General features: G+C 48.0%; 1 protein-coding gene across 2 annotated transcripts; it reads left to right on the top strand.

Moving 5' to 3' along the window:
• The first annotated feature begins 74401 nt into the window (after window positions 1–74401).
• LOC147112089 (interleukin-5 receptor subunit alpha-like) lies at window positions 74402–135786 on the top strand. 2 transcript variants are annotated; one of them, XM_085999603.1, is made up of 11 exons: window positions 74403–74678; window positions 88828–88956; window positions 92241–92383; window positions 92789–92936; window positions 95506–95641; window positions 97752–97933; window positions 99256–99395; window positions 105023–105161; window positions 119710–119806; window positions 132265–132355; window positions 134595–135786. In XM_085999603.1, exons 2-11 carry the CDS (start codon window positions 88869–88871, stop codon window positions 134667–134669), a joined length of 1239 nt encoding a protein of 412 aa, XP_085855729.1. In that variant the 5' UTR covers window positions 74403–74678; window positions 88828–88868; the 3' UTR covers window positions 134670–135786. The 2 variants fall into 2 exon arrangements, with proteins under 2 accessions (XP_085855730.1, XP_085855729.1); XM_085999604.1 differs by lacking the exon at window positions 88828–88956 and having other exon boundaries at window positions 74402–74678.
• Window positions 135787–144179: the final 8393 nt, after the last annotated feature.

Below are 144179 nucleotides of genomic sequence, written 5' to 3'. Positions count from 1 at the left end.
CTCTGCCACCCCACAATGACTAGAGCCCGCGCAGCCTGTCTACCTGTGTGACCTCCGGTATGACGGATGGAAGAGACCGCTTGTACAGATGGAGGTAGAGAGGGTTAAAGGGACCTATCTATTGGATACGGGAGCATCATGCACCGTGATCCACGCAGCTAATCCCACCACCTCACCTCTGTCTAGCGGGGTTCCATACGCCCTATCGGGGTTCACCGGTAAGGAACAGGCGGGAGCATTCTCCAAGCCGCTCTCAATCTGCCTGGGCACGATCCGGACCAAATGGACGTGCATCCTGGCAAGGTGGGAGGCGGAGGGAGGGAAGGGGATCCTAGGAGCCGACTTCCTGGTGGGCCACGGGATCCTCGTGGATCTCCGCAATCATTGCCTTTTCGGAGCCAACACGGGTGAAGAGGGAGGTGTAGTAATCATCCCGAGCAAGGAAGGGAAGGGGACCCTGTGTACTGTGAAGCCTAAAGAAGGTTACGACCTCGGGCTCATGGTCGATGGTGTCCCGGGGGAATTTCAGGCAGTCGTGCAGGCCAAACTAGCTGCGTTTGCCACGCATAAGCACGACTGCGAGAGGGTCACAGGGTTTGAGGTTAGAGTGGTTGGGGAACCCATAGCCCGGCCCCAGAAGCAGTATAATTTCCCCAAAGAAGCAGAACCCGATATGGAGGCAGCCATGTCCATTTTAGTGCAGCAGGGAGTGTTGAAGCCCATAGCCACCCATGTTAACTCTCCGCTTTAGCCAGTTAGAAAACTGGACAATTCATGGAGAGCCACGGTAGACTATCGGGTGTTTGATATACCTATCAATTCATCCAATGAAAAGCGACGAGTTAAGATAGTAACTATAGGTTTTTATTGGCTAAATAACAGAGCCCACCCTCGTGGGTGATCGGGTCCAACAAGGAGGAATACCAGCCAGTCGACCACCTTTATACCTGGGCAAGCAGGCGGAGCCATGGGCGGAGTCAGCTGTGGTCAGCCCAGGTATAACAGCGTGACAAGAGGTGACCTTGTGTAGTGATACAACAGTGTAAACAGTGATAACCATAGTGTAACGATATAAACAGTGATAACCATAGTGTAACGATAGTGAACGATAAAAGTGGTTTACCACATTCACCCCTTGTTTAGATTTGAGTCCGGCGGGGTGAAGTGTACTACCAGTTCGGGTATGTCAGTCTGTCCGGAGGCCTCGTAAGTCTTTCTGATCGGCGCAGCAGCGGCGGCGGTGGTGCAGTATCCGATGTTAATGCTGGTGTCTGCGTGGTCGGCGAAGGCTCGTGGGGTTCCGGCATGCCGTCTACCTGGGCTGGATTTGGGGGGGTGGTGGGGGGTAACGGTGGTGTCTCAGGGGTGCCCGGGGGTGCAAGGTCTCGTAAGGAGACTGTGTCCTCCCGCCCGTCTGGGTATGCCACATAGGCGTACTGGGGGTTGGCGTGCAGGAGGTCCACCCTCTCGACCAGGGGGTCCGTTTTATGGGCCCTCACGTGCTTTCGCAGCAAGACGGGCCCCGGAGAAGTCAGCCATGTTGGTAGCGAGGTTCCCGTAGTCGACTTCCTGGGGAAAACGAACATTCGTTCATGGGGGGTGGCGTTAATGGCCGTGCAAAGCAGTGACCGGATGGAATGCAGCGCTGCCGGGAGGACTTCCTGCCAGCGAGGGGTTGGGAGGCCCTTAGACTTTAAGGCTAAGAGGACGGCCTTCCAGACAGTCGCGTTCTCTCTTTCCACCTGGCCGTTCCCTCGGGGGTTGTAGCTGGTGGTCCTGCTTGCAGCAATACCTCTCGCTAGTAGGAACTGGCGAAGTTCCTCGCTCATGAAGGATGAGCCCCGGTCGCTATGTATATAGTTCGGGAACCCGAACAAGGCGAAGAGGTCGTTCAGGCATTTGATGACCATGGTACTGGTCATGTCTGGGCAGGGGAAGGCAAAGGGGAAACGGGAGTACTCATCAATGATGCTGAGGAAGTACACATTACGGTCAGAGGACGGGAGGGGCCCCTTAAAATCGATGCTCAAGCGCTCGAAGGGGCGGGTGGCCTTGATCAGGCTTGCTCTGTCCGGCCTAAAGAAATGCGGTTTGCATTCGGCACAGGTTTGGCAGTTCCTGGTCATGGTCCTGACCTCCTCGATGGAGTAGGGCAGGTTGCGGGCCTTGATGAAGTGGTAAAGTCTGGTGACCCCGGGGTGGCAGAGGTCGCTGTGGAGGGTCTGCAGTCTATCAATTTGCGCGTTGGCGCATGTACTTCGTGATAGAGCATCTGGGGGTTCGTTCAGTTTACCAGGCCGGTACAAGATATCATAATCATAGGTGGAGAGCTCGATTCTCCACCTCAAGATCTTGTCGTTCTTGATTTTGCCCCTCAGCTTGTTATTAAACATAAAAGCGACCGAACGCTGGTCGGTGAGGAGGGTAAATCGTTTGCCTGCCAGGTAATGCCTCCAGCGTCGTACTGCCTCCACGATCGCCTGGGCCTCCTTCTCAACCGAAGAGTGTCGGATCTCAGGGCCCTGGAGGGTCCTTGAGAAGAAGGCCACAGGTCTCCCCGCCTGGTTAAGGGTTGCAGCTAGGGCGGTCGGATGCATCGCTCTCCACTTGGAAAGGGATAGACTCATCCACCGCGTGCATTGTGGCCTTAGCAATGTCTCCCTTTATGAGGGAGAAGGCTGCGCACGCTTCTGCCGTCAGGGGGAAGGAGGTGGACTTCATGAGGGGTCTGGCTTTGTCCGCATAATTCGGCACCCATTGGGCATAGTAGGCGAAGAGCCCCAGGGTTCTCTTCAGCGCCTTTGGACAGTGGGGGAGGGGAAGCTCCATAAGGGGGCGCATTCTTTCGGGGTCGGGGCCGATGACTCCGTTCTCTACTACGCAGCCGAGGATGGCAAGACGCGAGGTGTTAAACACACATTTCTCCTTATTGTAAGTGAGGTTCAGCCGTTCGGCCGTACGGAGGAATTTCTCCAGATTAACATCGTGGTCCTGCCGGTCGCGGCCGCAGATGGTGACGTTATCTAGATAAGGGAACGTGGCCTGCAGCCCGTTCTGGTCAACCATCCGGTCCATCTCCCTTTGGAAGACCGAAACCCCGTTGGTGACGCCGAAGGGAACCCTAAGGAAGTGGTAGAGGCGGCCATTCGCCTCGAAGGCGGTATACTGGCGGTCCTCAGGGCGGATAGGGAGTTGGTGATAGGCCGACTTAAGGTCGATGGTAGAGAATACCCGGTACTGTGCAATCTGATTGACCATATCAGATATGCGGGGAAGGGGGTATGCGTCCAGCTGGGTGTACCGGTTTATGGTTTGGCTGTAGTCGATGACCAGGCGGTTTTTATTGCCGGTCTTAACGACTACGACCTGGGCACACCAGGGGCTGTTGCTCCTCTCGATGATGCCCTCCTTCAGGAGACGCTGCACCTCAGAGCTAATAAAAGCTCTGTCCCCGGTGCTGTACCGCCTGCTCTTGGTGGCGACGGGTTTACAGTCGCGGGTGAGGTTAGCGAACAGGGAGGGGGGCGGGACCTTGAGGGTGGATAGGCCGCAGGTGTTACGCGGTGGGCGGTTTAAAGGCTGCTGGTTGTCGACTGTGAGTGGGGGGAGGGGTCCACCGTATGCCAAAGTGACACTTTGAAGGTGGGATTGGAAGTCCAGCCCTAGTAGGACGGCAGCGCAGAGCTGGGGCAGGACGAGGAGTTTAAAATTTTTATACTCCGTGCCCCTAACCGACAGGCTCACAACACAGTAGCCGCTGATGTCTGTAGAATGGGACCTCGACGCCATCGAGATCCGGTTGCGCGTTGGCCGGACAGTGAGGGAGTAGTGGCTCACCGTGTCTGGATGGACTTGGACAGGTGATGCGGGCGAGCTTGGTCCAGTGTGACGGAGGCTAGTGTATGGCTGAGCGAGCTGCTGTAGTCTGCGGGTGAGGCGGTGGTCGGGTCTGGAGACAAGGTGGCGGTCGAGTGTGGTGGACAAAATGGCGGCGCCCACGACGTTGAATAAAATGGCGGAGAAGATGGCCGCCCCCACAACTCACATGAGGCACTGCTGGCGTTGGTGGCCTTGATCAAAGATGGCCGCCCCCATGACTCACACGAGGGGATACTGGCATCTGTGGCCTTGATGAAAGATGGCCGCCCCCACAACTCGCATGAGGCACTGCTGGCATCTGTGGCTCTCCCCCTGCAGGCCTTCGCGAAGTGGCCTTTCTTGTGGCAGTCGGAGCAAGTCGTGTTTCTTGCAGGGCAGCGCGTCCTCGGGTGTTTCGCCTGGCCACAGAAGAAGCAGCCGGCGGCCCGATCGCGGGGCTCTGATGTCGCAGCCGATACCGGGGGTGGCGGTCCCGATCGGCTCTGGGACGCCGACGCTGAGGTAGGTCCCAGAGGCGGCGGTGCTAGGGGTATTGCGGCCGGGGTCGGGCCCGAGTCCCAGGGTCGCGCAGCACAGTACCTGGAGTACGCCTCGAAGTCCCGATGGGCCACTTCCAGAGAGCGAGCGAGGGCTGCAGTTGTATTCAGGTCGAGGTCCTTTGATTCGAGCAGTCTTTGCCGTGAGTAGTCGGACCGAAGGCCTTTCACGAAGGTATCGCGGATATTCCCTTCAGTATTTTCTGCAGCCGTTACAGCTTTAAAGTCACAGTCCCTGCCGAGTGTTTGTAGCGCCCGTAAAAATTCTTCTACAGACTCTCCTGGCTGTTGCGAGCGGGATCTTAGGAGATGTCTGGCATACATAGAATTTACCGGGCTCCGGTACTGCTCTTTCAGCAGGTTGAGGGCGTCCTCGTATGTAGCAAGGTCCCGGATGAATGCAAATACTTTAGGGCTCACCTGGGCGGTCAGAACTCTTAGTTTGGATCCCGGAGGCACGCCGGATTCTCCCAGGTAGGATTCGAAACAGCTCAGCCAGTGTTCGAAGTCGAGGGCTGAGTTCGCTGCCTGAGGGTTTAGATCCAGGTACGGCGGTCGGAGGGCTCGCAGCCAGGCCGGCTGCTGTGGCTGTTGTAGCTGGCCGTTTGGCTGGTCGTTTGGCTGCTCCGATCCACTCATTTCAAAATTTTGCCAATAAAATTGATATACCTATCAATTCATCCAATGAAAAGCGACGAGTTAAGATAGTAACTATAGGTTTTTATTGGCTAAATAACAGAGCCCACCCTCGTTGGTGATCGGGTCCAACAAGGAGGAATACCAGCCAGTCGACCACCTTTATACCTGGGCAAGCAGGCGGAGCCATGGGCGGAGTCAGCTGTGGTCAGCCCAGGTATAACAGCGTGACAAGAGGTGACCTTGTGTAGTGATACAACAGTGTAAACAGTGATAACCATAGTGTAACGATATAAACAGTGATAACCATAGTGTAACGATAGTGAACGATAAAAGTGGTTTACCACAGTGTTCAACAGCAATATCCCCGCGTACGCCCCCACAGTGGCAGCAGTGGCCGACCTGATCAGAAATATTCCAGCATCCGCGACCACGTTCACGGTGCTGGATATTTCAAATGGGTCCTGGTCCATCCCCTTGAGGAGGGAGGACCAGTATAAGTTTGCTTTCACTTTTAAGGGGCAACAGTATACTTGGAACTGCTTGCTACAAGGCTTCCATAACAGCCCCAGCATCTTCCACCAGTGTATGACAGATAGCTTAAAGGAATTTAGTCAGCCCACCCAGTTGCTGCAGTATGTGGATGACCTGCTCTTGTTTACCGACTCAGTCGGGGAGCATGGCCCGCTACTCGCCGAACTCCTGGAGCTGCTACAGAATAAAGGGTTCAAGGTCAACCCGAAAAAGGCGCAGATCGGTCAGCAGGAAGTTAAATTCCTGGGTCTAACCGTCCGCACAGGGGAGAGAGCTATAGACAAGGCTAGGAGGGAAGCAGTCCAGGAATTGCCGGTCCCCAACACAGTGAGAGGGGTGAGATCATTCCTAGGGTTAACAGGGTACTGCAGGGACTTCATTGAAGACTATGCAGCCACAGCCGCCCCCCTGCTCTGACTCCTATACAAGGGAGTGGAGTGGTCTTGGGATGAGGATTGCCAGGCAGCATTTGTCCAACTTAAGGGAGACTTGCAGACCGCACCAGCCCTAGGAGCTATAAATGGGGAGAAGGAGTTCTTTCTGGAGGTAGCGGCTAGTGGGGATAGCCTGAGGGCTGTGCTGCTCCAAGAGTGGCATGGTAGGCTAAGGCCCATAGTTTACTCCTCCAGAGTACTCAATGATGTGGAGAGGAGCTACTCAATATGCGAACGGCACCTTTTGGCCACGTATTGGGCTGTGAAAAGATCCTTGATCTTCACAGGCACCTCTCCCATCACCCTCCTCACACACCATATACCCACCCAGATGCTTCTGGACGGGAGGATTAAAGATGGGACAGTTAGCAGTGCCCACATTGCGCGCTGGACCCTCCTCCTCTCGCAGATGGATCTGAGGGTGAGGGGCCTTTGCGAGCCAAAGCTCGCGGTCAATATGGTATATCCTGGAACAGCCCATCGGTGTTCCATAGAAGGGGTATGGGAGGTGAACATAGGTTTACGGGCCGGGATACATCCCTCAGGCCGCGAGATCTATGTAGACGGTTCCAGCATGGTATCTGCTGGCAAACGACTCACGGGTTGTGGAGTCTATGACCCAATGGCAAACATTGCCTTGGCAATCAAGCTCCCCAATACCATGAGCGCCCAACAGGCTGAACTGTCCGCGGTGATGTACGTGGTTACCCTCCCCGAAATCTTCCCTACCCTGTACACGATTTGCTCTGACAGCATGTTCACTTGCAACTCGTGTACGGAATACCTGGCCATCTGGTCCCATCGCGAGTATACCTCCGCCAACGGGAGGCCCTTAACAGTAAAGCCCCTGCTGGAGAAAATCCTGGCAGCCGTGGGGAAGGAAGGCGAGGTCTTCATCCACAAAGTGAAGGCCCATTCCCCCACAGAACCCCACAACCAGGGTAACCAGCAAGCCGACATGCTGGCCAAGGAGGGTGCTCACACAGGCAATTTCTGGGACCCGTATGAGTCCGGGCCCGTGGCGGCAGTTAGAGGCAGGGATGGGACCCAAGGGAGCTTAGGAGTAGTGTTAGCCCGGACCTTAAAACGGTCCAAGCCCAGGACCATGTCCTGAAAATAGTCATTAGTGCAGTAATGGAGGGCAGGAAGTTAGAAGGCCCTTACGGCGCAGCCCCCCTCTCCATAAGGGAAGGCATGCTGTTCAGAGAGGAACAGTGGGTAGTACCCCAGCAACACCGGAGGGAGTTCCTTCAACTGGCCCATGAGGGGCCGGGAGCGGGACACCCCGGGCCTGAGGCCACCTGGCAACGGGTGGAGCAGGCGGGATGGTGGCCAGGACTCTGGGAAGACGTCCGCGAGTTCTGTGTTAGCTGTCTTGTGTGCGCCGCAAATAACCCCGACCCCCACAGAAGGAAAGTGCCCATGGGTCACATTAGGAGGGTAGAGGGACCATGGCACTCGATCCAGATTGACTACATCGGGCCCCTGCCCACCGCCCAGGGAGGCTACAAATATTGCCTCATCCTGGTAGACGTGTTTTCCAAGTGGGTGGAGGCCTTCCCCTGCAAAACGGCCACAGCATTAGGGGCTGCAAGGATCTTGGTACGAGAAGTGTTCTCGCGGTGGGGACTACCCCAGTTTGTGGAGTCCGACCAGGGAAGCCACTTCACCGGCCAAGTCATGCAGAACACCCTTATGCTGCTCGGCATCAAGGGGAAGTAGCATGTAGCTCACAATCCACAGTCCTCAGGGATTGTGGAGCGCATGAACCGCACCATTAAGGTAAAGTTGAGGAAGGAGACAGTGGAGTCACCCCAAAAATGGGCAGAGGCCCTGCCTCTAGTCCTCATGGGAATCCGGGCCAGCCAGTCCAAGAGTACAGGGTATTCCCCGCACGAACTCATGACCGGTAGGGTTATGAGGACCCCCAGCCATGTCCTAGACCCAGTCCTTACTGAAGGGCAACTTCGAGAAATAAATCGGGACAAATTTGCCCGAGCACTCCTCGAGCGCCTAAAACAGATTTATGGGCAGGCAGCAGGTAGTATGGGGAAGCAACATCAGAATAACTGGTTGCTGCTCGAGCCTAACAAGAGTCATCAGTGGGAGATAGGGGACCAAGTGATGGTTAGGAACTACGCCCAGGTGGGGAGCTTAGAGCCACTGTACATGGGACCCTATAACATAGTCGATAGAGCCAGCCCCATGGTTTATGCAATAAAACTGCCCCGGCGCACAAAATGGTTCCACATTAATCAATGCAAATTGTTTAAGCTGGAGGCAGGGAAACAGGCAGCTGGGATTTAACCTGAGATTAGAAATCCTCAGCCTGCAGCGTGTACACTCACACAGACTGCACACGCAGGCGCAGTCACGTGCATGAAGGGAGAAGTTCCCCAGCACTTGGCCCGAGCGATTTCCCCTCTCTTATGGGACTCCGGGGAGGAGCCTGAACCAGGTTTTAGACCTGTAGGGGAAGACTCTCAGCCACCGGCAGCCGGTGGCAAGGGATTGCCCATTCCCAGCCCAGGTTTGGGAAGGGAGGAACCCGAGGGAGAAGGTCCCCAGCCAGCAAGGACTGTGACCTGAGCTAAGGGTCCGCCCGCCAGGGTAGCCCCACCAGTGACACTCCCTAGGTGGTCTCTTCGGGTACCCCAGCCCAAGAAAGTACGGTCACCCACTTTCCAGTGGAATAGGGCGGTCTCCCGAGTCAGGGGGAAGCCAAAAGACAGAAGTCCCCAACCAGCAGCCATAAGCTGTGAGGGACTAGAAGTTGGGATCAGTCCAGCTTCGCTGCAGGCAGTAGCCTGCAACAGTCCAAACAGGGATTAGGCTGGCCACCCGGAGACGGGCAGCACTTGTATATAGCTTTGTTCAAGTAATGTGTATAGAGGATTAAGTTAGAATGTGTTAATTTTAATTTTATATTGCAATTCGGTAGTGTTAAGTATTTGAGTATAAGTTTCAAGTATGGTACCATTCCAGAGTGTTGTCTATGTGAGCCGAGGTCGCGGGACCTGATCACATTCCCCAGAGCCAGGGAACCTGGCTAGATGTTTTTTTAAGTCTTTTTCAGAATTTCAGAAGGTGCAGAGGACCATCGTGTCTTTGGATGCTCGGGGAAGGGAGCACCACTAGCCCACGAAGGGAGCGGTCTGCAGGAGGCAGATGCCCACGAGGGGAGCTGGCCAGGATGACTGGGATCCAAGGCAACCCAGTATTCTAGTGAGACCGGTTTCACGTATGGGGAGGCCTCCCTCCAGTGCCCGAGGATACGAAGCGTCACCCCAAGGAAAGATGTTTCAGGAATTCTGTAAATTTGACTTTTCGGAGGTCAATAAGACCGAATTGTAACTAATCATGGGTGATGGCAGACGCTATCCGTGAGAAGTAATTTACATTTTCTCTTCAGTTTCACACACTAGAACACATTGATTGATGTGTAGAATGTGTAACAATACTTGGCACATTATTGTTCACAGCAATTAAACTGTTATTGAAAATCCAGATTAAGATTAAGGGGGAGAAATTGGGTATAGCCCCGTTTGGGGCGTCAGAATTGGCGCTGCGCAAATTTTATCGCCAGGCGCAAATTATCGCCACCTCGAGCGATATTGGGTTGCTGCACCCCTAAAGGTGATTGCGGCGTTGATTCAGGCGCTGCACGGGACTCTTAAGGCGCTAACCCGGCGGCGCTACTCAATATATCGGCGGCCGGGCGCAGCGCAGGTGCTGTCAATAATCGGTTACCCCGAGACATGCTGGCGCCGGCCAGCTCTTAAAGGGGCGGGTCAATTAGGAGCAGCAGCCACACTCTGCGCCTTGTAGGCCTCAAAATCGGCGCTGTGCTTTCTGTGGCGTTCCAAACTTTGAACATATGGAGAGGGTGAGGCAGAGAGCGGAGCGCTTTACCAATGGAGCATTGGATGCTTTGGTTGGCGAAGTGGAGCGCCGGCGAGCTGTGCTGTACCCCGACAATGGCAGGAGGCCTCATCAGAGCGAATACCGCAGGGCTTGGAGGGAAGTTTGTCAAAGAGTCACCTCAACCAGCGTGGTGGCCAGGACTCCTGTGCAATGCAGGAAGAAGTTCAACGACCTCACTCGGGTCGTTAGGGTGAGTGCCTTTTTCGCCATCTTCTTCATCCCTCCATCTGCAATTGACATTATGGCCAGAGGGTGCGCGAAGCCCCAATGGCCATCTGTCAGCCAGCACCCATGGCCCTTTCTGGAAACACACACGCACATTGAGTTCAATGCATAATGGAAGGGCTATTCTACCATGGGGGGCATGTGATGTCAGCTCAATGCATAATGGAAGAGCTATTCTACCATGGGGGGCATGTGATGTCAGCTCAATGCATAATGGAAGGGCTAATCTACCATGGCGGCATGTGATGTCAGCTCAGGCCAGCATGTTTCATCACTTCCCATCCTTTCTCCTGCAGGCCAAGCTGGCCAGGAACCGGAGGGATCAGCTTCGCACCGGTGGAGGCCCTCCTCAGCTGCAGACACTGACGGACCTGGAGGAACGGGTCCACCAGATTGTTGGAGGCCGGATGACTGGTCCTGTCACCACTGGAGCTGCCGACCCCATTGTGCACAGCGATGGTAAGGTCATCACCTTTTTGAACTCTCTCCTTCCACTTCTTCCCCCCCCACCAGCATGCTTTTTCACTCTGGACCCATGTCAGAGCATTGCAGCACTCATGCATCCCTTGCTGCCACCCTGTCCTTTCGCTAAAGACACTCTTCAACATCCCTGCTTTCAGATGCTGCATCACCAGCTCGGGAGCCGGACCCTCAAGCTGCCACTGACACTGACTCCGGAGGCGACGAGCAGGAGGAAGCTGGACCATCCCTGCCACCCTCAGGCGAGCCAGCCCCTCTGCAGACTGGGGAGACAACTTCCCTGGAGGGGAGCAGGGGGGAATGCTCTGAGGAGGAACCAGTTCCAGGAACCAGCAGGCTGCAGCAACGCAAGGGGGGTAGGGAAGCTCGGGGGCACTCCCCGGAGGGCGAGTCAGGCCGCGAGTACTGCTGCACAGAGCGCAGAAGAGGTGCGTTCCCTCGCAGAAATGAGCGCCCAGGCTCGGCTCAGGCACACTGAGCTCATGGCTGCAGTGGCAAGGATGCCTGAATCCATCGAGACACTGGCAAGGAGTGTCCAAGACTTCGGGGCAGCACAGGCAAGGAGTGCGCAGGACTTCGGGGCAGCACAGGCAAGGAGTGCGCAGGACTTTGGGGCAGCACTGGAAAGGACTGCCCAGGACTTCGGGGCATCACTGGAAAGGACTGTCCATGGCTTCGGGGCAGCACTGGAAAGGACTGTCCAGGGCTTGACCGAAGCAGTGGAAAGGACTGTCCCGGCCTTCAGCGAAGCACTGGAAAGGACTGTCCAGGGCTTCACCGAAGCACTGGCACCTGCCACGCAAGTGCTGAGTGCTGCCACGCAGTCACTCGCTGGTCTCATGCAGATGCATATTGAGGCCACGCGACCAATGACTGCTGCCACCCTCACTGGATCAGGTGGGATTACCCGGGGCCCTTGCAGCACCACAGCAGGGCATCAATCTGTGGACCAGCCGATTGGTGCGCATGCTGTGGTGCTGCCCCGTCAGAGTGCCAGTGTGTCGGTCGACCAGGGAGCTGCTGTCCGCTCTCAGGATGTCAGCATTCCTGATGCCACCGCTGGCACGTCTCCACTGCAGCTGCCACCACCTGCAGGACAGACTGCTTCCACCCATGCACAGTTGGAGCAGTCAGCATCCGGGCCCTCCAAGGCCAGAGGTCGTCCAGGATGTCCCTCAGGGGCATCTGCGCTTTCGGACAGCCAGCAGGCCTCCCCCAGCCTTGATGCAGTCACTGGGGTCCCATTACGGAGGAGCTGCAGGGAGGGAAGGGGCCGATCTCGCAAGAGAAGTAGATCACCATCAAGGGGGAAAGAGTAGAAGGTGCAGCTGAGATGTCTTATTTGTAGTAATCAAGGCCGTGGATGCTGGTCTGAATGTTAGTAATGTTTTGGATAGTCTCCCGGGTGTGCGAGGCACTTATGTGTTACTGTGTTAGTTTTGCTTTCTGTTGCCATTGCTTTGTCATGTTGGAAGGAAGCACATTTAGCAAAATAAACAACTTTTTAAATTTACATTGGCCATGTCTGATATTTTCATTCATTGCCCTTCATAGGCTTTGGGTTATCCGGACGGTTCCATTCCTCCTCATCGAATGGCACCAAGCATTCCGTCAGAGGGGCCTAGAAGCGGCTTGTTATCAGCCTCTGACGGATGGCCCTTCCAGTTTGTACCTCCCTCCCGTCTTGGTCCTCCTCCTCCTCCTCCTCCTCCTCCGCTGGTGCTTCAATGTCTGGTGGCATTGGCTGGGTGCGTAGGATGGCGAGGTTATGCAGCATGCAACAGACTACGACGAAGTGGGAGAATTGCCCTGGTGAGTACTGCAAGGCGCCTCCAGAATGGTCCAGACAGTGGAACCGCTGCTTCAGCACACCGATTGTGTGCTCCACAATGTTCCTCGTCGCCTGATGGCTCACATTGAAGCGCTCTTCAGCAGGAGTGCTGGGCGAACGGATCGGCGTCATCAGCCATGGGCACAGAGGATAGCCCTTGTCACCGAGAAGCCAGCCTCCTGGGTGAGCCGGGGCCTCGAATAGGTCTGCAACTGAAGTCTGGTGCAGGATGAAGGCATTGTGGCTGCTGCCAGGGAACTGCGCATTGACTGCGAGGATCAGCTGTCGGTGCTCACAGACCAGCTGAACATTCAAAGAATGGAACCCCTTGCGGTTGCGGAACTCCTCCGGATTCAAAACAGGTGCCCGCAAAGCCATGTGCGTGCAGTCAATGGCGCCCTGCACCATGGGGAAGTCCGCTATTGCTGCGAAGCCCTCTGCGCGCTCCCACTGCTTCTCCAGTGTCATAGGGAAGGAGATGTACTGCCGCCTCCTTTTAAATAGGGCATCTGTTACTTGACGGATGCAGCAATGCACCGCAAACTGCGATATGTTAGCGATGTCCCCAGTTGCGGCCTGGAAGGAGCCACTGGCATAGAAATTCAGGGCAACAGTCATCTTGACAGCCACAGACAGAGAGGTCCTGCACCTTATCTGAGGCTGCAGATCTGGCTGAAGCAGGTGGCACAGCTCACAGTCACCACCTCCTTTCTGAAGTGCAGCCTTCTAAGGCACTGCTCCTCTGACATGTTCAAGTAAGAGAACTGCTGTCAGAAAACCCTGGCAACGTAAGGTCTGGTGTGGCGACGTCTGTTGGTCCTCCTCCGTCTGGCCATTCCTGCCCCTCTCTCTCTGCGTCTCTGTGCCCTTTCCAGATGGTTCAGCAGCAGGACACTCCCCTCCAATGCAGCCCCCATAATAATAGTGCACAAGAAATTGTAAATGTTGTAAATGCTCACCAGCAGCAAGGTGATGGTCAGAAGGCTGAAGTTCTTCTGGCCAGCGCTGGCTCACTGGTGCAATAGCTCTCAGAGTGCAGCTCAGCAACTCTGTGACAGTCTCGAGGAAGTTGTGCTCCCAAAATGGCTGCCGCTTTTATACCAGTGCAGTCCCCTTTAAAGAGCGCCCCCCTAGCCCGAGAGCGACTGGGGAACGTTCCAGGTAAGCAGTCCTTATTAGCGCCAGGCGGAACGGAGGGGTGCAACGCTGAATTTCCGGTCCGGGGCGCCCAAAAGGCGCTGCACACTGAAATGACGTCATGATCTGCCTGCGCCCGCTCCGCTGGCACAAAATGCCCACTCAATATGGAAGGAGGCGCTGGGTTCGCTGCGCCCAGTCGAAAATTGGCTAACGCCCCACTTCTCGGCCTCTTTAGGCGCTAATTGGAGGCACTGCCAACTGAATTTCTCCCCCTAAGAGTTTACAAAAGGCTTGTTAATTATTTTATATTTGTATTATGTACTGGTCCCAACTCCAAAGGAAATAATGTGTGAATTTAGTTCCTAACTGTGAGATTGTACTACTTGTTTAGAGTCAATTGAAATACATTTATGGCTGAAGAATGGTGCCATTTATTAAAGTTTCAGGCAATTGCATTACAAATGAAGGGAAACTCATTTCTTCGGCTTGTATTTTTAACAGATATGTTTTGGCTTGGTGGTAATCTCATTAAAGATGTTGTATCGTGTTAAAACTATGTCACAAGTGGTGCAGGGGCATTGGAACCCCTCCATGCTTGAATTATTGTAAATACTCAGTGGTGTAAGGGCATTGGACCCCCTCCATGCTTGAATTATTGTAACTAATCATGTTTTTCTATCGATAGATGCCTACCGTGCACTGCGATGCTCTCTGAGGAAGAGGGATGGAGGTGTTAAGGGATCAGAGATAGATATAGATAAGTATAAGGGAAGGTTGTTTGTGGGGGGTCAGAAATTCTTGCTCACCTTTAAACAGGATACTGCAAGCAAGTTTTAGTATCCCAGGGTGGACTGTAAGGTTCGCAAAATTTTGGAAAATTTCGACAGCCCCCGAAGATTATTTTGATTAAAGAAAACCTGGTTGGAATGTGTTGTATCCATGTGTTAATGGAGACACGGAATGCAGGAGTTGGTTTACAGGTGTTTACTGAACAAAGTCTGGAGGTGAACGAAAAGATACAAGACACTATACAGGCTTATATAGCCCGAGTGGCCACTACCGGCATTACAGTACACAGGGGCAGGTAAGTGATTGGTTGGTGAGTATTTCTCTCTTTTCATTACAAGCTTGAATTCTGTGGTGTTAAATTTCTAGGGTCTCTGTGTTGTAGTGGGGACAGTTGGTAAATAAAGCGCCCACAGGGGATGTGCCAGAGGACTGGAGAACCGCTAATGTAGTACCATTATTCAAGAAGGGTAGTAGGGAAAAACCGGGGAACTACAGGCCAGTGAGCCTAACATCAGTGGTGGGAAAATTATTGGAAAAAATCCTGAGGGACAAAATTTGTCTCCACTTGGAGAGGCAAGGATTAATCAGGGATAGTCAACATGGCTTTGTCAAGGGAAGATCATGTCTGACTAATTTGATTGAATTTTTTGAGGGGGTGACTAGGTGTGTGGATGAGGGTAACGCAGTGGATGTGGTATACATGGATTTCAGTAAGGCCTTCGATAAAGTCCCGCACAGGAGACTGGTCAAGAAGGTAAGAGCCCATGGAATCCAGGGTGCCTTGGCACATTGGATACAAAACTGGCTTAGTGGCAGAAGGCAGAGGGTGATGGTCGAAGGTTGTTTTTGTGACTGGAAGCCTGTGGCCAGTGGGGTACCACAGGGATCGGTGCTGGGTCCCTTGCTGTTTGTGGTCTACATTAATGACTTGGATATGAATGTAAAGGGTATGATCAGTAAGTTCGCGGATGATACAAAAATTGGTAGGGTGGTAAATAGCGAGGAGGGTAGCCTCAGTCTGCAGGACGATATAGATGGGTTGGTCAGATGGGCGGAACAGTGGCAAATGGAATTTAACCCGGAAAAGTGCGAGGTGATGCACTTTGGGGGGACTAACAAGGCAAAGGAATACACAATGAATGGAAAGACCCTAGGCAAGACGGAGGGTCAGAGGGATCTGGGTGTGCAAGTACACAGATCCCTGAAGGCGGCGGAACAGGTGGATAAGGTGGTAAAAAAGGCATATGGTATTCTTGCCTTCATTAGCCGAGGCATTGAATATAAGAGCAAGGAGGTTATGATGGAGCTGTATAAAACACTGGTTAGGCCACAGCTGGAATATTGTGTGCAGTTCTGGTCGCCACACTACAGGAAGGATGTGATCGCGTTAGAGAGGGTGCAGAGGAGGTTCACCAGGATGTTACCAGGGCTGGAGCGCTTCAGCTATGAAGAGAGACTGGGCAGGTAGGGGTTGTTTTCCTTGGAGCTGAGGAGGCTGAGGGGGGACATGATTGAGGTGTACAAAATTATGAGGGGCATAGATAGGATGGATGCTGAGGAGCTTTTTCCCTTAGTAGAGGGGTCAATAACTAGGGGGCATAGATTCAAGGTAAAGGGCGGGAGGTTTAGAGGGGATTTGAGAAAGAACTTTTTCACCCAGAGGGTGGTTGGAGTCTGGAACTCACTGCCTGAAAGGGTTGTGGAGGCAGAAACCCTCACAACATTTAAGAAGCATTTGGATGTGCACTTGAAATGCCATAGCATACAAGGCTACGGGCCAAATGCTGGAATATGGGATTCGATTAGACAGGGCTTGATGGCCGGCGCGGACACGATGGGCCGAAGGGCCTCTATCCGTGCTGTATTACTCTATGACTCTATGACTCTATGAGAGTATACCTGTAACTCGGGTATTGAATACATTTTTTAATTAATTAAAGGAGTAAGTCATGGCAGGAGAGCTCAGACCCGTGTTCTGCTCCTCTTGCTCCATGTGGGAAGTCAGGGACGCTGCCAGTGTCCCTGGCAACCATGTGTGCGGGAAATGCATCCAGCTGCAGCTACTTGTAGACTGCATTGCGGCGCTCGAGCTGCGGGTGGATGAGTTTTGGAGCATGCGCGATGCTGAGAGGGTCGTGGATAGCACGTTTAGCGAGTTGTTCATGCCGCACGGTAGGGCTGCACAGGCAGAAAGAACTTGGGTGACCATCAGGCGGAGCAACAGAGGCAGGCAGGAAGTGCAGGGGCCCCCTGCGGACATCCCCCTTTCAAACAGGTATACCAAGTTGGATACTGTTGAGGGGGATGACTCACCAGGGGAAGGCAGCAGCAGCCAGCTTCCTGGCACCAGGGACGCTTTTGCTGCTCAGAAAGGGAGGAAAAAGAGTGGGAGAGCAATAGTGGTAGGGGATTCTATCGTAAGGGGAACAGATAGGCGTTTCTGTGGCCGCAAACGTGACTCCAGGATGGTTTGTTGCCTCCCTGGGGCCAGGGTCATGGATGTCACTGAGCGGCTACAGGGCATTCTTAAGGGGGAGGGTGAGCAGGCAGAGGTCGTGGTCCACATTGGGACCAACGACATAGGTAGGAAGGGGGATGAGGTCCTGCATCAAGAATTTAGGGAGCTAGGTAGCAAATTAAAGAACAGGACCTCAAAGGTTGTAATCTCTGGATTACTCCCAGTGCCACGTGCTAGTGAGTATAGGAATAGGAGGATAGAACAGATGAATGCGTGGCTAAAGAGTTGGTGCAGGAGGGAGGGTTTTAGTTTCCTGGATCATTGGGCCTGCTTCTGGGAAAGGTGGGACTTGTACAAGTCGGGCGGGTTGCACCTGAACCACAGCGGGACAAATATCCTTGCAGGGAGGTTTGCTAGCACTGTTGGGGGGGGGTTTAAATTAACTTGGCAAGGGGATGGGATACAGAGGGGAGCTGAATTAGGGGGTGATGTGCTGCCAATTATAGAGAAAAAAACAAGTCAGCATGGTAGACAGGGCAAATATACAAGGGCAAGGCTGGATGGCACCTATTTTAATGCAAGGAGTCTTGCAAATAAGGTGGATGAACTGAAGGTGTTGATAAACACATGGGAGTATGATATTGTTGCTATCACGGAGACATGGATGAGGGAGGGGCAAGACTAGCAGCTCAATATTCCGGGGTACAGAATCTTCAGGCGAGACAGAGGAGGAGGTATAAGAGGAGGGGGTGTCACAATATTAATTAAGGAGTCAATTACTGCAGTAAGGAGGGATGACATATTAGCAGGTTCCTCTAATGAGGCCATATGGGTGGAGCTTAAAAACAAAAAGGGGGCAAGCACTTTGCTGGGAGTGTACTATAGGCCTCCAAACAGTCAGGGGGAGATAGAGGAACAGATATGTAGGCAAATCTCAGACAAATGTGCAAATAATAGGGTAATAATAATGGGGGATTTCAACTTCCCCAATATTAACTGGGATAGTCAGAGTGTGAAAGGCACAGAGGGTGTAAAATTCTTAAAGTGCATCCAGGAGAGCTTTTTGAGCCAGCTTGTAGAAGGTCCTACAAGAGAGGGGGCGGTACTGGACCTAATTCTAGGGAATGTGGCCGGCCAAGTGGAAGAAGTGCTAGTAGGTGAGCACTTTGGTGACAGTGACCATAATATGGTGAGATTTAAGGTGGTCATGGAAAAGGACAGGGATGGGCCGGAAATAAAGGTTCTAAATTGGGGGAAGGCCGATTTTAATAGGATAAGGCAGGATCTGGCCAAAATGGACTGGGATCAGCTACTTGTAGGAAAATCCGCATTGGAGCAATGGGAGGCTTTCAGAAGGGAGATTGAGATCATACAATGGCAACATGTTCCCGTAAAGGTCAAGGGTGGTTCCAAAAACCACAGGGAACCTTGGATGTCAGGGGATATACGAGAATGGATTAGAAAAAAAAGGAGGGCTTTTGGCAGATACAAAAGGCTAAAGACGGAGGAAGCCCTAGAGGAGTACAAAAAGTGCAGGGGGATACTTAAAAAAGAAATTTGGAGATCAAGGAGGGGCCATGAAATAACACTGGCGAGCAAAATAAAGGAAAATCCTAAGATGTTTTATAAGTATATTAAGGGTAAGAGGATAACTAGGGAAAAAATAGGGCCCATTAGGGACAAAAGTGGCAATCTGTGTGTGGAGCCGGAAGATGTAGGAGGGGTTCTAAATGAATTTTTTGCATCTGTTTTCACTATGGAGAGGGATGATGTAGACATAGAAATAGGGCGGGGGGACTGTGATATGCTCGAACATATTAACATCGAGAGGGAGGAGGTATTGGCGGTTTTAGCAGGCCTAAAAATGGATAAATCCCCAGGCCCGGACGAAATGTATCCCAGGCTGCTGTGTGAGGCAAAGGAAGAGATTGCGGGGGCTCGATCACATATATTCAGAACCTCTCTGGCCACAGGGGATGTGCCAGAGGACTGGAGAACCGCTAATGCAGTACCATTATTCAAGAAGGGGAGTAGGGAAAAACCGGGGAACTATAGGCCAGTGAGCCTAACATCAGTGGTAGGAAAATTATTGGAAAAAATTCTGAGGGACAAAATTAGTCTCCACTTGGAGAGGCAAGGATTAATCAGGAATAGTCAACATGGCTTTGTCAAGGGAAGATCATGTCTGACTAATTTGATTGAATTTTTTGAGGGGGTGACTAGGTGTGTGGGTGAGGGTAACGCAGTGAATGTGGTATACATGGATTTCAGTAAGGCCTTCGATAAAGTCCCGCACGGGAGACTGGTCAAGAAGGTAAGAACCCATGGAATCCAGGGTGCCTTGGCACATTGGATACAAAACTGGCTTAGTGGCAGAAGGCAGAGGGTGATGGTCGAAGGTTGTTTTTGTGACTGGAAGCCTGTGGCCAGTGGGGTACCACAGGGATCGGTGCTGGGTCCCTTGCTGTTTGTGGTCTACATAAATGACTTGGATATGAATGTAAAAGGTATGATCAGTAAGTTCGCGGATGATACAAAAATTGGTAGGGTGGTAAATAGCGAGGAGGGTAGCCTCAGTTTGCAGGACGATATAGATGGGTTGGTCAGATGGGCGGAACAGTGGCAAATAGAATTTAACCCGGAAAAGTGCGAGGTGATGCACTTTGGGGGGACTAACAAGGCAAGGGAATACACAATGAATGGTAAGACCCTAGGCAAGACGGAGGGTCAGAGGGATCTGGGTGTGCAAGTACACAGGTCCCTGAAGGCGGCGGAACAGGTGGATAAGGTGGTAAAAAAGGCATATGGGATACTTGCCTTCATTAGCCGAGGCATAGAATATAAGAGCAAGGAGGTTATGATGGAGCTGTATAAAACACTGGTTAGGCCACAGCTGGAATACTGTGTGCAGTTCTGGTCGCCACACTACAGGAAGGATGTGATAGCTTTGGAGAGGGTGCAGAGGAGATTCACCAGGATGTTACCAGGGCTGGAGCGCTTCAGCTATGAAGAGAGACTGGGCAGATTGGGTTTGTTTTCCTTGGAGCAGAGGAGGCTGAGGGGGGACATGATTGAGGTGTACAAAATTATGAGGGGCATAGATAGGATGGATACTAAGGAGCTTTTTCCCTTGGTAGAAGGGTCAATAACTAGGGGGCATAGATTCAAGGTAAAGGGCGGGAGGTTTAGAGGGGATTTGAGAAACAACATTTTCACCCAGAGGGTGGTTGGAGTCTGGAACTCACTGCCTGAAAGGGTTGTGGAGGCTGGAACCCTCACAACATTTAAGAAGCATTTGGATGAGCACTTGAAATGCCATAGCATACAAGGCTACGGACCAAATGCTGGAATATGGGATTAGATTAGACAGGGCTTGATGGCCGGCGCGGACACGATGGGCCGAAGGGCCTCTATCCGTGCTGTATAACTCTATGACTCTATGAGGGGCTCTTAAAGGTACATACACCACAATTCCTCCCCTTTTAGACAACCAGTACATAACATTTTAAGTAATCATTAATTAACATGTTTACAAGAACAATAACATTTGCTGCAGTTAATCAATTATAAGTCAGTCTCTCTGGAGGCTTCCTGACTCGGTCCGGATAACGCCTCGGTGGCGTAGTAGTTTTCGGTGGTGTAGTAGGTTCTTTTGGCAAGGTCGATTCGGCTTGAATGCCAGTGTCGGGTTCATCTGGTTCCAGTATCACCGGATCGGAGGTCGATACTATGGGTATCTCTACTTCATCATTAGGCGTATAGAGTTGTGGTGTAGGTTGTCCCTTTTCGGATGACTCTATGATCTGGTCAGCATGGCGCCTTATTATGCTTTCTCCAATGTCCACGGTATACATCAGCGGTCCTAGTCGTGTGCAAATAGTTCCAGGCTGCCATTTCTCGGTACGGTAGTCCCGGGCCAAAACTTGTTGATCTATCTGGAAGGTTCTAGTTGGCCTTTCATTCATGCCTTGAAATTGCTGGTTCTCTACGTTCCTTCTGATGTTTGGCTTGATCAAATCCAGCCGGCATCTTAGTCTTCTATTGAAAAACATCATGGCGGGAGTTTGGTTTGTAACCACATGTGTTGCATTCCTGTATGCAAACAAGAAGTTATCCACCTTATGTTGTAGATTTATGTCTTCATTACCCATGGCCTTTATGGCCTTCTTGAAGGTCTGGACAAACCTTTCAGCTAATCCATTGGTGGCAGGATGGTATGGGGCAGACGTGTAGTGCTTAACCCCATTGTTTTTTAAGAACTTCCTGAATTCTTCGGACACAAATTGCGATCCATTATCAGAACAGATCTGTTCAGGCAGCCCATTCCTGGCAAATATGGTCCTTAATACTGTGATGGTTTTTTCCGTGGTGGTGGAGGACATCTTTATTACCTCCGGCCACTTGGAGTGTGCATCAACCGCGATTAAGAACATTGAGTCCATAAATGGACCAGCAAAGTCGATGTGTACCCTTTACCATGGAGATGAGGGCCACTCCCATGGATGTAGAGGGGCTTCTGGTGGGGCATTTTGGACCTTCTGGCATCCTAGACAGCTCTTGGTCATTTCCTCGATGTCTCCATCGATACCTGGCCACCACACAAACGCTCTGGCTAGGTTCTTCATTTTCACTCCACCCAGATGCCCCTCGTGAAGCTCCTTTAGCACTTTATCCTGGAGTTTGGGTGGAATCACCACTCTGGATCCATACATCAAGGTTCCTCGGCACACTGACAGCTGTTCTCTTCTTTGCGAGAATGCTGGCAACAGTGGTTCGCCATGTGCTGGCCATCCCTTCACCGTTAAATCGTAGACTCGTGAGAGAGTCGGGTCATTTCTCGTTTCCTTTTCAATGGTAGAATTTGTTACTGGTAGACATTCCACTATGGTTGAGTGGAACATCTCCACTGGGTCCACTGTAGGTGCCTCTTCTACTGTTGGCAACGGTAGGCGTGATAAACCGCCAGCATTCCCATGGTGTTTTGATCTTTTGTATTCTATGTCATATTGGTGTGCCTCTAGGAAAAGGGACCACCTCTGTAGCCTTTGCGCTGTCATAATGGGAACGCCCTTTTTAGGGTTGAATATGGAGACGAGGGGTTGATGGTCAGTCAACAAGGTAAATTTTTGTCCGTGTAGGTAATGGTTGAATTTCTTCACTCCCCATACCAGGCTGAGTGCTTCCCTGTCGATCTGGGCATAGTTACGCTCAGCTGAGTTTAATCAGCGTGACGCAAAAGCTATCGGCCGCTCCGAGCCATCAGGGAATCTATGCGATAATACCGCTCCTATGCCATAAGGGGATGCATCGCATGCCAGTCTGATTGGCAGTGATGGGTTGTAATGAGCCAACACTTCCTTGGACGTGATCAAGCCTTTGCATTTATGGAAGGCACGTTTACAGTCTTCGCTCCATTTCCAAATTACTCCCGTTTGTAGCAGTGCGTTAAGAGGGTGCAGAACAGTTGACAAGTTCGGTAAAAATTTATGATAGTAATTTATCAATCCCAGGAACGACCTTAATTGTGAGACATTTTCAGGTGCTGGGGCTTTTATGACCGCTTCAATTTTTTCAGGTGACTTATGCAACCCTTCTTCGTTAATTATATGGCCACAATATGATAATTGTTTCTGGAAAAATTTGCACTTGGGGCGATTTGCTCGTAGGCCCCGTTCTCTCAGCCTAGTGAGCACCTGCTCCAAATTGGCAAGGTGCTTGTTGTCGGTTTCTCCTGTTACAAGGATGTCGTCTAAGTAGCATTGAGTCCCCGGAATCCCTTGCAGGACTTGCTCCATAGCTCTTTGCCAGATAGCTGGAGCTGATGCTACTCCGAAAACCAGTCGATTGTACTGGTACAGGCCTTTGTGTGTGTTTATCGTGAGATACTTTTTAGAGGCCTCCTCAACCTCCATCTGTAGATATGCCTGTGCCAAGTCAATTTTGGTGAAACGTTTCCCTCCGGATAGTGAGGCGAAAATATCTTCTATCCTCGGAAGAGGATACTGTACCATGTGAAGGATCGGGTTTACAGTTACCTTGAAGTCCCCACAGATGCGAATTTTTCTCTGTTCTTCAGATTTATCATTATTCAACGTTTTCTTCATGACCGGGACGATGGGTGTTGCCCACTCTCTCCAATCTATCTTGGATAACACGCCTGCCTTTTCCAAATTCTCCAGCTCTGCTTCGACTGCTGGACGAATTGTGTATGGCACCGGCCTTGCCTTAAAAAACTTGGGAATTGCCGCATCTTCCACTTTTATTGAGGCGGTGACGCCTTTCAAGGTTCCTAGTTCCTGTTGAAACACTTCTTTGGCGTTGGCCAAGATTTCTATTAATCGTCCAGGTATGACATCATCATAGTTTATTTTCTTACTGGTCACCGTCAGTGCCTGAATGGAGTGCCAGTCTAAACTTATCTTTCTGATCCATTCACGTCCCAACAACGGTGGACCACCATCTTGCAGAACGTATAAATACAACTTCTGTATTTCCTTGCCGTTGTATACAACAGGCACCCTTATTTTCCCTCTGGGGTATACTTTCTGCCCCGTATATGTCTTCAAGATAATGGATGTGTCTTTCAAAGGTATATGCGGAAATAGCCGCTCGTAATCCCTTCGACTTATGACGGTCAGAGCTGATCCTGTATCTAGCTCCATTTTAACTGGGGACCCCGCTATCGTGAGGGTAACCCAAATGGTCTGGTAATCTTCTTTGGCAATTACATTATGTAATTTGAGAGAGCTTAGTCTCTTGTTTCCGGAGTCGCTATCGCTCTTCTGGTCTTCGGAGCTACTGTCCGTCATCATTTGTACCTTTCTGTACTTTTCCTTATTGATTTTTTTTCTGTCAGTGGGTTTTTTGTTTCCAGATCGGCATACACGTGTAATGTGTCCCATCTTTCCGCATTGCCTGCATGCTTTGTCCTTGAGCCAGCAGTCCCTCTGGTCATGGGTGGATCTGCCGCAGCGATAACATCTCTCGAAACCCCGCGTCATTTCATGGGTGCCGAAGTCCTGTGGCTTCTGCTGTATCTCTGCAGCTCCTCTTGCTGCTGCTTTGCATGATGCAGCCACACTGAAAGCCTTGTCCAGTGTCAAATCTTTCTCAGAAAGCAGCCCTTTCTGTGTTCCTACACTTAGGAGACCGCAGACGAATTTGTCTCGTAGAGAATCTGCCAGTCCTGCCCCGAATTGGCAGTGTAGGGTGTCAACAATCTCCTTAAAATTCTTGGCCATCGGTTTGGCTGGAGTGATTAAGTTTCGTAACAGCCCGTATGTCCTCGTGCCCATCAGATTTAGGAGTACCGATGCCTTTTTATCATCCTCTACTTCATTCGCTGTGCAATATACGTCCACTCTTTCCACATATGTGGTCTAATCCTCTATATCACTATCGAAAGCAGTAATATTGCCAGTCTTAGGCATCCTAAAAATCAAAAATGGCGCCTCCCGCGTTTTCCTTTCTTCCCTGCCGAGAAAAAAGTGGCGCCTCCCGTGCTTTCCCGCCGCTGCCGCTGCTGACAACGCTGTTCTCCGTGGTTTTTATTTACACAGATATTTTTAATAGTTGGAGACTCGTTCCCGCCGGACTCTCTGGGACTTTTCCCTCCCTGTGCTTGGTCCGAATGCCGACCTGCTTTGCAGCGCCGGCCGTCTCCCGAGTGCTCCACCCTCCGTCTCTGTTTGCCTCCGCCTTCCGACTCGCTGCTTGGCCCCGCTGCAGAGCCACCCGATCGAGCCCCAGCCCGCCGCCCAGGAAGGATTAGTGCAGTACCTGCCACCAGCCCGGCTAGCTGGTGAAACCACAGTTTTTGTTTGTTTTTTTTTCTTCGACCTTCGTCTGAGGAATCGATCTCCTTGAGGTGCTGCCGAATTGCAGGTAAGTCCATTTCCAATTCGTCGCCACTGTTGTATCCATGTGTTAATGGAGACAGGGAATGCAGGAGTTGGTTTACAGGTGTTTACTGAACAAAGTCTGGAGGTGAACTAAAAGATACAGGCTTATATAGCCCGAGTGGCCACTACCGGCATTACAGTACACAGGGGCTCTTAAAGGTACATACACCACAGAATATACTTTAAAAACCCAGGGCATCAAAGATGGCTGCCAGGCCTCATGGCAAAAGAGAAAGACAGCCTGTCTGAACATCTCCCATCACTGGCTGAAGTACTTGAGGTACTTAAACTGTCAATCAACTGCGGTTTAGGAAGTTCAACATCGAACAAAGGATTGTTTGTTTACAAGCTCTCAACAGTGTTGACTCAAGGGCTTAAGCACTTGAAGCTGTTAATCAATTGCAGTTGGAATGTAACCGCAGGACAAAGGACTGTTTACTGAACACTTAAGGATTTGTTTGTCCAGCACTTGAGAAATCAGTGGGACATTTTAAACTGAGCACAAACCAGTTAAACGAATGGGAAATGCATTCAAACCCATTACGGTTAATGGGGACAGATCAGTCCCTTTTGTGTACCCCGGATACGTCCAGATTTGGGCGCGAAGATAAGGGCTCCCAAATGGGGTATAAAGATAGCCCCTCAGGAAGCCATTCTCTCTCTCTCCACTGCCTCACCTCCAGTGCCCCTGCTTACCAGAGGAACAACTCAGCAGCCCGCCCAAAGAAGTGGAATACCAGCAGTTACTTTTGAATTACTGGGGTATCTCTACTTCGGGGCGATGAAGAATTCAAGGCAGGTCACAGTGGCACGGAGCAGGCATTTACTGGTGAGCATAAACTATCTGGCCCATTACAAGGCAACCTAGATAGTTATAAGGGGTGGGAATTAAAGGGGAATTTTGTTAAATTGTCATTTTTAGTCAATTTTCCCTCGATGTGTCCGTTTTCTCTCCTCCCCATTAAGTAAAGTGTGCAAGTGTGCTGTATTCATAATTATTTTCACTGTATAGCAATTTATTCTTTATTTTTAATAAACGTTGGTCTTCTTTGCACCCAACCATGAGTCTCGTTTTGTCTATATTGCTACTGAAATAAGTCCGGCGGTCAGAACCAGAAAGGGAAGTGATTCGAAACCGCACGGGGCCTGGAGCCGCTCAGATATGCCTGACTGGCCAGACAATAACCCCAAAACCAAATACCCACTTTTCTACAGCTTCCACACTAAAAATGAGTTCTCAGGTGACTGATGAGTCCAATGTGGGACCTACAGCCTCTGTCACAGGTGGTACAGATGGTGGTTGAAGGGGTGGGTGGGTGGGGTGCTTCCAGGTGTCGGTGGGGATGTTGCACTTTTTCAAGGAGGCGTGGGAAAAAAAACAGATTATCTGGTCATTATCTGGTCATGTTTGTGGGAGCTTCCTGTGTGCAAATTGAATGCCACATTTCCTACATTAGAACAGTGACTACGCTTCAAAATGTACTCCATTGGATGTAAAGTGAATTGGGACATCCTGAGGGCATGAAGAACACTAGGAATTCAAGTTCTTATTCTTCTACTTCTTCTCCCACTCTGTGCTGAGTGAGAATGTGTGGTGTTAGGGTGCTACAATCGGGCGAAGTTTCCCTGGGCTAGAGGGAGCAAAACTAGGCCAGGGATTCCAATCATGCTTGACATCCAGTGAGTCACTGCTGAAAAGAGCATTACTCAAGCCATTGCCAACACTCACTGCCTCTGCTTTTTTGATCAAAGTATCATTTGAACAATACATCTTATTTTTCCGTGTTATTTTCATCCTATTACTGGTAAAGGACGGAAATGGTTTCAAAACTTTTTGATGTTTCTTATCTTACTGCTTAAATGGTTTCGGAGAAAATATTCTAAGCTCCTGAATGAATCAGCAGCAAGGCTTTCTGAGAGATAGGAGACAATTTAACACCATCCAGCTTATCACTGTCAGGAACCACATTGTCAGAATGGATTATTCATTAGTTTCTTCCTGAGGTCCCAAACTTCAGTTTGTGAAGGCTCCTTGGTGCTGTGTTCGGTCTTATGCTACTTTGATGTCAAGGGCAGCTGCTCTCCCCTCTTACAAAAGCAAAATACTGCAGATGCTGGAAATCTGAAATAAAAACAGAAAATGCTGGCAATACTGAGCAGGTCAGGCAGCATCTGTGGAGAGAGAAACAGAGTTAACGTTTCAGGTCGATGACCCGTCGTCAGAACTGTTCTGACGAAGGGTCATCGACCTGAAACGTTGACTCTGTTTCTCTCTCCACAGATGCTGCCTGGCCTGCTGAGTGTTTCCAGCATTTTCTGCGCTCCCCTCTTGTCAGGCATTCAGCTCTTGTGTCCATGTCTGGATCAAGGCTGTGAAGCCTGGAGCCGAGCGGTTCTAGCAGGAACCCAATGTGAGTGTTGGTGAAATAACAACAGAAAATGCTGGAAAAACTCAGCAGGCCAGGCAACATCCGTGGAGAGAAATTAGAGTCGACGTTTCGGGTCGAAACCCTTCTTCAAAACTGGAAAGGAAATTAAATAGATCGAGAGGAGGGTTGGGGAGGGAACAAAAGAAGTGAATAGACATTAAGAGGTATTCAAAACGAGACGAGATGGTGATAGGACTAGTAAAGAGACAAAAGGCAGCTCAGATTAGGTGTGAAATGTACTGGCAGAATGAGAGACAGCTGCCATGTAAAAAAAATGTGCTTCCGACATGTCTTCCTTTTTCCTCAACTGAGGATTCCCCTCTACCGTGGTTGACACGGCCCTCGACCATGTCCGTTCCATCTCCCGCACTTCTACCCTCACCCCTGCCCCTCCCTCCCAGAACCACGATAGGGTTCCCCTTGTCCTCACCTTTCACCCCACCAGCCTCCACATTCAACGGATCATCCTCCGCCATTTCCGCTACCTCCAAAGTGATCCCACCACCAAACGCATCTTCCCCTCCCCTCCACTTTCAGCATTCCGTAGGGACCACTCCCTCTGAGACACCCTAGTCCACTCCTCTATCACCCCCAGCACCCCTTCCCCTTCACCTGGCACCTTCCCGTGCAAGCGCAGGAGATGTAACACCTGCCCCTATACCTCCCCCCTTCCCACTGTCCAGGGCCCCAAACACCCCTTCCAGGTGAAACAGCGATTTACTTGTACTTCTTGCAATCTAGTATACTGTATTCGCTGCTCACGATGCGGTCTCCTCCAAATTGGGGAGACCAAACGCAGATTGGGTGACCACTTTGCGGAACACCTCCGTTCAGTCCATAAGGGTGACCCCGAGCTTCCGGTCGCCTGTCATTTTAATTCACTGCCCCATTCCCACTCGGACCTCACCGTCCTTGGCCTCTTGTATTGTGCCACAGAAGCGCAACGTAAACTCGAGGAACAGCACCTCATCTTCCGATTAGGCACTTTGCAGCCTTCCGGACTCAATATCGAGTTCAACAAATTCAGATCATAACCTCGGCCCCTATTACATTTTTACTTATATATTTTTTTTCCCCCACCCCTTTGTTTTGGGTTTTCCCTCCCCCCGTTTTCCTCTTTTTTTACATGGCAGCTGTCTCTCATTCTGCCAGTACATTTCACACCTAATCTGAGCCGTCTTTTGTCTCTTTACTAGTCCTATCACCATCTCGTCTCGTTTTGAATACCTCTTAATGTCTCTTCACTTCTTTTGTTCCCTCCCCAGCCCTCCTTTCGATCTATTTCATTTCCTTTCCAGTTTTGAAGAAGGGTTTCGACCCGAAACATTGACTCTAATTTCTCTCCACGGATGTTGCCTGGCCTGCTGAGTTTTTCCAGCATTTTCTGTTGTTATTTCGGATTTCCAGCATCTGCGGTATTTTGTTATCGTGAGTGTTGGTGAGTTGGTGCCACTGATGAAGACTCCATAGAGGGTTGTGAATCTTTGGAATTCTCTACCCCAAACAGAATTAGACACACGAAATAGGAGCAGGATCAGGCTACACGGCCCCTGGGCCCGCTCCGCTACCCACAGGGCCATGACCGATCCGAACCTAGACTCATGTCCAAATTCCTGCCCGCTCCCCATAACCCTTTATTCCCTTTACTTCTAGGAAACTGTCTATTTCTGTTTTAAATTTATGTAATGATGTAGCTTCTACAGCTTTTTGGGGCAGCATATTCCATGGACCTACCACCCTCTGAGTGAAGTAGTTCCTCCTCATCTCCAACGGTGCTGAGTCGTTGAGCATATTCAAGGCCGAGATCGATAGATTTTTGGACGCTAGGGGAATCAAGGGATATGGTGTCAGGCAGGAAAGTGGAGTTGAGGTTGATGATCAGCCATGATCTTATTGAATGGCAGAGCAGTCTCAAGGGGCCGTATGGCCTGCTCCTGCTCCTAATTTTTATGTTCCATCACTTTACGGAAGTAGTACCATATTAGATAGGAGCTGACTAGGAAAGACTACGAAAAATTCAAAAATGGGTTTTGCATGCTTGTACGTAAACGCACAAAGTGTGGTGAATAAGGTTGGTGAGCTACAAGCGCAATTAGTCGTGTGGCAATATGATGTCATGGCAATAACGGAAACGTGGCTTAAAAATGGTGAGGACTGGGCACTTAATATTCAAGGGTACAAGGTGTTCAGAAAAGATAGGGAAAGAAAAAAGGGAGGTGGGGTGGCAGTGCTGATTAAGGAAGATATTGTAGTGTTGGAAAGGGAGGATGCTCTTGAGAGGACAATATCAGAATCCATTTGGTTAGAGTTGAGGAACAAAAAGGGTATGATCACGCTATTGGGGATATTCTACAGTCCTCCATTAGAGAGAGGGAGGTAGAGGGGCAAATCTGCAGGGAAATCGCAGAGATATGCAGAGCTATAGAGTGGTGATATTGAGGGACCTTAATTACCTAAATATCGATTGGGATAATGCTGGGGTAAAAGGAAAGGACGGGGAGGAAATTCTGAAATGTGTTCAGGAGAATTTCCTTGACCAATATGTTCTTGGCCCAACTATGAAGGAGGCATTGCTGGATCTGGTGCTGGGGAATGAAGTGGGCCAGGTCGAAAAGTGTCTGTGGGAGAACACTTGGGTACGAGTGATGGTCGTAACATAAGATTTAGATTAGCAATGGAGAGGAGCAAGGAACAATCTAGAGTGGAACTTTTAAACTGGAATAGGGCTAACTTCAATGGGATGCGAAAGGATCTAGCCAGGGTAAAATGGAACCAAAGACTGACAGGAAAAACTGTAACAGAACAATGGGTGATCTTTAAGGAGGAACATAAGAACATAAGAAATAGGAGCAGGAGTAGGCCAATCGGCCCCTCGAGCCTGCTCCGCCATTCAATAAGATCATGGCTGATCTGATCCTAACCGCCAATCTACTATCACTGAACCATCTCCTGAATCTAACAGAATTAGACACACGAAATAGGAGCAGGATCAGGCTACACGGCCCCTGGGCCCGCTCCGCTACCCACAGGGCCATGACCGATCCGAACCTAGACTCATGTCCAAATTCCTGCCCATTCCCCATAAACCTTTATTCCCTTTACTTCTAGGAAACTGTCTATTTCTGTTTTAAATTTATGTAATGATGTAGCTTCTACAGCTTTTTGGGGCAGCATATTCCATGGACCTACCACCCTCTGAGTGAAGTAGTTCCTCCTCATCTCAATTTTGAAAGAGCAGCCCCTTATTCTAAGACTATGCTCCCTAGTTCTAGTTTCACCCATCATCGGGAACATCCTCCCCGCATCCACCCGATCCAACCCCTTCACAATCTTATGTTTCAATAAGATCGCCTCTCATTCTTCTGAACTCCAATGAGTAGAGTCCCAATCTACTCAACCTCTCCTCATATGTCCATCCCCTCATCCCCGGGATTAACCGAGTGAACCTTCTTTGTACTGACTCGAGAGCAAGTATGTCTTTTCTTAATTATGGACACCAAAACTGTATGCAGTATTCCAGGTGCGGTCTCACCAATACCTTGTACAACTGAAGCAATACCTCCCTATTTTTATATTCTATCCCCCTAGCAATGAAAGCCAACATTCCATTGGCCTTCTTAATCACTTGCTGCACCTGCATACTAACGTTTTGAGTTTCGTGCACCAGGACCCCCAGATCCCTTTGTAGTCATAGAGTCATAGAGTCATAGAGTTTTACAGCACAGAAAGAGGCCCTTCGGCCCATCGTGTCTGCGCCGCCCATCCATCCCTGTCCAGTCTAATCCCATTTTCCAGCATTTGGTCCATAGCCTTGTATGCAATGGCATTTCAAGTGCTCATCCAAATGCTTCTTGAATGTTGTGAGGGTTCCTGCCTCTACCACCCTTTTAGGCATTGAGTTCCACATTCCAACCACCCTCTGGGTGAAAAAGTTCCTCCTCAAATCCCCTCTAAATCTCCTGCCCCTTACCCTGAATCTATGCCCCCTTGTTATTGACCCCCCTACTAAGGGGAAAAGACCTCTTTGTCTACCCTATCTATGCCCCTCATCATTTTGTACACCTCAATCAGGTCCCCCCTCAGCCTTCTTTGCTCCAAGGAAAACAACCCCAGCCTGTTTAGTCTTTCTTCATAGCTGAGGCGCTCCATCCCAGGTAACATCCTGGTGAATCTTCTCTGCACCCTCTCCAAAGCAATCACATCCTTCCTATAGTGAGGCGACCAGAACTGCACACAGTACTCCAGCTGTGGCCTCACCAGCGTTTTGTACAGCTCCATCATAACCTCCCTGCTCTTATATTCTATGCCTCGGCTAATGAAGGCAAGTATCCCATATGCCTTTTTAACCACCTTATCTACCTGTTCCGCTGCCTTCAGGGATCTATGTACATGTACACCAAGGTCCCTCTGACCCTCTGTACTTCCTAGGGTCCTATCACACATTGTGTATTCCCTTGCCTTATTTGTCCATCCAAAATGCATCACCTCGCACTTTTCAGGGTTAAATTCCATTTGCCACTTTTCCGCCCATCTGACCAACCCGTTTATATCGTCCTGTAGCCTGAGGCTTTCCTCCTCGCAATTTACCACCCCACCAATTTTCGTGTCATCTGCGAACTTACTGATCATACCTTTTACATTCTCATCCAAATCATTTATGTATATCACAAACAACAAGGGACCCAGCACCGATCCCTGAGGTACCCCACTGGACACAGGCTTCCAGTCACAAAAGCAACCTTCGACCATCACCCTCTGCCTCCTGCCACTCAGCCAGTTTAGGATCCAACACGCCAAGGCACCCTGGATCCCATGGGCTCTTACCTTCTTTACCAGTCTCCTATGCGGGACTTTGTCAAAAGCTTTACTGAAGTCCATGTAAACCACATCCACAGCATTTCCCTCAACCACCCCCCTAGTCACCCCCTCGAAAAATTCAATCAGATTTGTCAGACATGATTTAACCTTGACAAAGCCATGCTGACTATCCCCGATTAATCCTTGCCTCTCCAAGTGGAGACTAATTTTGTCCCTCAGAATTTTTTCCAATAATTTCCCTACCACAGATGTTAGGCTCACTGGCCTGTAATTCCCTGGTGTATCCCTGCTACCCTTCTTGTATAATGGTACTACATTAGCTGTTCTCCAGTCCTCTGGTACATCCCCTGTGGCCAGAGAGGTTCTGAAAATTTGTGTCAGAGCCCCTGCAATCTCCTCCTTTGCCTCCCACAGCAGCCTGGGATACATCTCGTCCGGGCCTGGGGATTTATCCACTTTTTGGCCTGCTAAAACCGCTAGCACCTCCTCCCTCTCGATGCTAATATGTTCAAGTATGTCACAGTCCCCTTGCCCGATTTCTATGTCTGCATCGTCTTTCTCCATAGTGAACACATATGCAAAAAATTCATTTAAAACCCCGCCTACATCATCTGGCTCTACACACAGATTGCCCCTTTGGTCCCTAATGGGCCCTACCCTTTCCCTGGTTATCCTCTTGCCCTTAATATACTTATAAAACATCATAGGATTTTCCTTTATTTTGCTCGCCAGTGTTATTTCATGGCCCCTCCTCGCCCTCCTAATTTCTTTTTTAAGTATGCCCCTGCACTTTTTATACTCCTCTAGGGCTTCTTCCGTCTTTAGTCTTTTGTAACTGCCAAAAGCCCCCCTTTTATTTCTAATGCATTTTTGTATATCCCTTGTCATCCAAGGTTCCCTTTGCTTGTTGGTCCCACCCTTGACCTTTACAGGAACATGTTGGCGTTGTACTCTCTCTATTTCCCTTCTGAAAGTTTCCCACTGTTTTGATGTGGATTTTCCTATAAGTAGCTGCTCCCAGTCCACTTTGGCCAGATCCTGCCTTATCATATTAAAATCGGCCTTCCCCCAATTTAGAACCCTTATTTCCGGGCCGTCTTTGTCTTTTTCCATGACCACCTTAAATCTCACCGAATTATGGTCACTGTCGCCAAAATGCTCTCCTACTGACACTTCCACCACTTGCCCGGCTACATTCCCCAGAATTAGGTCCAGTATTTCAGTACTTTCCAGTTTCATGCCATTAAGATAATAACTTGCTCTACGATTTTTCCTGCCAAAGTGCATAACCTCACACTTTCCAGTATTGTATTCCATCTGCCAAATCTCTGCCCACTTACTTAGCCTGTCTATGGCCCCTTGCAGGTTTTTTATGTACTCCTCACTCACTACTTTCCCTCCCATCTTAGTATCATCTGCAAACTTTGATATGTTACACTCGGTCCCCTCCTCCAAATCGTTAATATAGATTGTAAAGAGTTGGGGACCCAGCACTGACCCCTGTGGAACACCACTAGTTACTGATTGCCAGTCCGAGAATGAACCATTTATCCCAACTCTCTGCTTTCTGTTAGATAGCCAATCCTCTATCCATGCCAGAATATTACCCCCAATCCCGTGATTTTTTATCTTAAGCAATAATCTTTTGTGTGGCACCTTGTCAAATGCCTTTTGGAAGTCTAAATACACTACGTCCACTGGTTCCCCTTTATCCACCCTATATGTTACTTCCTCAAAGAACTCCAGCAAATTTGTCAAACATGACTTCCCCTTCATAAAACCATGCTGACTATGTCCTATTAAACTATGATTATCCAAATGTCCTGTTACTGTCTCCTTAATAATGGACTCCAATATTTTACCTACCACAGATGTTAGGCTAACCGGTCTATAGTTTCCAGCCTTCTGTCTACTGCCCTTTTTAAATAAGGGCGTTACATTAGCAGTTTTCCAGTCTGCCGGGACCTTTGCTGATTCCTGGGAGTTTTGGAAAATTATTACCAATGCATCCACAATCCCTACCGCCACTTCCCTCAAGACCCTAGGCTGTAAGCCATCAGGTCCAGGTGATTTATCTGCCTTGAGTCCCATTATTTTACCGAGTACCACTTCCTTCGTGATTTTGATCGTGTTTAGCTCCTCCCCCCCTATAGCCCCCTGTTTGTCCAGTGTTGGGATATTCTTAGTGTCTTCTACTGTAAAGACTGATACAAAATATTCATTCAGTGTTTTTGCCATCTCCACATTTCCCACCATTAGTTTCCCGGTCTCATCCTCTAAGGGACCAACATTTACTTTAGCCACCCTTTTTCTTTTTATATAACTATAAAAACTCTTACTATCTGTTTTTATATTTTTTGCTAATTTACTTTCATAATCTATCTTCCCTTTCTTAATCAATCTTTTTGTTATTTTTTGCTGTCTTTTAAAGTTTTCCCAATCCTCTATCCTCCCACTAGATTTGGCTACCTTATATGCCCTTGTTTTTAGTCGAATACTATCCTTAATTTCTTTACTTAGCCACGGATGGCTGTCTTTTCTTTTACACCCTTTTCTTCTCAGTGGAATATATAGTTTTTGGAAGTTGTAAAATAACTCCTTAAATGTACACCACTAATCATGTATCGTCTTACACTTTAATCTATTTTCCCAATCCACTCTACTCAATTCTGCTCTCATACCTTCATAGTCTCCTTTATTCAAGCTTAGCACGCTTGTTTGAGATCCAACCTTCTCACCCTCTAATTGAATATGGAATTCAACCATGTTATGGTCACTCATTCCAAGGGGATCCTTTACTAGGACATTTTTTATTAATCCTGTCTCATTACATAGGACCAGATCTAAGGTTGCTTGCCCCCTGGTCGGTTCAGTTACATACTGCTCAAGAAACCCATCCCTAATACACTCAATGAACTCATCCTCAAGGCAGCCCTGCCCAATTTGATTTGTCCAATTAATATGATAGTTAAAATCCCCCATAATTATAGATGTTCCCTTATTACAAGCCTCAACTATTTCCTGATTGATACTCCGTCCAACAGAGTTGCAACTGTTCGGAGGCCTATAGACTACGCCCACTAGTGTTTTTTTCCCCTTATTATTCCTTACCTCCACCCAAACTGTTTCATTATCCTGATCTTTTGACCCAATATCATTTCTCTGTATTACAGTGATTCCTTCCTTTATTAACATAGCCACCCCACCTCCCCTTCCTTCCTGCCTGTCCTTCCTGATCGTTAAATAACCTGGTATGTTTAATTCCCAGGCATTGTCACCCTGCAGCCATGTTTCTGTAATGGCCACAAGATCATACCCATATGTAGTTATTTGTGCCATTAACTCGTCTATTTTGTTACGAATGCTACGTGCATTCAGATAGAGAACTTTCAAAGATGTTTTGTGACACGTAGTTCCTGCTTTTGCCCTTTTTATTACTTTACCTTTTACTCCATACCTTCTGCCCCTTCCTGACACACTCTGGTTTTTAATTTCCCCACTGCTACCTAAGTCTATGACCTTCTCTGTTGTCATTTTTATTATTTGCTCTCTAGGAACCTCCCCCGCACTAGTTAGTTTAAAGCCCTCTCTGCAGCCCTAGTTATATGATCCGCCAGGACTCTAGTCCCAGCACTGGCCAAGTGAAGCCCGTCCCAACAGAACAGCTCCCTCCTGCCCCAGGAGATGTTCCAAGTACAAGCTAGGTACATTCCAACAAGAGGGAAGGGTAAGGGAACCAAAGCAAGAGCTCCTTGGATGCTGAGGGAGATAGGGAAGATGATAAAACAAAAAAAGAGGGTGTATGATGTATGTCAGATGATTTCTTCAAGGGAGAACCAGACCAAATACAATAAGTTGAGAGGGGAAGTGAAGCTAAAAATAAGTTTGGCTAAGAGAGAATATGAGAGTAGAATGGCGGTTAATATAAAGGGAACCCAAAAATCTTCTACTGGCATGCAAACAGTAAGCGGGTAGTAAGGGGCGGGGTGGGGCCTATTAGAGACAGAAAAGGCGATATATGCTTAGAGGCACAGGACAAGGCTAGAATACTCAATGAGTACTTTCTATCGGTGTTTACTAAGGAGGTGGATGCTGACAAAATATCGGTAGAAGTGGAAAAGGTTAAAATTGGAAGGGGTGAAAATTGATAGACAGGATGATAGAAAGGCTGGGTATGCTTAAAGTGGACAAGTCGCCTGGTCCAGATGGCTTACATCCCAGGTTGCTAAGGGAATTGGGAGAGGAGATAGCGGAAAGGCTTGCCATAATTTTCCAACTTTCCCTAGATGCGGGGGAGGTGCCTGAGGATTGGAAAGTGGCAAATGTGACACCATTGTTCAAGAAAGGGTGTAGGGACAATTCTAGTGACTACAGGCCGGTCAGTTTAACATCAGTGGTGTGGTGTATGTACCTTTAAGACAGAACTACTTTTACAGCTCCTGCATACTGTAGTACCGGCAGTGACAACACCTGTATATAAGCCTTGCACATGCCTCTGTACCCCCAGTCTTGAGACTACCCTCCTCCAGTAAATACCTGTTTATTGTTAAGTTACAGCATCCGTGTGGTTATTGAAAAACATCATACTCTCAGAATCACGGATCTAATAGTGGCGACGAGTGTCGATTCGAATCTACCTGCAACTCTGCATTTCCCTTCGAGGATTCACTCCGGGAGGGCGGTGTAAGAAAGTCGAGGCCAGGAACACGGGCGTCGACCACGAGCAACCGCCCAGTCATCCGGCAGAGAGTGAACATCGCAGGGGAGGCTGTGGAGAGCCGGGCTTGGTTCCCCAGCCACGACGATCAGCAAGAGACTGACGACAGGTCCAGCGCAGACCCTTCCCGGACAGCGGCGGCTGGAGCCGACCGATGGCAGAGAGAAAGCCGAGCAGCGTCGACGGGGTAAGACAGAGCGTGAAGCGCACAGGGTGCAGCCGGGGGTTGAAAACCGAGCGGCGTTGAGAAAAAAAACCAAAAACAAACCGGAGAGAGAGAGGGTAAAGCAACAGCCGGGTTCAGGACCGAGCGGCGTCGAGATAAAAAAAAAGAACACGCAGAGCACAGCCAGGGCTCAAGGGCTGAACAGTGTCCGCGGGGAGAAGAAGGGAGAGCACGGGAGACACCATTGAGCCGCGGAGAAGAAGTAAGAGCGCGGGAGATGCCATTTTTAGAAGCCGCAGCGGAGAAGAAGGGCGAGCGCGGGAAGGAAGGAAAGCGCGGGAGACGCCATTTTGTGCCAGCGGAGAAGAAGGGGAAGCGCAGGAGACGCCATTTTTGACAGTAAATCACACCCAGGGATGCCGAAGAGTGGCAGGATCTCTACGTTCGACAATGAAGTCGAAGATTGGGTGACATATGTGGAACGTATTGAGGTGTACTGCAGGGCGAATGAAGTGCCAGATGCTAGGAAAGCACTGGTTTTGTTAAATTCCATGGGTGCAAAAACTTATGGGTTACTGCGGAATCTAATAACTCCAGAGAAGCCGGTGAACAAGAATTTCGAAAGCACAGTAGAAATCCTACAGGACCACTTAAACCCCACACCGCTGCTGATAGCAGAACGATTTAAGTTCCATAAAAGGAACCAACACAAAGACAAAAGCAATGCTGTGTACCTAACAGAACTGCGCAAGCTATCGAAACACTGCCAGTTTGGAGCGGGACTAGCAGATACGTTAAGGGACAAGTTTGTGTGTGGGCTACAAAGTGAAGGAACCCAGAAACGGCTTCTATCAGAAAAGGATCTTACACTGGACAAGGCCTTCAGTATGGCAGTATCACACGAAGCAGCCGCAAGGGGCGCTGCAGAGATACAACGGAGACCGCAAGAATATGGCACCAATGAAATGTCCTATGGAACAGGGAAGTGCTATCACTGCGGCAGAACAACACATGACCAGAAGGATTGTTGGTTCAAGGACCAAGTGTGCAGACAGTGTGGAAAAGCAGGACACATAGCAAGAGTCTGCAGGTCTGGGAAGAAAACCAACAGTAAGAAATCTCCACAGGAGAAGTACAAAAAGGTGCACCAGGTGATGGACAGTGGTTCAGACGAACAGAAAAGTGAAACAGACTCCGGAAGCAACGAGCTGGGTTGTCTGAAACTACATAAGCTAACCAAAATGGAGGATCACCAGACTATCTGGGTTACACTCAAGATAGATGGAGTCCAAGTGAAAATGGAATTGGACACAGGATCAGCCCTAACAGTCATAAACCAAAGGGACTACAAGCAGCTATTTTCACATATACCCTTGAAAGCTACAGAGATTGTCTTGAAGAAGTACACGGGGCAAAAAGTCTACCCCAAAGGAAAAATAAGGGTGAAAGTGATATATAAAGGCCAAGAAATACCTCAAATGGATATATATGTATTGCCAGATGGAGGACCACCACTGCTAGGACGTGAATGGATCCGGAAGATACAATTAGATTGGCATTCCATACAGGCACTGAAGGTTGGGGCCAAAAAGGATGACGACGTCACACCTGGACGACTGTCAAAAATGCTAACTGATGCAAAAGAAGTGTTCCAGGAGGGACTCGGAACATTAAAAGGCATAACAGCAATGATTAAAATAGAGGAAAATGCAAGCCCAAAGTTTCTTAAGGCCAGACCAGTGCCTTATGCGATCAGACCAGCTGTCGAAGCAGAGCTGGAAGGGTTGGAACGTTCAGGAGTACTGTCCAAAGTGGACTGGAGCGAGTGGGCTACACCCATCATTCCTGTAATGAAGAGGCCGTTGAGTAATACGCCTGGGGAACCAAAGAAGGTCCGCATCTGTGGGGATTTTAAGGTGACAGTGAACCCAGTCCTTCACACGGTACAATATCCGCTTCCACGAATTGAGGATATTTTCGCCTCGCTATCTGGAGGTAAATGCTTCACCAAAATTGATCTAGCCCAGGCGTACTTGCAAATGGAGGTAGAAGAAACTTCGAAACAATACCTTACGATTAACACTCATAAAGGTCTCTATCAATACAACCGGCTGCTGTTCGGGGCAGCCTCGGCTCCGGCTATCTGGCAAAGGGCAATGGATCAAGTCCTGCAAGGGATTCCAGGGACCCAGTGTTATTTGGACGACATCCTGGTCACGGGTGAAAATGACAGTGATCACCTCGCCAACTTGGAGAAGGTGCTCACCAGATTAAAGGAGTATGGGCTACGAGCTAATCCCCACAAGTGCGAGTTTTTCCAGAAACAGATCTCGTATTGTGGCCACGTCATCGATGAAGAGGGGTTACATAAGTCCCCTGAAAAGATTGAGGCAGTAGTCAAGGCTCCAGCACCGGAAAATGTGTCACAACTGAGGTCGTTCCTCGGGCTGGTAAACTACTACCACAAGTTCTTACCAAATTTGTCCATGGTATTACACCCACTGAACACCCTACTGCAAATAGGGGTACCATGGAAGTGGAATGACGAACGTAGACGAGCTTTCCAGAAGTGTAAAGAATTGATCACATCAAAAGAGGTGTTGGCCCATTTCAACCCAGCACTAACAATTCGTTTGGCATGTGATGCATCACCCTATGGTATTGGAGCGGTGCTGTCGCACAAATTCCCAGACGGGTTGGAGAGGCCAGTAGCCTTTGCGTCTCGGTCACTAACCTCAGCCGAGCGCAACTACGCCCAGATTGACAGGGAGGCCCTCAGCCTAGTATGGGGAGTAAAAAAATTCAACCACTATCTGCATGGGCAGAAGTTCACCTTGCTGACTGACCACCAACCACTTGTCTCCATCTTTAATCCTAAGAAGGGCGTTCCAGTGATGACCGCACAACGGTTACAAAGATGGTCCCTGTTTCTAGGGGCGAATCAATATGAAATAGAATATAAAGGCACGAAACAGCATGGGAACGCTGATGGGCTATCGCGCCTGCCACTGCCTATTGTGGAGGAAGCACCAGCAGTGAACCCTATCGAGATATTTTATTCGTCAATAATTGAACGATTGCCAGTAACGAACGCGGATATAGAGAAGGAGACCCACAATGATCCGATGCTGTCTTGGGTATATGATTTGACGGTGAGGGGATGGCCAACACATGGCGACTCACTGTTGCCAGCATTCTCATCCAGAAGAGAACAGCTGTCAGTGTGCCAGGGGACAGTGATGTGTGGATCCAGAGTGATGATTCCACCCAAGTTAAGGGAGAGAGTGCTAAATGAGCTATATGAAGGTCATCTGGGGGGAGTGAAAATGAAAAGCCTTGCTAGGGCTTATGTGTGGTGGCCGGGAATCGATCAACAAATCAAAGACCTAACTAAGAGTTGCTCAGGATGCCAGAAGGTTCAAAATGCACCACCACATGCCCCTCTACACCCATGGGAGTGGCCCTCCTCTCCATGGCAACGGATGCATATTGATTTCGCTGGTCCATTCATGGACTCAATGTTCTTAATAGTGGATGCTCATTCGAAGTGGCCTGAGGTGATAAAAATGTCCTCAACCACTACAGAGAAAACGATTGCAGTCCTACGGACCATATCTTCCAGAAACGGTTTGCCAGAGCAGATTTGCTCTGATAATGGACCACAGTTTGTGTCCGAAGAGTTTCGAAAATTTATGAGAAGGAATGGGGTAAGGCATTACACATCCGCCCCGTATCATCCAGCCACAAATGGATTGGCTGAGAGGTTCGTACAAACCTTTAAGAAGGCGATAAAGGCCATGTGCGATGATGAAATTCCACTACAGCATAAGGTGGACAATTTCTTATTAGCCTACCGAAACGCGACACATGCAGTTACCAACCAGACCCCCGCCATGATGTTCTTTAACAGAAGGTTGAGATCTCGTCTGGACTTGCTCAGACCAAATGTGCGAAGAAATGTTGAGGACAAACAATTCCAGCACATCAATGAGAAGCCGCCAAGGAGCTTCAATGTAGGACAACCAGTCTTGGCCCGTGACTATCGCACAGAGAAATGGCAACCCGGAACGATATGCACAAAGCAGGGGCCATTAATGTACACAGTGGATGTCGGGGAGAACATTGTGAGACGCCACGTCGATCAGATCTTAGCGTCACAGGAACGAGTCAACCCCATGTCTTGAGTACCTGGGGATGAACCCGACATACCGGTAGCATCTACCTCAGAACCAGTAGCAGTGGAACCCGATGAACTACCCGATGAAAAGGGGCCAGAATCGCCTCTGCACCAAGAACAAGAACCTCAGGAAAGGCGCTATCCCGAAAGGGTCAGGAAGCCGCCCCAAAGACTGAATCTATAAATGGACTATTGTTGTTTAATGTACATGTTAAAGTGTTAATTGTTATTTGAATATTAGGGGTACTACTAATCTAAAAGGGGAGGAATTGTGGTGTATGTACCTTTAAGACAGAATGACTTTTACAGCTCCTGTATACTGTAGTACCGGCAGTGACCACGCCTGTATATAAGCCTTGCGCATGCCTCTGTACCCCCAGTCTTGAGACTACCCTCCTCCAGTAAATACCTGTTTATTGTTAAGTTACAGCATCCGTGTGGTTATTGAAAAACATCATACTCTCAGAATCACGGATCTAACAAGTGGTGGGTAAAGTTTTAGAAACAATAATCAAGGAAAAAAATAACGGGCACTTGGAGAGGTTTAAGCTAATTAAGGAGAGCCAACACGGATTTTTAAAAGGTAGATCGTGTTTGACTAATCTAATTGAATTTTTTGATGAAGTAACAGGGAGGATTGATGAAGGGAATGCAGTGGATGTTGTCTACATGGATTTTAGGAAAGCGTTTGACAAAGTACTACATAGAAGGCTGGTTAACAAAATTGAGGCTCATGGAATAGGTGGGTCAGTGGCAGCTTGGATAAGGAATTGGCTTATAACAGAAAACAGCGAGTTGTGGTAAATGGCTGTTTTTCAGACTGGAGGATGGTAGACAGTGGTGTTCCTCAAGGGTCAGTGCTGGGGCCACTGCTTTTTCTGATATATATAAATGACCTGGATATTGGAATACAGAGTAGAATTTCTAAATTTGCCGATGACACCAAACTTGGAGGTGTGGCAAACAGTGATGATGATACCAATCGACTGCAACAGGACATAGAAAGTCTAGCAGAATGGGCAGACAAGTGGCAGGTGGAATTTAATACAGAGAAGTGTGAGGTGATGCATTTTGGCAGAAGGAACAGGGACAGGCAATATACACTTAATGGCACCGTTTTTAAAGAGTGTGCAGGGACAGAGGGACCTGGGAGTTAATGTGCATAGGTTCCTGAAGGTGGCAGGATATAGTGAGAGAGTGGTTAACAAAGCATATGGCATCTTGGGCATCATAAATAGAGGTACTGAGTACAAAAGTAGAGAAGTTATGCTGAACCTTTATAAAGCGCTGGTTAGGCCACAACTGGAGTATTGCATAAGAACATAAGAACATAAGAAATAGGAGCAGGAGTAGGCCAATCGGCCCCTCGAGCCTGCTCTGCCATTTAATAAGATCATGGCTGATCTGATCCTAACCACCAATCTACTATCACAGAACCATCTCCTGAATCTAACAGAATTAGACACACGAAATAGGAGCAGGATCAGGCTACACGGCCCCTGGGCCCGCTCCGTTACCCACAGGGCCATGTCCGATCCGAACCTAGACTCATGTCCAAATTCCTGTCCGCTCCCCGTAACCCTTAATTCCCTTTACTTCTAGGAAACTGTCTATTTCTGTTTTAAATTTATGTAATGATGTAGCTTCTACAGGTTTTTGGGGCAGCATATTCCATGGACCTACCACCCTCTGAGTGAAGTAGTTCCTCCTCATCTCAGTTTTGAAAGAGCAGCCCCTTATTCTAAGACTATGCCCCCTAGTTCTAGTTTCACCCATCATCGGGAACATCCTCCCCGCATCCACCCGATCCAACCCCTTCACAATCTTATATGTTTCAATAAGATCGCCTCTCATTCTTCTGAACTCCAATGAGTAGAGTCCCAATCTACTCAACCTCTCCTCATATGTCCATCCCTTCATCCCCGGGATTAACTGAGTGAACCTTCTTTGTACTGACTCGAGAGCAAGTATGTCTTTTCTTAAGTATGGACACCAAAACTGTATGCAGTATTCCAGGTGCGGTCTCACCAATACCTTGTACAACTGAAGCAATACCTCCCTATTTTTATATTCTATCCCCCTAGCAATGAAAGCCAACATTCCATTGGCCTTCTTAATCACTTGCTGCATCTGCATACTAACGTTTTGAGTTTCGTGCACCAGGACCCCCAGATCCCTTTGTACTTCAGTACTTTCCAGTTTCTTGCCATTAAGATAATAACTTGCTCTATGATTTTTCCTGCCAAAGTGCATAACCTCACACTTTCCAGTATTGTATTCCATCTGCCAAATCTCTGCCCACTTACTTAGCCTGTCTATGTCCCCTTGCAGGTTTTTTATGTCCTCCTCACTCACTACTTTCCCTCCCATCTTAGTATCATCTGCAAACTTTGATATGTTACACTCGGTCCCCTCCTCCAAATCATTAATATAGATTGTAAAGATTTGGGGACCCAGCACTGACCCCTGCGGAACACCACTAGTTACTGATTGCCAGTCTGAGAATGAACCATTTATCCCAACTCTCTGCCTTCTGTTAGATAGCCAATCCTCTATCCATGCCAGAATATTACCCCCAATCCTGTGATTTTTTATCTTAAGCAATAATCTTTTGTGTGGCACCTTGTCAAATGCCTTTTGGAAGTCTAAATACACTTCGTCCACTGGTTCCCCTTTATCCACCTTATATGTTACTTCCTCAAAGAACTCCAGCAAATTTGTCAAACATGACTTCCCCTTCATAAAACCATGCTGACTTTGTCCTATTAAACTATGATTATCCAAATGTCCTGTTACTGTCTCCTTAATAATGGACTCCAAAATTTTACCTACCACAGATGTTAGGCTCACCGGTCTATAGTTTCCAGCCTTCTGTCTACTGCCCTTTTTAAATAAGGGTGTTACATTAGCAGTTTTCCAGTCTGCCAGGACCTTTGCTGAGTCCAGGGAGTTTTGGAAAATTATTACTAATGCATCCACAATCCCTACCGCCACTTCCCTCAAGACCCTAGGATGTAAGCCATCAGGTCCAGGTGATTTATCCGCCTTGAGTCCCATTATTTTACTGAGTACCACTTCCTTAGTTCTGATCACAACACATTTGGAAGGATGTGAAGGCCCTTGAGAGGGTGCAGAGGAGATTTACCAGAATGGTTCTGGGGATGGGGGATCTTAGCTATAAGGACAGGTTGTAGATGCTGGATTTGTTTTCATTAGAGCAATGGAGGTTGATAGAAGTGTACAAGATTATGATGGGTTTGGATAGGCTAGACAGGGAAAGGTTGTTCCCACTACTTGATAGTACAAGGACTAGGGGACACAGATTTAAGGTTTTGGGCAAGAGATACAGGGGGGGAGTGAGGAAAAACTTTTTAACGCAGCAAGTGGTGATGACCTGGAATTCGTTGCCGACGGAAGTGGTGGAAGCGGAGACTCTCAATGTTTTGCTATGGGGCGCAAAGCAACTAGAGGCCAGACGCGGCGATGTTTGCGCCACTCGCAAAATTGACCAGACATTTTGCGGCGGCGCTAAACCCTAATGCCGCGATCTCCTGCGTCCGCAGATCGCAATGTCAGTCGAGCATGCAACACCCCGATAGCGCCCCAGACTGGATATTGAGTGGCGCCCCCTGTCTTACCGCCTGCCGCTAGCAACGACAGGTTGAGGGGAGCATTTTGCAGTCGGGAAGGGACTGGGGGAGTGCTATTTAAAGGTGAACGCTTCCTGCCTTTTTTTGTCGGCGACATTTTTGCACCACGCATTCTGAGAGAGAGACTTCTGGAGAGATTCAACGCTGTGTGAAGGAGTTTTGTGTACTGAGCTGCACTTTGCAGGTTCATTTTGATTTGTACTTCCTTACATTGATTTAGGAGAGACTATGGGGGCTGCACTCTGAGCTCTTTCCCTGAGCCTCTCCATTGTTCTTTCCAGCAGATTTGATGTACAGGTCTCTCCAGGCCGAGATTCAAGGCTGCAATGAGCAGGGTGTGGATGGAGAGCAAGATCAACCCTCCCCTTTAAGAACTGGCCGGCGCCAGTGTGTCTGCATTCCATTGCTGACTGACATCACCTGAGCTTCGCCAGCGCTCTGAGGTAGCGCCTCGCTTCTCGGCGTTAGCACCTTAAGAGAGGTGTGTAGCGCCTGATTTAGCGCTCCAATCACTTCCAGGGGCGATAGAAGCCAAGTTTGCAGTTGGAGGCAATAATTAGCGCCAGGGGCTAAACTTTGCGCCCGGCCGATAATTGTGGCCCAAACGGGGTGATACCGAATTTCTCCCCCCATGACTCTATGAATGTTTCTCTTTGTATTTTATGATATAATCAAACAAAAAGATGGATAAAAACAAAAATGCAGAGCAATGCATCAATGTCCCATAAAGCCTACTATGAGCAGGTATTGACTTTCTGGTGTTAATGTCTATGAAGTGTGTTGTAGGCACATATAGAATTAATCTTTCAGAAATCTGATGATATTCTCTGAAACCAGAGAGTGACTTTGAATGAGTACATGTAATAAAGAGATTTCAGCACAAAATCTAAGCTGACACTCCAGTGCAGTGCTGAGGCAGTGCTGCACTGTCGGAGGCGTCGCCTTTCGGATGAGACGTTAAACCAAGACCCTGACGTAAAAGATCCCTTGACACTATTTTGAAGAGGAGCAACAGAGTTCTCCCCAATGTCCTCGTCAATATTCATCCCTCAACCTGTATCATTAATAAACAGATTATCCGGTCATTGGCAGGGGGATGGGATACAGAGTGGAGCTATAGTAGGGGGTGAATTACAGCCAAATATGGAGGAAAAAACAAGTCAGCTGGGAAGGCAGAGCAAATATGTGAAGGCAAAAGGGAATATGGCAAGGCTGGAAGGCATTTATTTTAATGCAAGGAGTATTGCAAATAAGGTGGATGAACTGAAGTTGTTGTTGAACACATGGGAGTACGATATTGTTGCTATCACGGAGACATGGTTGAGGGAGGGTCAGGACTGTCAGCTCAATATTCCGGGGTATAGAATCTTCAGGCGAGGCAGAGGGGGGTGTAAAAGGGGAGGGGGTGTTGCAATATTAATTAAGGAGTCAATTACTGCTGTAAGGAGGGATGATATATTAGCGGGTTCCTCTAATGAGGCCATATGGGTAGAACTTAAAAACAAAAAGGGGGCAAGCACTTTGCTGGGAGTGTACTATAGGCCCCCAAACAGTCAGGGGGAGATAGAGGAACAGATATGTAGGCAAATCTCAGAGAAGTGCGAAAATAATAGGGTAATAATAGTGGGGGATTCCAACTTCCCCAATATTAATTGGGATAGTCAGAGTGTGAAAGGTTTAGAGGGTGCAGAATTCTTAAAGTGCATCCAGGAGAGCTTTTTGAGCCAGCGTGTAGAAAGTCCTACAAGAGAGGGGGTGGTACTGGACCTAATTCTAGGGAATGTAGCCGGGCAAGTGGTGGAAGTGTCAGTAGGAGAGCATTTTGGCGACAGTGACCATAATTCGGTGAGATTTAAGGTGGTCATGGAAAAAGACAAAGACGGCCCGGAAATAAGGGTTCTAAATTGGGGGAAGGCCGATTTTAATATGATAAGGCAGGATCTGGCCAAAGTGGACTGGGAGCAGCTACTTATAGGAAAATCCACATCAAAGCAGTGGGAGACTTTCAGAAGGGAAATAGAGAGAGTACAACGCCAACATGTTCCCGTAAAGGTCAAGGGTGGTACCAACAAGCAAAGGGAACCTTGGATGACAAGGGGTATACAAAAATGCATTAGGAAAAAAAGGGGGGCTTTTGGCAGTTACAAAAGACTAAAGACGGAGGAAGCCCTAGAGGAGTATAAAAAGTGCAGGGGCATACTTAAAAAAGAAATTAGGAGAGCGAGGAGGGGCCATGAAATAACACTGGCGAGCAAAATAAAGGAAAATCCTAAGATGTTTTATAAGTATATTAAGGGCAAGAGGATAACCAGGGGAAGGGTAGGGCCCATTAGGGACCAAAGTGGCAATCTGTGTGTAGAGCCAGATGATGTAGGCAGGGTTTTAAATGAATTTTTTGCATCTGTGTTCACTATGGAGGAAGACAATGTAGACATAGAAATCGGGCAAGGGGACTGTGATATACTTGAACATATTAGCATCAAGAGGGAGGAGGTACTAGCGGTTTTAGCAGGCCAAAAAGTGGATAAATCCCCAGGCCCGGACAAGATGTATCCCAGGCTGCTGTGTGAGGCAAAGGAGGAGATTGCAGGGGCTCTGACACAAATTTTCAGAACCTCTCTGGCCACAGGGGATGTACCAGAGGACTGGAGAACAGCTAACTTAGTACCATTATTCAAGAAGGGTAGCAGGGATAAACCAGGGAATTACAGGCCAGTGAGCCTAACATCTGTGGTAGGGAAATTATTTGAAAAAATTCTGAGGGACAAAATTAGTCTCCACTTGGAGAGGCAAGGATTAATCGGGGATAGTCAGCATGGCTTTGTCAAGGGTAAATCACGTCTGACCAATCTGATTGAATTTTTCGAGGGGGTGACAAGGTGTGTGGATGAGGGAAATGCTGTGGATGTGGTATACATGGACTTCAGTAAGGCTTTTGACAAAGTCCCACATAGGAGACTGGTCAAGAAGGTAAGAGCCCATGGGATCCAGGGTGCCTTGGCGTGTTGGATCCTAAACTGGCTGAGTGGCAGGAGGCAGAGGGTGATGGTCGAAGGTTGCTTTTGTGACTGGAAGCCTGTGTCCAGTGGGGTACCTCAGGGATCAGTGCTGGGTCCCTTGCTGTTTGTGATCTACATAAATGATTTGGATGAGAATGTAAAAGGTATGATCAGTAAGTTCGCAGATGACACGAAAATTGGTGGGGTGGTAAATTGTGAGGAGGAAAGCCTCAGGCTACAGGACGATATAAACGGGTTGGTGAGATGGGCGGAAAAGTGGCAAATGGAATTTAACCCTGAAAAGTGCGAGGTGATGCATTTTGGACGGACAAATAAGGCAAGGGAATACACAATGAGTGGTAGGGCCCTAGGAAGCACAGAGGGTCAGAGGGACCTTGGTGTACATATACATAGATCCCTGAAGGCAGCGGATCAGGTAGATAAGGTGGTTAAAAAGACATATGGGATACTTGCCTTCATTAGCCGAGGCATAGAATATAAGAGCAGGGAGGTTATGATGGAGCTGTACAAAACGCTGGTAAGGCCACAGCTGGAGTACTGTGTGCAGTTCTGGTCACCTCACTATAGGAAGGATGTGATTGCTTTGGAGAGGGTGCAGAGAAGATTCACCAGGATGTTACCTGGGATGGAGCGCCTCAGCTATGAAAAAAGACTAAACAGGCTGGGGTTGTTTTCCTTGGAGCAAAGAAGGCTGAGGGGGGACCTGATTGAGGTGTACAAAATGATGAGGGGCATAGATAGGGTAGATAAAGTGGAACTTTTCCCCTTAGTAGGGGGGTCAATAACAAGGGGGCATAGATTCAGGGTAAGGGGCAGGAGGTTTAGAGGGGATTTGAGGAGGAACTTTTTCACCCAGAGGGTGGTTGGAGTCTGGAACTCACTGCCTGAAAGGGTGGTAGAGGCAGGAACCCTCACAACATTCAAGAAGCATTTGGATGAGCACTTGAAATGCCATTGCATACAAGGCTATGGACCAAATGCTGGAAAATGGGATTAGATTGGACAGGGCTTGATGGACGGCACAGACACGATGGGCCGAAGGGCCTCTTTCTGTGCTGTATAACTCTATGACTCTATGATTATCACATTGCTGTTTGTGGGAGCTTGCTGTGCACAGATTGGCTGCTGTATTTCCTACATTACAACAGTGACTCCATTTCAAAAATACTTCATTGACTATAAAGTGCTTTAGGACATCCTGAGGTCATGAACGGCGCTATATAAATGCAAGTTTATTTTTTGTCTTTTATCACTGACACCACACAGAAAAACAATCTGAAAATGATCTTAGAAAACACTAGCATCAAAATAATATTTAAAAATTCAGAAAAATGGTGAAAATGCACAGCAAGTTGATAAACATTGAAAAGAAAACGCATTAATGTTTCAGGTGAGAGCTGTAACATTTTGAGACTTTTACCTATTGGGTCTGGAAGTGATTTTTAGCTTAATTTATATTATGAAAGAAAATAAAGAACTTAGGGGGCGAAGTTCCCCTCATTCGCGCCTCCGATGGGAGGCACTAACGGGGCGCAAATGGCTTTGCGACCCCCCCCCCCCCCGAGGTGATAACTGCGCCTCCCGCGAAATTCTGCGGGAGGTTAGCGGCGGCGCTACTGGTTTTCGCCCCGATCTTCTGCGCCCGGAGATCATGATGTCATCTCCGGGCGCACCGCCCCCGTTAGCGCTCCCGATGCAAAATTCCCCTTTTTCGCCCACCTGTGCGCCTGTGTTTTTTAGCGACAGGTTCGGCCGGCGTGCCGTCCAGTCGGGAGGCCAGTGGAGGAGCGTTGTTTAAAGGCGTCCACTTCCAGTTGTCATTGTGTCGGCCAGGACATTGAGCTTTTTGCTGCTCAAAAGCAAAGAGCCATTTTGATTAGCGCAAGCGTTTTTGCGATTTCAGAGTTTGCTGCTGAATGAGGAATCTTCATTTGCATCAGGTGTGATTTGTTGGTTTTTAGGCAGTTCTTTTCAGGGCAATGAAAAGGGTCTGCAGTATATGACATAAGAAAACTACTAGGCACTTGGTCTAAGTATTAAACAAGGCTTTAATCAACTGTTTTTCAACATGGAGATCTAGTTGTGTCCTTCACTAGTTCCTGTTAAAGAATGTCCTGAGCAAGCTGGGCCCATGCCTGAGTATTTATACTCTCCCTGGACAGCGCCACCAGCAGGCCGCCCAGTATCATTTCATAAGTAATTTCCACATGAATGACAAGATTCATGTCAGTCTGTGTCTGTTCTCCTCGAAGCAAGCAAAGCTGCAAATGAGCATCTGGTGAATGATTGAACCTCCCTCTTTAAGAGCTGCAAAAGAAGCAGCACGAGTGATCAAATCTGTTTGGAGCTCACCTCAAATTCGGCAGCTCTCTCATGTTAGCGCCCCTGTAGCGCCCCACTGAGGACATTAGCGCTTGATTTAGGGCCCCTCTCCCTTCCTGGGGCAATGTCAGGGAATTTAGGTGAGCCTCAGAATCATTAGCGCCAGGCGCTAACGTTTGAAACTTTTTCCAGTTAGCGCCCCAAATGGCCCTCTAGGGGAATTTCTCCCCCTTAGAATCATACAGCACAGCAGGAAGCCATTCGGCCCATTGTGCCTGTGCCGGCTCTTTGAAAGAGCTCTCCAATTAGTCCCACTCCCCTGCTCTTTCCCATAGCCCAGCAAATTTTTCCCCTTCACGTATTTAAAATTTGCAATTGAATCCACTTCCATCACCCATTCCAGATTATAACAACTCACAGCGTAAAAAAAAATCTCCACATCATCGCCCCTCTGATCTTAAATCTGTGTCCTCTGGTTACTGACTCTTTTGCCAGTGGAAACAGTTTTGCCTTATTTACTCCATCAAAACCCTTCATAATTTTGAACATAATTTCCCTTGAGCGATATCACTCCCTGGGTGAGCAAAATTGTTGGTGGCTCACTAAAGGTTAATAATCTGTCAAGGAGTTAGTTTCATTTTCTATGAAGGTTGTAAATAAGTGTTATCAGAAGGGCCATATGGCTATAGTTCTAACCACTGGCAACTTCATCCTTCTTTCAATTCCTTTCTAAGTCAACAGTTTTAAAATATATAGAGGATATGTCACAGCTAGCCATAATATGTGATAAATACATCCACTCATGAGGAAGACTCCATTTCGCCAGTGGCGATATTCATCGTACATCAAGTCTGTCCAGGACGTTTTTATTTATAACACTTTTGCTCGGTTTTCAACTGAAATACACTGACGTCAGTCTGTATTTTTGTAGACCTAGAAAATCAGGTGATGCTTCATTATCTAGACTTACATAGAATTTACAGAACAGCAACAGGTCATTCGACCCAACAGGTCTATGTCGGCGTTTATGCTTCACATAAGCCTCCTCCCACAAGTTGTTTCTCTCTCCACGATGCTGCCTGACCTGCTGAGTGTTTCCAACATTTTCTGTTGTTGTTTCAAGCCTTCTCCCATCTTATTTCATCTAACCCCATCAGCATATCCTTCTATTTCTTTGGAGACAAGTGGAGGTTGAGTGAGAATGAAGGAGTGAGTGTAGAGAATCCATAGCATAGATGCTTAGAAGGAGACAAAAATGGAGTGAGGTGGCAAGACCAAGGGCCCTCCCTGTGTGTTGTCAGTTGTTTTCATAGCATCACAGTGATAGGGAGTGTGAGGGCTGCATAGTCGAATAGTTAGGTGAATGTGACCATAGAGAGAGGGAATAGGCCACCAACTAGTGGGAAGGTGATAGAGAAGCAAATTTTCATGCAAATTTTCATGCAAATTACAGAAAGATGTAAGAACTATAGAGTAGTGATAATGGGGGACTTTAATTATCCTAATATAGACAGGGATAGTAACAGTGTCAAGGGCAAAGAGGAGAAGGAATTCTTGAAATATGTACAAGAGAACTTTCTTGATCAGTGTGTTGCCAGCCCAATGAGGAAGGAAACAGTGCTGGATCTAGTTCTGGGGAATGAAGTGGGGCAAATGGAGCATGTTTCAGTGGATGAGCATTTAGGGAACAGCGATAATAATATCATCAGGTTTAGAAGAGTTATAGAAAAGGACAAGGAACAATCAAGAGTAAAAAATACTTAACTGGAGGAGGGCTAATTTCAATGAGTTGAAAAGGGATCTGGCACAAGTGGATTGGAATCAAAAATTGATAGGCAAAACAGTAATTGAACAATGGGGGACCTTCAAAGAGGAAGTGGTTCAGGTACCGAGTAGACACATTCCCATGGGAGAGAAAAGAAGGGCATCCAAAACTAGAACTCCCTGGATGACTAAAAATATAGGGATTAAAATGAAACAGAAAAAGGAGGGTTATAACAAATGTAAGGTTCATAATACAGTAGAGAACCAAGTTGAATACAGAAAGTACAGAGGAGAGCTTAAAAAAAAAGGGAATAAGACAGGCAAAGAAAAAGTATGAGAATGGATTAGTGGCTAACATAAAAGGGAACCCAAAAGTCTTTTACAAAAATATAACTAGTAAAAGGGTATCAAAGGAAGGGTGGGGCTTTATAGGGACCAAAAAGGAGATCTTCTTGCGGAGGCAGAGGGCATAGTTGCTGCACTAAATGAGCACTTTGCATCTGTCTTCACTAGAGAAGAGGAGGCTGCCAATGCAGCAGTAAAGGAGGAGGTAGCAGCGATACTGGATAGGATAAAAATAGATAAAGAGGAGGTACTTAAAAGGTTGGCGTTACTTAAAATAGAAAAGTCACCCGGTCTGGATGGGATGCATCCTAAGTCACTGAGGGAAGTAAGAGTGGAAATTGCGGAGGCTCTGGCCACAATCTTCCAATCCTCCTTAGATATAGTGGTCATGGTGTGGAGATGCCGGAGTTGAACTGGGGTGGACAAATGTAAGAAGTCACACAACACCAGGTTATAGTCCAACAGCTTTATTTGAAGTCACAAGCTTTCGGAGCGCTGCTCCTTCGTCAGGCGAAGGAGCAGCGCTCCGAAAGCTTGTGACTTCAAATAAAGCTGTTGGACTATAACCTGGTGTTGTGTGACTTCTTACAGATATAGTGGTGCCAGGGGACTGGAGGATTGCAAATGTTTCACCCCTGTTCAAAAAAGGGAAGCGCGATAAACACTTGCACCAACATCCCTTTTATCATTTAATCTCTCCTGCCTTCCACCCTATCACAGACCGTCCCTTTTGTCCTTTCCTCCCCTCCTTGCTTTCCCTGCCTCTGTACTTGCTTAAAACCTATTACATGTCAAACTTTTTCCAGTTCTGATGAAAGGTTAACTCTGTTTTTCTCTCCACAGATGCTACTTGACCTACTGAGTATTTCCAGCATTTTCTGTTTTTATTACAAAAGGAAGGAAGTTCTGCTAAACCTTTATAAAACACTGGTTAGGCATCAGCTGGAGTATTGTGTTCAATTCTGGCACCATACTTTCAGAAGGATATCAAGACCTTCGAGAGGGTGCAGAAGAGATTTATGAGAATGGTACTAGGGATGAGGGACTTCAGTAATGTTGAGAAACTGGAGAAGCTGAGGTTGTTCTCCTTGGAGCAGAGAAGGTTAAAAGCAGATTTGATAGAGGTGTTCAAAGTCATGAACAGTTTTGATGGAATAAATAGGGAGAAACTGTTTTCAGTGGCAGAAGGGTTGGTAACCAGAGGACACAGGTTTAAGGTGATTGGCAAATGAGAATTTTTTTTTTACGCAGCAAGTTGTTATGATCCGGAATACATTGGATGGTGGAAGCAGATTCAATAATAACTTTCAAAAGAGAATTGGATAAATACTTGAAGGGAAAAAATACAGGGCTATGGGGCAAGAGCAGGGAAATGGGACTGATTGGATTGCTCTTTCAACGAACCGACACAGGTACGACGGGCCGAATGGCCTCCTTCTGTGCGGTATCATTCTTTGATTCTATGATTCCTGTCAAGTTTTTTTTCAAAACTATGTTTAAAGTAACTGGTCAATATAAACCACAGAACTAAGAGGAAATGGACACTGTTTAGTAGTGATAAAGGAAACCAAGAGGGACGAGGAGATAGAGAGATAAAGGAAAACAAGGTTTGATAGAAGGCCAAGGAGCCTCAGAGACTGGAGGGGGGGGAAAGTGCAATATAAAGGAGACACCAGAGAGAGAATGAGAAGAGGATAGTCTGAGGGAAAGGCATAGAAAAACTGGGACAGTGGTTGACGTAATAAAACTCACTACACACTTGGTTTGAGCATAAAGCAAGGCTTTAATCAACTTGTTTCAGAACCTGGAGGTCTAGTTGTACTTCACTAGCTCCTTGTCTTTACAAAATGTCCCTGATAAGCTGGGACCAACGCCCGAGTATTTACACTCCTTGGACAGCGCCACCAGCTGGCTGTCCAGTGTTATGTCATAGGTAGTTTCTCGATGATGAGATTTATGACAGTGGTGACCGTCGGAAAAGATTGGCTGGGGTCCAGACTGCAGATTGCTGTCCAGTGATCACTGCTAGAAAATGAAGTGGACCCAATGAGGACAGCTGCCATCTCCACTACAGTTAAATAGCTTGCAGGCACTCATGGTCTCAGGTCATAGGTGAAAAGTAGCCACGGGGGTGAGGTACTGGAGCATTGCCAGTCTCGGTGGAACCAGCAAAAGTCAGCACCCTCAGGGTTAGAATTTTTTTCAGGGAGTTTCGCTCTGGTGAAAGGCCAAATCAAAAGGCGAATCCAACTGTTCTGGCTCAGACGTCATCTGACATCTGCAGCATTCATAAAAGAAAATTCCAGGAAATTTGGCCCGCCTAAATATTCTCCAAGATTCGACCTTCAAATGATTTTTGTATAATAAATCACTCCTTGAATCAGTTGAATCCTGCGGTTTTAAACACATCTTCTGCCAAATGAGAAGCATGACACCGTAGGATTTCAGCAAGTCTCTCGCTGAAAATTTTTCAAAGGTCTTCTGTAGAAGCACACTCCTCTGGTACCAGCCTTCTTCCTTCTTCCTTCTTAGGCATCCCCTTGGAACCGAGGATGACTTGCTTCCACACTAAAATTGAGTTCTCAGGTGACTGATGAGTCCAATGCGGGACCTACAGTCTCTGTCACAGGTGGGGCAGACGATGGTTGAAGGGGGGGTGGGGGGGTGGGTGGGTGGGGTGCTTGGGTTGACGTGCGCTCCTTCCGCTGTTGGCACTTGGCTTCCGCTTGCTCCTGGTGAAGAGACTTGAGGTGTTCGGCGCCTTCCCAGTGTGTAGGACCATCTGAATACATTCTAGAAATAACAACTGGAACCCCGTTGTACAGTACCTGGGTTGGGGCAGAAGTTCTGCCTGGCCCAATGGTTTGCCCCTGATGCTGGTCAATTTACCAGAGTCAGACTATTTTCCATACTTTAAGAGTTTACATGATAGTTGAATCCAGACTCAAGGGGGGAGAAATTCGGTATCGCCCTGTTTGGGGCGCGATTGTCGGCTGGACGCAAAGTTTAGTGCCTGCCGCTAATTATCGCCTCCGACTGCAAACTTGACTTTTATCGCCCCTGGAGGTGATTGGAGCGCAAAATCAGGCGCTACACAACTGTCTTAAGGTGCAAAGGCCGAGGAGCGAGGCGCTAACTCAGAGCGCGGGCGCAGCCCAGGTGATGTCAGTTAGCAATGGAACACAGACACACTGGCGCTGGAGAGTTCTTAAAGGGGAGGGTCGATCTTGCTCTCCAGCCACACCCTGCTCATTGAAGCCTTGAATCTCGGCCTGGAGAGACATGTTTTCCAGCCAAGGACTATGGAGAGGGTGAGAGAACGAGCTCAGCACTTCAGCGAGCAGGCCTTGGAGGCTCTGGTTGGCGTGGTGGAGTGCAGAAGATCTATACTCTTCCCTGAGAGTGGATGGAGGCCTTTGCCGTGCGACTACAGAAGAGTGTGGAGGGAGGTGGCACAGAGCGTCTCCTCCAGGAGCATGGTGCCCAGGACCCATACTCAATGTCGCAAAAAGTTCAACGACTTCACTCGGGTCGTCAGGGTGAGTGGCTTTTTTTCAATACCTCTCCATCACTCCAGCTCAACCTCACTCTATGGCCAGAGGGTCTTAAAACCCCAATGCCCAACACTCATCCAACACCTATGGCCCTCTCGTGAAACACACACGCACATTCCACACTTTGCATTCAGTAAGGGTGATTCAACTATGGGAGGCACATCAGGCAAGACCATGGCTGCTTACATTAAGGGCTATTCAATTATGGCAGGCACATCAGGCAAGACCATGGCTTTATATTTACTCAGACGCCGTCCTTTTTCTTGCAGGCCAAGCTATCTCATAATAGGAGACAGCAGCAACGGACGGGTGGAGGGCGGCCTCAGCTGCAACCCCTCAACGATCTTGAGGTGCTCGTCCACAGGATTGTGGCAAGCCAGGTGATCGGTCCCGTCGCCCCTGGAGAGGCCGACCCCGTTCTGGGCAGCAATGGTAAGGTCATCACCTTCTTGTCCTCTCTCCTTCCACTTATTCTTCACAACACCAGACTTTGACACTTTCAATCCAACTTACTAAATCGCTGCACTCTGTTGTGTCCATGTGTTGATAGAGACACTGAAGCCAGGAGTTGGTTTCACAGGTGTTTACTAAACAAAGTCTGGAGGGGAACTAACTGATACAACACAATATACAGGCTTATATAGCCCGAGTGGCCATTACCGGCACTACAGTACACATGGGGCTCTTAAAGGCACATACATTACAATTCCTCCCCTTTTAGCCAACAGTACATAATATTTTAAGTAATCATTAATTACATGTTACAAGAAAAATAATCTACACATTGCTGCAGTTAATTAATTATAAGTCAGTCTCTCTGGAGGCTTCCTGACTCGGTCCGGATAACGCCTCGGTGGTGTAATAGTTTCTGGTGGTGTAGTAGGTTCTTTTGGCAAGGCTGATTCGGCTTGAATGCCAGTGTCAGGTTCATTGGGTTCCAGTATCACCGGATCGGAGGTAGATATGGGTATCTCTACTTCATCATTAGGCGTATAGAGTTGTGGTGTAGGTTGTCCCTTTTTGGATGACTCTATGATTTGGTCAGCATGGCGCCTTATTATGCTTTCTCCGATGTCCACGGTATACATCAGCAGTCCTAGTCGTGTGCAGATAGTTCCAGGCTACCATTTCTCGGTACGGTAGTCTCGGGCCAAAACTTGTTGACCTATCTGGAAGGTTCTAGTTGGCCTTTCATTCATGCCTTGAAATTGCCGGTTCTCCACGTCCCTTCTGATGTTTGGCTTGATCAAATCCAGCCGGCATCTTAGGCTTCTATTGAAGAACATCATGGCAGGAGTTTGGTTTGTAACCATATGTGTTGCATTCCTGTATGTGAACAAGAAGTTATCCACCTTGTGCTGAAGTTTTATGTCTTCATTACCCATGGCCTTTATGGCCTTCTTGAAGGTCTGGACAAACCTTTCAGCCAATCCATTGGTGGCGGGATGGTATGGGGCGGATGTGTAGTGCTTAACCCCATTGTTTTTTAAGAACTTCCTGAATTCTTCGGACACAAATTGCGGTCCATTATCAGAACAGATCTGTTCCGGCAGCCCATTCCTGGCAAATATGGTCCTTAATACTGTGATGGTTTTTTCCGTGGTGGTGGAGGACATCTTTATTACCTCCGGCCACTTGGAGTGTGCATCAACCGCGATTAAGAACATTGAGTCCATAAATGGACCAGCAAAGTCGATGTGTACCCTTTGCCAGGGAGATGAGGGCCACTCCCATGGATGTAGAGGGGCTTGTGGTGGAGCGTTTTGGACCTTCTGGCATCCTAGGCAGCTCTTGGTCATTTCTTCAATGTCTCCATCGATACCTGGCCACCATACAAACGCCCTGGCTAGGTTCTTCATTTTCACTCCACCCAGATGCCCCTCGTGAAGCTCCTTTAGAACTTTATCCTGGAGTTTGGGTGGAATCACCTCTCTGGATCCACACATCAAGGTTCCTCGGCACACTGACAGCTGTTCTCTTCTTTGCGAGAATGCTGGCAACAGTGGTTAGCCATGTGCTGGCCATCCCTTCACTGTTAAATTGTAGACTCGTGAGAGAGTCGGGTCATTTCTAGTTTCCCTTTCAATGGCAGAATTTGTTACTGGTAGACATTCGACTATGGTAGAGTGGAAAATCTCTACTGGGTCTACGGTAGGTGCTTCTTCTACCGTTGGCAACGGTAGGCGCGATAACCCGACAGCATTCCCATGCTGTTTTGATCCTTTGTATTCTATGTTGTATTGGTGTGCCCCTAGAAAAAGGGACCACCTCTGTAGCCTTTGCGCTGTCATAATGGGAACACCCTTTTTAGGGTTGAATATGGAGATGAGGGGTTGATGGTCAGTCAACAAGATTAATTTTTGTCCGTGTAGGTAATGGTTGAATTTCTTCACTCCCCATACCAGGCTGAGTGCTTCCCTGTCGATTTGGGCATAGTTACGCTCAGCTGAGTTCAATGAGCGTGACGCAAAAGCTATCGGCCGTTCCGAGCCATCAGGGAATTTATGCGATAATACTGCTCCTATGCCATAAGGGGATGCATCGCACGCCAGTCTGATTGGCAGTGATGGGTTGTAATGAGCCAAAACTTCTTTGGACGTGATTAAGTCTTTGCATTTATGGAAGGCACGTTTACAGTCTTCGCTCCATTTCCAAATTACTCCTGTTTGTAGCAGTTCATTAAGAGGGTGTAGAAGAGTTGATAAGTTCGGTAAAAATTTATGATAGTAATTTATTAATCCCAGGAACGCCCTTAATTGTGAAACATTTTCAGGTGCTGGGGCTTTTATGACCGCTTCAATTTTTTCAGGTGACTTATGCAACCCTTCCTTATTAATTATGTGGCCACAATATGATATTTGACTTTGGAAAAATTCGCACTTGGGGCGATTTGCTCGTAGGCCCCGTTCTCTCAGCCTAGTGAGCACCTGCTCCAAATTGGCAAAGTGCTCATTGTCGTTTTCTCCTGTTACAAGGATGTCATCTAGGTAGCATGGAGTCCCCGGAATCCCTTGGAGGACTTGCTCCATAGCTCTTTGCCAGATAGCTGGAGCGGATGCTACTCCGAAAACCAGTCGATTGTACTGGTACAGACCTTTGTGTGTATTTATCGTGAGATATTTTTTAGAGGCCTCTTCAACCTCCATCTGTAGATATGCCTGTGCCAAGTCAATTTTGGTGAAACGCTTCCCTCCGGATAGTGAGGCGAAAATATCTTCTATCCTCGGAAGAGGATACTGTACCGTGTGAAGGACCGGGTTTACAGTCACCTTGAAGTCTCCACAAATGCGAATTTTTCTCTGTTCTTCAGATTTATCATTATTGAATGCTTTCTTCATGACTGGGATGATGGGTGTTGGCCACTCGCTCCAATCTATTTTGGATAATACGCCTGCCTTTTCCAAATTCTCCAGCTCTGCCGTGGCTGCTGGACGAATTGCGTATGGCACCGGTCTTGCCTTAAAAAACTTGGGAATTGCTGCATCTTCCAGTTTTATTGAGGCGGTGATGCCTTTCAAGGTTCCTAGTTTCTCTTGAAACACTTCTTTGGCGTTGGCCAAGATGTCTTTTAATCGTTCAGATATGACGTCATCATCGTTTTTTTTTCTTACTGGTCACCATCAGTGCCTGAATGGAGTGCCAGTCTAAATGTATTTTCCTGATCCATTCACGTCCCAACAGCGGTGGACCACCATCTTGTAGAATGTATAAATACAACTTTTGTATTTCCTTGCCGTTGTATACAACAGGCACCCTTATTTTTCCTTTGGGGTATACTTTCTGCCCCGTATATGTTTTCAAGATAATGGATGTGTCTTTTAAAGGTATATGCGGAAATAGCCGCTCGTAATCCCGTCGATTTATGACGGTCAGAGCTGATCCTGTATCTAGCTCCATTTTAACTGGGGACCCTGCTATCGTGAGGGTAACCCAAATGGTCTGGTAATCATCCTTGGCAATTACATTATGTAATTTGAGACAGCTTAGTCTCTTGTTTTCGGAGTCGCTATCGCTCTTCTGGTCTTTGGAGCTACTGTCCGTCATCATTTGTACCTTTCTGTACTTTTCTTTATTAATATTTTTTTTCATGTCCGTGGATTTTTTTTGTCCAGATCGGCATACCCGTGCAATGTGTCCAATCTTTCCGCATTGCCTGCATGCTTTGTCCTTGAACCAGCAGTCCCCCTGGTCATGGGTGGATCTGCTGCAGCGATAACATCTCTCGAAACCCTGTGTCATTTCATGGGTGCCGAAGTCCTGTGTCTTTTGTTGTATCTCTGCAGCTCCTCTTGTGGCTGCTTCCTATGATACAGCCATACTGAAAGCCTTGTCCAGTGTTAAATCTTTTTCAGAAAGCAGCCTTTTCTATGTTCCTTCACTTAGGAGACCGCAGACGAATTTGTCTCGAAGATAATCTGCTAGTCCTGCCCCAAATTGGCAGTGCTTTGATAGCTTTCTTAATTCGGTGAGGTAATCAGCGTTACTTTCATTCTTGTGTTGATTTCTCTTGAAGAATTTGAATCGTTCCGCTATCAGCAGCGGTGTTGGGTTTAAGTGCTCCTGTAGGGTATCAACAATTTCTTTAAAATTCTTGTCCTTTGGTTTGGCTGGAGTGATTAAATTTCGTAACAGCCCGTATGTCTTTGCGCCCATTAGATTTAGCAGTACTGAAGCTTTTTTTTCATCTTCTATTCCATTTGCGGTGCAATATACCTCCACTCTTTCCACATATGTGGTCCAATCCTCTATCTCGTTATCAAAAGCATCAATATTGCCAGACTTAGGCATCCTAGAAAAAGAATGGCGCTTCCCGCGCTTTTCTGCAGAACAGATATGGCGCTTCCCGTGCTTCCCCGCCGCTGCTGCCGATGACAACGCTGTTTCCCGCGGTTTCCGTTCTTTTTATTTATTTATTTACAGTTGGAGACTCATTCCCGCCGGACTCTCTAGGTCTGAACGCCGACCTGATTGCAGCGCTGGCCGTCTCCCGAGTGCTCCCTCCCCGTCTGTTACTGCTTGCCTTCACTTTCGCTGCTTGGCCTAGCTGCAGAGCCAGCCGCTGGAGCCCCAGCCCGACGCCCAGAAAGGATTATTGCAGTACCTGCCACCAGCTTGGCTAGCTGGTGAAACCACAGCTTTTTCTTTTTCTTGATTTTTCTTCAACTTTGGACGCCAGAGGAATCGATGTCTTTGAGGTGCTGCCGAATTGCAGGTAAGTCCGTTTCCAATTCATCACCACTGTTGTGTCCGTGTGTTGATAGAGACACTGAAGACAGGAGTTGGTTTCACAGGTGTTTACTAAACAAAGTCTGGAGGGGAACTAACTGATACAACACAATATACAGGCTTATATAGCCCGAGTGGCCATTACCGGCACTACAGTACACATGGGGCTCTTAAAGGCACATACACTACACACTCATTCCTCCCTTACTGCCCCCCTGTCCTCACGCTAAAGCCACTCTTGTACCTCCCTGCTTTCAGATGGTGATTCACCAGCTGAGGAGACGGGCCCTCAAGCTGCCAGTGGGAGTGAAGCTGAAGGCGAGGAGGAAGAGAAAGCTGGAGCATCAGCACCACCGTCTCCCGAGGAAGCCCATGCCCACACTGGGAACATGTCTTCCTTGGAGGGGAGCAGGGGGGGAAGGGTCTGATGAGGGTGAAGCTCCAGGACCCAGCGGGCTGCAGCAACGCGATGGGGATAGGGAAGCTCGGGGGCCTTCTCCTCGGAGGGAGAGTATGCCAGCAAGGCCTGCTGCACTGGACGCAGAGGAGGAGCGGCTCATCGCTGAAATGAGCACCCAGGTGGTGCACATGCACACTCAGCTCATGGGTGCAGTGGGAAGGGTGCCCGAAAGCATTGATGCACTGGCAAGGAGTGTGGAGCACTACGCTGTAGCACAGGCGGATGCCATGCTAAAGCTTAGTGCTGCAATTCAGTCACTGGCTGCCGTGATCCCATCTCAGACTGCTCTCATGCAGACTCAGATTGAGGTCACGCAAGCACTGACTGCTGCCATCGTCGCTGGTCTGGACACATTTCCCTGGAGCTCTCACTGCACCGCAGCAGGCCAGCAATCTGTGCTCCAGCAGATTGCTCCAGATGCTGATGTACTGCCCCGTGGGAGTACCAGTGTGTCGGTCGAGCAGGGAGTTGCTGTCCTCTCTCAAGATGACAGCATTCCTGCTGCCACCACTGTTACTTCCCCATTGCACTTGCCACCGCCTGTAGCCTAGGCTGCTGCCGCCCATGCAGAGTTGATGCAGTCTACAGCCGGGCCCTCCAGGCCCAGAGTTGGTTTAGGCTGTCCTTCAAGGGCATCTGTAGTCTCAGGCTCTGACAATCAGCAGCCTTCCACCAGCCTTGCTGCAGCCACTGGGGCCCCATTACGGAGGAGCAGTAGAGTGGGAAGGGGGGAAGTGCGCAAGGGAAGGAGATCACCCTCAAAGGGCAAGAAGTAGGAGGAGTGACGAAATGTTGGTCAATTTTTTATTAAAGGCCGAAGTTCACGATCAAACCTTTGTTTAGTGTTTTGGACATTATCTCCAGGTTGTGAGAACCAGTTATGTTAATGAATGATTTTTTATGTTTGTTTCTATTAGTTTGTCATGAAGAAATGACACACACAGAGTTTGTAAAATAAATATGTTTTTGTATTCAAAATGTACATGTTTGGCCTTTGGACTCATTGCTGCCTTGGCCATTGTTCTCAATGGCAGAAGGCCATTTCCTCAGCAGGGGCCTAGAAGCAGCTTGCTATCAGCTGTTGAAGTACGGCACTTGCAGTTTCATCCTCCTCCTCTTCCTCCTCCTCTTCCTCCTCCTCCTCCAGTGGTGCTCCAAGGCCTGGTGGCATTGGCTGGGTCCTGAGGATTGCCAGGTTATGCAGCATGCAGCACACAACTATGAAGAGGGAGACTCGCTCAGGCGAGTACTGCAGGGCTCCTCCTGAGTGGTCCAGACAGCGGAACCGTTGCTTGAGCATGCCGATCATCTGCTCAATGATGTTCCTGGTGGCGAGATGGCTCTCATTGTACCGCAGCTCAGCAGGGGTGTTGGGGATACGGAGCGGTGTCATCAGCCAGGTGCACAGTGGATAACCCTTGTCCCCGAGGAGCCAACCACTTGGCTGATGCGGTGTCTGGAAAAGTTCTGCCACAGCAGTCTAGCGCAGGATGAATGCATCATGGCTGCTGCCAGGATAGCGGGCATTGACAGCGAGTATCAGCTGTCTGTGGTCACAGACCAACTGGACGTTTAAGGAGTGGAACCCCTTGCGGTTGCGGAAATCCTCTGTATTCTCATGCAGTGCCTGCAATGCCACATGCATGCAGTCAATGGCGCCTTGCACCATGGGGAAGCCCGCTATCCTCGCAAAGCCCAATGCACGTTCATGCTGTTTGGCCCAGGTCATCGAGAAAGAGATGTACTGTGGTCTCCTTTTATAGAGGGCATTTGTGACCTGACGGATGCAGCAATGGACCGTGAACTGGGAGATATTGGCGATGTCCCCAGTAGCTGCTTGAAAGGAGCCGGTGGCATAAAAGTTCAGAACCACTGTGACCTTCACTGCCACCGACAGAGATGTCCTGGTCGTCAGTAGAGGCTGCAGATCTGGCTGCAGCAGGTGGCAGAGCTCAGTGACCACCTCCTTGCTGAAGCGCAGCCTGCACAAACACTGCTCCTCAGACAAACTAATGTAGGAGAATTGTTGGCGAAATACCCTGGGAGGGTAAAGTCTCCTGTACAGAGGCCTGTTGGCTCTCCTCCGTCTGGCCATGATTGCCACTCTCTCTCTGCGTCTCTGTTGCCTCCGATTCTGCAGGCGCAGAACGACGCCCAGAATCAGTGCAGTCCCCAAAGTCTCTTGACAATTGAAGTAATGAAGGTCAAATCCAAAAGTACCTACAAAATGATGCGCAGTAGCCAAAACTACTTCACGCAGTGTTGACTCTATGCAGAAGTCTCTCCTTCTCTCTCTCAGAATCTCTCTCTCTGTCAGAATGAGTGGTGCAAAAATGTCTACCACAGAAAAAGCCAGGAAGAGGCCGCCTTTAAATAGCGCCCCACCAGCCCCACAACAACTGGGAAGCGTTCCAGTCTACCCGTCGTTGCTTGCGCCAGGCGGAAAGGAGGGGGGCACCACTCAATATCCGGTCCGGGGTGCCACAAGGGCATTGCACGCTCGACTGACGTCAAGATCTGTGGGCGCAGGAGATCGGGGCGGTATTGTTTAGCGCTGCCGCAAAATGTCTGGTCAATTTCGGGAGCGGCGCAGACATCGCCGCGCCCGGGCGCTAGTTGCTTTGCGCCCCATTAGCGCCCTCTTAAGGCACTAACGGGAGGTGCAAACCAACTGAATTTTTCCCCCAAGGTACCTACCACAGTGTAGTGTGGCTGATGGCTCTCTGCAGTTGGCGCACAGAGTGTCATTTTCTTAACATTTTAAAAAACACCTCAGTCTCTGCAATCAATTGTCCTTGCGATCAATTTCATGAGCTAAGGGAAAGGGGTCCTTTAAGTTCCCTCTAGCAACCCTAACAATCTTAGATGGGGGAAGGGGGAATTCTCCTCTTTGAGGTAGAGCACCATTGGGATGGGACTTGCAGCCATATCTCCGTATCTGGCCCAGATTTGATTCATTTTCCCAGGGTTGGGGTTCATTACGTATGCGTGGCAGGGTCCTGAAGGGATGCCAGCCTTCAAAGGGAACCCGCCAGTGTGAGGTGTTGCGAGTCCTTAAAGTGGCAGAAGTGCCCAAATATGGCAGCGAGACTCCCACTGTAGGGGATAACTTAGAAAGAGAGAGATGGCCGCAATCAGGTCCTCTCCCTCCATTGGGATGTTTACCGCCCGTTCCTGGAGCTTACCACCACCTTCTCTGTGGTGGCCCTGGGAAACAGCGGTAAATGGAACGGATGGCAGGAAAATCCAGTGGAGATGTGGGTCCTACTGCCCCCACTCTCATTTGCATGTGACAGACATGGAAGGAGCAGCCAGTGGCGATTCCACTGGTGATGGAGGGGTGGGGTGAGGAGGAAGATCCGGTTGGGAAGATAAGGAAGTGATAGGCCTACCACCTGCATTTTTGTCTCCTTCTCTGCAATCCCACCCAATTTCAAACCTTACCTCCCTTGGAACCGAGGATGACTTGCTTCCACACTAAAAATGAGTTCTCAGGTGACTGATGAATCCAATGCGGGACCTACAGTCTCTGTCACAGGTGGGGCAGACGGTGGTTGAAGGGGTGGGTGGGTGGGGTGCTTAGGTTGATGTGTGCTCCGTGCGCTTGGCTTCCGCTTGCTCCCGGTGAAGAGACTCGAGGTGTTCGGCGCCTTCCCGGATGCTTCTCCTCCACTTTGTGCGGTCTTGGGCCAGGGATTCCCAGGTGTCGGTGGGGATGTTGCACTTTTTCAAGGAGGCTTTGAGGGTGTCCTTGAAGCGTTGCCTCTGCCCACCTGGGGTTCTCTTGCCGTGTCGGAGCTCCGAGTAGAGCGCTTGTTTTGGGAGTCTCGTATCGGGTATGCGGACAATGTGGCCCGTCCATCGGAGCTGATCGAGCGTGGTCAAAGCTTCGATGCTGGGGATGTTGGCCTGAGCGAGAACACTGCCGTTGGTGTGCCTATCCTGCCAATGGATTTGCAGGATCTTGCGGAGGCAGCATTGGTGGTACCTCTCCAGTGCTTTGAGGTGTCTGCTGTACATGATCCATGTCTCTGAAGCATACAGGAGGGCGGGTATCACTACTGCTCTGTAGACCCTGAGCTTGGTGCCGGGTTTGAGGTCCTATTGTAGTTACAATATGCCTACCTCACCCTCAGCCATGCTGTTGTCACCTCCAGACTCATTCCACGGCCTCGCAACACTCTGTGTAACAAAAATTTCCCCTACTGGCCTAAATCTGTTACATTTAATCTTCTATCTCATATCTATGTCCCCTCATTCTAGACCCCTTTAATCATTGTACACCCCTCATTTCTATCTTCACTATCCCATCACGTCACAATTTGGAACACCTATACTTTTCAGACACTTAATACGTAAATGTAAGCTTCATCTGACCAGTTCTTCTTGATTACTTTTGTCTACTTTCCATTCTTCTGTCTTTGTGGTGTCCTGTTTTATCTGTCTTGACCCTTCATCGGGTTTCTCAATATTTGTTTTAGAAGTATGACAATTTCGTGGTGAAAAGGTAGTGAAATTTAAAATAAAACTACAATTCCACAGATAAGGCTTTAAAATTCTGCAGGGGTTTTGATAGGGTAGACGCAAACATAGAAACATAGAAAACATAGAAAAGAAAAATAGGAGCAGGAGTAGGCCATTTGGCCCTTTGAGCCTGCTCCACCATTCGATATGATCATGGCTGATCATCGACCTCAATACCATATTTCCGCTCTCTCCCCATACCCCTTGATGCCAAAGAAGATGTTCCCACTTGTCGGGGAGACCAAAGCTAGGTGTCATAAATGTAAGATCAGAGAAAGAAATAGAATGGGTAAGGGTGCATGGATGTCAGTGTCAAGTGGGATGTGAAGGAAGAGATTGCTAAAGCTGAGTGCTGGTGAGGAGAGGAAATGGGGATCAGATTGAGGGTGATGGGAAATTCATACTCACGTTTCCAGTCCGCAGAAGGTCATGAAATCTCTTCCTGCACTGAAGCCAAGTTCTGCAGGTTACTGACATTGAGTTGACCTCCTCTGCCACCTGGATCCACACAGCCTTGGTTTGCTGGGGAGGCTTCTTCCTCCCTGAAGAATGGAAGAGCACCTCTTTCTGTGCTCTTGCTCCCTCAACTAAAGCCTGCAGGGCAACGTCATCGAAGTGGGGTGCAGACCTAGGTTTCTGGCTGACCATTCTTCCTGCAGGTGCCTATCACTGCAAAGGCCAAAAGGTTGGCAGCCTGCAGAAGAAGCAAGGCTTGTTGCAGACATTAAATGCAGCAGCAATGATGATGTCATCAGAGGCGACTTTCAGACTGGAAAAACTCATTGGCCATGGGTTCCCACACGTTGGAACTCAATTAGCCAATTAAGTTCAAATTGCATCATTTTCCCACATCGATTTAGAATCAGGTGGCTAACACGAAATGTGGATTACACGACCCCAGCCCGCCCCAGTATCAAAATCATAGAGTACAAAAGCTAGGAAGTTATGCTAAACCTTTATCCAACACTAGTTTGACCCCAGCTGGAGTATTGTGTCCAATTCTGGGCACCACACTTTAGGAAGGGCGTGAAAGCTTTGGAGAGGGTTCAGAAGTAATTTACTGGAGTGGTTCCAGGGATGGGGGACTTCAGTTACGTGGATAGACTGGAGAAGATTTGCATCCAGGTGTGCCGTGTGAGCCCCAAGGAGTTGACTTCCCCTGCCACCTGAAGCCACACAGCCTTGGTCTGACTGGGAGGCCTCTTCCTCCCTGAAGAAGGGAACAGGACCTCCCTGTGGGCCCTAGCACCATCCAGCAATGCCTGGAGTGAAGCCTCATCAAATTTGGGGGCAGCTCTTGCTGTCCCGCTGGCCGTTACTCCTGCAGGCTCCTATGCCATCTCAATGGTGAAGTTTGGAAGCCTGCAGAAGAAGCAAGGCTTGCTGTGGCCCTAAAAGCAGCAGCAATGATGACGTCATATTCTGCGACTTTCTGACTGGAAATACTTAATTGCCAAGGTTTCCCACACGTTGGAAATCAATTGGTCAATTGAGTGAAAATTGCATCAATCTCACAGACCTATTTAGATTCGTGTGGGAAACACCAAATTCGGGGAACCCGACAATTCCCCGCACTTAAGTTAAAATTGAGCCCATAGAGTCATGGGGGAAAAATTCAGTGGGTTTGCGCATCCCGTTAGTGCCTTAAGAGGGTGCTAATGGGGTGTAAAGCAACTAGCGCCCGTGTGCGGCGATGTTTGCGCCGCTATCGAAATTAACTAGACATTTTGCGGCAGCGCTAAACACTACCACCACAATCTCCTGTGCTGGCAGATCGTGACGTCAGTCGAGTGCGCAATGCCTCGGTAGCGCCCCGGACCGGATATTGAGTGGTGCCCCCTGCCTTCCCGCCTGCCGCTAGCAATGACAGGTTGAGGGGAGCATTTTGCAGTCAGGAAGGGACTGGGGGAGCGCTATTTAAAGGCGGTCACTTCCTGCCTTTTTTTGTTGGTGACATTTTTGCACCACGCATTTTGAGAGAGAGAGAGAAAGACTTCTGGAGAGATTCAATGCTGTGTGAAGGAGTTTTGGGTACTGAGCAGCACTTTGCAGGTTCACTTTGATTTGCCCTTCCTTGTATCGATTTAGAAGAGACTGTGGGGGCTGCACTGTGAGCTCTTTCCCTGGGTCTCTCCATTGTTCTTTCCAGCAGATTTGATGTACCGGTCTCTCTCCAGGCCGAGATTCAAGGCTGCAATGTGCAGGATGTGGATGGAGAGCAAGATCGACCCTCCCCTTTAAGAGCTGGCCAGCGCCAGTGTGTCTGTGTTCCATTGCTGACTGACATCACATGAGCTTTGCCAGCACTCTGAGGTAGCGCCTTGCTCCTCGGTCTTTGTGCCTTAAGACAAGTGTGAAGTGCCTGATTTAGCGCTCCAATCACCTCCAGGGGCGATAAAAGCCAAGTTTGTCGTCGGAGGTGATAATTAACGCCAGGCGCTAAACTTTGCGCACGGCCGATAATGGCGCCCCAAACGGGGCGATACTGAATTTTTCCCCCATAGAGTTATACAGCACAGAAAGAGGCCCTTCGGCCCATCGTGTCCGCACCGGCCATCAAGCCCTGTCAATTCTAATCCCATTTTCCAGCACTTGGTCCTCCTCTTTTTGTGCAACCAAAACAAGTTAACAAATAAACAAAAATCCAATAACCCTTTTAAATAAACCTTCACCAATCAAATTAAAATTTGGTTGTCTAAATTAATTATGCACTCCAGTCCCCGCGGCGCCCACCGGTCACGAAAAAGCTCGAGCGCGCCGGCGGACACCGCGTGCTCCATCTCCAGGGCCACCCGGGCGCGAACATGGCCACGGAAGAGGGGGAGGCAATCCGGTCGGACGACCCCCTCGACCGCCCGCTGCCTGGACCAATTAATGGCTTTCTTGGCCAGGCCCAGGAGCAGGCCCACGAGGAGGTCCTCCAACCTGCCCGCTCCCCTCCGCACGGGGTGACCGTAGATCAGGAGCGTGGGACTGAAGTCAGCACTTGGTCCTCTCTTTTCATTTGACCAAAAAAAAAAACAAGTTCACAAATTAACTAACAAAACCCAATAACCCTTTTTAAATAGCCCTCCACCAATCAAATTAAAATTTGGTCGTCCAGATTAATTATGCACTCCAGTCCCCGCGGCGCCCACCGGCCACGAAAAAGCTCGAGCGTGCCGGCGGACACCGCGTGCTCCATCTCTAGGGCCACCCGGGTGCGAACATGGCCACGGAAGAGGGGGAGGCAATCCGGTCAGACGACCCCCTCGCTCGCCCGCTGCCAGGACCAATTGATGGCTTTCTTGGCCAGGCCCAGGAGCAGGCCCACGAGGAGGTCCCCCGACCCGCCCGCTCCCCTCCGCACGGGGTGATCGTAGATCAGGAGCGTGGGACTGAAGTCAGCACTTGGTCCTCTCTTTTCATTCGACCAAAAAACAAGTGCACAAATTAACTAACAAAAAAAAACCAATAACCCTTTTAAAGAGCCCTCCACCAATCAAATTAAAATTTGGTCGTCCAGATTAATTATGCACTCCAGTCCCCGCGGCGCCCACCGGCCACGAAAAAGCTCGAGCGTGCCGGCGGACACCGCGTGCTCCATCTCTAGGGCCACCCGGGCGCGAACATGGCCACGGAAGAGGGGGAGGCAATCCGGTCGGACGACCCCCTCGCTCGCCCGCTGCCAGGACCAATTGATGGCTTTCTTGGCCAGGCCCAGGAGCAGGCCCACGAGGAGGTCCCCCGACCCGCCCGCTCCCCTCCGCACGGGGTGACCGTAGATCAGGAGCGTGGGACTGAAGTCAGCACTTGGTCCTTGGTCTGGCGTTTCAAGTGCTCATCTAAATATCTTCGCCCTGTGTGTCACCCACTTTATTCAGCCGGGTATGCAATTGGTCGGCCAGATGTCTGGAGTAAATACAGCTGTGGCTGCAAGTGACAGACTCTTAATGCTCTTCTTTTCATTGGACCAAAAAAAAAGAAACAATTTCACAAATAAGGTTACAAAAACCCAATTACCCTTTTAAATAACCCTCCACCAATCAAATTAAAATTTGGTTGTCCCGATTAACAATGCACTCCAGTCCCCGCGTCGCCCACCGGTCACGAAAGAGCTCGAGCGTGCCGGCGGACACTGCGTGCTCCATCTCTAGGGCCACCCGGGCGCGAACATGGCCACGGAAGAGGGGGAGGCAATCCGGTCGGACGACCCCCTCGACCGCCCGCTGCCTGGACCAATTAATGGCTTTCTTGGCCAGGCCCAGGAGCAGGCCCACGAGGAGGTCCCCCGACCCGCCCGCTCCCCTCCGCACGGGGTGACCGTAGATCAGGAGCGTGGGACTGAAGTCAGCACTTGGTCCTTCTTTCTTTCTTTGTGTGAAACCAAATTAACAAATAAATTGTAACTAAAATCCAATAACCCCTTAAATAAACCTTAACCCCTCAAATTAAAATTTGATTATTTGAACTAATTATGCACTCCAGTCCCCGCGGCGCCCACCGGTCACGCAAAAGCTCGAGCGTGCCGGCGGACACCGCGTGCTCCATCTCTAGGGCCACCCGGGCGCGAACAAGGCCACGGAAGAGGGGGAGGCAATCCGGTCGGACGACCCCCTCGACCGCCCGCTGCCTGGACCAATTAATGGCTTTCTTGGCCAGGCCCAGGAGCAGGCCCACGAGGAGGTCCTCCAACCTGCCCGCTCCCCTCCGCACGGGGTGACCGTAGATCAGGAGCGTGGGACTGAAGTGCAACCAAAATTTGAGGAGCAGCCCCTTCAAAAAATGGAAGAGGGGCTGCAACCTCTCACACCCCATATATACGTGGAACACGGACTCCTCCAGACCGCAAAACAAACAGGCGGTCTGGGAGTCCGTGAACCTATTTAAAAATCTATTGCACGGAACTGCCCTGTGCAACACCCTCCAGGCCAAGTCCCCAATAGAACAAGGGAGGACTCCCGCATAGAGAGACCCCCATTGGGGACCTCCGTCTCCGTCCGGAGGTAAAACGGCACGCCACGGCGTGTCCGGACGGCAGGCGAAGATGGCAAAGTGGAAGGTGTGCAAGAGCAGCCCGTACAGGAAACCCCTCCGCGCAGAATGAAAAAGCACGGAGGGTATTTCCTCGAGACGGCTCAAGTTGTGCGGCACCGATCCCCGAGGGGAGTTTCGGGGCAAGGCGCCGATAAGGAATTCCGTCCGAACGGGAGTAAGCTCGGACGGGATCTCCCCACGCGCCCGAGCCGCCTCGACACACCTCGTGGCGTCGGGGGGCAACATCGCTTTCACCGCCCCGATGGCACTGACCGCGAGCCGGACGTTGTCCCACGACATGCGTCGCGCCAGCTCCTCTGGCGCCATCCAGCCCGCTCCCCCGCCATCGAGTAGGTCCCCGACTCTAGTCACCCTGCCAGGCACAGCCCTGCGCTCCGCCAGCCACCCGAACTCGCGGACGTGGAGGTGCGGATTCCTGAACAGCGGCTCCCGGAGGACAGCCGCCGCTCCTGACGGGGGAGAGCTCCGCCTGGAGGCGACGTAATTCCAAACCCATAGTAGTTCCTGGTAAAAGACAGGCAGCTCCCGCAGGCTCTCACGCCTGCCGCTCACCTCCAAAAACAGGAGCTGCGTGTCGTAATTGAGGCCGTGCAGCTGGCGGAAAAAATACGTCGCCAGCGCACACCATCTTGGAGGATTCTCGACGTACAGGTGTCTCTGCAGCGTCTGAAGACGGAAAGTCGCAGCCTGGGTGCGGAGGCACACCAACGCCTGACCGCCCTCCTTAAGCGGGAGACTCAGAACCGCGGCAGCGACCCAGTGTATCCTGTTGTTCCAGAAGAAGTCGACGAGCTTCTTCTGTATCTTGGCGACAAACGCAGGGGGGGGGATCAGAGTAACCAACCGGTACCACAACATGGCGGCCACCAGTTGGTTTATGACCAACGCCCGACCCCTGTAGGACAACACTCGGAGCAATCCTGTCCAGCGTCCTAAGCGAGCGGTGACTTTGGCCTCCAGCTTAGCACTTGGTCCTTGGTCTGGCGTTTCAAGTGCTCATCTAAATATCTTCGCCCTGTGTGTCACCCACTTTATTCAGCCGGGTATGCAATTGGTCGGCCAGATGTCTGGAGTAAATACAGCTGTGGCTGCAAGTGACAGACTCTTAATGCTCCTCTTTTTTTTAAACCAATAAAAAATACATTAAACAAATACACTAACACAAACCCAGAAACAAGACTTAACCCGTTAAATTAAATTTTGGTTGTTTAAACCAATTATGCACTCCAGTCCCCGCGGCGCCCACCGGTCACGAAAGAGCTCGAGCTCGCCGGCGGACACCGCGTGCTCCATCTCCAGGGCCACCCGGCCGCGAACGTGGCCGCGGAAGAGAGGGAGGCAATCCGGCCGGACGACCCCCTCGACCGCCCGCTGCCTGGACCAATTAATGGCTTTCTTGGCCAGGCCCAGGAGCAGACCCACGAGGAGGTCCTCCGACCTTCCCGCTCCCCTCCGCACCGGGTGACCGTAGATCAAGAGCGTGGGACTGAAGTGCAACCAAAATTTGAGGAGCAGCCCCTTCAAAAAATGGAAGAGGGGCTGCAACCTCTCACACCCCGTGTAAACGTGAAAGACGGACTCCTCCAGACCGCAAAACAAACAGGCGGTCTGGGAGTCCGTAAACCTACTTAAAAATCTATTGCACGGAACTGCTCTGTGCAACACCCTCCAGGCCAAATCCCCGATAGAACAAGGGAAGACTCCCGCATAGAGAGCCCCCCATTGGGGACCTCCGCCTCCGCCGGAAGGTAAGACGTCACGCCACGGCGTGTCCGGACGGCAGGCGAAGATGGCAAAGTGGAAGGTGTGCAAGAGCAGCCCGTACAGGAAACCCCTCCGCGCAGAATGAAAAAGCACGGAGGGTATTTCCTCGAGACGGCTCAAGTTGTGAGGCGCCGATCCCCGAGGGGAGTCTCGGGGCAAGGCGCCGATAAGGAATTCCGTCCGAACGGGAGTAAGCTCGGACGGGATCTCCCCACGTGCCCGAGCCGCCTCGACGCACCTCGTGGCGCCGGGGGGCAGCATCGCTTTCACCGCCCCGATGGCATTGACCGCGAGCCGGACGTTGTCCCACGACATGCGTCGCGCCAGCTCCTCTGGCGCCATCCAGCCCGCTCCTCCGCCATCGAGTAGGTCCCCGACTCTAGTCACCCTGCCAGGCACAGCCCTGCGCTCCGCCAGCCACCCGAACTCGCGGACGTGGAGGTGCGGATTCCTGAACAGCGGCTCCCGGAGGACAGCCGCCGCTCCTGACGGGGGAGAGCTCCGCCTGGAGGCGACGGAGTTCCAAACCCATAGTAGTTCCTGGTAAAAGACAGGCAGCTCCCGCAGGCTCTCACGCCTGCCGCTCACCTCCAAAAACAGGAGCTGCGTGTCGTAATTGAGGCCGTGCAGCTGGCGGAAAAAATACGTCGCCAGCGCACACCATCTTGGAGGATTCTCAACGTACAGGTATCTCTGCAGCGTCTGAAGACGGAAAGTCGCAGCCTGGGTGCGGAGGCACACCAACGCCTGACCGCCCTCCCTAAGCGGGAGACTCAGAACCGCGGCAGCGACCCAGTGTCTCCTGTTGTTCCAGAAGAAGTCGACGAGCTTCTTCTGTATCTTGGCGACAAACGCAGGGGGGGGGATCAGAGTAACCAACCGGTACCACAACATGGCGGCCACCAGTTGGTTTATGACCAACGCCCGACCCCTGTAGGACAACACTCGGAGCAATCCTGTCCAGCGTCCTAAGCGAGCGGTGACTTTGGCCTCCAGCTTAGCACTTGGTCCTTGGTCTGGCGTTTCAAGTGCTCATCTAAATATCTTCGCCCTGTGTGTCACCCACTTTATTCAGCCGGGTATGCAATTGGTCGGCCAGATGTCTGGAGTAAATACAGCTGTGGCTGCAAGTGACAGACTCTTAATGCTCCTCTTTTTTTTAAACCAATAAAACAAAAACATTAAACAAATACACCCAATCCAATAAACCCCGAAACAAAACTTAACCCCTTAAATTAAAATCTGGTGGTTTAAACCAACTACGCACTCCAGTCCCCGCGGCGCCCACCGGTCTCGAAAGAGCTCGAGCTCGCCGGCGGACACCGCGTGCTCCATCTCCAGGGCCACCCGGCCGCGAACGTGGCCGCGGAAGAGAGGGAGGCAATCCGGCCGGACGACCCCCTCGACCGCCCGCTGCCTGGACCAATTAATGGCTTTCTTGGCCAGGCCCAGGAGCAGACCCACGAGGAGGTCCTCCGACCTGCCCGCTCCCCTCCGCACCGGGTGACCGTAGATCAAGAGCGTGGGACTGAAGTCAGCACTTGGTCCTTGGTCTGGCGTTTCAAGTGCTCATCTAAATATCTTCGCCCTGTGTGTCACCCACTTTATTCAGCCGGGTATGCAATTGGTCGGCCAGATGTCTGGAGTAAATACAGCTGTGGCTGCAAGTGACAGACTCTTAATGCTTCAGCTGGCTTGACAAGTGATTAAGCAGAACTGGTTCGGGGGCAGAGAGCGTGTGAGCCAGTCACTGAACTCGGGGCTGCATTTTGAGACAGTGGGGGGGTGGAGCCGAGATTTTCTAAAATGCCTCTTTAAACAAACGAACGCACACTTCCAGCTCAGGCGGGGCGAAAGGGAGTCGGCCTTGAGCTGGTGTCTAACATCCGATCAGAGGTCTCCAGCGGTTCTGCACATCTGTGACTGGCCACCTACTGGGTAAGTACCGCGCTGGCGATCGGAGAACTCACTCTAACTTTGTAGTCAAGCCATTTTTTTTTTAATAATGAAGAAATCCTTTCAGTTGCGTCTATAGTTGATATTGAAGAGGGTTTGAGTGTGGACTCGCGGAGGGTTTGAGTGTGGACTCGCGGAGGGTTTGAGTGTGGACTCGCGGAGGGTTTGAGTGTGGACTCGCGGTTCTGCCTGTTCGATTCTCTTGTACTTTCAATCCGTGTTCTTTTTCCTGAAATCAGCGGCTTGAAACTTTGCCTTTTGGCTCCAATGACCACTCCCGCCCCCTCCCCTGATTATTATTAAATCGCAGATGACAGGCACTGTACCCATTAATGTTTCATTCTGTGGGCTGCCAGCCCTGGTTCAGTGGGGAGCACTGTTCCCGTAAAGGTCCAGGGTGGTTCCAAAAACCACAGGGAACCTTGGATGTCAGGGGATATACGGGAATGGATTAGGAAAAAAAGGAGGGCTTTTGGTAGATACAAAAGGCTAAAGACGGAGGAAGCCCTAGAGGAGTACAAAAAGTGCAGGGGGATACTTAAAAAAGAAATTAGGAGATCAAGGAGGGGCCATGAAATAACACTGGCAAGCAAAATAAAGGAAAATCCGAAGATGTTTTATAAGTATATTAAGGGTAAGAGGATAACTAGGGAAAAAATAGGGCCCATTAGGGACAAAAGTGGCAATCTGTGTGTGGAGCCGGAAGATGTAGGAGGGGTTCTGAATGAATTTTTTGCGTCTGTTTTCACTATGGAGAAGGACGATGTAGACATAGAAATAGGGCGGGGGGACTGTGATATGCTCGAACATATTAACATCGAGCGGGGGGAGGTATTGGCGGTTTTAGCTGGCCTAAAAATGGATAAATCCCCAGGCCCGGATGAAATGTATCCCAGGCTGCTGTGTGAGGCAAAGGAGGAGATTGCGGGGGCTCTAACACATATATTCAGGACCTCTCTGGCCACAGGGGATGTGCCAGAGGACTGGAGAACCGCTAATGTAGTACCATTATTCAAGAAGGGTAGTAGGGAAAAACCGGGGAACTACAGGCCAGTGAGCCTAACATCAGTGGTAGGAAAATTATTGGAAAAAATCCTGAGGGACAAAATGTGTCTCCACTTGGAGAGGCAAGGATTAATCAGGGATAGTCAACATGGCTTTGTCAAGGGAAGATCATGTCTGACTAATTTGATTGAATTTTTTGAGGGGGTGACTAGGTGTGTGGATGAGGGTAACGCAGTGGATGTGGTATACATGGATTTCAGTAAGGCCTTCGATAAAGTCCCGCACAGGAGACTGGTCAAGAAGGTAAGAGCCCATGGAATCCAGGGTGCCTTGGCACATTGGATACAAAACTGGCTTAGTGGCAGAGGGTGATGGTCGAAGGTTGTTTTTGTGACTGGAAGCCTGTGGCCAGTGGGGTACCACAGGGATCGGTGCTGGGTCCCTTGTTGTTTGTGGTCTACATTAATGACTTGGATATGAATGTAAAGGGTATGATCAGTAAGTTCGCGGATGATACAAAAATTGGTAGGGTGGTAAATAGCGAGGAGGGTAGCCTCAGTCTGCAGGACGATATAGATGGGTTGGTCAGATGGGCGGAACAGTGGCAAATGGAATTTAACCCGGAAAAGTGCGAGGTGATGCACTTTGGGGGGACTAACAAGGCAAAGGAATACACAATGAATGGAAAGACCCTAGGCAAGACGGAGGGTCAGAGGGATCTGGGTGTGCAAGTACACAGATCCCTGAAGGCGGCGGAACAGGTGGCTAAGGTGGTAAAAAAGGCATATGGGATACTTGCCTTCATTAGCCGAGGCATTGAATATAAGAGCAAGGAGGTTATGATGGAGCTGTATAAAACACTGGTTAGGCCACAGCTGGAATATTGTGTGCAGTTCTGGTCGCCACACTACAGGAAGGATGTGATCGCGTTAGAGAGGGTGCAGAGGAGGTTCACCAGGATGTTACCAGGGCTGGAGCGCTTCAGCTATGAAGAGAGACTGGGCAGGTTGGGTTTGTTTTCCTTGGAGCTGAGGAGGCTGAGGGGGGACATGATTGAGGTGTACAAAATTATGAGGGGCATAGATAGGATGGATGCTGAGGAGCTTTTTCCCTTAGTAGAGGGGTCGATAACTAGGGGGCATAGATTCAAGGTAAAGGGCGGGAGGTTTAGAGGGGATTTGAGAAAGAACTTTTTCACCCAGAGGGTGGGTGGAGTCTGGAACTCACTGCCTGAAAGGGTTGTGGAGGCAGAAACCCTCACAACATTTAAGAAGCATTTGGATGTGCACTTGAAATGCCATAGCATACAAGGCTACGGGCCAAATGCTGGAATATGGGATTAGATTAGACAGGGCTTGATGGCCGGCGCGGACACGATGGGCCGAAGGGCCTCTATCCGTGCTGTATTACTCTATGACTCTCACCTGAGTCAGTAGGTTCTGGGTTCAAGTTCCCATTCCAGAGACAGTATCTGGGCTGACACTCCAGTGCAGTTCCGAGGGAATAGCAGGTTCCGTCTTTCATTAAACCGACGCACCGTCTGCCCCCTCTGGTGGGTGTAAAAGATCCCACGGCACTATTTTGTAGAGCAACAGGGGGAGTCCTCCCCAGTGTCCTGGGGCCAATATTTATCCCTCAACCAACATCACTGAAACAGATTATCCGGTCATTATCACATTGCTGTTTGTGGGAGCTTGCTGTGCTCAAATTGGCTGCCGCGTTTCCCACATTACAACAGTGACTGCTCTTCGGAAGTACTTCATTGGCTGCAAACTGCTTTGGGAGGTCCTCTGGTCGTGAACGGCGCTGGTTAAATGCAGGTTCTTTTTCTGGGGATGTGGCTGCCCCTAGCAAGGTCGCCCTTTATTAGCCATCTCTAGCTGCACTCAAGTAGGTGGTGGTGGGCCTTCACCTTGAGCTGCTGCACTCCGTGTGGCGAAAGTGCTCCCACAGCGACGATGAGGCAACGAGCGATATATTTCCAAGTCAGGATGGTGTGTGACTTGGAGGGGAGCCCGGAGGTGAGACGCCTGAGGGTCTTGGCTTTCTAGGGGAGGAGCTCACCGGTTTCGGAAGTAATTCACTGCCCGCTATGCAGCTTGTCCAATTTACCTTTCCATCAACAACAACAACAACTTGTATTTATATAGCACCTTTAATGTAGTAAAACGTCCCAAGGCGCTGTACAGCAGTGTCATAAGACAAGACAAAAAAATTGACACAGAGCCACATAAAGAGAAATTAGGGCAGGTGACCAAAAACTTGGTCAAAGAGTTAGGTTTTAAGGAGGAGAGAGAGGTAGAGAGGCGGAGAGGTTTAGGGAGGGAATTCCAAAGCTTGGGGCCGAGGCAGCTGAAGGCACAATGTTAATATTAACTTGGATAATGGGAGGGGTGTGTAACCGATGGCTGATACAATGCCGCCCGTCTTATACCCACCTCACCCACCCGCCCCTGCCGAAGTTGAAAGTTCCGTGCATTATTCGAGGGAGCTGGGGCAGGATACGCCGCCACCCCGTGATCCAAAATACTGAGGCGTAAAACTTTTTAACGCGCTTTCAGAAGCGTCTCAAAATGCTTCACATAATGGGCAGGTAATCTGATCACGCCAGTTTAAACCACCACCCCCCCCCCCCCCCCCCAAAGCTGAATATTCCCCCCCAACATGGCTAACACCGGCTCCTTTATCCCAACCTGGATTCTACCATTAGGATAAGGAAGACCGTTTTAGTAATGCAAATGCAGGAGCCACGGGTATTGCATCCTGTCGTCTGAAATGCAGGCGCACCAAATCTACAAGTACCTTGAGGGATGTGATAAGACGCTGCATTAACGTAAGTCCTTGGTTCAACAGTGACTCCACTTCAAAAGTACTTAATTGACTGTAAAGCACTTTGAGATGTCTGGTGGTCGTGAAAGGCGCTATATAAATGCAAGTCTTTCTTTCGATTTGGTCAGGGCATTAGGATTGCTAAAAGTGGACAGTGTAAGACAAGTGTGAGTCTCAAAGTCAACAAGTGAGTAATAAAAATTGACTTGTTATATAAAGCTAGAAAATTTGTTGTTTTTTTCAGTGCAGGAGACTAGGAATTAGTCTGTACACTTCTTTGTGTGTAGTACTCAGTGTAGGAGTGATTTTCCACGTTGGTACTCTGTCACAAACCAGGAGTGCACATCTGGAAATACTCAGCCCCAGCCTGTGATATTCCAACCATTAAAATAACTTTCCTTTTTAGATGTTATTTAATAAAAACAAAAACACATCTGGAACCCGACACTGACATTTCCCACCAGTGCTGTTCCCGTATGAACCCTTAACACGCTTGCATACTTTCCTCAGCGCTTTGTCACTCCAAGCATTTATTCAGTTATTTCAAATAGTGCACAAAGAGATTTAGTATTTGTGCATTAAGCGTTCATATGTGAACCGTGCTGGTTGGAAAATGCTACCCTTAGACAGCAGTTATACTGCCATTCGCTAATGATGCAGCAACACAAAAATAGCAGTATAACTCCAGGGACTACCAAGCATATTAAAGTCAGGAGTTATAAGTCCCTGCCCCACTGGTTTTAGTGTGATCGTGGTGCGGTATATCTCCGGTCTCAAGGCCAGTTATACTGCACAGTTTGTGCCAATGCAGAATGCCACCTGCTTCATAGTGTAACTTGGGTGTGAGGTCTCCTGAATTGAATGCGAGCAGTCAGCCTGGCACCACCTTCAGGAGGTGGGAGCACTCCCCTCTGCGGCATAAAAGAGCGCTCGGCACAATTTGAGAAGTTCCCAGGTGGTCCACTGAAGTTTTTTGTTTAGTCTTTTTAAATGTTCGCAGACAGCCACTTGCCTGTCACGTGTTTTATAATAGTAACAGGCATTAGGATGGTGGTGATGTGTCGCTAAGATTGTTTGTAGCTACCGGTGGTATCATGCCAATTGTCACTTTTGGTGCGTAAAATGCTTTCTTAGAAATGCATCCTTTCTGATGTAATGCTGTAGAATGGGTGCGTAAAATGCTTTCTTAGAAATGCATCCTTTCTGATGTAATGCTGTAGAATGAATGCACTCCGAATGAATGCACTGAGGTTATATCCTTTCATAGAATCATACAGCACAGAAGGAGGCCATTCAGCCCATCATGCCCTTTGAAAGACCTATCCAATTGGTCCTAATCCCCTGCTTTTTCCCCATAGCCCTGCAAGATTTTTCCTTTTCATGTATATATCAAAATTCTCTTTTGAAAGTTACTATTGCATCTGCTTCCATCACTCTTTCTTTCAATCCAGATCTCAACAACTCGCTGCATGAAAAAATTCTCCTCATCTCCCCTCTAGTTCTTTTACCAATTATCTTAAATTCATGACCCTCCTGCCAGTGGAAACAGTTTCTCTTTATTTACTCTATCAAAACCCCATATAATTTTGAACACTGCTATTAAATCACCCCTTAACCTTCTATGCACTATTTTTAATGCATTCACACAAATTCCTCCTGCGCTTTCTTAACACAGATTCTAATTTGTTTAAACTAAATACAGGAAACTTTGATATCCGGCACCGACGGGACCGAACTGTTGCCGTCCCATCAAAACTGCCGGACAAACCAGCGCTAATGTTAAAACATACGGAGCTTTGAGCTCCGTATCTAGCAACAAACCCTGTTGCTTAAGTCGGCCATAGCTTGCAAGCGTCTCTGTAGCTAAGCAACAGCTTTAGCGAGCCTGATTAGTGGGGGAAAAAAAGCAACAAAAAGAAAAAAAACTTACTGAACCGACTCCTGAATGTTGCTGGTGGATCGAGCATTCCGGACAGTTAACCTCTGGATAAACCAAAGTTTCCTGTAGCATTAACATTAATGAAAACCAGCAGTTATGCAGCCTATTTAACATAGTGAAGCGTTGCAGGGCGAGAGCACAGACCGGAACTTATACAAGTGTCTTAATGGGTGCAACGGCAATAAACGCTTCCACAAATGATTCAGTTGGTAAAACCAGTACCCACTGTACGATTGCACTGCACAAACCAGGAAGGTCCTAGGTTTGATGCTTGGTCCATGGTAAGTTAGCCGATCCCATCCATCATGCTTCAATCCCGAGGGTGGCAAGTTTTTTAAAAATTAGTTCATGGGATGTGGGCCTCGCCGGCAATGCCAGCATTTATTGCCCATCCCTAATTGTCCTTGAGAAGGTGGTGGTGAGCTGCCTTCTTGAACCGTTGTAGTCCGTGTGGTGAAGGTACTCCCACAGCGCTGTTAGGGAGGGAGTTCCAGGATTATGATCCAGCGATGATGAAGGATTGGCTGATATATGTCCAAGTCAGGATGGTGTGTGACTTGGAGGGGAACTTGGAGGTGATGGTGTTCCCATGCGCCTGCTGCAGTTGTCCATCTAGGCGGTAGCGGTCACGGGTTTGGGAGGTGCTGTCAAAGTTATAATCGGCCTCAGCACCACTGGGCTAGGAAGGCAGACAACAATCACCCAGTTCTTCAACTCCTGGTGACTATCCAGTGGCTCCTGCTGGGAAGTGTGCCAGTGTGACAGTCAGGTGAGGACAGGATAGGCTTGGTCGTGTTCATCCCAAGGTCAAATAGCCGGCTCATGTTCATTCTCGAGGATCAAATAAAATGAAATACAGCACCTTTCAGGATCGCAGGACAACCCACAGTGCTTTACAGCCAATGAAGTATAATGTCGGAATCGTGGCAACCAATTTGTGCACGGAAAGGTCCCACAAACAGCAATTTGCTAAATGACCAGATAATTTGTATTAGTGATATTGGTTGAGGGATAAATAATGGCCAGAACACTAGGGAGAACTTCCCTGCTCTTCTTCGAAATAGTGCCATGGGATCTTTTATATCCACCCGAGAGAGCAGACGGGGCCTCGGTTTTACGTCCCATTCAAAAGACAACAACTCCAAAAGTGCAGCGCTCTCTCAGCACTGCACTGGAGCGTTAGCCTGGATTTCGTGCTCAAGTCTCTGGAGCTGGACTTGAACCCATAAGCTTTTGACTCCGAGGCAACCTCCTACTTACTTGCAATTTACGGCTAATTTGCCTGTGTATTGTGGCCTTTAAAAACAGGTAAGAGATTAAATTACATAGCTGAATGAATTTTTAATCGTAATCGAGGTCCACATTTTTACAGTTTCTATGCAAATACGTATATAAATGTGGCATTCAAAACCAAGAAGATCAGCCATTCAATAAGATCGTGGCTGATCTTCTAACTCCTCTCCACCTTCCTGCACTATCCCTATATCACTTGATTCCCTTAATATTCAAAAATCTATTGATCTCTGCCTTGAATATACTCAATGACTGAGTCTCCACAGCCCTCTAGGGTAGAGAATACCAAAGATTCACCACCCTCTGAGTGAAGAAATTTCTCCTCATCTCAGTCCTAAATGGCCAACCCCTTATTCTGAGACTGTGACCACTGGTTCTAGACTCCCCAGCCAGGGGAAACATCCTCCCTGCACCCACCCTGTCAAGCCCTGTAAGAATTTTGTATGTTTCAATGAGATCACCTCTCATTCTTCTGAACTCGAGAGAATATAAGCCGAGTCTGCTCAATCTCTCCTCATAGGACAATCCCCCCATCCCAGGAACCAGTCTCATGAACCACGGAAGCGCAGCGTAAATTCGAGGAACAGCATCTCATCTTCCGATTAGGCACTTTAAAGCCTTCCGGACTCAATATCGAGTTCAACATTTCAGATCATAGCCTCAGCCCCTATTATATTTTTATATTTTTTATCCACACTTTTGGTTTGTGACTTTTCCTTTTTTTTTTCTCTCTCCCACACGGCAACTGTCTCTCACTCTGCCAGCGCATTTCACACTTCATCCAGAGCCATTGTTTGTTTCTTTACCTGCCCTATTACCATCTCGTCTCACCTTGAATATCTCTTCTTTCATCCCCTCCCCCATTTCCGAGCCCCCAAACTGCCTTTTAATCTTTTCATTTCCTGCCTTTTTTTTCTCAGTTCTGTCGAAGGGTTTTGACCCGAAACGTTGACTCTGTTTCTCTCTCCACGGATGTTGCCTGGCTTGCTGAGTTTTTCCAGTGTTTTCTGTCGTTATTTCTCATGAACCTTTGTTCACTCCCTCTATGGCAAGTATATCCTTCCTTAGGTAAGGAGACCAAAACTGTACACAGTCCTCCAGGTGTGGTCTCACCAGAGCCCTATATAATTGCAGTAAGATCTTATACTCAAATCCTCTTGTAATAAAGGCCAACATGCCATTTGCTTTCCTAATTGCTTGCTGTACCTGCATGTTAACTTTCAGTGATTCGTGTACAAGGACACCCAGGTCCCTCTGAACACCAACATTTCCCAATCTCTCACCATTTAAAAAATACTCTGCTTTTCTATTTTTCCTACCAAAGTAGATAACTTCACATTTCTCCACATATTATTATATTCCATTTGCCATGCTCTTGACCACTCACTTAGCCTGTCTATATCCCCTTGAAGCCTCCTTGCATCCTCCTCACAACTTACATTCCCACCCAGCTTTGTATCATCAGCAAACTTGAATTTATTACATTTGGTGCCCTCGTCCAAATCATTGATGTAGATTGTGAATAGCTGAGGCCCAAGCACTGATCATTCATTGATCTGTAATAAAAATGTAATTTGACTTATTCAATCAGTATAACTGAATGGCCCTGATGATATACCCCAAGCATAAAACATTCAAAGTGAGCAATGCCATGGGAGGTAGAAGTGCCAATGCCTGAAAGTGACCTCAAGTTACCATTCCATCCTAGGCTTCAAGTGATGATTATAAATGACAGTAAACGTTGCTGAGCCATCACTGAAAATTGCCATCTTGGAATCGTTCCAGCATATCCATTACTCTCTACAGAAACCACATCGGCTCCTTAATGAGATTTGTTTTCATTGACAAAGCTAGGTGGAGGGCCAAAGTCCACCGTGCAAGACACTGACCAAGGATGAGAAAAGCAGGCGAGAGGGATAAATTAAGAAGTAGGTGATGCCAAATTTGGGTTTTCAAAAGCCTGTTGATTGTAGGAGGAAAGAGAACTACAACAAGAACATTTCACAGGTGCATTATCAGACAGAAATTGACACCGAGCCAAAGAAGGAGACATTAGGGCATGGCCACCAATGGTGGGGTGAAGGAAGTGGGCTCATGCGCACAAGAGGCCAGAGTTGGAGCAACGCAGAGTTCTTGGAGGGCTGGAGGAGGTTACAGAGATCGGGAGGGACGAGGCCATGGAGGGATTTAAACACGAGAGCTGAAAGGTGTAAGGAGTTTCAAAGGTCCTGGATAAGAATGAGTTGGAAGTGGAGCTAGAGTGACTAGTTTTATTTTCACACAATGCAGGAAGAGAAATGTGCAGGATGTCATGTTTGAAGCTTAATGGGAACAAGCAAAAGGCTGTAGTAATTGTCAATAAGATACAGATCAGGAAACTGGTGGAACCCATAAAAAAAAAAGCAGAAACTATTTATTACAATGAGAGGAAAGAGACTACAGGGTAGCTTTGATGAATTAGTGCTCTTGGCACAGAGCAACACATAACAGGAGCACACATTGAAGTTGACTCTATGATCAGGAACTTCCGATGAGGGGGGAGAGCACATTGGGACCGCTGATCAGGAAATTAATAGACAAAAATCGGGGCTTTTCCAACCAGTGCTCCCAGTGAGTGTCACTTCTTGCCAATTTTTTGTTAGAAAGAGAGATTACATTTTATATAATGTCTTTCACGACCTCAGAACATCCAAAAGTGCTTTATAGCCAATTAAATACGTTTGAAGTGAAGTCATTGATGTAACGTAGGGAAATGTGGCAGCCACCAACAGCAACGTGATGAAAATCAGATAATCTGTGTTTGGTGATGTTGGTTGAGGGATAAGTATCAGCCAGGACACCTACCATGCTCTGGAATAGTGCCGTGGGATCTTTTACATCCAACTAAGAGGGTGGAAGGGACCTCAATTTAATGTCTAATCTCCAAGACGGCACCACCAACAGTGCAGCACCCCCTCAATCCTGCCCTGGCGTGTCAGCTTGGATTATGTGCTCAAGTCTCTGCCCACTGAGCCACAGCTGACACCTTTTGTTGTTTTAACTTGTGAATGAACACAAATGCACAAGAAAGGGCAATTTGAATTGCGCAGAAGAGGAACTGAAATGCCTGCGAGAAAGATTCAGTACAGTTTATTGACTGTGGTGGAGAGAAACAGCATGCAGTTGGTTATTTATGTTTCTACATGCATATATATCACCACTTCTTAGATGTAGCGAATGAATTTTGAGTTTTTTTAAAACTCGATTTCCAGTTCTCAGGCAGGTGCAGTGCATGCAATGGAGTGGCAAATATAGGAGATAATTGAAGCGTACAACATGAGCTGCAAAATAGACAACTGAAGCTGTTGGCTTGTACAGTGCAGGACCAGGCACTATTCAATGTTGGACACAGAACAAACATATATTCCATCCCAACCATACTTCATACGTATGTGTGCAGCTGTGGCTCAGTCAGTAGCACATCCTGCCTCTGAATCGAGCACGAAATCCTGTACTGTCAGAGGTGCCGTCTTTCGGATGAAATGTTAAACTGAGGCCTCCGTCTGCTCTCTCAGGTGGACGTAAAAGATCCCGTGGTGCTACTTCGCAGAACAGCAGGGGAGTCCTTGATGATATTTATCCCTCAACCAACATCACTAAAACAGATTGGGGGAGAAATTCAGTATCGCCCCGTTTGGGGCGCAATTATCGGCCGGGTGCAAAGTTTAGCGCCTGGTGCTAATTATTGCCTCCAACTGCAAACTTACCTTCTATCGCCCCTGGAGGTGATTGGAGAGCTAAATCAGGCGCTACACACCTGTCTTAAGGCGCAAAGGCCGAGCAGCGAGGCGCTACCTCAGAGCGGGCGAAGCTCGGGTGATGTCCGTCAGCAATGGAACACAGAAACACTGGCGCCGGCCAGTTCTTAAAGGGGAGGGTCGATCTTGCTCTCCATCCACACCCTGCACATTGCAACCTTGAATCTCGGCCTGGAGAGACCTGAACATCAAATGTGCTGGAAAGAACAATAGAGACCCAGGGAAAGAGCTCAGAGCTCAGAGTGCAGCCCCCATAGTCTCTTCTAAATCGATGCAAGGAAGGTCAAATCAAAATGAACCAGCAAAGTGCTGCTCAGTACCCAAGACTCCTTCACACAGCATTGAATCTCTCCAGAAGTCTCTCTCTCTCTCTCTCTCTCTCTCTCTCTCTCACAGAATGCGTGGTGCAAAAATGTCGCCAACAAAAAAAGAAAGGAAGTGGTCGCTTTTAAATAGTGCTTCCCCAGTCCCTTCCGGACTGCAAAACGCTCCCCTCAACCTGTCGTTGCTAGCGACAGGTGGTAATGCAGGGGGCGCCACACAATATCCGGTCCGGGGCGCTACCAGGGCATTGCATGCTTGACTGACGTCACGATCTGTGGGCGCAGGAGATCGTGGCGGTGGTGTTTAGCGCCGCCGCAAAATGCCTGGTCAATTTTGCGAGCGGCACAAACATCGCCGCGTCTGGGCGCTAGTTGCTTTGCGCCCCATTAGTGCCCTCTTGGGCACTAATGGGAGGCTCTAAGCAACCGAATTTTTCCCCCATTATCTGGATATATGACATTGCTGCTTGTGGGACCTTGCTGTGGCCAAATTGGCTGGTGTGTGCCCTACATTGCAACAGTGACTACACTTCAAAGTAGTGGCAGGCAAATCTGCAGGGAAAGAAGATGCAAGAGGCTTTAGACAAGTGATGGAACAATCTGGCACTCGCTCATTGTCTGATTGCTGCTGAAGGGAGGTGGTACTGCATAGGCTGGTTACCCAGGGAACGGCTCTACAAAACATTACAACTTGCAAGGATGTGGTACAAAAATTTCAGGCTTCATCTACCGCTACTGTCACTGGATGTGCCAGCCCTGTGTAGGGTTGCCAGCCCTGGTTGGACACATTCTTAGAGGTTTCATCACATGACCTCCTGCCTCCAACCACCCCGCCCCCCACACTCTTGCCATTGGTCACCTGACATGTCCTTCCTCGCGGTGCACCACCTTCCTCCGCCAATCAGAAAGTGAATAGACTCTTCATTAACCGATTGGATGATTGTTGACTGTCTGTCAAACAGCTTTTTTTTTCCCCCCCTGTCGAATAAGTGTTCAAAGAATTCATTTTTTAAAGCCAATTTTTTAACGCCCTGCTGATTTTTCTCCAGCGATGTTGACAGCAGTGTCCTGGAGAATAGTCTTTAATTCCTGGAGAATACAGGGCAATCCTGTGGCGGGGGCGGGGGCTTGTTGTTAATTCTAACCCTGTGCTGCACAATAGGTACTGCCCGATAGGTACAGGCGTCCTTGCAGCAAATGGTACAACATTGCAGCCATCTCTCTGATACCCAGGACCCTCTGCAGACAGTTCCACACAGCCTTTGCCAGCTAGGAGTAGCAGGGGTGGCGATATGGCGGGTGGGCATCTTTTTGCCAAATGTCGCCAACTAGGTCAGCTGTTGATCACCTTGGCATGCCTGCTTTCACGCAGTGCCGCTAAAAGCATGACACGCTGGGGGATAATTTTCACTTTGGGCATGGGCGAATGACTGGTGGCTGTGCATCGCCCGCCCATTATGCATTCCAACCCTATTTTTTCCTTTCCATTGACTTAAGGGAAGATTTCTTCAGGTGTAAATGGGATTTCTGCCGCACTTCTGCTGAAGCAATGTGGTCGGATGGGCAGACGCTCCAATGAATTTCCCGGTCCTCCTCTGAAGCCACACTCTCTGGAGTGATGCCTTGGAGGGGTGACACACTACAGACGCACGCTAGATACAGGAGGCCTGGCACACTACAGGCGTAATTCTGCAGGGCGTGCAGAGGAAGACCGGCAAATTAGGCCAAGACACAGCAATGCTGGCCACTTATGTCAGAGAGGGTGTGGCTGGGAGAAGAAACTCCCAGGCCCGCAGGTTTCTTTGACCCTGGCAGGGGTTCTGCCAACGGCTGGTGTGCCAGGAGAAAGCAGGCATATCTGGCCTCCTGGCCAGCATATACGAGACTTACCTGGGAGTCTAGGCCCCTGAGGAAATTATGCCATCTCTGGCACTTCCTTGGCCCCCTGGTAAATCAGTTTTGCCCATTCTGGTGTATATGTATCAGTGCTCACATAAACTAGGCTTGTATTCCCTGGAATATAGGTTCAGGGGTGATTTGATGGAGGTTTTTAGGATTTTGAAAGGGATTGATAGAGTAAATAGAGAAGAACATTTTCTGCTGGTGGGGGAGTCTAGGACAAGGGGACATAACCTTAAACCCAGGGCCAGGCCATTCAGGAAAGAAGTTAGGAAACACTTCTTCATGCAAGGTAGAAGTGTGGAACTCTTTTCCCCCAGGAAGCAGTAGATGTTAGCCCAATTAATAATTCTAAATCTGTATTAAGGGATATGGAGCCAAGGCGGGTGAATGGAGTTAGGACACAGACCAGCCACGATCTCATTGAATGGCAGAACAGACTCAAGGGGCTGAATGGCCTCCTCCTGTTCCCATGTGTCCACAGTTGCGTGAATGTCCGCCAGCCTCATTCAGATGACGGCTCCTCCTCCTTAACCTTTGATACTGCGTCATAATCAGCAGCACGGCTTCCCAGAGGGCCAATCCCAGAAATTACACTGGGATCAAAGATCTATGGGTTGTTTGGGCGAACAGTCTGGCCTAGAAATTCGTCTCGAGCGGTATCGGATCAGCCGCCCGTTATACGCAGCGCTGGATATTCAGTTCCACATCATCCACTTTGCACCTGCGTCGGGGACACATTTCTAGGCCTTTTAAATAGCTGTTTTGAATGGCTTAACGCCTCTATTAAAATAGCAGATCGAGCATTTCATACAAGTATGTTAAGTGGTCATGGGTCAATAATTGGTTACATAATCCTTTTAGAATTACTTTTATGTAATAATTATTTAACGATTGGTATATTCTTTTGCACATGATGGGGGACCTCAAATGGAAAAAGAAATGGAAATAAAACAATAAAAGGCTGTGGTACAACTATGAGAAACAGAAAAGGAAGTAGGAAATCCGTCATGAGTATTTTAATCCATACGTGCACTGTTCCTCAGGTTGTGCCGGTGATTTTGTTTGCCCCCCGTGACCCACCATCATGCCGCATGCTCCATCTTTCCTGCTCATGGCCATTGTTTGGACAATTGCAGTTAATGGAGCTGCCCTCACGTCCTCAGAAGAAACGAGTAAGTAATTTCAACCTGCTAACGTCAAAATAATCTGAGGTAAATAACTGTAATCCAGATGTCTGCAGTAGTCAGAGAGCTGGTATTATCTTTCATATGTAACTAATCTCGTCGGGAGTTGTGCAGGCCAGCAGTGATTTCCGAAGTACATCTTTCCCAGTGCAATATGGGCCTGAGGCATTCTGAACCACAAAACTCAAAAAAATTATTGGCGTCATTAAAATAGTCAGTAAAATAATGTGTTACCCTGAAGGGATAATTACAAATCCTAGCCCTGTTCGGGCTACCCTGGATCAAGCGTACTCCCCAGACGTTCACCTTCAACTAAAGTTAGAGGTAGCCGAATTCTATAAGACGCTTAATTGGGTCTAAAGGTCCAGGCTATCTCTCCCTAAAGGAAAGGAACGACCTGAAGATATTACCGTCCTCCAGATAGCACTTTTAATAAGTTTAACTAGACTGTAACCTTCCGGATATTATGAGGGTCCGGAATACCCCCCAGAACTCTGCAACTCTTCACCAAAGAATATACAGAGATTTGAGTTAGCGAGTTTGTACAGAAATACTTTGTGAGACAATTCTAAGAATATATAAATTTATTAAAGAACCGACATGTAGTTAACAGCTGGTGAGTCCATCGCAGCATTAACAGTTCAAAAACAAATAGCTTACATTTCTTATTTCTCAGAGATCCTTATTTTCAAATCTTAACTTCATTACATTTCTTACTTATTTCTAAATCCAGATTATCCACCAAAATCAAATTATAGTACCGTTTGATCCCCGAGACTCAAAGTTAAAAACTTACAGATGGTCCCTGTAAAGTTGAGAAATGCTTGGCCTGTTCAGCGACTTCTGACTTTCTGTTTGAAAAGGTCTATCTTTTATACCCTTTTCGCAGTGGTTTATTCTTTGACGTTCTCTGCTGATGTAAGCTAATTGTCTTATTCATTCTCTCTGTTGAATGCTTTCCATTCTTACTGTCAATTCAACTGCTGCATGCATAATTATGTCTCTACCTTTAGGTGTTTCAAAAACCATCATAAAAACAATATGACAGCAATGGTTTCTGTTTGATGCCATTCTTATCGAACATTTTCATTCAATTCTTAATATCACTTTTAGTTGATTTAATAGACTTCGAGTCTCCTAACTGCTCCAAGTTCAATACAAACACAATGTAATTGCTTGGTGTATCTATTGAAGTCACATCTTCAAAGTGTTCTTGTTGGTATATTTACTATGTATAAATTAAAGACACTTTGACTGAGTGTTTACTTGTTTTCTAGCTATCTCAATTGGTTGCATATTTAATCTTATGTTTCCTGTCTTCCAAGTTTAACATAAAAACTATTTGACCAGCAGGTGTTTCTTTTACTTGATGTCATTTTTTCAAAGGCACATGCCTCTTTTAATGTTTGCGTTTCTGTTCAACCTGTTGGTTTCCAACACTTCACTTGGGTCTTTTCATTGTGTTTTTCCCAAACTCCAGACCCTCTGGAATCGCCAAACTGCCATTTCAATAGGGTCATTGTTTTAGTATATTTAACTAATTCCCATTTCAAAGCTTGTATGTTTACAACTTTGTTAAACAACTGATCTTTATCTCAGAAGCCTGTATTTCTGTTTACAGCTCGTATCTGAGGTTTATTAGATTTTTAAACCCAGTTTCTCATGTATTAATAATGTCAGAAATCATAGGATGGTGTATTTTTCTGAAATATGGCTTATTCCTTCACCACCCTGGTCACCCATTTAGCATAAGATTTATTTCATTCATTTAACTGAGAATCCAGCTTTTGAAATTAATTCTTGAGTGGGGGGATAATTCTGCTCTGTATGTGAAGTTAAGGAGGAAGAAATTCTTCTGCTGTCATGTTTACTTGTAGTATGCCTGGATTGTGCCAATTTTAGTAAGAGAAGCACTTTATTCCTAGAGTCCACAGTACTCTGCTTCCAGGAAGTCAGTTTTGGTATTTATTTTTCATGTGTGACTCACGTCATCAGCAGCGGCGCACTTTGGTAGTGGCTCCATAGACATGTCATTGTCGGCAACAACAACTACTTGCATTTATATCGCGCCTTTAACTTTGCAAAACATCCAAAGGTGCTTCACGAGCAGCGTTTATACAACAAAATTTGACACTGAGCCACGTAAGGAGATATTAGGACAGACGACCAAAAGCTTGGTCAAAGAGGTAGGTTTTAAGGAGCGTCTTAAAGGAGGAAAGAGAGGTAGAGAGGCTGAGAGGTTTAGGGAGGGAATTCCAGAGCTCCGGGCTTAGGCAGCTGAAGGCGCAGCCGCCAATGGTGGAACGGTTAAAATCAGGGGATGCTCAAGAGGCCAGAATTGAAGGAGTGCAGATATCTCGTGGTGGGTGGGTGGGGGAGGGGGGAGGCGTAGAGATGGTTGGAGGAGGTTACAAGGATAGGGAGATTTGAGGCCATGGAGGGGTTTGAAAACAAGAATGAGAATTTTAAAATTGCAGCGTTGCTTAACCGGGAGGCAATGTACACAAAAACATAAGAAATAGGAGCCAGTGTTGGTCATATGGCCCCCGAGACTGCTCCGCCATTCAGTAAGATCATGGCTGATCTTCGACCTCAACTCCACTTTCCCGCCCAATCTCCATATCCTTTGATTCCCTGAGAGACCAAAAATCTGTCGATCTCTGTCTTGAATATACCCAACGACTGAACATCCACAGCTCTCTGGGGTAGAGAATTCCAAAGATTCACAACCCTCTGAGTGAATAAATTTCTCCTCCTCTCGGTCCGAAACGGCCGACCCCTTATCCTGAGAGCCTCCTAGTAAGTCAGTGGGCACAAAGTGATGTGTGAACGGGACTTGGTGCAAGTTAGGACACGCTCATTATGATCTACGAGGCATTCTGATCCATGAAAAGCAAAGGAATTTGGAATTCTGTATTCATTAAAGCAAAACATGTGGGTGACACTGGCTCCCCATCAAGCGATCTGGCACAAGACTCATTTCATTCTTCTAAAGCCATCTTGCCTTCTACCTGACATGCCAACTTGACACAGTTAGTACAGAAACTCCCAAGGTGGTCATTTTAACTTTTGTTGCCAGGTGAAAAAATGGGCGATAGCGAATGGGGTGCCCATTTTAAACCGTGGCCGATTTCCAATTTCTAAGCCAGCGTGTTTTTACCTCTTTTTTTTTTGGGGAGTTCAACAGTAGGTCAAGTTAAGAGGCATGTATGTCTTCAGTTTATAAACAATACAGCTTCACTTAGTAACCCTGCTTATATTATCTCTCAAAGTTAAGATGGATCCACCCACAGATATTAAGATCGTCCCCGGACGTTTAGGAGCGTACGTAATCTCTTGGAGTGGAAACTGCACGCATAAAAACAGTATCTGCTACCAGCTTGACTACAGATACCTGGATGCAAGTGGTGAGGAGGTAGGTTTTATCCAATCTCTGAGCCTTTAAAATAAGGTTATCCACTTTTAGAACTTTCGGGAAGGTCAGATGCACCAAAATGGCCTTTTTCAATTCCGTATATTCCTACCTTCCCAAACTTAAAGGTTAGTGAGGTATATAGCTCATGATTTCCTTTTTATAATCCAGTTTTTATTTGAAAAGTTACCATAATTACATCGAGTCTACAGAACAGAAACAGGCCATTTGGCCCAACTGGTCCATGCTGATGTTTATGCTCTGCACGAGCCTCCTCCCACCCCTGTCATCTAACCCAATCAGCATGTCCTTCTGTTCCTTTCTTCCTCGTGTGCTTATCTGTCACAAATTCAATATATTGATATTGCCATGAAGAAGTTTCAATATGTTTTGCCTTTGTCAATTTAGATCTGTTCCAAGTTGGTTGAAACTCATGAAAAGGAGATAGATTTGGAATATCACAGAGGGCTATTTGCTCAAGTTAAACTTCTGCACATTCACCTGCACGATCTTGAGATATCCAGCAATTGGACTGAAGAGATTTTTAATCTATCACGTATGTTGCCACTTTAATGGTTTGTTGATTTTAGCTTTTTGCACAGAGGTTCAACGCATTGGTTTGTGAAAGGGTCAAAAAGGGGTTTCACATCTCAGCCATGAGAACTATTGCCCTAGAAATCTGATCGCAGCCCGGAAATGCACAGGGCCGGGGCACGCACTGCACACGCCTGTTGGTGTCGGCTTAGGCGGCATGCAATATTCTTGCTGCCTGATGGCTGTAATGACACAGGGGTGCGGCCAGCACCTCTAAGTGACACTGCCTGACTTTAGCGAGCACCAGCTCAGAGACTGGCAAAGTCAATAGATCCTCATAAAGGAAACACAAAAAGTTAGCATGCAGGTACAGCAAGCAATTAGGAAGGCAAATGGCATGTTGGCCTTTATTGCAAGGGGGTTGGAGTATAAGAGTAAGGAAGTCTTGCTACAATTGTACAAGGCCTTGGTGAGGCCACACCTGGAGTACTGTGCACAGTTTTGGTCTCCTTACCTGAGGAAGGACACACTTGCCTTAGAGGAGGTGCAACAAAGTTTCACGAGATTGATCCCTGGGATGAGAGGGTTGCCCTCTGCAGAGAGATTGAGTAGATTGGGCCTATACTCTCAGGTGTTTAGAAGAATGAGAGGTGATCTCATTGGAAGATATAAGATTCTGAGGGGTATATGACGGGGTAGATGCTGAGAGATTGTTTCCCCTGGCTGGAGAGTCTAGAACTAGGGGGCATAGACTCAGGGTAAGGGGTCGGCCATTTAAGACCGAGATGAGGAGGTATCTTTTCACTCAGAGGGTTGTGAATCTTTGGAATTCTCTACCTTAAGAAGCTTTGGATGTTGAGTCGTTCAGTATATTCAAGGCTGAGATAGATAGATTTTTGGACTGTAGGGGAATCAAGGGATAAGGAGTAAAAACAGAAAATGCTGGAAATACTCAGCAGGTCAGGCAGCACCTGTGGAGAGAGAAACAGAGTTAACGTTTCAGGTCGATGTCCCTTTGTCAGAACTGGAAAAAAGCTGGAGATGGAACAGGTTTTTAAGCAAGTGTAGGGGCAGGGAAAGGGGGGAGGGGAGGAAAGAACAAAAGGGAAGGTCTGTGATAGGACGGAGGGCAGGAGAGATTAAAAGACAAAAGGGATGATGGTGCAAGGCAAAAGGAGATTGTAATGGGACAAGTAAAGAAACAAAAGATGGCTCTAGATGAAATATAAATGGCGATGGCAGAATGAAAGACAGCTGCCATGTGAGAGAGAAAAAAAAGATAGGGGCAGAGGTTATGATCTGAAATTGTTAAACTCGATGTTGAGTCCAGAAGACTAAAATGCCTAATCGAAAGCTGAGGTGCTGTTACTCGAGCTTATGTTGAGCTTCACTAGAACAGTGTAAGAGGCCGAGGATGGTGAGGTCTGAGTGGGAGTGGAGTGGAGGATTAAAGTGACCGGCAACCGGAAGCTCGGGGTCACCCTTATGGACTGAATGGAGGTGTTCCGCAAAGCGGTCACCCAATCTGCGTTTGGCTAGTGTAACAGAGGAACCCAAAACTGAATGCGGTACCCCAGATGGGGTCTGACCAAACATTAGGCAGGTCCGCAATGGATACCCCTACCACAGAAGCTCTGAGGATAGTCTTAGCTTTTGCCATGGATACTCAGACTGGAGAGGGCTGCCTCTCCTAGCATTGATATGGGTGGCAGTTAATTCTAGAGTATCATCACTTAGAGCTCCACTTGAGTTTACTTTCTCATTAAGCAGATAAGGTTTTGGGTTTAATCAGGTCTCAAGAGGTGAATGGATTATATTCTATTCCATTGTTTTTTTTTATTCGTTTACGGGATATGAGCATCGCTGGCAAGGCCAGCATTTATTGCCCATCCCTAGTTGCCCTCGAGAAGGTGGTGGTGAGCCACCTTCTTGAACCGCTGCAGTCTGTGTGGTGAAGGTACTCCCGCAGTGCTGTTAGGGAGGGAGTTCCAGGATTTTGACCCAGGGACGATAAAGGAACGTCGATATATTTGAGTCAGGATGGTGTGTGACTTGGAGGGGAACTTGGAGGTGGTGGTGTTACCACGCACCTGCTGCCCTTGTCCTTCTAGGAGGAAGAGGTCGTGGGTTTGGGAGGTGCTGCCGAAGAAGCCTTGGTGAGTTGCTGCAGTGCATCTTGTAGATGGTACACACTGCAGCCAGGGTACGCCAGTGGTGGAGGGAGTGAATGTTTAAGGTGGTGGATGGGGTGCCAATCAAACGGGCTGCTTTGTCCTGGATGGTGTCGAGCTTCTTGAGTGTTGTTGGAGCTGCACTCATCCAGGCAAGTGGAGAGTATTCCATCACACTCCTTGTACCACTCTCTTGCGTATTCTGTGTCGCAACAATCGGAGGTTTTTATGTTATGATCTAGTCTGAGTCAGCTGGAGTAACAGACATGAAAATCGGTGAGTACTGGCATTTTGGCAATATGCTGCGCCATCTTTGAAACCCCAAGTTGTTATGATGTGCATTAAATATGGTTTTGCAGAGAACAGCTCGTCTCATAGAAATATTTTTACTATCAGTTTCTATTCATTCTGTTCTCACAGGTGAATCATTTGCTTCAATTGATAATCTATTATGTATTTTTTATGACGACACTTATGACGACACCTATTATATGAACTGTACTTGGGATATTAATAAGAAAACACCACCGGATGCACAATACTTTTTGTCTTACAGGTAAGTGTGGATGTCCATCCCTCCCTCCCTCCCTCTGTTTGTCCCTCCCTCCCTCTGTTTGGCCCTCCCTCCCTCTGTTTGGCCCTCCCTCCCTCCCTCTGTTTGTTTGTCTCGTCCCCTCTCTACCTCCCATTCAATTCAATTCAATTCAAATCGCTTTATTGGCCTGACAAGTTACATCTTATGTTGCCAAAGCATCGAAAAACATTCATGTTTGTTCACAAAAATACAGATCTATCCATAGTGTATAAACAGATACATCCCTGAGTGTATAAATATACTTTCATATAATTTATATATACTCTCTTTTCTTATATTTAGTGGTTGTCCCTCTGTTTATGGCAAGCTGTAACATAGTGTGCCACTAGTGTTACACAATTTCTCTCTTCCCCTAGTAGGTATGGGAGTTTTTGGTCGTCATTCAAATTTCTGAATTCCGGGCATATTTTTGTGAATTTTGGGTAGAAATTCTCCCTTATGCCCTGATATTTTCTACAAGCTGTGAGGAAGTGCATCTCTGTCTCCACCACTCCCTGACTGCAGTGAGAGCATATCCTGTCCTCTCTTGGTAGCCGGGTCTGCCTGTGTCTACCTTTTTCGATCGCCAGGTTATGTTCACTAAATCTGTACATTGTCAAAGTTTTTCTCAGTTTGCTATCCTTTACCATGGTCAGGTAATCAGCCATGTTGTATTGTCTGTTTAGGGCCAAGTAGCAATTGAGTTTGCTTTGGGTTTTTGTTGTTTCTGCCCAATATGACAGATATTTTTCCTTTTGCTTAGCGACGATTGTGTTGGGTCGAATTCTTTGTGTTACGCTGTCACTGTCCTGGGGCTGGTTATTGTTAGTAGTGTTAGTAGTTACTTCACTGAGTCCCAGGACTAGTTGACTGAGGGTATTCTTCTTTATAGTCCTCTCTTGGCATTTCAGGGCTTCATAATGATAGCATTGGGGGTTGCTCATTTCTAGGTGTTTCCAAAATTTGGTGGCTCTTTTTTGGATAGTGATTATTAATGGATATTGGCCTAGTTCTGCCCTGCATGCATTGTTTACGGTTTTCCTTTGAGTCCGGAGGATACTTTTACAGAATTCTGCATGTAGGATCTCAATTGGGTGTTTGTCCCATTTTGCAAATTCTTGTTGTGTTAGCGGTCCCGACACCTCACTGCCATAGAGTGCAATTGGTTCAATTACTGATTTGAAAATTTTGAGCCAAATGCTAATTGGGATTTCTATTTGGATTGATTTTTTAATGGCATAGAAAGCCCTTCTTGCTTTCTCTTTCAGTTCATTCACAGCCAGTTTGAAATTTCCCGTAGAACTGATTTTTAAGCCCAAGTATGTGTAGTTAGTGGTTTGTTCAATTTTGGTTGTTCCTAGTGTGAAATTTATTTTGGGTCCCTGATGTTTGGATCTTTGCTGGACCACAAGGACTTTGGTTTTTTGGGGATTTATTGTCAGGGCCCAAGTCTGGCAGTACGACTCCAGCAGATCCAGGTTCTGCTGTAGACCCTCCTTAGTTGGTGTCAGCAGAACCAGGTCGTCTGCATAGAGGAGGAATTTAACCTTGGATTCATATAGGGTGAGGCCGGGTGCTGTAGATTGTTCAAGTAGTTTTGCCAATTCATTTATGTAAATATTAAAGAGTGTCGGTGAGATTGGCGAGCCCTGCATCACCCCCCCGCCCCTATGGGAAGTATTTTGTTTGTTTGTCTCCAATTTTAACTGCACATTTGTTGTTTGTATACATTGATTTAATTACATCATATGTTTCTCCCCCTACCCCGCTTTCGATAAGTTTCAGGAATAAACCGTCATGCCAGATGGAATCGAAAGCCTTCTGGAAATCTATAAAGCATGTGTAGATTTTGCTTTTGTTTTGATGAACGTGTTTGTCAATTAGGGTCTGTAGGGTGAAGATATGATCTGATGTTCTATAGTTTGGTAGGAATCCAATTTGGCTTTTACTCAAGACATTGTGCTCCTCAAGGAAGTTTATAAGTCTTTTGTTTATGATACTACAGAATACCTTCCCCAGGTTCCCCTCCCCCTCCCCCTCTCTCTCTGTCCTTGTTTGGAAGAATTTACCGCTCAAATATTATTTTTTCAAGGGAGGCAAATGAAGATGCTATCACCAACTGCACAAATTATCATAAGGATGGACAGAGGAATGTTGCCTGCTATGGTCTCAAATATGGAAGTAACTTTATTGAAAAGGTTAACATTTGTGTCAGTGAATCGAGGAACAAGACAAAATTACCGTACTGCAGAAATATGAGCCCAGGCAGCTTTTGTAAGGCATATTGCTTTTCCTGCTTTCTATTCAGTACATTTGAAATGTAGTTGAATCCTGTTAATCAAGGTGTAAGCAAAATCAGCCTATTTATCCCCACGTTCTCATTAAGCAAAGTCCATGGGTATTGATTAATATAGAACACGTTAGTCTGCATCTGAACAAGCAGCTCCAGCATTGTTCTGTTGTAATGTCTGTTCGCAAGATAAAGGAGTCGAATTCACTCGCCACAACTCCAGCAGGAGCATGACGAACGGCTCCGGGGGAAAAAAAATCGTTGGGAACCAGATACCAGATCCTAACCTTAGAAGGGAATTCCTCGTTGGCTTTATAAGGGGTGGAGCCTCTGGCCACTTCTTACAAGGCCGCGGAGGCAAGACCCGGTCTGGATGACTCCCAGTACTGGGAATTCCCAGTTCCCTGTCCCATAAGGGGCCTGGTGCAACACTGGAGGCATACCGGCCTCCACAAGGGTGGAAGTGGGCCCCAGCAGGAAGGTCCAGGCTAAGGACGCAGTCTGGACCCTCAAAGATGGTAAGAGTTTTTGAAATATTTTATGGATCGGTTGCATTACACAGCAGGGGTGGCAAGAGGGGTGGGTATGCATGTGGTCTCTGGAGCTAGAGCCTGGGCACTCCACCTCCATGGTGGCCAGGTGCTGGAGTTTCCAGTAGCATGGGGTAGGCGGGCACCCACAATATACCTGTAGAGAGGCGGACACCTGGGTGTTGACTCCATGCAAATAAGGTGCCCTCCGATTCATCCCGCAAACTCCAGCAGGGTGAATACTGGAGGGCACAGTTGGGTGCGATCCTAGTTCACGACCAACATGAATGAGGTCTCGATGTCGCAAAGGTTCCTTTCATAAACCTCATTGACCTGCACTGCCATAATGCATTGAGGCTGTCTCGATACTAAACAGTTTAATGTCAACTGTGGTGACGAAAAGACTCCCAAATTTCTCTTTGTTCCCATTGATCTGAAATTTCCTCCTGACAACTCAGATGGTATAACGCAGATCGTATCAATGTTCGCTTGTATCAATAGAGGTGCAGAAGTATTTTCAAAATATATCCTCGCGCCTACACTAGAGGCACTTTTGCTTTGATAGTGTGCCCCTGGCAGTATGAGAGCAGACAGTAGCGACTCCGCCCTTCTAGTGGAAAAGGAGGTGAACTCCCAAAGGCGCCAAGACCCAGATTTGCATGGGTCTCACTAGTCGCCATTAGGTCTCCACTTACAACCTCCGAATTGCATTCGCTGTACTTCAACCATCTAAATCTCGACACGTGTTGGTTTTAAAATAAATTCTGTTCTTCCAGATAAACTCTACGCGCCAACAAATGTTACAATAAATAAAAGCACTGACGAAGTAATATGGAAACTTCCAAAAGCGAAATATGACCCCAGTTGTTACACTTATCAAATAAATATCACAAGCTGGAGCGACCATGTCCAAAAGGTAAGCAAATGTGCATCTTGTTAGCGATTTGCCATGTGAAGGAACCCATCTATTTTCTGCCCTTTGAAGAAAGCTAGCGATGATCTCACAGTGAACTCAAGAGGTTGAAGTGTTTGTGCAGTGGTGGGGGTGGTTCGGTGCAGGTTGGATGTTTCTGTGGTGGCTGTAGGGACTGGTAGTAATTTCCCATTACGCAGTGGTCGGTGAGATCTTCTCCATCAGCAAGTTGGACAGATAATGCTTCAATAAAGTGAAGCCATGTGAAAACCTGGACGACAATTGACCCAGACCCAAGTCAAACAAATCCATGCAGATGGACGACGTTGAGTTCAGCGGCAATGGTTGCATCTTCTCAGACCCTGAAGCTTTCTCGCCGGGTATCAGTCCAGGTTACAACAGGACACAGAAGTAGATTTTATTATGCTGGAATGTCCTAATATGTGCCTTCGTACTTCTATATTAGACTTGGGATGGGGGTGGGGGGGGTAATTTTTGTCTTGCTACTGCCCTGTTTTCAACAACAACTTATATTTATATAGCGCCTTTAATGTAATAAAAAATCCAAAGGCGCTTCACAGGAGCGTTATATAAAAGAAAACTAAATTTGACACCGAGCCACATAAGGAGATGTTCGGGCAGATTGGTCGAAGAGGTAGGTTTTAAGCAGCGTCTTAAAGGAGGAAAGAGAAGTGGAGAGACAAAGAGATTTAGGGAGGGAATTTCAGAGCTTAGGACCTAGGCAGCTGAAGGTATGACCACCAGTGGTGGAACATTTAAAATCGGGGATGTTCAAAAGGCCAGAATAAGCGGAGCACAAAGGTCTAGGGGGATTATAGGGCTGAAGGAGATTACAGAGATAGGGAGGGGCGAGGCCATGGAGGGATTTGAAAACAAGGATGAGAATTTTTTTAAATCAAGATGTTGCTTAACTAGGAGCTAATATTGGTCAGCAAGCACAGGGGTGATGGGCGAACGGGACTTGGTGCAAGTTAGGACACAGGCGGCAGAGTTTTAGATGACCTCAAGTTTATGGCGGGTAGAACTAGGGAGGCCGGCCAGGAGTGTATTGGAATAGTCACTTTCCAGCATGAACGGGGCAGTAACGTGAAAAAAAATTATCGCTGTCTTCTTGCCAAGTGCAAATGTGGGCACTTTGACAGCCACTCGACAGGATGTGGACATTCACAGTAAATAGTGTCATAGCTTTGCCTTCAGCAGGGTTGTCACTGTTCATGATCTCTTTTTCAACAGTCTCCCACAGAAAGTATTTGGAAAAAGAATTACTTTTAATTGTGGATTTTCAAAAGCAATTATATATTCTCACGAGTTTTAACAAAGGCAGCCCCAGATGAAGGGTGGTTAATATGCTAAACAGAAGGGGGGAAAAATTCAGTTGTTTGCGCCTCCCATTTGCACCTTTTAAGAGGACGCTAATGGGGCGCAAATCAACTCGCGCCCGGGCGCGGTGATGTTTGCGCCGCTCGCGAAATTAACTAGACATTTTGCGGCAGCGCTAAACACTACCGCCACGATCTCCTGCGCCGGCAGATCGTGACGTCAGTCGAGTGCGCAACGCCCCGGTAGCGCCCCGGACCAGATATTGAGTGGCGCCCCCTGCCTTACTGCCTGCCGCTAGCAACGACAGGTTGAGGGGAGCGTTTTGCAGTCAGAAAGGGACTGGGGGAACGCTATTTAAAGGCGACTGCTTCCTGCCTTTTATTGTTGGTGACATTTTTGCACCACGCATTCTGAGAGAGAGACTCTTCTGGAGACACTCTATGCTGTGTGAAGGAGTTTTGGGTACTGAGCAGCACCTTGCAGGTTCATTTTGATTTGCCCTTCCTCGCTTCGCCAGCGCTCTGAAGTAGCGCCTCGCTCCTCGGCCTTTGCACTTTAAGACAGGTGTGAAGCGCCTGATTCAGCGCTCCAATCACCTCCAGGGGCGATAAAAGCCAAGTTTGCCGTCGGAGGCGATAATTAGCGCCAGGCGCTAACCTTTGTGCATGGCCAATAATGGTGCCCCAAAAGGGGCGATACTGAATTTTTCCCCCAAGTTGTTTTCTCCCAGAGACTAAACGCTAAACAATTTGGTAGTTTGTCAGGGAATAATCAGAGGACACCCTTCCCTCATTGGAGGTAATGTGCACCACCTTCACTTGGGCGGTGTTAAGTCTGTGTGTTCCAGTTGTATTTAAGATTAATTACTGACACAGACTACAAGAATAACGTTTCAACAGGTCTTTACTAGTTGGAGGTCAGGGCTATACTAACAGCAATATCACTACACAGTACTTATATACCGGTGGTCACCACCGGTATTACGTATACAGCAGCCAGAGAAAGTAGTACATCTCAAGGTGGAACAGGCTTAAGTTCTCTTAAGGTGGAACAGGTTACATACACCACAGGCGGTACATTGCCCACCCGTTCTAGAACCTGCCCAAGCTTCATTTCCATTGTAATTTACCGCCCAAGGGGTGAAGGTAAAAATGACTCCTTGTGTTGGAAAAACCCTTTGATCACTGACTGCCTGTGAAGCAGGGGCTAAGAAGAGAGCGATGCAAAACACCTAAAAGGAAATCTGTCTTTTGCATCACCGTGCTTTTCTGAGGCAGGTTTGCAAAGCTAGAATGCAGAGAATTTCAGATTTCCAGCATCCGCAGTATTTTGCTTTTGCAGAATGCGGAGGAGTTTGCCTGTTTAAGTCAAGTGAGACAACACCCTGATAATATGGGATAATATAGCATGCCTATTATTTTTCTATCATTTTTCCAAAGTTGAGCTGAATCGATTGAACTCAGTGAATCTGATCATAAATATTACAAAAGACAAAATTCTGCTAAAACTGGAAAACTGAAATATAAACCGGAAATTCTGGAAATACTCAGCAGGTGCCTGACCTGTGTATTTCCAGGATTTTCTGTTTTATATTTCTGATCATAACTATTGTTCTGTACTTTCCCCTTGCTGTGGAATAAAGCAACATGATGATTTGAACCAAGTTTTGCCTCATCTAGTGTGATCTCAATCCACCTTCAGAGAGCTTGAAGAAATACATGTGTAAAAGACATGAGTATCTGGTGCCGATCACAAGGAGGAAGGGGTGTGGGGGGGAGGGGTTCCTTTGCCACACAATCAGACCCTGCTATTGTACAAGTAGAGTAGGGTAGAATTAGTAAATCCCATTGAAGTAAGGTGCTTAGGCTTACAGGAATATCTGCTGCCACTGAACACAACAAGGTATCTAGAGCGGACCTGAATTTGTAACAATTTATCTCCCACGTCCAGGGTAAGTCACTCGCACATGAGCACTGTGGTTCGCTCGCGAAGACCATGCATTCCTCAGTGTGCCACCATGACTGACAATCTTCCTGGGCCCTTGCACGCCATGAGATGTATAGAAACTGCCCCATGAGGCACATGACTCTGTTGGCATGCTGGAGAGTTGGATGTTGGACATCTTGGAGAGTTAAGAGTTAATAATCAAACTTCTTTGTATCTTGGAGCAACAGACTTTCCAAGATAAACATGATGGCTTTAGAAACATAGACGATAGGAGCAGGAGTAGGCCATTCGGCCCCTCAAGCCTGTTCTGCCATTTAATGAGATCATGGCTGATCACCCAAGTTCTGTAGCCTGGCCCTGCTTTCTCCCCATGTCCCTTGATCCCTTTAGCCTTAAGAAATATATCTAACTCCTTCTTGAATATATTTAATGAATTGGCCTCAACTGCCTTGTGTGGTAGAGAATTCCACAGGTTCACCACTCTCTGGGTGAAGAAATTCCTCCTCATCTCAGTCCTAAATGGCTTACCCCTTATCCTTAGCCTGTGACCCCTAGTTCTTGACTTCCCTGCCATCGGGAACATCCTTCCTGCATCCAGTCTGTCTAGTCCTGTTAGAACTTTATAAGTTTCAATGAGATCCCCTCTCATTCTTCTAAACTTCAGCGAGTATAAGCCCAATCGACCCTCATACGTCATTCCTGCCATCCCAGGTATCAGTCTGGTGAATCTTCGCTGCACTCTCTCCATGGCAAGAACATCCTTCCTCAGATAAGGTGACCAAAACTGCACACAATACTCAAGGTGTGGTCTCACCAAACCCCTGTACAACTGCAGCAAGACATCTTTGTTCTTGTACTCGAATCCTCTCGCTATGAAGGCCAATATACCATTTGCCGCCTTAACCGCCTGCTGCACCTGCATGCTTACCTTCAGCGACTGGTGCACAACGATGCCCAGGGCTCGTTGCACTTCCCATTTTCCCAAGTGTCATGAAGTGTCTTGAGATGTGAGCATAGCTTGTCTGCTGCTTTTAGTGTCTGAGTATTATCTACGAGAAGTACTTGTGCAAGGAAATAAGTGACAAGAATGACAACAACCATGAGTGATTAAAGTATGACTTTGGTGGCTAGTGTAATAAACATAGGCAGAGGGATCCATTAACTGTAGTATACAAAGATAACGTTTAGTAATCCTACTCTTCAAAGGATTTGAGAACAGTTAAGTCAGGAAGACTTGTTTGCGAAAAGTATCTTTGAAGTAAACAACGTTTGATTATTTATGTAAGTAGACTGTTTTCAAAGGATCAGATACATCATGAGGTCTTATCTGTGACATGTACCTTTTGAAGTAGGCAAAATAAGGTGCATAAAGGAGCATGGTATTCAACAGTTCTTCAGAAAGATAGAACCAGAGACCGTGTACAGTTAGATTGATCACCTGTGTTGTATATGAATAAAGTCTGTTCCGTATAGTCCACCATCAATTGTCCCATGCTTATTCAAAGTGTGTCATTGTGAACAATAGAAGGAATGAGGTGGACTAACAGTTGAATATTAACAAACCCCCTGTGCTCGGTGCCTCTTACCACTTGCGCCAAGTACTGCTCCACATGTTCTGCAGCGTGGTACACCTGTGCGGTCTGGTGGGGCTCAGAATTACTGGCGATACCCCAACTGCTGGTCTACCTCAATCCTTCTAGATGCCTGGGTTTTGCCACAAGCTGCCTCTGTCTGATCGTCCACCATCTAGACGAGCTGGCTGCACCCAATGAATGGTTTGCCCTGCCCCCAGCCAGTGGTGTCCCAAGTCTCCCCTCCGCTCCCCCTCCTCCACTCCCCTCAAAACGGTAAGATGCAAAAGGCTATTTTCTCCTGCATAATGTATGGTGCAAACCTGTTTCTTGAACCCCGCCCCCTGTGTCCACTATTAAAAGTAGCTTTTTTTTTTCAAATCCTTTCTGTGGGATCCTGAATTGTAACAACTGGGTCAAAATCCTGGAACACCCTCCCTAACAGCACTGTGGGAGCACCTTCACCACACGACTGCAGCGGTTCAAGAAGGCGGCTCACCACCATCTTCTCGAGGGCAATTAGGGATGGGCAATAAATGCTGGCTTTGCCAGCAATGCCCACATCCCGTAAATGAATTAAGAAAAAAGTGCTTCGCGCCATTACAGTGTTTATAAATATCATTCCAAACAAGAAAATGGGCAATTGAGTCCACTAATTAAAAGCGTCCCAACCAGTCCTAGTTTTTTGAAGTGTATTTACGGTGAACTGCATTGGTGTCTGTACTTGCATGTGTCAATCTAATACATTGGTAACCAATATTTTTGTTTTAGGTTGAAAATTTGACAAGTGCAAAATATGTCATCAGTAGGGATCAAAAGAAAGGATATTCAGTGCAAGTAAGGGGAATAGTGAATGATGACTGCTTTGCAAGCAATTTCTGGAGTGACTGGAGCAAGCCTCTCAATATTGGTAAGAACATTACTTTAGGTGAACCTTATTAGACAACAATAAAACAACAGTGACAAATTGCATTTGTCTAGTACTTCAACATAGAGTCTGGAGGTAACAAAGGTATGGAGGAGGATTTCAGCAGCCAGTGGGCTGAGGCAGGAGTGGGGGGGCCAGTGATGTTAGAGGTGGAAATAGGCAGTCTTTGCGATGTAGAATATATAGGGTTGGGCGCTCCGATCAGAGTCGAGTAGCAGACCGAGATTGCAAACAACTTGGTGTGGCCTGAAGCAATGGCTGGGGGGAGGGGGGGTGATGGAATCGGTAGCAAGGGTACGGAGTTTGTGGTGGGAGCCAAAGATTCGGTTTCAGTCTCACCAGTCTTTAACTAGAGGAAATTATGGTTCATCCAAGTCTGGACATACAGTTTGGCAAAATAGAGACGAGTTGAGAGTGGTGGTGGGGAGATGGAGCTGATTGTCATCAGTGTACATGTAGAAGCTGATCCCTTGTCTGTGGTTGATGTCACCAAAGGGCAGCATGCAGATAAGGAAAAGGAGCAGGCCAAGCATAGATCCTAGGGGAACTGCAGAAGTAACGGTGCATTGAAGGGAAAAGAAGCCATTGCTGGAGATGCTGTGGTTATGAATGGATAGGTAAGTGTGGAACCAAACGAGGGCAGTCCCACTGAGCTGGGCAATGGAGGAAAAGCATTGGAGGAGGATGGTGTGGTCAACCATGTCAAAAACTGCAGCGAGGTTAATGAGGATGAGAAGGGATAACTCACCATGGTCACAGTCACAGAGAATGTTGTTTGTGGCTTTAGTTAAGGCCATTTCACAGCTGTAGCAAAGCCTTGATTATCTGCCAAAAAAGAAGCGAACCCGTCATTGAGGCTCCCGAAATCTCCGGTACTTTGGTGAACATCTCTATATTCTCCAGTGTGATCCTGACCTATTTCATCTCCATCCCATTTCCACTCTGACCGCTCCAACTTTGGCCTCCTAGGCTGCTCTAAACAAACAAAACGCAACCTTTAGGGACAATATCTCTTCCTTCCCCAAGGCACTCTGCGTCATTTGATTTTGGACGTTGACTTTAGATCTCTAGCTATCTCCCCCTATCACATCTCTATATATAAAACAGTATGGCCTAGAAATTCACTGGCCTTAGCGCCGCTTTTGAGGCGCTAGAGGGCCTAGCGGCGAAGTTATGGCCAGTTTTGAAATTGACAGGGGCCCTAAATCGGCGTTAGGCCGGTAGCGCTGCGCCGGCACCGATGACGTCATCGGTGTGCGCAGCGTCCCAGTTGCCATGGTAACCCGCCCGAACTCGGAAATTGAGTTGCAGCCGCCTCGCCCGTGGCAGCCGCAAGCAACGTTCTGGCAGAGGTGCCTTACAGAACGTTGCGCCGGCGCATTAAAGGCCCCGCGGCGGCCGGCCGCTTTCCCGCCGCCCGCCTGGCCGCAGCTCCCTCCCCGGACTTCCCCCCGCCCCCCCCCCCCCCCCCCCCGGAACAGAAGCAAGCCCGGCACTTGTCCGAGGTGCCAGGCTCATTTTTAAAAAGATTATCGCGGGCCGCGGCCGGGTGCAGGCAGCTCCTCCTTAACGGAAGGAGGAGGCCTGCACTTCCCGAGCCTGCTGCACCGCCGGAATAGCGCCGCAATGCGGCGCGTGGCGCCAGTTTTGAGGCGCTGAGACCCCTCAGTAGCGCCGGCAGCCGTTTGGGCGCGGCGCTACTGAATTTTTGGCGTGCGCAGGGGGACTTAGCGCCGGCACTAACTTCCGGCGCTAAAGCCCTCGCTGCGCCAAAACCGAATTTCTAGGCCTGCGAGTTCAAGGAGGTGGTGAATGACACCATTAGAGACAGACTTGTGTGTGGTCTGCTAAGTGCAATCACACAGAAGCGCCGTCTTACTGAGGACAACCTTACTCTTGAAAAGGCCAATGAAGTTAGTGTCTCCATGGAGATGGCGGAAAAGGAGGCTCACCAGTTGAGTTCAACAGGGAGAGTTCACAAGGTGTCGTCTGAGCCTAAAGGTGCGCAGAACAGTACATGTTACCGTTGTGGGAAAACGGGCCATCACGCTAATGACTGCTGGTGTACGGAGCTGGAATGCCGAAATTGTGGCAAAAAAGGTCACGTTGAACGTGCCTGTAGAGGTAAAAAAAGAACAGACAGAGCTGGGAAGCATGAAAGCAAAATCTCTGTATTTGGACAAGAGAAGAAAGAGTGTTCATTCAGTGCAGTATGATGGAACAAGCAAAACAGAGGGGAGCAACACCTCTGAGGAGGAAGAGGTGCACATACTGACCGTTGCAGGTGGTCCAAATGGCTACTGGGTGTCGCCACTGGTGGAGGGACAACCAGTGCGGATGGAGGTGAACACGGGCGCGGCTGTGTCCCTTGTTTCAGACACTGTCTACAACAAAATGCTAAAGCATCTTACCCTTCAGCCAACAAACATTGTGCTAAAGACGTATACTGGCGAACCTGTGGCCATGAAAGGCGCCATTGAGGTGACAGTTAAATTGAACGGACAGACTGCGAAACTGCCACTATATGTGGTAAAGGGAAATTACCCATCTCTACTGGGATGTGCGTGGCTAGAGAAAATCATGCTGGACTGGCCTGCAGTCCGCATGATGTCAAAAGGGGAGTCGGGTCTGACTGCAGTTTTAAACAAACATGCAGAACTCTTCAATGGTGAACTTGGGAGCATGAAAAAGATTAGCGTGAGACTGGACATTAAACCTGACAGCAAGCCGAAGTTTCACAAAGCCCAACCTGTACCCTATGCAATTAGGCCAAAAGTTGAGGCTAACTTGGAGGCCTTAGTTGAGAATGGAGTCCTGGAGCCTGTGAGCATGAGCAAATGGGTCACACCCATTGTTCCTGTCCTGAAAAAGGATGGATCTGTTCGAATCTGCGGGGATTTTAAAGTGACTATTAACCCGGTGCTGTCTGCGGAACAGTACCCTCTTCCCCTCATTGGTGATCTTTTTACGGGCCTGGCCGGAGGGCAAAAGTTCAGCAAAATAGACTTATGCCAGGCTTATCTACAAATGCATGTCGATGACAAATGTGACAATTGTGACACACAAGGGGCTATACAGGTACTGCCGCCTTCCGTTTGGAATTACGTCGGCCCCTGCTCTATTCCAAAGGGCAATGGATCAGATCTTGAGTGGATGGCCAGGAGTCCAGTGCTATCTGGATGACATCCTTGTCACTGGGACAAATGAGGAGGATCATCTTCTGAACTTGGATGCGACACTACAGCGACTGAAAGAGTACGGACTCAGAGTTCGTAAGGACAAATGTGAATTCTTTCAGTCTTCAGTTGAGTACCTGGGGCATGTGATTGACGCTACTGGCCTGCACAAGGTGCCGTCAAAGGTCAAGGTGATCGTGGAGGCCCCAGAATGTGAGCCAGTTACGTTCACTTCTGGGGCTACTTAACTACTATCTATGGGAAGTTTATTCCCGACTTAGCAACATTGCTGAAGCTGTGAACTCTGCAACGAAGCTTTCGCCCAAGCAAAGAAAGCATTGCTGAAGTCGAAGGTCCTGACCCACTTCGACCCAAAGCTACCCATGCAGCTAGCATGTGATGCATCACCATATGGTGTGGGAGCAGTCATATCCCACATCATGCCTTCTGGGGAAGAGAAACCTAGTGCCTTCGCATCATGCACCTTGAACAAGGCCGAGAGTAACTGCGCAGATTGAGCGCGAGGCCTTGGGAATCATTTTTGGAATTCGAAAATTTCATCAGTGCCTGTTTGGGAGAAGGTTCACACTCCTGATGGACCACCGTCCATTGACTTCAATCTTCGGGCCCCACACCGGAATTCCATCTCTTGCTGCAAGCAGGATGCAAAGGTGGGCTTTACTGTTGTCGGGACACACATACGACATCAAATATCGCAAATCAGACTTGCACGGCAACGCAGACGGTCTCTCGAGGCTGCCCTTGCCTGTTACTCCCCCAGAGCCTCATCAGATAGACATCTTCTACTTTAGACAAGTGGAGGGAGCACCTGTCACTGCAGTTCAGGTGTGAAGGTACACCCGCAACGATCCAGTCCTGTCTGAGGTAATGGACAATGTCATTCGAGGGAGAGCTATAGGAGATTCTCCTAGTTTGAAACCTTACGTTTCAAAAAGAAATGAACTCTCCGTCCAGGCAGGTTGTCGTCTTTGGGGATCCCGTGTCATCATTCCGCCACCTCTGAGCGAACCTATACTGCAACAACTTCATACAGGCCACAGTGGGATGGTTCGGATGAAGGAAATGGCAAGAAGCTACTTCTGGTGGCCAGGTCTCGATGGAAATATTGAGGAGAAAGCCAAAACATGTTCCCCATGTCAAAGGGTCCGGAATGTTCCACAGCTGGCAACCCTACACCCCTGGGATTGGCCTGAAGAAGTGTGACAGCGAATACATGTGGGCTTCGCCGGTCCTTTCGAAGAGAAGATGTTTATGGTGGTTGTGGACGCTCGTAGCAAGTGGCCGGAGGTTGCTGTGATGAGGTCTACCACAGCAGAGAAAACAATTGAGAAACTGGGTGAGATGTTCAGCTGTTATGGCTCACCGGAACAACTCGTAAGTGACAACGGTCCACAAGTTGTATCACAGGAGTTTGCAACCTTCCTGCATGTGAATGGTGTCCAACACATCAGGTCTGTGTCCTATCATCCCTCTACTAACGGCCTGGCAGAAAGGTTCATGCAAACTTTGAAGCACGCCTTGAAGGCATCGCAAGGTCAAGGCTCAATCCACCAATGTCTGAACAGCTTCCTGTTGTCCTACAGGAACGAGCCGCATGCCACAACCAAAACTTCCCCCACTTCGCTCATGATGAAGAGGCAGTTGCGGACAAGTTTTGACTCAAATCTCCAAGGGCAGAGCAGGTTGTCCATCGTCAACAACAAGCTCAAGTTGAAAGGAGAGAGAAAAGAGCCAAGGAGAGACGGTTTCATCCTGGCGAGCACGTCCTAGCTCGAAACTACAACACTGGACCGAAATGGGTTCCTGTTACGGTGATCGCGCAGACGGGCCCTGTGTCTTACACGGTTGAGACTGCTGAGGATGTCGTCTGGAGAAGACACACAGATCAACTGTTGCTAGGAGCAGAGACAGCCACAGAGGCTCCAACGGCTGGTTGGCCTGAACTATTTCCGGATGATACCGCAAACCAGCATCCTTTGCCACAGTGCTCTTCTCCAACACAGGAAGTCAAAGAGACTGTTCCACCTGTGCAAACTCCTGACTTTCGACTGACACAGGCACATCCTCTATCTAGGCCTGTGTCAATGCCTACTGCTGCGGAAGCCAGCGATGACCGCCGGTATCCTGTCAGAGAGCGGCGGCCTCCAAGACGCTTGGATCTGTAGGCTTAGTGACTTACCCACAAGACTGGGGCAGAATAAACCCCAGGGTAAAGTCAGGGTTTGAGGCAGTCTACCTCTACCCTTGGTTAGTTGAGTGCATTGAAAGTAACTTACCTGTTGAGGAATAATGTGGACCTTTCATTTAAGAGGGGAGGAATATGTTATGTATTGGGTGTTCTCCTCCCACCTGCGGTGGCACTGTCACAGCAGATAAATGGTTGGGGTTGTTCTCTTGGTTAAGCTTTAGCTCTCTTTGTTTGGTACTCTCTGGAACCTTTTTGAATAAAGCACTTCATGTTTGAATCTCTGAGTTCTGAGTTCTAATTGTGTCTAGGTAGAAAGGTACAGACACAACACTTTCCTATGCATTACTTGTCTATTTCCAAGCCCTTTTGTTCTTTTACTTTGCTTTCTCTGCCTCTGAGTTGATCATTGTGTCTCTACCACTAATTTTGACCTGTTTCTGTTTCGAGGTCATTGAACACATTAACTGTCTCTCTGGCCTGATTCAACATTCCTGACTTCACTTTTACCTGTTCAACTTCCCTTCCCATTTGTTTTGTTGAGTCCTGTGTAAATGCTCCTCATTTTCTAGTTCTGAGGAAGTATCTAAACCCAAAACATTCACGCTTTTTGATTTCCAGCATTTTCGTTTTTTATTTCTGCTTCAAATTGGCAGTTTATATATTAAAATCTTTTGCCAATCAAGGTGAGGGGAATGGAACTCTGCCCATTTTGGGGCGCTAATGTTGCCGGGGCACTAATTAAAAAGTTAGCACCACCCCCCACCACCGTAAATTCAGTAGTAGTGCCCCAAGCAGGAGGCGCGGTGCTACTGGGAAGTGCTCCACCTCCTGCTTGGGGCGCTACCACTGAATTTCAAAGCGCTACATGCAACAGCGCCATGTAGCGCCGTGCCATTGCAGGCCCCCCCCCCCCGGATTAAAGGGGAGGGGGCATAGCGCTGTGCGCACCGGGGCCCAGCAGGGAGCAGGGCGCCGTGAAAACAGCCCGGCACTCCTCTTGAGGATCGCGATCGCGGCCGGCACCCCGCATACAAAAGTGAAAGGGGGCGGGTGGTGGCAGTCAGCCAAAAGAAAAATGGCCGTGTGCCACCTGCCCCTTTAAGTAGCGCTGCTGCCGCCACCGCTGCCAAACTGCCTCCCTCTTTCTCCCCCCCCCCCCCCCCCCCCCCGATCCTGTCGCACATATCGTCCGGCGATAGGTCAGGGGGGCGCATGGGAAGTTTGCGGCCGGGGCGTTGCTGGCTACCGCCGCCGCTAACCTCCTGCTGAATTTTGTGGGAGGCGTTAGCAGCGCCACACCCGGGCGCTAGGGGACTTGCGCCCCGCTAGCGAAAGGGGTAAACCAACCCAATGTTTCCCCCTTTGTGTCAGGATAAAGCATTTCCAGGTCCAGCCAGATGCAGTGTAAAGCTCCCTCTACTCTGACCAAGAATATACCTCAACTTTAATCTCACGTGAACACTCCCTACTGAACCAACACTTTTTTCAATACCCACACCACCCATCCTATGGCATCTCGGATAAAGAAATAATTGCATTCATATAGGGCCTTTCACGACCTCAGGACATCACAAAGTACTTTACAGCCAATGAAGTACTTTTTGAAGTGTAGTTACTGTTATAATGTAGGAAACATGGCAGCCAATTTGCGCACAACAAGCTCCCACAAGCAGCAATGTGATAATGATCAGATAATCTGTTTTTAGTGATGTTGATTAACGGATAAGTATTGGCCAGGACACCGGGGATAACTTCCCTGTTCTTATTCAAAATAGTGCCAAGGATTCTTTTATGTCCACCTGAGAGAGCAGACAGGGCCTCAGTTTAACATCTCATCGGAAAGACGGCCCCTCCGAAAGTGCAGCAATGGAGTGGAGTGTCAGCCTAGATTTTTGTGCTCAAGTTTCTGGGGTGTGACTTGAACTTATAAACTTCTGACTCAGAGGAGAGAATGCTGCCAACTGAGCCACGGCCTACACGAGTGGAAATGCCAATCGATGCCCTAGTTTCTGAGCCAGTAAGCCATGGGTTCAGGCCCTACCCCAGGACCTGAGTATTGCAGCACAATAATGAGGGTGTGTTGGATTATCACAATGCAGTGAGATGTTAAACTGAGGCTATGTCCGTTCAGGTGGATGGAGAAGATGCCATGGCCGTTTTTCAAAGAGAAGTAGGCAGTTCTCTGGCGTCCTGGCCAAACATTAGCCCTCAACCAACCGCATCAGATTAACTGGTCATGTAGCTTAGTTTGTGGGACTTTGCTGTATGCAAATTGGCTGCAACAAAACCACAATGACTGCAGTTGAAAAGTAAATCAGTGGCACGTCTTCTGGATAGCAACAGGGGCTATACATCAAAAAAGTCTTTAATTGGCAGTAAAGTAATTTGGGGCATCATGAGATCATGAACGGCGCTTTATAAATAGAGCTAGGAAATGCACAATAAATGCTGGCCTTGCTAGTGATGCAGGTATCACAGGAATGAAGAATAATTTGTTTAAAATCTCTTTTTAATGGTATTCATTGGGGGAGGAACGTTGGCCAGCAGAACACTCTGCTCCTCCTTTTAATGTCCAGCTGAGCCATCAGCTCAGGCAAATTGGATCTCCGTTTAATATCTCATTTATGGATTGGCACTGTCAATGATGCAGCAATCAAAGATGCAGGCACCTCAAAGCACTGGAGAGGTACCACCAACGCTGCCTCTGCAAGATCCAGCAAATCCATTGGCAGGATAGGCGCACCAATGTCAGTGTTCTCACTCAGGCCAACATCCCCAGCATCGAAGCTTTGACCACGCTTAGACCAGCTTCGATGGACGGGTCACATTGTCTGTACGCCCGATACGAGACTCCCAAAACGAGCGCTCTACTCGGAGCTCCGGCACGGCAAGAGAGCCCTGGGTGGGCAGAGGAAACGCTTCAAGGACACCCTCAAAGTCTCCTTGAAAAAGTGCAACATCCTCCACCGACACCTGGGAATCCCTGGCCCAAGACCGCATAAAGTGGAGGAGAAGCATCCGGGAAGGCGCCGAACACCTCGAGTCTCTTCGCCGGGAGCAAGCGGAAGCCAAGCGCAAGGAGCGCACATCAACCCAAGCACCCCACCCACCCGCCCCTTCAACCACCATCTGCTCCACCTGTGACAGAGACTGTAGGTCCTGCATTGGACTCATCAGTCACCTGCGAACTCATTTTTAATGTGGAAGCAAGTCATCCTCGAGAGACTGCCTAAGAGAGAGATTCCCTCCGTATGTGTAAGAACTGACAACAGTAAGTATAATCAGAGGCTATCAGCTTGAACCCACAACCTTCCATCCCAGAAGGGAAAGTGCTGCTAACTGAGCTAAGTTGACACAACAAAAGATTCTGGATGAATTCCGAACGAGTTACTGCTTGAGTGATTAAATGCTTGAGTCCGCTCTTCTGGCTTATGATGTCATCTGAACTGCTGAATTGTATTAGTCCCTTCTAGTCCACAGTCACCCTTAAAAGAAAGAACTTTCATTTATATGGCAGCCTTTCAGTCTCAAAGCACTTTACAGCCAATGAAGTACAGTCACTGTTGTACTGTAGGAAACGAGGCAGTCAATTTGCACACAGCAAGGTCCTGCAAAGCGTAATGCGATAATGACCAGCTCCTGTTTTTTTTAGTGATGGTGATTGAGTGATAAATATTGGGGAGAACTCCCCTGCTCTTCGTTAAAATCGTGTCTGGGGGTCTTTTACGTCCACCTGAGAGGGCAGACAGGGCCTCGGTTTAACGTCCCATCAAAACGTGGCACGTGTTGTGTATGTACCTTTAAGGGAATAACTGGTCTTAGACTGCAGTACCGGCAGTGACCACCCCTGTATAAAAGGCCCTAGCAGGCTTCTGTATTTCAGTCTGACGTTGCCTCCTGTTCAAGTAAAGTACCTGTTAAACTGTTCTCCTGAAGTCCGTGTATCATTGAGGCGCGGACTTTACAGTGGCGACGAGTAAGTACGAACTCACCGGCAGTGTGACGGCATCTCACGGGGATCTCTCCCTGAGAGGAGGGTTCTGGAAGGTCGTAGTCTGAGCAACGGGCGTCGACCGAGGGCAACCGCCCAAAGAAGTCATCGGTGTTCGGGAAATTGCGGGAGAGACTGTGGAGAGCTGTGCAGTTAAGGTGTTCCAGCAAATCATGCTGGTAGCAGGTAGTGCGCTGACCCTTCCGGACTGCGGCGGGTTTAAGCTCGATCGAGCGGCTCTACAAAACGGGCCGCGCAGCGTCGCCGGGAAAAGAAAACAAGAGAGAGCGGGTGGAGCGCACAGGGCGTGGTCGGTGCTCAAGAACAGGGCAGCGGAGAGAAACTGAACGAGGGGAAGAAGCAAAAGCGCGGGAGGCGCCATTTTATCCCATTGGGGAAGAAGCAAAAGTGCGGGAGGCGCCATTTTAAGTCACTCAAGATGCCGAAAAGTGGCAGTATCGCTGCTTTCGACAACAAGGTAGAAGACTGGACCACGTATGACGTGTACTGCAAGGCAAATGAGGTGGCCGATGGAAAGAGGGCGTCGGTATTATTAAATCTGATGGGTGCGAGTACGTACGGCCTATTGCGGAATTTAATTACCCCAGCTAAACCAATGGAGAAAAGTTTTGAGGAGATTGTTCATATCTTACAGGAACACCTAAGCCCTACACCACTGCTGATAGCAGAAAGATTCAAGTTCCATAAAAGAAACCAGCACAAAGATGAGAGCAATGCTGACTATCTGACGGAACTACGCAAGTTATCGAAGCACTGCCAGTTCGGAGCAGGACTGGCAGGCACCTTACGGGATAAGTTTGTCTGCGGGCTCCAGAGTGAAGGAACCCAGAAACGACTACTTTCAAAAAAGGACCTGACGCTAGAACAGGCTTTCAGCATGGCAGTATCCTACGAAGCAGCAGCACAGGGAGCTGCGGAAATACAACAGAAACCACAAGAATACAGCGCTAACGAAATGGCGTATGGAGCAGAAAAGTGCTATCGCTGCGGCAGAACAACCCATGAGCAGAAGGACTGCTGGTTTGAAGACAAAATATGCAGGCAATGCGGAAAAATGGGACATATAGCAAGTGTCTGCAGGTCGGGAAAGAAAACCCACACGACAAGAACTACTAAGGAACAGTACAGGAAAGTAAAGAAACTGACAGACAGTAGTTCAGAAGATCAGGAGAGTGATAAGGACTCCGGGAGCAGGAGACTAAGTTGTTTAAAGTTACACAACGTGATCGCAAAGGAAGTTCACCGAACCATTTGGGTCACCCTCATGATAGCAGGGTCCCCAGTAAAGATGGAATTGGACACAGGATCAGCCCTAACTGTCATGAATCGACGAGACTATGAGTGGCTATTCTCACACATACCCTTACAGGACACGTCCATTGTATTGAAGACAAACACGGGGCAAAAGGTCGACCCCAGAGGAAAAATAAGGGTGCCAGTTGAATATAACGGAAAGGAAACACAGAAACTATACATGTATATACTACGAGATGGAGGACCACCATTATTGGGACGTGAATGGATCCGAAGACTACAATTGGATTGGCATTCCATTCTGGCACTAACTGTGACTGACAAAAAGGATGATGATGTCACACCTGGACGTCTGTCACAAATTCTATCTGACGCGGAAGAGGTGTTTCAACAAGGACTTGGGACTCTAAAAGGAGTAAAGGCAACCATAAAGATTGAGGATAACGCAACCCCAAAATTTTTCACGGCCAGACCGGTGCCATACGCGATCTGCCCAGCCGTTGAAGCTGAACTGGAGAGTCTGGAGCATTCGGGGGTGCTGTCTAAGGTGGACTGGAACGAGTGGGCCACACCCATCATTCCTGTGATGAAGAAAGCATTGAGCAGCACGCCTGGGGAGCCAAGGAAGGTTCGCATCTGTGGGGACTTCAAGGTGACGGTGAACCCAGTCCTGCACACAGTACAGTATCCACTTCCGCGGATAGAAGATATTTTCGCCTCACTATCTGGAGGGAAACGTTTTAAAAAGATTGATCTGGCTCAAGCGTGTCTACAAATGGAGGTGGAAGAAGCATCTAGGAAATACCTCACGATAAACACTCACAAAGGCCTTTACCAGTACAATCGACTGGTATTTGGGGTAGCATCGGCCCCGGCTATTTGGCAGAGGGCAATGGAACAAGTCCTGCAAGGGATCCCGGGGACCCAGTGTTATTTGGACGACATCCTGGTTACGGGCGAAAATGACAATGAACACCTTGCCAACCTGGAACAGGTGTTCACGAGATTGCAGGAATATGGGCTACGAGCCAACCGCCCCAAATGCGAGTTCTTCAGGAGACAAATCTCGTATTGTGGCCACATGATTGATGAGGAAGGGTTACATAAGTCGCTGGACAAGATTGAGGCTGTAGTCAAGGCCCCAGCACCGGAAAATGTGTCGCAACTGAGGTCGTTCCTCGGGTTGGTGAACTACTACCATAAGTTCTTGCCGAATTTATCTACAATCCTGCACCCACTGAACACCCTGCTTCAAACTGGTGTAACATGGAAATGGAGTGATGAGTGTAAGCGTGCCTTTCAGGAATGTAAATGCCTAATCACTTTAAAAGAAGTATTGGCCCACTACAACCCAACACTACCGATTCGGTTGGCATGTGATATGTCACCTTACGGCATTGGAGCGGTACTGTCACACAAATTCCGTGACGGTTCAGAGAGGCCAATAGCCTTTGCATCACGCTCGCTAACCTCAGCCGAGCGTAACTACGCCCAGAATGACAGGGAGGCCCTCAGCCTGGTGTGGGGGGTGAAGAAGTTCAATCACTATCTACACGGGCAGAAATTCACCCTACTAGCTGATCATCAACCCCTGGTCTCAATTTTTAACCCAACGAAGGGCGTTCCGGTGATGACGGCGCAACGGCTGCAAAGATGGTCACTTTTTCTAGGGGCACATCAGTATGACCGAGTACAAAGGTACGAAACAGCATGGAAACGCTGATGGGCTGTCGCGCCTACCGTTGCCTACGGCAGAAGAAGCACCTGCGGTGGACCCTGTGGAGATATTCCATGCGACCATAGTCGAATGTTTGCCTGTTACAATCGCAAGTATTGAGAAGGAAACCCGAAATGACCCGACACACTCTCGGGTCTATGGTTTGACGGTGAAGGGATGGCCAGCATATGGCGACTCACTGTTGCCAGCATTCTCGCCAAGGAGAGAACAGCTGTCAGTGTGCCGGGGAACCTTGGGTGGAATTACCACTCGGGATCCACACATCAAGTTGAGAGATAGAGCACTCTATGAGCTTCACGAGGGTCATCTGGGAGGGGTAAAAATGAAGAGCCTAGCCAGGGCGTTTGTGTGGTGGCCGGGAATCGATAAAGAAATCGAGGATATGACCAAGAGATGCACAGGATGCCAGAAGGTCCAAAACGCTCCACCACAGGCCCCGCTACATCCATGGGAGTGGCCCTCATCTCCATGGCAACGGGTACACATTGATTTTGCTGGTCCATTTATGGACTCAATGTTTCTAATCACTGTGGATGCCCATTCGAAATGGCCAGAGGTCATTAAAATGTCCTCCACCACCACGGAGAAAACTATTGCAGTCCTAAGGACCATCTTCACCAGGAATGGGTTGCCAGAACAGATTTGCTCTGACAATGGCCCACAGTTTGTGTCTGAGGATTTCCGGAGGTTCCTGAAGAATAATGGGGTGAAACATTACACATCTGCCCCATATCATCCAGCCACAAATGGATTGGCTGAGAGGTTTGTTCAAACCTTTAAAAAGGCCATAAAGGCAATGTATAATGATGACATACCACTACAACACAAGGTGGATAATTTCTTGTTTGCTTACCGGAATGCGACACATGCAGTAACCAACCAAACTCTAGCCGTACTGTTTTTCAACCGAAGACTAAGATGTCGCTTGGATTTGCTCAAACCAAACATAAGACGAGATGTTGAGGATAAGCAGTTCCAGCACATAAACGAGAGGCCAACCAGGAGCTTCAAGATAGGGCAACCAGTCTTGGCCCGTGACTACCGAACAGAGAAATGGCAGCCTGGAACGATATGCACACAGCAGGGACCACTAATGTACACAGTGGACGTTGGAGAGAGCATCGTGAGACGCCATGCTGACCAGATTCTAGAGTCACAAGAACAAGCCAAATCTATACCACAAGCAGGTGCACCTGGTAATGAGCCCGAAGTACAGATTGCGCCTACCTCAGAAGCAGGGGTATTGGAAGCTGACGAACCAACCAATGACAATGAGCCAGAATTGACTCCACCGCAAGAACAGGATACTCGAGAAAGGCGCTATCCAGTCAGGATCAGGAAGCCTCCTCAAAGACTGAACTTATAAATGAATATTTCAGTTGATGTATATAGTACCGAGAAAATTGTAATTGTAATTAGTTATTATTTAGTTGTTAAATGAATGTTATGTACTGTTTATCTAAAAGGGGAGGAATTGTTGTGTATGTACCTTTAAGGGAATAACTGGTCTTAGACTGCTGTACCGGCAGTGACCACCCCTGTATAAAAGGCCCTAGCAGGCTTCTGTATTTCAGTCTGACGTTGCCTCCTGTTCAAGTAAAGTACCTGTTAAACTGTTCTCCCGAAGTCCGTGTATCATTGAGGCGCGGACTTTACAGCACAAGTATCAGTTAAGATTTTGTGTTCAAGTTCCTGGAGGGGATCTTGAACCCACAACCATCTGACTCAAAGGCAAAAGTACTACCCACTGAGCCACAACTGACTCATAAGTATGTGGCCTGCAGTGATTTTAAAAGCAGCATCATATTACAGTGTATGAGGGCCAAACTGTGGTAGGCACTGGTGCATTAATGTGGTATGCCAGTCTCAGACAATGCTCATCTGTACTTTTCCCTCAAGAATCTATGTTGAGGCTCACCCTTAATTGTTACCTTTTTTATTTATTGTTTTGGTAAATATTTATGCAATTATTGTATTAGTTTTATACTCTTCTCATTGTCCTTGTGTTATTTTGAGCACACAGGAAGTGACCAAAGATAAAGAGGAAGAAAAATGCAGAAGCATATGGTGACACATGGATTGCACCAGACTGTAATGGAACATTGTCTTCTTCTTATTTTTAGGGCCTGATTCATTTTTAGGGCCTGATTCAAAGGCTTTCTCCCTTTCGACAATTGCAATACTGGCTGCAGTTATTTTCGTTGTGATAGTGTTGCTACTGGTATTCATCTGTATGAAGTAAGTTATCCATCTTGTTCTATTTGTTAATCATAGAATAGTATGGCACAGAAGAAGTCCATTCAGCCCATCGAGCCGGCTCTTTTGAAGAGCAATCCAGTTAGTTCCACTCCCCTGCTCTTTCTCCATATCCCTGCAATTTTTTTCTACTTCAAGAGTTTATCTAATTTCCTTTTGAAGGCTATTATAGGGCTTGGAATCCACCACCCTATCAGGCAGAGCACTCCAAATCCTAACCTCTCGTTGCGTAAAAAAGTTTTTCCTCATGTCGCCTCTGGTTCTTTTGCCAATCACCTTAAATCTGTGCCCTCTGGTTATCGACCCTTCAGCCATTGGAAACAGTTTCTTTTTATTTACTCTATCTGAACCCTTCATGATTTTTAAACACCTCTATCAAATCTCCTCTTAGCCTTCTCGGCTCGAAGGAGAACAAGCCCAGCTATTATTATCAAAGATAAGTAAAACATGAGATTAAAAATTAAAGCAATAAAACTTTGCCATTCTTGCCTTATCCGTGCTGAATATTCCTTCAATGGGGGGAAAAAAGTAACAAAAATGGAATAAGATGTCATGCAACACATCAATCCCATTTCTCCCACAGACCGTGCACAGTTTGCTCCATCATGGACTATGTTAATCTCCCAAGGAAAGATTCTCCCTGAATGATATCCGGGTTTAGAGGGTTAAATTATGAGGACAGGTTGCATAATCTTTGCTTATATTCCCTTGAGTATAGAAGATTGAGGGGTAATCTGATTGAAGTGTTTAAAACGTTAAAATGATTAAATAGGGTAGATACGGAGAAACTATTGTAAGGATTTGGGGGCTTCTTTTAACTGGTTTAAGGTAATCTACCTGGCCAGCAGTCTTTCTGCTGCTGCACTCTAAACCAATTTACAAACAACGGTTTCGAATCGCTACCCCTCCTTTAGTTCGGAGTGGAGGAACTTACAATTAATGATATTAAAACGGAACACGTGGTTTGGATGAGAGAAAAAAAATCAAGCTTTATTAACTAAAAGAAACTATAATCAAAATATCAAACTATCCCACACGAACACAGTAAAATTGTAAAACTATATAACAGGGGGGTTGCAGAAGGCGAAAACGAGGGATACAATGGCTACAATGTTATTTAAACAATCTTAGCAATTCCCTTAAATCACCATCCCTCAAACTCCTTAACTACGTTGCTTTGCTGAGGAGTCAGAACACCCTGCTCACCTGTGGTCCAGCGAAGTAAGAGAGAGAGCTAGCTTCTCAGCCGCTATTTTTATACCTGGTGAGGGTCCTGCCGTTCTGCCTTGCAAGGGCTGTGTGCAAAATTCCCCACCCAAAAAGGTTCAATACACAAGAGAAAGCTGTGATTGGCTAACTCAAAGTGGTTAGACTGGGTTAATGTGTCTTCCGGAGCTTCCTGGGCTGAAACAAAAGGGAGATACAACTGCTCTATTGTCCAGTACTGGGTGATTGAAAACCCATTCAAATCTTAAACATTTCCCATTCAAGGTGCAATAGTCTCTTCTGCAGTTTAGATGTATCCACTCGATATACAAACAAATGCTAATAGCATTCAATTGCTTTGTAAACAAAGCATTGTCCTTTATCTTCGGCCATGTGGTGACAGCCATTTTTATCCCTGGAAATTTAAAAGCACATCGCCAGGGATTCTTTAATCAAAAAAATGAATCTTCAGAACTGTAAATTATTGCGAATTCTTACAGTCTGCCCTTGGATACTTCCAGCTTGCTTGTAGTATCCTCTTGAAGAAATGAGCAATGATTTCTGACCCCCCACAAACAACCATCCCCTGTATTTACCTAATAGCTATCTGCCACTGATCCCCGTCCCATCTATTCCCCTTAAATTCAAGAAAAAAAACCATGGTACGGTAGGCATCTTACAGATACTTCAGTTTTCAATAAGGGGTCTCATACCCCTACACGCTTGTAAAATTATACAGTGTAAACCAAATTTACAATCACTTTTTTTTACATCATAAGTTATTACAAAATGTTGCAATCTTAATTTTTGAGTACATTGTGTAACTATCGCAAGCACGGAGAGGGTCCTACGCCTCTGCTCAACTTGGGGCTGCAACACAAAATACAAAAAAAAAATCATTAAACAACATGCTTAAATAAACCCCGATCACGTGCCGATGATGGGTCGCGAAATTCGAGTGGGTATTGCTCCTCCCACTCGGGCAGTGAAAGTACCTTCCACCCCCCTTTGATCATCTTAAACTTTAAAACAGGCAGAATGGATTTGCCGACCAGCCTGCTCCGCCAGCCCCGAACCGTTCCCTTGTCCCTTTGTGGAGGCGGGGTACTCCTCACGTTTAAATTATCTTGGCACAGACCAAGACCGGGGAGTATGGGATCTCATGACTCCCAGTCCCTCCCCCGCCCGTCTTCCCTCGACTGGCTGCAGAAAATGATGGGTGCCTGTGTGGCGGCTCTCCCTGGCCCCACACTGATCCGGCCACCCACTCATCCTTCCCAGCCACACTTATCCTCTTTGCCCGTGGGCCCCCGGGTGAGTACCTCCCTCCCCCGACCGCACCCACGCGACTCTTGGGTCTCCCCCCTCCTCTATACAATCTTCCTGGGCCATCACCACCCACCCCCAGGGAACGCGTCCCTATCACAAGGCGCCCGCGCTTCCCCATCGTGACTCCTCAACAGCGAGGTCTCCCGCAAGTGAACTTCGGTCAGGATAGTGCTGGGTTGGGGGCCGTGTCCCACCCAGCTGGGGCCATCTCCTCCCCGTAGGAGGAGTAGGCAAGTTCCTCCGGACTCTGTCCGGCTTTTCCCGAAGACCGCTGCGTGGTCTCCTGGATTCGTCCAGTGGCGAGGTGATCCCCAACATTCCGTATCTTCATTCGATGTCCAGCTCGGGCTGGGCGAACATGGCTGCTTCATTTTCCAATCTCCTGCAAAAACTTAAAAGGACATGCAGCCAGGTCTCACTGACCTGCTGCCTTAGGTGGAGACATGGTCGGGTCCCTTGACCTCAGACCAAAATGCAAACATTCGGCACACGTAAACTTAAACTCTTTGCACTTTAACTTGAAACTAGTTAAATCAACAAAACTTAAAATATACCTTTGGTACACGCTATATTCACACACATAGCTTTAATACAAATGCCGCCCATCTCCGGACGGCCAGTTTAATTTCTGGCACTGTCGCAGATTGCTGCTGGCCGCAGCAAAGCTGGACTGCCTCCTGTCTCTGGTCCCTCGCAGCTTATGGCTGTTGAGTGGGGACCCCTGTTCTCTGGCTTCTCCCTGGTTCGGGAGTCCGCCCTACTCCACTGTAAAGTGGGTGACCATGCTTTCTTAGGCTGGGGCACCCGCTGAGACCTTCTGAGGGGTGTCTCTATGGGGGAAACTTTGGCTGGCAGACCCTGAGCTTGGGTCACAGCCCCAGCTGGCTGAGAACCTGCTCCCCCATGTCCAAATAGCCCGCACTGTATAATATACCTGGCAGCCTGCTGGTGCAAATCTCTCTGGGTTTGTCTGCTTTTCCCTGGAAACAAGTCACATTTCCTGTTTTTGTAGGCTGTGAACTTGAACTTGCATGGACAGCAAACTCCTGTTCCCTCACCCAGGTGGCTTTAACTGGGGAATTTTGGACCTGCCTTTTTCCTGGGGCCAAAACTATCCCCTGTGTGCCTCCCTTGTCCTGGATTTCTGCTACCGGACCTGCTCTACAGGGGTCCCAGAACTCTCCTTTCCTGTTCCCTGGCTTAAACAGCTTACTCTGAATATGAATGGCTCCTCCCCCCCACACAAGCCACAGTGCTTTCCTGTGAACTCGAACATGCTGTGGGCTGAGGATTCCTATTCTCAGGCTCACTCCTCATGGGCGGACCGTACCTCCGTTGTTGGAGTGGGTACACTGGTCCTGGTCCCCGCCTGCCTAGCGGGACCTGCTGGTGTTCTCCTACCACCCCATTGTCCACCCCTCCTCACTGCCAGAGCTCCTCAAGACTCGGAGCTGTGGGCTGCAGTCTTGGGGTCTCTAATTCCCAATCCAGCACCGTTCTGGGTGCTGCCTGTGAGATGGTTCTACTTGGGCTGCCAGTAAAGTCCAGCTGACCTGCCTTCGGGCTGATCAGACAAATCATCCCCTTTGATGCATTTAAAGCCATGTTAAGGCTTTCTATCTCTGCCCTACAGGGGCCATGATCTGCTTCCTCAAACCTTAGGGCGCAGGCCAGCTTATAAGCTGCCTTTGCTTCCCTAAACCTTTCCTCCTGCTCTCTCTTCACACCCTTCCTAACCCAGCCACCTATACCCCGATAGGTCAGCCTACACGCTGCTGCTAACATCCGCAGGGCTACCCACATACTGAAAACAATGAGAGAAACGAGAGCTGATGCTTTCTCCAGATCCAGACCACTTATTAAATCAAAAACTGCCTCCACTCCTACCTGGCTCGCCATTGTAAGGATTTGGGGGCTTCTTTTAACTGGTTTAAGGTAATCTACCTGGCCAGCAGTCTTTTTGCTGCTGCACTCTAAACCAATTTACAAACAGCGGTTTCGAATCGCTACCCCTCCTTTAGTTCTGAGTGGAGGAACTTATAATTAATGATATTAAAACGGAACACGTGGTTTGGATGAGAGAAAAAAAATCAAGCTTTATTAACTAAAAGAAACTATAATCAAAATATCAAACTATCCCACACGAACACAGTAAAATTGTAAATCTATATAACGGGGGTTGCAGATGGCGAAAACGAGGGATACAATGGCTACAATGTTATTTAAACAATCTTAGCAATTCCCTTAAATCACCATCCCCCAAACTCCTTAACTAGGTTGCTTTGCTGAGGAGTCAGAACACCCTGCTCACCTGTGGTCCAGCGAAGTAAGAGAGAGAGCTAGCTTCTCAGCCGCTATTTTTATACCTGGTGAGGTCCTGCCGTTCTGCCTTGCAAGGGCTGTGTGCAAAATTCCCCACCCAAAAGGGTTCAATACACAAGAGAAAGCTGTGATTGGCTAACTCAAAGTGGTTAGACTGGGTTAATGTGTCTTCCGGAGCTTCCTGGGCTGAAACAAAAGGGAGATACAACTGCTCTATTGTCCAGTACTGGGTGATTGAAAACCCATTCAAATCTTAAACGTTTCCCATTCAAGGTGCAATAGTCTCTTCTGCAGTTTAGATGTATCCACTCGATATACAAACAAATGCTAATAGCATTCAATTGCTTTGTAAACAAAGCATTGTCCTTTATCTTCGGCCATGTGGTGACAGCCATTTTTATCCCTGGAAATTTAAAAGCACATCGCCCAGGGATTCTTTAATCAGAAAAATGAATCTTCAGAACTGTAAATTATTGCGAATTCTTACACTATTTCCTCTGGTGGGGGGATAAAGAGCAAAGGGACATAACCTTAAAATGAGAGCTAGGCCATTCAAGGAGTGAAATCATGAAGCACTTTTTTATACAAAGGGTAGTAGAAATTTGGAACTCTCGCCCTCACAGTGTCAGCTGTGGCTCAGTTGGTGGCACCCTCGCCCCTGAGTCAGAAGGTTGTGGGTTCATAGTCCCACTCCAGAGACTTGAGCACAAAAATCTAGGCTGACACTCCAGCGCGATGCTGAGGGAGTGCTGCACTGTCGGAGGTGCCGTCTCTTGGATGAGACGTTAAATGAGAGTCTGCTCTCAGGTGGGTGTAAAAGATCCCGAGGCACTATTTCGAAGAAGATCAGAGGAGTTATTCCCGGTGTCCTGGCCAATATTTATCCCTCAATCAACATCTAAAAAAGCAGATTATCTGGTCATTGTCACATTGCTGTTTGTGGGCGCTTGCTTTGTGCAGATTGGCTGCCGCATTTCCTACATTACAACCGTGACTTCAAAAAGTACTTATTTGGCTGTAAAGCGCTTTCGGACGTCTGGTGGACGTGAAAGGCGCTATATAAATGCAAGTCTTTCTTTCTTTCAAAAGACTGTAGATGCTAGGACAATTGGAGCTATCAAGACTGAGAGAGACTGAGTTTTGTTAGGTAAGGGTATCAAGGGATATGGAGCAAAGGTGGGTAAATGGAGCTGAGGTGCCGGTCAGCCACAATCTCACTGAATGGCAGAACAGATTATGCCTGGCGCTAACTTTTCCAACATTTTTGACTTAGCGCCCCAAATGGGCCTCATGGGGAATTTCTCCCCCCTGCTATATTGGAATGTACAGGAAACTCTCGATTTACCGGCACCCAAACAACTGGAAATCTCGGTTAACCAGCAAAATTCAGGAGTAGGTTCCGTTAAGTTTTTCTTCATATTAGTGGCCATTTCTTGATTCTTGGCTGTGTAATCGGGGGTTCCTGCACTTGTTGCTAAGCAACAGGGACGCTTGGATTTGTTGCTGTATACGGAGCTCTCCTACCTGTTAACTATACCTCTCTGTAATCCGGACTTTTTGATAAACCGGCACCACGCCGGTCCCGTCGGTGCCGGATAAAAAAGAGTTTCCTGTAAGTTGCTGTTGTGTCATTTTCTCGAAGGTAAACCATACAGCTTGCTTTTAGCCTTTTGTGTAGACGGCAAACATTCTCAGCACGCTTCTAAAGAGAAGAGGGGAAACTGGAGGATGGATCTCTATGCTATCACATGCCTCATGACAAATTAACCGGATTGCTGGTATCACTGGAGATGTCCCTAGGCTGCAGCAATTCTTCTACCCCTAATAAGTTGAGCTAGCTGGATGTAGAGACAACATTAAGCACTATATAGAATTACATAGCAGATACAGCACAGAAACAGGCCATTCAGCCCAACTAGCCTGTACTGGTGCATATACTCCACACGAGTCTCCTCCCATTCTACCTACCTCCTCTCAGCCTTTCAGCAGACCTTTCTATTCCCTTTTTTCTCATGTACTTGTCTAGCTTCCTTTTGAAAGCATCTTAGCTGAGTAAAGAAATGTCTCCTTATTTCCCGATTGGATTTATTGGTAACTATCTTGTATTTATGGCCTCTAGTTTTGGAATATCTCCATATCTACCCTGTCCAACCTATTCCTAATTTTAAAGACCTCTGTCAGGACTCCGGTTTTCACCTCCAAAACAGCGCCCTCCCCCGCCTATGTAACCTGCTCCTGTCAATATAGGGGCCAATTACTCTGTTTCTCAAGCTACTAATTACTGAGCCAGGGGAAGAATTCCAGATCCCCACACTTGAGTGAAGATCATTGCATCGAGACATTTATAAATCAATCTGTGTCTCACCAAACATCTACATAGTCTAGGTAAGTGCAACTATCTAAGATGAGACCTTTCTTTAGGGAAAGTACAGAGGAGGATTATTTGAGGACATGTCTGTCTTTTTTTTAAATTTGTTTATGGGATGTGGGCATCGCTGGCAAAGCCAGCATTTATTGCCCATCCCTAATTGCCCTTGAAAAGGTGGTGGTGAGCCGCCTTCGTGAACCGCTGCAGCCTGTGTGGTGAAGGTACTTCCACAGTGCTGTTAGGGAGGGTGTTCCAGGATTTTGGCCCAGCGACAATGAAGGATCGGCAATATATTTCTAAGTCAAGATGGTGTGTGACTTGGAGGGGAACTTGGAGTTGGTGGTGTTCCCATGCGCCTGCTTCCCTTGTCCTTCTAGGTGGAAGAGGTCACAGGTTTGGGAGGTGCTGCCGAAGAAGCCTTGGTGAGTTGCTGCAGTACATTTTGCAGCTGGTACACACTGTAGCCGTGGTACACCAGTGGTGGAGGGAATGAATGTTAAGGGCGGTGGTTAGACTCTCGCTTGTTGGAGATAGTCATTGCCTGGCACTTGTGCGGCATGAATGTTACCTGCCACTTATCAGCCCAAGCCTGAACGTCATCCAGGTCTTGTTGCATGCGGGCATGGACTGCTTCATTATCTGAGGAGTTGCGAATGGCACTGAACACTGCAGTCATCAGCGAACATCCCCATTTCTGACCGTATGTTGGAAGGTAGGTCATTGATGAAGCAGCTGAAGATGGTTGGGCCTAGGACACGGCCCTCAGGAACTCCTGCAGCAATGTCCTGGGGGCTGTGATGATTGACCTTCAACCACCACAACCATCTTCCTTTGTGCTAGGTATGACTCCAGCCAGTGGAGAGTTTCCTTCCCCTGATTCCCACTGACTTCAGTTTTACCAGGGCTCCTTGATGCCACACTCAGTCAAATGCTGCCTTAATGTCAAGGGCAGTCACTCTCGCCTCACCTCTGGAATTCAGCTCCTTTGTCCACGTTTGGACCAAGGCTGTAATGAGGTCAGGAGCTGAGTGGTCCTGGTGGAACCCAAACTGGGCATCAATGAGTAGGTTATTGGTGAGTAAGTGCTGTTTGATAGCACTGTCGATGACACTTTCCATCGCTTTGCTGATGATTGAGAGTAGGCTGATTGGATTTGTCCTGCTTTTTGTTGACAGGACATACCTGGGCAGTTTTCCACATTGTCAGGTAGATGCCAGTGTTGTAGCTGTACTGGAACAGCTTGGCTAGAGGTGCGGCTAGTTCTGGAGCACAAGTCTTCAGCACGACAGCCAGGATGTTGTCGGGGCCCATAGCCTTTGCTGTATCCAGTGCGCTGTTTCTTGCTATCACGTGGAGTGAATCGAATTGGCTGAAGACTGGCTTCTGTGATGGTGGTGACCTTAGGAGGAGGCCGATATGGATCATCCACTCGGCACCTCTGGCTGAAGATGGTTGCAAACGCTTCAGCCTTGTCTTTTGCAATTGAGGATGGGGATATTCATGGAGCCTCCTCCTCCTCCCGTTAGTTGTTTAATAGCCCACCACCACCTTTCATGACTGGATGTAGCAGGACTGCAGAGCATTGATCTGAGCCGTAGATTGTGGGATCACTTAGCCCTGTCTATAGCATGCTGCTTCCGCTTTTTAGCATGCATGTAGTCCTGTGTTGCAGCTTCCCAGGTTGGCACCTCACTTTTAGGTACGCCTGGTATGCTCTTCTACATTCCTTTTTTAACCAGGGTTGTTCCCCTCTGGCTTGATGGTAGTGGTAGAGTGAGGGATATGGCAGGCCATGAGGTTACAGATTGTGGTGGAATACTATCCTGCTGCTGCTGATGGCCCTCAGTGCCTCATAGATGCCCAGTTTTGAGCTGCTACATCTGTTCAGAATCTATCCCATTTAGCATGGTGGTAGTGCCACACAACACGATGGATGGTGTCCTCACTGCTATCAATACTGTCATGGACAGATGCATCTGTGGCGGGTAGATTGGTGAGGACGAGGTCAAGTAGGATTTTCCCTTGTGTTGGTTTTCTCACCACCTGTCGCAATGTCCTTCAGGACTCGGTCAGTAGTGGTGCTACCGAGCCACTCTTGGTGATAGACATTGGCCCAGAAATTCCAGAACGGGGCTTGCAGCGCGTGCAAGCCCCGTATTTACACTTACCCCGCGCTACTGACGATCAGCTCCAGGGACGCCTGGACTTGGTGAATGAAAAAGAAGAATCCCGGGCAGCGTATGACGTCACGCCGCCCAGGAGTGCAGCCAGGAGCGTGCAGTGTAAGTGAGACACGCCCCTTGAGGTCTCAGTTTCACTGGACACGCCCCCAATGTTTCTGTCAAGCTGCTAAGGATTTTTACATGCAAAGCAGCACTTTAAATAGGTTTTTGGAAGTTTTTTGAAGATTTTGGTAACTTTTATAAACTTTTTAAAATGTTTACATTATTTTGAGTAATTTGAAGTAGTTTTAAAGAGAATTAAAGCAATTTAAAGACTTTTAAAAGCCCTAAAAGAATTTTTTTAATTCCATTTATTTATTTAGCAATGTCGTCGTCATACGTGTCTTCACACTGTTCCCTTTGGGGAACTGTATGAAGTGGTGGAAGGATTTATGGCCGTGATTAACGCTCATTCTGTGACCGTAACCATCTTTGAACCAGCCATTAGGGCGGTTAGTCCTATGGCGGGAGGGTTTTACGGGCTCCCACAAGCTATACAAGGAGGGGGGGCCACCCACACCCACGGACGCAAATATCCCACTGGATGTCAACCCAGAATTTAGAGCCGGAGCTCCGACTCCACTTGCCGGGACTGTCTGGAGCGGGGTTCGAAACCCTACCCTGATCTGGCCCAGCGGCGGGGATCCTACCGCTATGACAAAGGCCCAATCCGATTAGCAACGTGAAATGGCAGCATAGGGCTCCAGTCACGGGGAGGGAAAAGGCGCAGGAAACGTATGGGTGTCACCTTTTGTGCGGAGTGGGCCTTTTGCGTAGCAGTAAGCATCCCCGCCGCTGGGCCAGAAGGAGTAGGGTTTTGAACCCCACTCCAGACAGTCCCGGCAAGTGGAGTCGGAGTTCCAACTTTAAATTCTGGGTGGACATCCAGCGGGATATTTGCATCCGTGGGTGTTGGTGGCACCCCCCCCCCCTCAGATGGGTTGTGGGAGCCCGTAAAACCCTCCCGCCATAGGACTAACCACCCTAATGGCTGGTTCAAAGATGGTTACGGTCACGGAATGAGTGTTAATCACGGCCATAAATCCTTCCACCACTTCATACAGTTCCCCAAAGGGAACAGTGTGAGGATATGTACAATGATGACCTCTTGCGCAATGCACCTCCTTGGACCCTCAGTCGCAGATGCGAGGGGGCAAGTCGTGCAATTGTTAAATTTTTCATTTTATTGACATGTAAAATGTTGGCCCAGTAATTCCCTTCCAACTGCGCGAGTACGGTCGGGGTACTTACGCATCTGGCCGGATGAAATGCCGGTTTTCAGCATGCACAGTGCTTTTGGGGAAAACTGGCATTTCCTGTCCTCTGAACGAAGGGGTTCAGAAGCAGAACGCGTGCGACTGCATAGGCAGCGTGTGCGCAGTATAATTCGCCGCTTTCATTACTGCTTTCAGTGAGGTCAAGTCCTTACAACTTACACATGAAAAAAGCATGGGTACAGTTGCTCCAGAGGTTGCGGAGGAAGATATTTCTTATCGTGGAGCTTCTGAAAGTATGTATGTCTGTATATATTCCTTTGCGTGTTATGTATATATTCCTTTACTTATGTGTATGAATGTATTATTTAGTTATGACTTTCAGAGAAAGTAACTTATTTGAAAATCATAATTAAAAACATACATTCATACACATTATTAAAGGAATATAAAACATACATACATATACGTAAAGGAATATATGTGGACATACATACATAACTCATTCTCACATTCCATTCACACAGCCACAATTGCTCCTTCTACCTACCGTTCTGAAAACCCTTTTTAAAAAAAAAAAAAAAAAAATTTAACTTTAAAACTTACTTAAAATTTCTTAAAATAACTTCCCTCCCTTTCCCAAACAAAAATATTGCATTTCAGAAGCTCCACGATAAAATGTTTCTTCCTCCGCAGCCAATGAACCACTTTACACTTGCTTTTTTCAAGTGTAACTTCTGAGGACTTACCCTCACGGATTTCATGAAATCTACGAAGTTCACTGCGCAAGCGCTGCCTGTGCAGTCGCACGCGCTCGAGGTCTGGAAATGCCGGCGTTCCCCGCATGCGCTGTTCATGCTGAACGCCGGCATTTCCAATGGCCAGATGCGTGAGTACCCCGAGCGCACTCACGCCTTTGGCCGCGAATTTCTTGTACCAGCTACCAATTGATAGGAGATTGAAGTCCCCCACCCAGAGTACATTCTGTGATACTCCAAGTGGCGTTCAACATGGATTCATCAGTTGAGGGAGCAGGTTTCCTTGCCCATGCTTGACCTGAAGCCATGAGGCTTCATGGGGACCAGAGCCAATGTTGAGGACTCCCAGCTCCACTCCTTCCCGACTGTATACCACTGTGCCGCCACCCCAGGGATGGTGATGGAGGAGGTTGGGATATCGGCTGAAAGGTATGATTCTGTGAGTATGACTATGTCATGCTCTCCCAATTTTGGCACAAGTCCCCATATGTTGGACTTTGGGTATGCTGTTGCCGTGACCGGTGCCGAGGTCAATGACAGGTGGTCCGTCCAGTTTTATTCTTGTTATTGTGTTTCATAGCGGTTTGTTACAACTGAGTGTCTTGCTAGGCTATTTCAGAGGGCAGCGTGGGTCTGGAGTCACATATAAACCAGACCAGGTAAGGACGGCAGATTTCCCTAAAGGACATTAGTGAACCAGATGGGTTTTATACGGCAATCCAATAGTTTAATCGTCACCAATACTGATACTAGCTTTTTATTCCAGATTTATTTAATTAACTGAATTAATTCCCCTGCTGCTGTGGTGGGATTTGAACTCTATGTCTACTTGGATCATTAGTCCAGGCCTCTGGATTACTAGTCTAGTGACATTACCACTATGCTACCGTTCCCATTCCCATTGCTTTTGCTAGATCCAAAGCTCAATATAGAGAATGGATGAAGTTGATGAAAATAATTGCTTTGGTTTCAACAAAATATTCTGAAAATAAGACAATTTGATATTTTGTACTCTTACTAGGTTCAAATTATTGTCAAAAGTTTGCCAACCAATCCCTGATCCGAAAGAAAAGTTCAGGGGCCTCTTTGAAGATTGCGATGGTGATTTTCAGGTAACAAGCAGCACTAATGATTGACATAAAAATATACCACAGGGCATGTATGATTGTCGACTGTTAAAATATTATTGTGGCTTTTAATTTTTAAAAAAAGTAAATGTTTGAGTTAACAGAGAATAGCTATGGGGGTGGCACCCTGTGTGAGAATGTTAGGTTTTCATGGTGTCAGCTGTGGCTCAGTGGAGGCACCCTCACCTCTGAGCCTGAAAGTTGTGGGTCTCAGGTCCCATGCCAGAGTACAAAATCCAGTACTGAAGGAGTGCTGCACTGTTGGATGAGAAGTTAAATTGAGGCCCTGTCTGCCCTCTCACATGGATGTAAAAGATCCCAGGATATTATTTTGAAGATGATCAGGGGAGTTCTTTTTGGTGTCCTGGCCAATATCTATCCCTCAACCAATGTCACCAAAACAGTCATTATCACGTCGTTGTATGTGGGAGCTTGCTGTGCGCAAACTGGCTGCCGTGTTTCCTACATCACAAGAGTGACTCGCTTTAAAAGTACTCCATTGGCTGTAAAGTGTGTTGGGCCATCCTGAGGTTGTGAAAGGTGCTATATAAATGCAAGTTCTTTCTTCTTTTTTATAATTCACCTCAGACAAAGGCGATGGTTTCCTCGCTGATAACCAAAAACAAATCATTACAAGGTGGGGGGGGTAATAAATTGGAAGAAAAAGTATAACGGAAGAGAAAAAGAAAATGCAACTCCAGCTGACTGGTCGCACCCCAATTTCCAACAGCCTTGAGGCAACGGCACAACTGTGATGCCCTGCTACAATGCTTCAGAAGCCTGCAGCCGTATCCTTGGCCATTGGCCTTCTGACTGTTGCAGGTGATTAAATTCAGTGGAATGAAAATCGGGCGGGTTCTATAAAGGGTGGGTGATCTGCTCTGCCGGGTATAAATTGACCCCATTGTGTCTCCACTCACACACACTGTAGTCATATCCTCAGTGTTTACTCCGCATTACAGAGGGGCCCAGCAAACTTTCCCTTCAGTTGGCAATGTTCCACAGGCCAGACCTCCCGCCTCCTCCTTTCTGTCAGCGCTGTTGCTCTCCCTTGGCTTTAGAATCCCCAAATACTGGCAACACCATTACCTCAGTGTTTAAGTGTTCAACTAGGCCCTGCTGTTGATCAAATGAGAAATCAGCCAACATTTTTTTTAAAAAAACTAGCCACTTCCAGTTTGTTCAGTGCCATATGGTTATGCTTAGCTCATTAGTTTAGTGAGTAAGGGCACCGCTCTGTGTGGTATTGAGACATGCTGATCAGGAAACACCTGACTTCTACCCGTGGTCTGTGGTGAATCCGATCACCTCCTCCGCTGAGTTGCAGATGACGCAAAGGTCATGGATTATGGTGAGGAAATAAAGCAGCCATGTTTCTGGCTCCTGACAGCTGTCCAGCAATCGCTGTGAAGAAGGGCACGGGCAGACATGAAGGGAGATGATCGTTGAATAGCACTCACTGTGAAGCTCAAACATGAATAACGGCGACTTTGTGCCAGAAAGAACGGAAGAAGAGAGAACTTGCATTTATGTAGCGCCTTTCACGACCTCAGAATGTCCCAAAGCGCTTTACAGCCAATGAAGGACTTTTGAAATGGAGTCACTGTTGTAATGTAGGAAACACGACAGCCAATTTGTGCACAGCAAGCTCCCACAAACAGCAGTGTAATAGTGACCAGATAATCGTATTGGGGTGTCGATTGAGGGATGAATATTGACCAGGATACTGGGGATAACTCCCCCGCTCTTCTTCAAAATGGTGCCATGGGATCTATTCCGTTCACCCGTGAGAGTAGACAGAGCCACAGTTTACTATCTCATCTGAAGGACAGCACTTCCGACAGTGTAGCATTCCCTCAGTACTGCACTGGAGCGTCATCCTAGATTATTGCGTTCGTGTCTCTGGAGTGGGACTTGAACCCACAACCTTTTTGACCCAGCAGGCAAGAGTGCTACCCACTGTGCCATGGCTGACACGCAACTGTCAGAGTGGCTCTGCAACGCGAGGCTCCCAGCAGTGAATGGCATTCACAAGGAGCACGTCCTGGCCAATAATGGGGGGAGCACAGCCCGTTGTTTCCTGCGATATGCTGCCTGGAAGCATCGGACTGCAGAATCACCATTTCCGAGCCCTCGCCTTTTGAACATGTGTGCCACGGAGTCAACAGTCCGGAGGAGAAGTGTGCCTGGCGGCAAAATAACGCCAATTTGTTTTCTCAAACAGAAATGGATTGATAAGAATCCACCTCTGATGACCAAAACCGAAGAATGCATTCCAGTTACTGTGAAAGAAGTCTAGAATCAATCTCTGAAAACTGGCACTGTGTGCAGCTTTATTTCAGACTGCTCCAAATGACAGAGGTGCTTTGTTATCGGCCGGATGTTTGTCTTACTGTGGAGGGAGATGCATTTGAAAAGAAAAAATGTAAAGAAACTATGATGTCTACTGTTATATATGGAACATTTTTTTTTATATAGACGTTTTATCAGCTCGCTGTGGTATTTGTTTATTTTTTGTGGATACGCGTATCTTTTGACTCACACCAGACTTTGCAGCGAGCGCAGTTACTGTCCAGAGTTTAGTAAAGCTTCGACAGGCAGAGGGGAGGGAAAGAGAGCACAGTGAAGGGGAGAGGGGGGACTGTAATGGAGGGAAAGGAGGTGACGAAAGAAGGGAAAAAAGGAAGCCCAAAGGGAGCTGTAGAAATATGAACTGGCGAATTGTGTAAAATGGTTGCCTTTAGAAAATGGTCGAGGACTGCGAAAACTGCAGCCGCAGCGAGATCTCAAATAAACAAAACCTTGAAGCTGGGGGGGCCTAGGGCTGCTCAAGTAACATAGTTAACAGGTCTGCAAGAGATGACAAGCTTGTAGGATGATCGAGTCTACAACAATAATTAACGCAAGATAAGGGTGACTATCTAGTTTAACGGTTGAGCAGTCGCAAATCACATAATAAGGGGACCTCTGGAATTCCCTAAATGACCAAGGATACCGATTGGCTAAGGATAGACACATCTCAGACAAAATGGCTGAATCTGCACACGGCACGCCTTGACCATTCTGTTGTGATGATCACAGAAGCTATGAGCTAACTGTCAAGAGGTCTCATGACTGATTAGAGCAGCCTTGTGCAAACGGTCTTATCGGGGCGGGGGCGGCACATAGGTAGTAAAAATATAGATATAAAAGAAGGGAGCCAAGAGCTAGTTTAGCAGCAAGAACCTAGGAATCACACTCGAGAAGGGAGGAACCACAAGTCTGGGACTTGTTGTAGGACACCAGGGCGAAGGCTGATCAACTTACAAATGGGTAATATTGTTTTAAGCTAGCACACAGGGAAGTGAGCCCTGTGTCATTTTCCTTGTAAGTTATTCAAACAACTTGTTAACCAATGAAGTACTGAATGTATGCAACTTATTGAGTCCGACCGACATTTGACACTCTGAACTAAGAACCATAATTGTTGAACTGTTGTTGAGCTGACTACTTATTACTAGCTCAATCAATACAGTGAATTTGGGGCAACAGGAACAGTCGGAGAGGAGCAATGGAAAGGGGATAGCTGGAGAATGGCCTACAGAAGGGGCACTGGAAATGCACCTTCAATCCGATTTTTAAAAAAAATCTAAAGCAATGGTGTGAATCGAAAGTCTTATTTTAGTCCATTGTTCCAATGTTTGAATAAAAATAACATTATTATTCTGTTTCCTTTGCATAATCTGCACAAATTAGCAGTGACAAAACTTTCAGTGTCCTATACGTGAGCCGAAGCAGTGTGGAGAGCTTTCGACTATGGCAAGCTTAACAAGGTCAATCAAGGGAAGATAGTGTGGGTTGGCCAGAGGTTGATGGAGGCGGGACTGAAACCCGACAAGTGGGAGTCCCGCCTCCAAAAGCTCCCCATTGGCAAAATCACTCCCTATGACATATCTATTCCCAACCCTTTGAAAACAGACTATTCATGTAATCAGTTGTAGTTTGTTTACTTCAGAACTACTTCCCTTAAACAAGACCTCCTGAAATGGATTATTACCCTTAAACTAAAGCCATGTTTTATTACCTTCCTACATTACAACAGTGACTACACTTCAAAAAGTACTTCATTGGCTGTAAAAGTGCTTTGGGACATCCGGTGGTCGTGAAAGGCTCTATATAAATGCAAGTCTTTCTATACTTATTTCCTCACACAAGCACTTTAGATAGCAGAAGACAAGCACTGCATTTTACAACACTTCAACATCATCCTGTTTATATCTTGGAAAGCCTGTTGCTTTAAGAAACAAAGAAATTCGACTTAACCCTTAACTCCCCAAGATGTCCAACATACATCTCTCCAGGATGTCCAACATATCCCAGCATAAATCAGATCAGTGGAACTATATCCCAGGATAAGTCAACCCTGCAGAATATATCTCAGCATAAATCAACCCTGTAGAATAAATACTGGCACAAATTAGCGCTGTAGAAGTATATCGCAGCATAAAACCCTGTACAATAATGCTCCAATATAAGTCAACCTGTTGAACTGTACCCCACCATAGCCCGGCCTGTGAAACAATACCCCACCATAGCCCAGCCTGTTGAACTATATTCCAGTATCAGGCAGCCCTGTGGAACCATAGCCCAGTATAAGGCAGCCCTTAAAGAGAAAGACTTAAATAAATACATAGGAACAGGAGTAGGCCATTCAGCCCCTCGAGCCTGCTCTGCCATTCAATGCAATCATGGCTGATCTGCGACCTAACTCCATATACCTGCCTTTGGCCCATACCTCTTAATACATTTGGTTAACAGAAAGTTATCAATCTCTGATTTAAAATTAACAATTGATCTAGCATTAATTGCCGTTTGCAGAAGAGAGTTCCAAACTTCTACCACCCATTGTGTGTAGAAGTGTTTCCTAATTTCACTCCTGAAAGGTCTGGCTCTAATTTTTAGACTATGCCCCCTAGCCCTAGAATCCCCAACCAGTAGAAATAGTTGCTCTTTATCTACACTATCTGTTCCCTTTAATATCTTGAAAACTTCAATCAGATCACCCCTTAACCTTTTAAACTCTAGGGAATACAACCCTAATTGTTTAACCTCTCCTCGTAGCTTACCCCTTGAAGTCCGGGTATCATTCTGGTAAACCTACGCTGCACTCCCTCCAAGGCCAATATATCCTTCCTAAGGTGTGGTGCCCAGAACTGCTCACAGTGCTCCAGGTGTGGTCTAACCAGGGCTTTGTACAGCTGCAGCATAACTTCTACCCCCTTGTATTCTAGTCCTCGAGATATAAAGGCCAGCATTCCATTAGACTTTTTGATTATTTTCTGTACCTGTTCATGACATTTTAATGATCTATGTACCTGGACCCCCAAGTCTCTTTGGACCTCCACTGTTTTTAGCCTTTCACCATTTAGAAAGTACCCTGTTCTATCCTTCTTAGATCCAAAGTAGATGACCTCATCTTTACCTACATTGAAATCTATTTGCCACAGTTTTTTCCATTCACTTACCTGTCGATATCCCTGTGTAATTTTATGCTTCCATCTAGACTGCCTACAATGCCACCTATCTTTATGTCATTGGCAAATTTGGATATATGACTTTCTATGCCATCATCTAAGTCTTTAATAAATACTGTGAATAGTTGAGGCCCCAACGCAGATCCCTGCAGGACGCCGCTAGTTACCTCCTGCCAATTTGAGTACCTACCCATTATCCCTACTGCCTCTCTCCTGCCGCTCAGCCAATTTCCTAACCAGGTCAATAATTTGCCTTCACTTCCGTGGGCTTCTACCTTAGTTAACAGTCTCTTATATGGGCCTTTATCAAATGCCTTCTGGAAGTCCATATAACTTACATTTATATAGCGCCTTTCACAACCTCAGGATGTCCCAAAGTGCTTAACAGCCAATTAAGTACTTCTGAACTGTTGTCACCGTTGTAATGTAGGAAACGCGGCAGCCAATTTGCACACAGCAAGCTCCCACAAACCTACCTCAGTACGTCAGCCCTTTCAGGAGAGGAAGGGAGAAGACTAGGAAAAGCTAATACAAAAGCAAGCAAGTTATGCTATACCTTTATAAATCACTGGTTAGGCCTCCGCTGGAGTAATGTGTCCAAGTCTGGGCATCACACTTTCAGAAGGATGTCAAGGCCTTGGTAGAGGTGGACAGGAAATTTACTAGAATAGTTCCAGGGTTGAGGAATTCTTAGGCAGTCCCTCGGAACCGAGGATCACTTGCTTCCACATTAAAAATGAGTTCTTAGGTGACTGATGAGTCCAATGAGGGACCTACAGTCTCTGCAAATCCATAGTTTTGATTAAAGTAGATAGGGAGGAACTGTTTCCACTGGCAGGAGGGTCGATAACCAGAGGACACAGATATAAGATAGTTGGCAAAACAGCCAGAGGGGAGATGAGGATAATTTTGTTTTACGCAGTGAGTTATTATAATCATTGGGGAACAAACAACCTGACGACTCCCAGTGATGCAAAGACACAGAGGGGGTGATTTTGACTCAGAAGTCGGGAAGGAGGCGGGACTACAACTTTCGGGGTTGTAGTCCCGCCTCCATCGAGATGCGGCCAATCCACGTGATTTTAACTTGATTGACCTTGTTGAGCCTGCCCAGGGGGCTCAGCAGGCCAATTAAGGGCCACCCGGCAACAGGTGATGTCACAGACTGAAATTTCATCTGTCAAGAGGTTTTGATAGATGAAATATCAGCGTTTCACAGCTGTTTGAAGCTGTCAAACACTGACAGTCTCACTTCTAACCTGAGTCCTTCTACACAGACTCAGTTAGAAATCTCTCCAGCACAGAAAACTGCAGGCTGTCACTTTTGACAGTTTGCAGCTGTTCTGCTTTCTGTGCCAGTTAGATGATGGACTCCCAAAACCTAGAGGAAGGAAGGCTAAAAAGGTAAGTACAGGTAATTTAAACTTCTTTACACACTTTATGTGGAGATGCCGGTGTTGGACTGGGGTGGACAAATGTGAGAAGTCACACAACACCAGGTTATAGTCCAACAGCTTTATTTGAAATCACAAGCTTTCAGAGCGCTGCTCCTTCGTCAGGTGAAGTGAAGAGATGCATATAGGCACAGCATATATAGTCAGAGAACACTGCCAGATGATTACAGGTAATCTTTCTAACTGCCCTTTATCCCACCTCGGCAGAGAGATAATCACAGCAATCAAAGGTGTGGATGGTGTCCAAACAAGTCAGTCAGGAAAACATTACATCAAAGAACAATGAGGTGGGATCACCAGGGGTCAAATGTTGCAGATGCTGGGGTCTGTATGAAAAACAAAAAACAAACAAAGAACAATAAAAAAAAAGTTTTTTTTTGGCTGGAAATCACAGCAGGTCCGGACGCATCTGTGTAGAGAGAACAAGCCAACGACGACTCGAGTCTGGATGACTCTACATCAGGTGGGGTTACATGTAGCGTGACATGAACCCAAGATCCTGGTTGAGGCCGTCCTCATGACTGCGGAACTTGGCTATCAGTTTCTGCTCGATGATTTTGCGTTGTCGTGTGTCTCGAAGGCCGCCTTGGAGAATGCTTACCTGAAGATCAGAGGCTGAATGTCCTTGACTGCTGAAGTGTTCCCCGACTGGGAGGGAACACTCCTGCCTGGCGATTGTTGTGCGGTGTCTGTTCATCCGTTGTCGCAGTGTCTGCATGGTCTCACCGATGTACCATGCTCCGGGGCAGCCTTTCCTGCAACGTATGAGGTAGACAACGTTGGCCGAGTCACATGAGTATGTACCATGTACCTGGTGGGTGGTGTCCTCACGTGTGATGATGGTATCTGTGTTGATGATCTGGCATGTCTTGCAGAGGTTGCCATGGCAGGGTTGTGTGGTGTCGGGGTCGCTGTTCTCCTGAAAGCTGGGTAATTTGCTGCGAACGATGGTCTGTTTGAGGTTAGGCGGCTGTTTGAAGGTGAGTAGTGGTGGCGTGGGGATGGCCTTAGCGAGGTGTTCGTCATCATCGATGACATGTTGAAGGCTGCGAAGAACATGCCGTAGTTTCTCCGCTCCGGGGAAGTACTGGACGATGAAAGGTTGTGTCCTGTGTTTGTCTTCTGAGGAGGTCTATGCGACTTTTCGCTGTGGCCCATCGGAACTGTCGATCGACGAGTCGAGCGTCATATCCCGTTCTTGCGAGGGTGTCTTTCAGCGTCTGTAGGTGTCCATCGCGTTCCTCCTCGCCTGAGCAGATCCTGTGTATTTGCAGGGCTTGTCCATAGGGGATGGCTTCTTTAACGTGGTTAGGGTGGAAGATGGAGAAGTGGAGCATCGTGAGGTTGTCCGTGGGCTTGCGGTAGAGTGAAGTGCTGAGGTGTCCGTCTTTGATGGAGATTCATGTGTCCAAGAATGAAACCGATTCTGAGGACTTCTGAGGGAAGTCCATCGTCAACTTGTCCGACCACACCCTTCAACCAGACGAAATCGAAGTTCTCAGTCGAGGGCTCAATTTCTGCCCCACCACCAAAATGGATCCCATCTGTCTCGTGGCAGACACAGAGGAATTCATCAGGAGAATGAGGCTCCGGGAATTCTTCCACAAATCCCAAGATGTCAGCAGCGAACCCAATGAGACAATCAATGATCCGGAACAGCAGATAGGGGGATCCGCAGTGCAGCAACCGAAGAAGAAAGAGTCAAATTGGACCCCTCCGGAGGGTCGCTGCCCTAAGCTTGACATGTATGCTCAAGCTGTCAGGAGATGCATCAACGCCAGATTCATCAGCCGCACTCACAAGACAGTCCAGAATATCACCCGAGCACAACGCAACGCCATCCACGCTCTCAAGACCAACCGTAACATCATCATCAAACCAGCAAAGGAGGAGCCATCGTCCTACAGAACAGAACGGACTATTGCAAAGAAGCATACCGACAACTGGACAACCAGGAACACTACTGACAGTTACCCGCAGATCTGACCAAAGAACACACCCGCCAACTCAACAGACTGATCAAGACCTTCGATCCAGACCTTCAAAGCATCCTACGTGCTCTCATCCCACGTACTCTCCGCGTGGGAGACTTCTACTGCCTCCCAAAGATACACAAAGCCAACACACCCGGACGTCCTATCGTATCAGGCAACGGAACCCTGTGTGAGAACCTCTCTGGATACGTCGAGGGCATCCTGAAACCCATCGTACAGGGAACCCCCAGCTTCTGTTGCGACACTACAGACTTCTTACAGAAACTCAGCACCCACGGACCAGTTGAACCAGGAACACTCCTCGCCATGATGGACATCTCGGCACTCTACACCAGTATCCCCCATGATGATGGCATCGCTGCGACAGCCTCAGTACTTAACACCAACAACAGCCAATCTCCAGACGCCATCCTACAACTCATCCGCTTCATCCTTGACCACAATGTCTTCACCTTCGACAACCAGTTCTTTACCCAAACACACGGAACAGCCATGGGGGCCAAATTGGCACTCCAATACGCCAACATCTTCATGCACAAGTTTGAGTAAGACTTCTTCGCTGCACAGGACCTCCAACCAACGCTATACACCAGATACATCAACAACATTTTCTTCCTATGGACCCACGGCGAAGAATCACTGAAAAGACTACACAATAACATCAACAAGTTCCATCCCACCATCAAACTCACCACGGACTACTCCTCAGAATCAGTTTCATTCTTGGACACACGAATCTCCATCAAAGACGGACACCTCAGCACTTCACTCTACCGCAAGCCCACAGACAACCTCATGATGCTCCACTTCTCCAGCTTCCACCCTAACCACGTTAAAGAAGCCATCCCCTATGGACAAGCCCTGCTCAGACGAGGAGGAACTCAATGGACACCTACAGATGCTGAAAGACACCCTCGTAAGAACGGGATATGACGCTCGACTCATCGATCGACAGTTCCGACGGGCCACAGCGAAAAATCGCATAGACCTCCTCAGAAGACAAACACGGGACACAACCAACAGAGTACCCTTCGTCGTCCAGTACTTCCCCAGAGCGGAGAAACTACGCCATGTTCTTCGCAGCCTTCAACATGTCATTGATGATGACGAACACCTCACTAAGGCCATCCCCACGCCACCACTACTCACCTTCAAACAGCTGCCTAACCTCAAACAGACCATCGTTCGCAGCAAATTGCCCAGCTTTCAGGAGAACAGCGACCACGACACCACACAACCCTGCCACGGCAACCTCTGCAAGACATGCCAGATGATCAACACAGATACCATCATCACACGTGAGGACACCACCCACCAGGTACATGATACATACTCATGTGACTCGGCCAACGTTGTCTACCTCATACGTTGCAGGAAAGGCTGCCCCGGAGCATGGTACATCGGTGAGACCATGCAGACACTGCGACAACGGATGAACAGACACCGCACAACAATCGCCAGGCAGGAGTGTTCCCTCCCAGTCGGGGAACACTTCAGCAGTCAAGGACATTCAGCCTCCGATCTTCGGGTAAGCATTCTCCAAGGCGGCCTTCGAGACACATGACAACGCAAAATCGTCGAGCAGAAACTGATTGCCAAGTTCCGCAGTCATGAGGACGGCCTCAACCGGGATCTTGGGTACATGTCACGCTACATGTAACCCCACCTGATGTAGAGTCATCCAGACTCGAGTCGTCGTTGGCTTGTTCTCTCTACACAGATGCGTCTGGACCTGCTGTGATTTCCAGCCAAAAAAAAACTTTTTTTTATTGTTCTTTGTCTGTTTTTTTGTTTTTCATACAGACCCCAGCATCTGCAACATTTGACCCCTGGTGAACCCACCTCATTTTTCTTTGATGTAATGTTTTCCTGACTGACCTGTTTGGACACCATCCACACCTTTGATTGCTGTGATTATCTCTCTGTCGAGGTGAGATAAAGGGCAGTTAGAATGATTACCTGTAATCATCTGGCAGTGTTCTCTGACTATATATGCTGTGCCTATATGCATCTCTTCACTTCACCTGATGAAGGAGCAGCGCTCCGAAAGCTTGTGATTTCAAATAAAGCTGTTGAACTACAACCTGGTGTTGTGTGACTTCTCAGATTTACACACTTTAAACACACCAAACACACTTACCTTTGCACTCATGCACACATCACTCCCCTGTACACAGACATCTCGACCCCTCCAAGTCCTTCAACCCAACGGCCCGACTCCTCTAACTTGGCGTGGTTTGGAGCCGTCGGGAATCCCACACTTCAAGGATTAAACTAGGGATTAGGCTAAAGACTGCCTGCTAACTACCTGTTAACAGGCAGTTAATTGTCACTAATCCCTTCCTGCCTCGGGTCGGCGGGTCCCGCCAACTTTGAAACTCACATGCAGGCGGATTGGATGGCGGGATGGTGTCGGGACCCCCGAATTCGGGACTTCAACCCCCCGCACGCCTCCAATCCCGACTCCACGGATCAGTTAAAATCGAGGCCAGTGTCCACAGCACCTGGTCTGCACTCAAGGCCTCCATAATCAGCACCTGTGAAGAGACGCTCGGTCACTCGACCAGGAAACACCAAGGCTGGTTCGACGAGAACGACCAGGAACTAATAAGCCGCAAGCACAAGGCATTCCTGATCTGGAAACAGCAACAGAACTCGAGAGCAAGAAAGCAGCTCTACAGACGCCTGAAGGCCAAGGTTGTTGAGGGATTACAGTTACGTGTATAGACTAGAGAAGCTGGGATTGTTCTCCTTGGAGCAGAGGAGGTTAAGGGGAGATTTTAATAGAGGTATTTAAAATTATGAAGGGTTTTGATTAAAGTAGATAGGGAGAAACTGTTTCCACTGG

The sequence above is a fragment of the Somniosus microcephalus genome, chromosome 10 (assembly GCF_052327205.1).
Source record: "Somniosus microcephalus isolate GS21.2 chromosome 10, FLI_Smic_1.0, whole genome shotgun sequence".
Taxonomy (NCBI): domain Eukaryota; kingdom Metazoa; phylum Chordata; class Chondrichthyes; order Squaliformes; family Somniosidae; genus Somniosus; species Somniosus microcephalus.
Note: the sequence above shows the minus strand (reverse complement) of the source record. Positions and strands in the feature narration are given on the sequence as shown.

Excerpts from the sequence above, each read along its gene's own strand:
- LOC147112089 (XM_085999603.1), top strand. The coding sequence starts at position 88,869 with ATGCCGCATGCTCCATCTTTCCTGCTCATGGCCATTGTTTGGACAATT. Across the intron at positions 92,384-92,788 it reads TGGATGCAAGTGGTGAGGAG|ATCTGTTCCAAGTTGGTTGA; the intron begins GTAGGTTTTATC and ends TTGTCAATTTAG. Across the intron at positions 92,937-95,505 it reads AGAGATTTTTAATCTATCAC|GTGAATCATTTGCTTCAATT; the intron begins GTATGTTGCCAC and ends CTGTTCTCACAG.